The following is a 144,179-nucleotide window of genomic DNA, read 5'->3' as shown; positions in this document are numbered from 1 at the left end:
TCTGCCAAAGTGAAGTAGGATTGGGCTGTTGAGCGGTAAAACAAACTGCTGGAGGAGCTCAGTGAGTCGAGCAGCATCTGCGGAGGCAAAGGGATGGTTGTCACTTCGGATCAAGACCCTGCATCAGGATAGCTGAGGACCAGGAATCAAGGAACTAATTTGTAAACCACAGCGCAGGTATCATGGGAAGGCACTCCTGGGTGGGATACTCCACCATTCCTCGGGGAAAAGAAATAGCTCAAAAGGCAGAGGTGCAAAAGAAAATCTAGGGCCTAAAGAACATGCTGGATGGTGAGGGTATAGGAAGCTCAACAACTTGCCGACAGCTGTGACATGTGCAAGTTTTTCACTGCTGTCAAGGCCATCTTACAGTGAGCCAATGGGAGTGAATTCATCAGGGCAGAAGCAGTCAGTGCCTGCTGAAAGGAACACAATTGTGCACGAAGGGAGCACCCTTGACTCCATGCCACGACAGCCTATCCAGCCAGCCTTGCTGCCACTCATCACCATCAAGAGGATGAAGAGTTCAAACCACAACTCAAAAATAACAAGGCCTGTTGAAGATCAGAGTGATTTGGGTGTGCACGTGCTGTCACTTTCAAAGATGTATCAACATGGTGAGGGAGGTAGTGAAAAGTCACAAATCCACAATCTCATTTTCTGCATCTGGGCTGAGGAGGATGTGCTAGGGGCCTTCAGGGATGCCAGAATAGTGAACCATTTTCAAGAAAGGAGATGCCCAGCCGTGATAACTAGAGATGTCCTCCTGCCCTTTGCCACAGAGAATCAGGGTCCTCCTTAACCGCAGTAGCCAAAGAACTGCTCCCTAAATCATAGCATGGATTCTGTCCATCCAGAGGTGCAGTGGACACTATCTTCACCACATGACAAGAGAAATGCAGGGAGCAATACCAGCTGTTTGTATGTGGCCAAAGCCTTCGATGCTATCAGGCAGGAAGGACTGTGAAACACTTTCCTCAAGTTCAGTTGCCCATAGAAATTCTTCACTGTTTTATGTATACTGCATGATGGCATGCAAGCTCCAGTCCTAACCAAAGGGTGTACAACAGCCCATCTCACTGAAGATCAGTGTCAAACAAAGCTGGTACATTGTTCCAATGCGCTTCTCAATCTTTCTCACCACAGTGTTGTACTTCACCCCCAACAAACTTCCTGCAGGAGGGAAGCTAATCTTTGAAACTAATGGGAAACTGTCCAACCTATGGCCACTGCACTCCAGAACCAAGATGACCCAAACCTCGGCAGTTGCCTGCAGGATGTAAATGATGCATTGGCCCATCAGTCCTCTCAATGTGAGAGGATGGGCCATGCTCATGACGTCCCCTACTAGTCTGTCCCCTGCATCACACTGCCCTCTAACAATAAAAGTCATGGCTCCAGACGCTGTATGTACAAGGACCGAACAACTTGGATGTAAATATGTATTAATCTTTGAAAGTGGCAGCACATGTTGAGAGAGCAATTGAGGTAGGGATCAAGTTTATAAATAGAGGCATAAAGATCAAAAATAGGGAGATTATTTTAAATCTTTATAAATACTGGTAAGTCTACACCTAGTTTAACCTTCCCAATGCAAGTTACTTTCAAATGTAGGTGATAGCTTCAGATGTCCTAGTTTGTTTGAGATTCCAGTCCCATTATCTCTAATGGACATGTGAGCCAAGTGAACAGAGTTCAGAATAGAAGAGTGGAACAGGAGCCCTGAATTATTTAAGGACTAGTTGGAAGTTGTGGGATTGGAAAGGCCATTGGTGGGTTTTTGATGTGAGTAAAGACTGGCTCTGATCCCTCGGATAAATTTCACCTTGTAAAATCATGGAAGTCCTTCATTTGAAATGAAGTTCTGTTTTACGTAGACAAATCTTATAAAGGGAGTGGGTTCTGTTTTTTAACTGCTCTGGAGAGAGGACAAAGGGGAGGACTAATTGGAGGCTCCTTCAAAGAGCTGCCACAGATGGTTTGTTGGCTTCTGCTGTGATTCTATAATTTTGAAGAAGTAAGGCAATGAATAAAATATTAATATCTGTAAAGGGATTTAGATTGATAAACATAACCTTATGCATCCTTTATAAATATTTCAAACTAAATATGTTCATACTAAATAAATGGTTTACTAAATATAGTCAAAATATTACCATAAACATGAAATAAGCTAAAACACAGCTGAGTAGCAATGTAGGACTAGGTTTTTAAAATTTAATGTAAACTAACCTTATGATAAATTTTGAGTAATTGCTTTGTAGGACAGAAAGATTTTATTTTGGAATAGTAAACAGTGCACTGAGGACGCACCACTCGATTCGGAAAAATCAAATCCAGTGGCTTGTACCAGGAAACTGGAGATGGAAGTCTCTGTGTAGGTGGGTAAAGGTTTACTTCTGATAAATCTGCTACCAAGTTGGTTTGAGGTGTGCAGCTAAAAATTCAGTTCCCCTTTTGTTATATATAAAAAATTTTGTACTAACGCTGCATGGGAGGTCCTCACCATGTCTGTCTCGGTGCTGTTTTAGCACCCTCTTTTCCTGTGCAACAGCACATGGGCTTTTACAGTAGGTGACGCCTCCACTTTGCAGTTGGTGCTTGTGAAGCACCTGTAACTTCTGCGAAAGGGTGCAGCTTGATGTCACTGCTCCAGCTCTTAGGGGAGCTGGCCCATCTGGCTGAAGGCAGAAAGCAAGCACCATGTTGCAGGGATTCACCCTCAACAATTGATTAGACACAGAGAGAATATGTATTACCAGAAAAATGCCTTTATTGGTTCAGTTAACAACAAGTATGCAAGTCATACAAAATTAAATATCTGTGTGCACAACCACAAGGTTTCTCTGACCCTCCCTGAACGGTCAAAGAACAGAAAAGGTAACACCCGGGAATAGGAGTTTACGCTGGCCAGGCGTTCCTCTTGATCCCGAAGTAATCTCCACATTTCTGATGTAGGGTCATCCGTGGTGGTTGGTCTCCAGTTTTCACTGCTTTTACTGCAGAAACCCTCCATTCTTATCCTCTTTCTTATCAGATCAAACTGTTGTATTTCAATTTCATTGGCTCAGGCTTATCTGGCTAGCATGTGTCAGCTTCTCACTGGATCTGGCCCAAGGCTAGAAGCAGTCCTGATGAAGGGTCTCGACCCAAAATATCGACTATTTATTTCTCCCCATAGATGCTGCCTGACCTGCTGAGTTCCTCTAGCATTTTGTGTGTGTTGCTTCGGATTCCAGCATCTGTAGAGTCTCTTGTGTCTCTTGTGAAGCATTATTACTTTATTGCTCTTTCACCAGACTTGTGCCTTGGGTCACTTTCTTTGTTCTTCCTGAATCAGACCAGTTCAGCCAGGTCAGTCAAACACTGGGCTCAGGTTACTTCAGGTCACAGGGTGATCTTTCCACTTTTACCTAACCAGTTCCACCAAACCATATAGCTTCTTATTTGGAAATGATCTCAGGTTTAACAGATCATCAGCAGGGACTTCATTGTTTCCATTTTCAATTGCTCTGATCAAGCCATCCCTGAAAAAGAAACAGTTCACAAAACAGTTCGCAGAATGGTGGCCGCAAGAACAGTCTCACAAAATGGCAGCCTCCATTCCTTTGACCACATGGCAAGAACAAAGACATTTGGTTTGTCTGTTTCCACTGTCCTTGGCTCATTCCAGTTTGCTGTTTTGCAAATTTTAATACTTTCTGGCCAACAAAGTTTCACCTTACAGAGTCGGGAGTTGGAGCCAGATTTGGAGTGGGACCTTTGAAAAGAGGTGAGTCTCTGTGCCTGAGCTTGTGAGTTTCACCTTGCAGAGTCGGGAGTTGGAGCGAGATTTGGAGTGGGACCTTTGAAAAGAGGTGAGTCTCTGTGCCTGAGTTTGTGAGTTTCACCTTGCAAGAGTCTAAACAAGGCACATTTGCAAATTGTTACCTGCTGATTGTCTTATTAACAGCAGCAAATAAAAGTAAGGCAAGTATAAGTGGAGTGGCCATTGTGTGAGTGGCCAGTGTTAGAGCTAAGGCTTTGGTTCAAGAGGCTTCAGTGAGAAGAGGTGAAGGTAAGTCTCTGGTAAGTTCCTTTCTTTCTTTGATTTGGTGTTCCCTTTAGTGCAGAGTAGTGAGAATGGCTCCAGGGTCAGTGGTGTGTTCAGCTTGTGAGATGTGGAAGTTATGGGAGACATCCAGTCTCCCTGATAACTACATCTGCACGAGGTGCTTCCAGCTGCAGCTCCTTACAGACCGTGTTAGGAAACTGGAGCTGCAGCTTGATGACCTTCAGCTCCTACGGGATAATGAGGAGTACATAGATAAGAGCTACAGGGAGGCAGTCACTCTGAAATTGCAGGAGGCAGGTAGCTGGGTGACTGTCAGGACAAGGACTGAGAATAGGTAGGTAGTGCAGAGTACCCCTGTGGCCGTTCCCCTCAATAACAGGTATACCACTTTGGATACTGTTGGGGGGACGACCTACCAGGGGAAAGCCACAGTGACCAGGTCTCTGGCACTGAGCCTGGTGGTGTGGTGCAGAAGGGAAGGGGGGAGAAGAGGAGAGCGGTAGTGATAGGGGATTCCATAGTAAGGGGAGCAGACAAGAGATTCTGTGGACGTGAAAGAGACTCCCGGATGGTACGTTGCCTCCCTGGTGCCAGGGTCAGGGAGGCCTCAGATTGGGTCCACAGTATTCTGAAGGGGGAGGGTGAACAGCCAGAGGTCGTGGTACATATTGGTACCAATGACATGGGTCAGAAAAGAGATGAAGTCCTAAAGAGGGAATTTAGGGAGTTAGGTGAAGCTGAAAAGCAGGACCTTAAGGGTAGCTATCTCTGGATTGCTGCCTGTGCCACATGCCAGTGAGGGTAAGAATAGGTTGATTTGGCAGATGAATGCGTGGCTGAGAAATTGGTGCAGGGGGCAGGGTTTCAGATTTGTTGATAATTGGGATCTGTACAAAAGGGACGGATTACACCTGAACTGGAGGGAGACCAATATTCTTGCGGGCAGGTTTTCTGGAACTGTTGGGGAGGGTTTAAACTAATTTGGTAGGGGGTTGTGAACCAGAGTGATAAGTCAGAGCTTGGTTCATTTAGTGTACAAGTAGATGCAGAGTGTAGAAAGACTGAGGAAGGATAGGCAGTTCAAAGGGCAGTCAGTTGGATGGGCTGAAGTGTGTCTACTTTAATGTGAGAAGTATCAGGAACAAGGCTGATGAACTTAGAGCATGGGTAAGTACATGGGACTACGACGTGGTGGCCATTACAGAGACTTGGCTGTCACAAGGGCAGGAATGGCTGCTGGATATTCCAGGGTTTAGAAGTTTCAAAAGGGACAGGGACGGAGGTAAAAGATGTGGGGGAGTGGCTTTGCTGATCAGGGACAGTGTCACAGCTGTAGAGAGGGAGGATGTCCTGGAGGGATCATCCACTGAGTCAGTGTGGGTGGAAGTCAGAAACAGGAAGGGAGCGATCACTCTATTGGGAGTATTCTACAGAGCCCCCCAATAGCAGCAGAGACACTGAGGAGTAGATCAGGAGGCAGGTTCTGGAGAGGTGCAAAAATAACATGGTTGTTGTCATGGGTGATTTCAACTTCCCTAATTGATTGGCACCCCCTTAGTGTAAAGGGGATAGATGGGACGGAGTTTGTTCGGTGTGTACAGGAAGGATTCCTGACCCAGTATGTGGACAGGCCGACTAGAGGAGAGGCCATACTGGACCTGGTACTAGGCAATGAGCCTGATCAGGTTTCAGATCTCTCGGTGGGAGACCATTTTGGAGATAGTGACCATAACTCCTTGACCTTTACCATAGCCTTGGAGAGGGATAGGAGCAGACGATATGGCAAAGTATTTAACTGTGGGGAGGGGGAATTATGATGCTATTAGGCAGGAACTTGGGAGCATAAATTGGGAACAAATGTTCTTAGGGAAATGCACAGCGGAAATGTGGAGGTTTTTTAAGGAACACTTGCATGCGGTTCTGGATAGGTTTGTCCCATTGAGGCAGGGTAAGGATGATAGAGTGAAGGAACCGTGGTTGAAGAGAGATGTTGAATATCTTGTCAAGCGGAAGAAGGAAGCTTACCTGAGGTTTAGAAAGCATGGATCAGACGGGGCTCTGGAGAGTTACAAGGTAGCCAGGAGGGAGCTTAATAATGGGTTAGGAGAGCTAGAAGAGGGCATGAGAGGTCCTTGGTGAGTAAGATCAAGGAAAACCCCAAGGCATTTTACACATATGTGAAGAATAAGAGGATGACTAGAGTGAGGGTAGGACTGATCAGGGATAAAAGAGGAAACGTGTCTGGAGTTGGAAGAGGTAGGGGAGGTCCTTAATGAATACTTTGCTTCAGTATTCACCAGAGAGAGACCTTGACGTTTGTGATGATGGTGTATGACAGACTGATACACTAGGGCATGTCGATGTGAGGAAAGAGGATGTGCTGGAACTATTGAGAAACATTAGGATAGATAAGTCACTGGGGCCGGACGGGATATATCCAAGGTTATTACGGGAAGCTAGGGAAGAGATTTGTGCCTTTGGCGACGATCTTTGCATCCTCACTGGTCACAGGAGTAGTGCCAGATGATTGGCGGGTGGCAAATGTTTTTCCTCTGTTTAAGAAAGAGAGTAGGGATAACCCTGGGATTTATAGACCAATGAGTCTTACTTCAGTGGTGGGCAAATTACTGGAGAAGATTCTTAGAGACATGATTTATGGGCATTTGGAGAAGCATAGGCTGATTAGGGACAGCCAGCATAGCTTTGTGAGGAGCAGGTCATGCCTCATGAGTCTGATTGAATTCTTTGAGGATGTGAAAAAGCACATTGATGAAGGTAGAGCAGTGGATGTGGTGTACATGGATTTTTAGTAAGGTGTTTGATAAGGTTCCTCATGGAAGGGTTGTTCAGAAAGTCAGGAGGCATGGGATCCAGGGAAACTTGGCTGTGTGGATTCAGAATTGGCTCGCCCATAGAAGACAGAGGGTGGTGGTAGATGGAGCGTATTCTGCCTGGAGGTCAGTGACCAGTGGGGTTCGGCAGGGATCTGTTCTGGGACCCCTGCTCTTTGTGATTTTTATAAGTGACTTGGATGAGGTTGTGAACGGGTGGGTTAGTGAGTTTGCTGATGATACAAAGGTTGGTGGTGTTGTGGATCGTGTAGAAGGTTGCTGTAGATTACAACAGGATATTGATAGAATGCAGAGCTGGGCTGAGAAGTGGCAGATGAAGTTCAGCCTGGATAAGTGTGAAGTGATACGTTTCGGGAGATTGAATTTGAAGGCAGAATATAAGGTTAATGGCAGGACTCTTAGCAGAGTGGAGGAACAGAGGGATCTTGGGGTCCACGTCCATACGTCCCTCAATGTTGCCACACAAGTTGATAGGGTTGTTAAGAAGGCGTATGGAGTGTTGGGGTATTGAGTTCAAGAGCTGCGAGATGATGTTGCAGCTCTGTAGAACTCTGGTCAGACCACACTTGGAGTATTGTGTTAGGTTCTGGTCGCTTCATTATAGGAAGGATGTGGAAGCTTTAGAGAGGGTGCAGAGGAGATTTACTAGGATATTGCCTGGATTGGAGAGCATGTCTTATGAGGATAGGTTGTGCGAGCTAGGGCTTTTCTCTTTAGAGAGAAGGAGGATGAGAGGTGACTTGATAGAGGTGTACAAGATGATAAGAGGCATAGATCAAATGGACAGTCAGAGACTTTCCCAGGGTGACAATAGCTAACATGAGGGGACATAATTTTAAGGTGATTGGAGGAAGGTATAAGGGGGATGTCAGGGGTAAGTTTTTTTTCCCCACAGAGTGGTGAGTGCGTGCTCTGCCTGATTACCCATTCTGCCTGATCAGAATCCTCTGGGGCAGATGTGGGTGTGTTTGGAGATTTCTGATGTCAATCCAGGTCTGCTAGAAAGGCTCAGATGTTGAGGAGTATAGGGAAGTCCTCCTCCAACCTCCTGTACTCCCTATTGCAGAGCAAAAAGCTAATTGTTGCCAGTGTATGGATGTTCCACACCTCTGTCAGGGAACATGGTACAATTATGGCAGAGATCCAAGCTTAAAAATGGCAAATCTGGAAATACTCAGCATTTGTGGAGGGAGAAAGAGTTAACATTTCAGGTCACAAAAGTATAAGAACACAAGAACGTAGGAGCCAGACTAGGCTGTCGGCCTGTCCTATCATTTAATATCATCATGGCTGATCTATGGTGGCCTCAACTCCCCTTCTGTACCATTTCTCTGTACCCCTCTGTTCCTTGATCTATCAAGTGTTTATCAATCTCCACTTTAAACACTATGGTAATCCAGTTTTCACCACCTGCTGAGGCAAAGAATTCTAGAGATTCACCACTCCCTGTGAAAAGAAAATTCTAAGTACCTCAGTTTTAAATGACCAGTCTCTTGTAGTGGTAACCCTTGTTTGAGACTCTCCGACCAGTGAAAACATCTGAACATCTACCCTGTCAAGCTGCCTTATTCTTCTAAATTCCAAGGAATATAGGCCCAAACTATTTATTCTCTCTTAGCAGGACAACCCTCTCATCTCAGGCCTTATCCTGGTGAATCTCATAGAATATAGAACAGTACAGCACTGGAACAGGCTCCTTGGCCCACAGTGTTGTGCCGAACTAATTAAATTAGTAAATGCCCAACTAAAGGAATCCCTTCTGCCTACACAATATCCTTATCCTTCCATTTCCCTCACATTCATGTGCATATCTAAGAGCTTCTTGAATGCCCCTATCGTATTTGCCTCCAGCACCACCCCAAGCAGCACATTCCAGACACCCACCACTCTCTGTATATTTAAAAACAAACTTGCCCCGCACATCTCCTTTGAATTTAACCCCCCCCCCCCCCCCTCACCTAAGTGCATGCCCTCTGGAACAAGACATTTCAACCCTGGGGAAAAGATACCTGCTGTCTACTCTATCTCGTAATCTTTTACACTTCCGTCAGGTCTCCCCTCAGCCTCTGCCGTTCCATGGAAAACAGCCCAAGTTTGCCCAACCTTTCCTTACAGCATATGCCCTTGAATTCAGGCAGCTTCCTGGTAAACCTCTTCTGAACCCTCTCCAAAGCCTCCACATCTTTCCTGTAATGGAGCGACCCAAACTGAATGCAATACTCCAGATGCGGCCTAACTGAAGTTTTATAAAGCTGCAGCATAACTTCCTGACTCTTGAACTCAGTGCCTCGACTAATGAAGGCAAGCATACCATATGCCTTCTTTACTGCCCTATCAACCTGTGTAGCCACTTTCAGAAAGCTATGGACTTGGACCCCAAGATCCCTCTGCTCATTAATACTGTTAAGGCTCTTGCCATTAACAGTGTACTGTCTCTTTACATTTGATCTCCCAAGGTGCAACACTTCACACTTGGCCGGGTTGAACTCCATCTGCCATTTCTCTGCCCATATCTGCAACAGATCTATATTCCGCTGTATCCTTTGCCAGTCTTCTACACTATCCACAACACCACCAATCTTCGTATCATCTGCAAACTTACTAACCCACCCATCTACATTTTCATCCAGGTCATTTATATATATCACAAATAACAGAGGTCCCAGTACAGATCCCTGAGGAACACCACTAGTCACAGACTTCCTGCCAGAATAAGTACCATTGACCATTCCCCTCTGTCTTCTACGGGCAATCCAATTCTGAATCCAAACAGCCAATTCACTGTGGATGCCATGCATCTTAATCTTCTGGATGAGCCTTTGAACTTGTCAAATGCCTTACTAAAATCCATGTAGACAACATCCACAGCTCTACCTTCATCAACCCAGACCTGGACATTAAATTCTTGCTCCACTTTTTCACCAGCTCTTCCCAGGGTATCAGATGCTCTCACATTCTGCTGAAATGCAAGTGACACAGCAGTCATCACAAGGGAGCAGAAGTAGGCCATTCGGCCCATCAAGTCTGCTCCAAAGAAAAGGGAAATGAGAAATGGGGGGGGGGGGGGGGAGTCTGCTCCATGAGCAAAAAAAACTATTCTAGCCCCAATTTCCGGCCTTATCCCCATATCCCTTGATACCTTGACTAATTAGATATCTATCTATCTCATCCTTAAACTCCTCCACTGATCTGGCCTCCACTGCTGTACGTGGCAAAGAATTCCATAAATTCACTACCCTCTGGCTAAAGAAATTTCTCCTCATCTGTTTTAAAGCTGTACCCTCTAATTCTAAGATTGTGCCCTCTGGTCCTGGACTCACCCACCAAGGGAAACAGCTTGGCCGCATCTACTCTCTCCCGTCCTTTCAACATTTTAAATGTTTCTATGAGGTCCCCTCTCATTCTTCTGTACTCCAGTGAGTACAGTCCAAGAGCCGACGAACGCTCATCATGTGTAAGCCCTTTCATTCTGGGAATCATCCTCATAAATCTCCTCTGATCCCTCTCCAACATCAGCACATCCTTCCTATGATATGCGGCCCAGAACTGTACACAGTATTCCAAATGAGGCCCCGTAGAGCCTCATCAACACTTCCTTACTTTTATACACTATACCTCTCGAAATGAATGCCAACATAGCATTCGCTTACCTTACCGCTGATCCGACCTGGTGGTTAACCTTTAGGGTATCCTGCACGAGTAGCCCCAAGTCCCTTTGTACTTCTGTACTTTGAATTTTCTCCCCTTCTAGATAATAATCTGCCCATTTATTTCTGTTTCCAAAGTATACAACGGCACATTTCTCAACATTGAATCTCATCTGCCATCTCCTTGCCCATTCTCCTAAACTATCTAGGTCTCTGCAACCTTCCTGTCTCCTCAATACCCCCTACTCCTCCATCTATCCTGGTGTCATCTGCAAACTTAGTCACAAAACCATTTACTCCATCATCCAAATCGTTAATGTACAGAGTAAAAAGAAGTGGCCCCAACACCGACCCCTGCAGAACACCACTAGTAACCGGTAGCCCACCAGAACAAGATCCTTTTATTCCCACCCTTTGCTTTCTGCCAACTAGCTAATGCTCCACCCATTCTGTTATGCTACCTGTAATTCCATGACCTTTCATCTTTTAATCAGTCTCTTGTGCGGCACCTTGTCGAAGGCCTTTTGAAAGCCTAATATCTAAGAGGCCTCTGCCATTGCACTCTGCTCCAAGCCCACAGTGGAACCCAACATCTTGTAGGCAGCAATCTGTAGCGGACTAGCAGCAGAGTCTGGACAGCATCAAGATTCCAAAGCTGCAACAAGACCTCAGCAGGTCAGGCAGCATCTGCGGAGAGGGAAACATGGTTAACGTTCCGGGTCATTTGATGAAGATGTTGTGATAAGGATTTTGTTGAGGATGTTGTGATTAGGATACTGTAATTCTACAACAGGGCAAAAGACTGGCAAATAGAGTTTTATATGCAAGTGTGAGGTCATGCACTTTGGTAAGAGAAATCAAAAGGCATTTTTTACCTAAATGGAGAGCGTGCAAATGATTGAAGTACAGAGGGATCTAGATGTTCTAGAGCATGAATCAAATAGCTAGCAGGCAGATCCAACGAGTAGTTAAGAAAGCAAATGCCATTTTGGCCTTCATTGCAATGGGGTTAGAGTTTAAAAGTAGAGGTTTTGTAGCAATCGTACAGGATGTTGGTGAGACCTCACCTGGAGTAGTTTGTACAGCTTTGGTCCCGTTACCCAAATATATATCATAACGTTGGAGTCAGTCCAAAGGAGATGTCAGCATGTCTACAGTCAGCACGTGTCCTTGTGTGGGTCTGTCAGCCAGTGGGCCCAGTCAGGTGGAGTCTGGAGATCTCTCACCATTACCTTGGAAAACATGAGCCTCTGGATACCAAAAATTGACATAGTCATGGTCATAGAACTGTACAATGTAGGACCAGGCCATTCGGCCAACCAGAGGGCACCCTTCTGTGTTAATCCCATCTCCCAGCACTTGGTCCACAGCAATTCAAGTGTTCATCTGGACACACAAGTACTGTCGGTGACCCAGCTTCAACCTCTTTCTCTGGCAGTGCATTCCAGGTACTTGCCGCTCTCCAGGTGAAGAAGGTCTCTCTTGTATCCCCTCCAAATCTCTTTCCCCTTTAGTTTTATCTACCTCTGATGTGGGGAAAATTTCCTACAGTCTGTCTATACCCCTTATAATTTTATATGCCTCAGTCATGTCTCCTCTTAACCCCCTCTGCTCCTGGGAGAACAGACCCTGCCTCTCCAGTCTCTCCCTGTAACTGAACTGCTCCATCCCAGGCAACATCCACCCAGACAACATCCAGGTGAATCCCCTCTGCACCCTCACTACCACTATCACATCCTTCTTGTAGCACGGTGACCAGAACTGCTCACAGTGCTCCAGCTGAGGTCTGACAGAGGTTTTATAGAGTATAACCTCCTTACTTTCATATCCAAAGCCCTGACTAATGAAGGCCAGTATCCCGTGTACCTTCTGAACCATGTTATCTACCTGTGTTGCCATCTTCAAGGATCTATGGACTTGTATTCCAAGGTCCCTCTGTTCCTCAATACTCCCCAAGACCCTACCATTCACGGTGCATGTACTAACCTCATATTAGTACTCCCAAAATGCATCGCCATGCATTTTTACAAATTAAACTCCATCTGCTGTTTTTCAGCCTATTTCATCAACACATTGATACCTCTGTGCAACCTAAGACTGTTTTCCACAATGTCAACAACTCTGCCAATATTCATGTCATTCACAAACTTACTGATCTTGCCTTCCACATCCAAGAGATGCATGTATGCTACAATAGCAAGGGTCCAGCAACAATCCCTATGGGATACCACTGGTCACAGACATCCAATCACAAAAACAGCCCTCTATCATCACTCTCTGTTCCCTATTGCCAATTCAGGTTTGGATCCAGTTTGCCAGCTTCCCTGGATCCCATGGGCCTTAACCTTTTGAACCACTCTCCCGTGTGGGACCTTGTCAAAGTCTTACTGAAGTCCATGTAAATCACATTGACTGCCCCACCGTCAGGAATGCACATTGTTACCTCTTCAAAGAATTCAAGCGGATTGGTCAGACAGGATCTACCCTTGACAAAGCCATGCTGGCTGTCTCTGAAGCAACACAAAATGATGGAGGAACTCAGCAGGTCAAGCAGAATCTATGGGGGGAAATGAACAGTCGTTGTTTCGAATTGAGACCCTTCACCAGGACTGGAACAAAAGTGGGGAGATGGTATAAAAGGGTAGGGGGAGAGGGTGGAGCATGAACTGGCAGGTGATAGGTGGATCCAGGTGAGGGGGGTGATAGGCAAGTGAGGGAGGGGGAGAGTGGGAATGATGTCAGAAGCTGGGAGATGATGGGTGGAACTGACAAAGGGCTGAAGAAGATGGAATGTAATAGGAGAGGACGGTGAACATAGAACACTACAGCACAGTACAGGCCCTTCGGCCCACAATGTTGTGCCGACATTTTATCCTGCTCTATCTAACCCTTCCCTCCCCATGGATCATGGAACAAGACAAAATGCTAGAGGAACTGCCCATGGCCACCTCTGCCAAACTGAGGCGATACGCAGATTAGAGGAACAGCACCTCCTGTCCATCTTGTCAGTCTCCAGCCTGACCCGCTGAGTTCCCCCAGAATTTTGTGTACCCTGGCCACTCCCTGACTCTGATCAGTCCCTGCTTTTCTAAGTGATCATTAATCATTAAGTGCGACACGGTAGTGTAGTGGTTAGCGTAACGCTATTACAGTGCCAGTGACCCAGGTTCAATTCCAGCTGCTGACTGTAAGGAGTTTGTACATTCTCCCCGTGTCTGCGTGGGTCTCCTCCGGGTGCTCTGGTTTCCTCCCACATTCCAAAGATGTATGGGTTAGGAAGTTGTGGGCATGCTATGTTGGTGCTGGGAGCGTGGCGACACTTGTGGGCTGCCCCCAGAACACACTACGCAAAAGATGCATTTCACTGTGTGTTTCGATGTACGTGTGACAATGTTTTTCCAGTATCTTCCTTACACTGATGTTCGGCTCACAGGTCTATAGTTACCATGCTTTTCCCTGCTGCCTTTCTAGAAAATGGGGACCACGTTTGCTGTCATACAATCGTCTGGCCAGTGAAGATTTAAAACTCTTAGCCCCGGCAATCTCTTCCCCTGCCTCCTGCAGCAGTCTGGGACAAATCCCATCCAGTCCTGGGGACTCTCCTGCCTTTAAGCCCACTTGTACCTCCTCTATTTATGGAGACCATCAGGAAGAAAGTTCTAGCTGCAGAAAGATATTAATGAAGTAAGACAGGATGCTGGAAATACTCAGCAGGTCAGGCAGTGTCTGTGGTCAGAGACACAAAAGTAACATTTCAAGTTGATGAGCTTTCTTCAGAACTCAGAAAAATTACATGGAAAACGCACTTTAAGACTCAAATAATTTGGGAGCGGAGGAGAGAACGGCAGGAAAAGTCTATGATGGCGAGAAGGGCAAGAGATTAAATAATATCTGTTATGTAAAAGAGGGCAATGGAGTGGTGAGACAGGTGGCAAAACATACTCCATCTGGAGAAGGAACAAAATCAGAAAACGCTGGAAATACTCAGCAGGTCAGGCAGCATCTGTGGAGGAGTGAAACAGAATCAATGCTTCAGTCTGATTCCTTTAATTATGATGAAGGTTCTTGGACCTGAGGTAACGCACAAAGCGGTGGAGGAGGTCAGGAGGGTAATGGACAGTCGTTGTTTTGGGTTGAGACCCTTCATCTGGACTGGAAAGAAGGGGAAATAACCAGTACGAGAAAGTGGAGGGTAGGGGTGGAGCAAGAACTGGCAGGTGAGAGGTGGATCCAGGTGAGGGGGGGGTGACAGACAGATTGGTGGGGGGGGGGAGTGGGAATGATGTCAGAAGCTGGGAGGAGATGGGTGGAAGTGACAAAGGGCTGAAGGTGATGGAATAGAACATAGAATATTACACCACAGGAGCAGGCCCTTTGGCCCACAATATTGTGCTGAACTAGTTAAACTAGTAATTAAATGCTTAAGTAAACTAATCCCTTCTGCCTACACAATGTCCATATCCCTCCATTCTCTGCACATTTATGCACCTATTTAAGAGCCTCCTAAACACTTCTATGTTGCATTTGCCTCCTCCACATCTTCTTTGAACTTGCCCCCTCTCACCGTAAATGCATGCCTCTGGTATTAGACATTTTGACCCTGGGAAAAAGATACCAGCTGTCTATCTCTACCTCTCATAATCTTATAAACTTCTGTCAGGTCTCCCCTCAGCCTCCGTTGCTCCAGAGAAAACAACCCAAGTTTGTTCAATCGGCACAACATTGTGGGCCGAAGGGCCTGTACTGTGCTGTAGTGTTCTATGTTGTTCTTAGAGCACATGCCTTCTAATCCAGGCAGCATCCCTGTGCAGCCACTTTCAGGGAGCTACGGACTTGGACCGCAAGATCCCTCTGTACATCAACACAATTAAGGGTCCTGCTAATAATACTGTACTACCCCTTTACATTTGATCTCCCAAAGTGCAACATCTCACACTTGGCTGGATTAATTCTCCACCCATATCTGTAACTAATCTATATCCAGCTGTATCCTTTGGCAGTCATCTACACTATTCACAACACTACCAATCTTTGTATCATCTGTGAAATTACTAACGCCCATCCACATTTTCATCCAGGTTATTTATTAGAATTGGTTTATTATTGTCACGTGAACCGAGGTGCAGTGAAAAACTTGTTTTGCGTGCAGTCCATATAGATCAATTCATTACACAGTGCATTGAGGTAATACAAGGTAAAACAATAACAAAATGTAGAATAAAGTGTCACAGCTATAGAGAAAGTGCAGGCAGACAATAAGGTGCAAGATCATAACAAGGTAGATTGTGAGGTCAGCAGTCCACCTTATTGCACTAGGGAACCATTCAGTCGTCTTATAACAGTGGGATGGAAGCTGTCCTTGAGCCTGATGGTACATGCTTTCAGGCTTTTGTATCTTCTGCCTGATGGGAGGGGAGAAGAGAGAATGTCCAGTGTGGGTGGGGTCTTTGATTATGCTGGCTGCTTTACCGAGGCAGTGAGAAGTATAGGCAGAGTCCATGGAGGGGAGGCTGTTTCCTGTGATATGCTGAGCTGTGTCCACAACTCTCTGCAGTTTCTTGCGGTCCCAGGCAGAGCAGTTGCCATACCAAGCCATGATGCATCCAGATAGGATGTTTTCTTTGGTTCATCAATAAAAGTTGGTGAGGTTCAAAGAGGAGAAGACAAATTTCTTTAGCCTCCTGAGGAAGTAGAGGTGCTGGTGAGCTTTCTTGGCCGTGGCATCTACGTGGTTGGACCAGGACAGGCTCTTGGTGATGATCACTCCTAGGAAATTGAAGCTCTCAACGCTCGACCTCAGCACTGTTGATGTAAACAGGAGCATGTTGCACCACCCCCCTTCCTAAAGTCAATTACCAGCTCATTTGTTTTGCTGTCATTGGGGGAAAGGTTGTCATGACACCATGTCACTCTCTATCTCCTTCCTATACTCCAACTCATTGTTATTTGAGATACGGCCCATTATGGTGGTATCATCTGCAGACTTGTAGATGGAGTTAGAGCAGAATCTGGCCACGCAGTCATGAGTATGTAGGGAGTAGAGTAGGGGGCTGAGGACACAGCCTTGTGGAGCTTCAGTGTTGAGAATAATCATGGCAAAGGTGCTGCTGCCTATCCTTATTGATTGCGGTCTGTTGGTCAGGAAGTCAAACATCCAGTTGCAGAGGGAGGTGTTTAATCCCAGGTCTCGGAGTTAGGTTATAAGTTTGCTTGGAATTATCGTATTGAAGACAGAGCTGTAGTCACTAAGCAGTAGACTAACGTAGGTGTCTTTACTGTCCAGATATGAGTGTAGGGCCAGGGAGATGGCATCCACCGTAGACCTGTTTCTGTGGTAGGTGAATTGCAGTGGGTCAAGGTTGTCTGGGAGGCTGGAGTTGATGCATGCCATGACCAGCATCTCAAAGAACTTCACAATGGTGGATGTCAGAGCGCGTTAAGTCACTAAGGCACGTTATCTTGTTTTATTTGTATATATCACAAACAGCAGAGGTCCTAGTATGGATCTGTGCAGAACACGACTAGTCACAGACCTCCAGCCAGAATAAGTCCCATTGATGACTACCCTCTGGGCAAGCCAATTCTGAATCCAAATGGCGAAGTCACTGTGCATCTCTTGCATCTTAATCTTCTGGATGAGCCTCCCATGAGGGATCTTGTCAAACGCATTGCTAAAATCCATGTAGACAACATCTACAGTTCTACCTTCGTCACCTCCTCTCAAAATTCAATCAAGTTGGTAAGACATGACCTGCCCACACAAAGCCATGCTGACTGTCCGTAATTAGGCCATGCAATATCCCATCAGGTACTGGGGACTTATCCACCTTAATGCTTTTTAAGAGACCCAACACTACCTCCTTCTATATCTCAAAGTGCCCTAGCACATCAGCATGCTCCACACTGATCTTACTATCCTCCATGTACTTCTCCTTGCTAAATAAGGAGAAGCAAACTACTCACTTAGGACCTCGCCCACATCCTCCGCCTCCAAGCAGATGTTTCCTTCTTTATCCTTGAGTGGTCCTACCTTCTCCCTAGTTATCCTCTTGTTGATGTATGTATAGAATGGTTTGGGATTCTCTTTAATCCTACTTGCCAAGGACTTTTCATGACCTCTCCTGGCTCTCTTAATGCCCTTCTTGAGTTCCTTTTTCTTCTTGACTAAATTCACCACCTCCCTTGCATCCAAGGTTCCCTCACCCTGCCATCCTTGTCCATCCTTCTTACTGGAACATCCCTGTCCTGTGCTCTGTGCAGTTGGTCTTTAAACACCCTCCACATGTCAGATGTGGACTTGCCCAAAAACAGCTGTTCCCAATTAACTCTCTATAGTTCCTGCCTAATACTCTCGTAATTTGTCCTGCTGCAATTTAATACTCTCCTGCAAGGTCCATACTTATCCTCCTTATCCAAGGTCCATACTGAGGCTGCTCCAGAAGGTTAAGTTGCTTGGCATTCAGGATGAAGTAGTCAATTGAATTCAACATTGGCTTAGCGGGAGAAGACAGAGAGTGGTAGTAGATGGTTGTCTCACTGACTGGAGGCCTGTGACTAGTGGTGTGCCGCAGGGATCAGTGCCGGGTCCATTGTTGTTTATCATCTATATTAATGATTTAGATGATAATGTGGTAAACTGGATCAGCACATTTGCAGATGACACCAAGATTGAGGGTATAGTGGAGAGCGAGGAAGGCAATCAAAGCTTGCAAAGTGATCTTGACCAGCTAGGAAAATGGTCTGAAAAATGGCAGATGGAATTTAATGCAGACAAGTGTGAGGTGATGCACTTTGGGAGGACAAACCAGGGTAAGACTTGCACAGTGATTGGTAGGGCTCTGAGGTGTGCGGTAGAACAAAGGGACCTGGGAATACAGATCCATAATTCCTTGACAGTGGCATTGCAGATACATAGGGTTATAAAGAGAGCTTTTGGCACTTTGGCCTTCATAAATCAGGGCATTGAGTACAGGAGTTGGGATTTTATGTTGAAGTTGTACAAGACATGAGTGAGGCAGAATTTAGAGTATTGTGTGCAGTTCTGGTCACCTATAGGAAAGATATCAATAAGCTTGAAAGAGTGCAGAGAAAATTTTCAAGGATGTGGCCACGACTTGAGGAACTGAGTTATTGGGATAGGTTGAATGGGTTAGGATTTTATTCCCTAGAATGCAGGAGGATGAGGGGAGATTGTGTTGAGGTATACAAAATTGAGGGGTATAGATTGGGTGAATGCATGCAGGCTTTTTCCCCTCAGCTTGGGTGAGACTAGAACTAGAGGTCATAGGTTTAGAGTGAAAGGTGAAATATTTAAGAGGAATCTGAGGGGAAATTTCTTCACTCAGAGGGTGGTGCAAGGGTGGAACGAGCTGCCTGAGCAAGTGGTGGATGTGGGTTCAATTGTGACATTTAAGAGAGGTTTGGATAGGTACATGGATGGGAGGGGTTTGGAGGGCTATGGTTTGGGTGCAGGTAGATGGGACTAGGCAGAAGATCAGGTTGGCATAGACTAGGGTTAGAGCCTGTTTCTGTGCTGTAGTGCTCTGTGACTCTATATATGACAAACAGAAGACCCATCACTGATCCCTGCAGCACACCACTGGTCACAAGTATCCAGTCTGAAAAGCAACCCTCCACTATCACCCTTCCACCAAGCCAATGTTGTATCCAATTGATCAGCTCTCCCTGGATCCTATGTGATCTAATCTTCCAGACCAGCCTACCATGTGGAACCCTGTCAAAGGCCTTGCGAAGGTCTCTGTAGACAACACCTATTGCACTGCCCTTACCAATCATCTTGGTCACCTCTTTTAAAAAAAAACCTCAAACAAATTTAATAGAACACCGAACAATAGGGCACAGTACGGGCCCTTCAGCCCAATGTGATGTGCTGACCTATATAAACCTACTCCACGATCAATCTAACCCTTCCTTCCTACACAGCCCATAACCCTTCATGTTTCTTATATCCATGTGCCTATCTAAGAGTCTTTTAAATGTCCCTATTATATCAGCCCCTACCACCACCACCACCGGCAGTGCGTTCCACGCAACCACCACTCTCTGTGTAAAAACAAAAAACCTATTTCTGACATCTCCCCTAAACTTTTCTCCTCTGACCTTAAACTGATGTTCTCTGGTATTGGCTATTGCCACCCTGGGGAAAAGGTGCTGGCTGTCCACTCCATCTATACCCCTCATAATCTTATACATACCTCTCGTCATCCGTCGCTCCAAAGAGAAAAGCCCAACTCACTCAACCTTTCCTCATTAGACAAGCTCTTCAGTCCGGGCAGCATCTTGGTAAATCTCTGCATCCTCTCCAAAGCTTCCACATCCTTCCTGTAGTGAGGTGACCAGAACTGAACACCATACTTTAAGTATGGTCTGATCAGAATTTATAGAAGCTGCAACATTACCTTGCGGCTCTTGAACTCAATCCCCAACTAATGAAGGCCAACACACCACACCCCTTCTTAACCACGGCAACTTTGAGGGATCTATGGACTTGCATCCTAACATCCCTCTGTTCCTCCACACTACTAAGATTCCTGCCATTAACCTTGTATTCTGCCTTCAAGTTCGATCTTCCAAAGTGTATCACTTCACACTTTTCTGGATTGAACTCCATCTGCTACTTCTCCACCCAACTCTGCATCCTGTCTATATCCCGTTGTAACCTATGACAACCTTCTACACTATCCACAACACCTCCAACCTGCGTGTCATCTGCAAATTTACTAATCCATCCCTCCGCTTCCTCATCCAAGTCAATTATAAAAATCACAAACAACAGAGGTCCCAGAACAGATCCCTGTGGAACACCACTGGTCACTGACCTACAGGTAGAATATGCTCCATCTACAACCACCCTCTGCCTTCTGTGGGCAAGCCAATTCCAAATCCACGCAGCCAAGCCTCCATGGATCCCATGCCTCTTGACTTTCTGGATGAGCTTGCCAAGGGGAACCTTATCAAATGCCTTGCTAAAATCCATATACACCACATCCACTGCTCTACCTTCATCAATTTGTTTTGTCACCTCCTCGAAAAACTCAATTAGGCTCATGAGGCATGACCTGTCCCTCACAAAGCCATGCTGACAATCCCTAATAAGACTATGCTTCTCCAAATGCTCTTAAAACCTGTCCCTAAGAATCCTTTCCAATAGTTTGCCCACCACTGACATTAGACTCACTAGTCTATAATTCCCAGGTTTATCCCTATTACCTTTCTTGAACAAGGGAACAACATTTGCCATCCTCCAATCCTCCGGCATCTCTCCCATGGTCAGGGAGGACGCAAATATCATTGTCAACACCCCAGCAATCTCTTCCCTCGCTTCCCGTAGGAACCTGGGGTATATCCCGTCTGGCTCAAGGGACTTATCTAGCCTAATGTTTTTCAGAAGCTCCAACACTACCTCTTTCTTAACCTCAACATGCTCCAGCACATCAGCCTGTTCTACACTGACCTCACATTTGTCAAAGTCCCTCTCCCTGGTGAACACTGAAGCAAAGTATTCATTAAGGACCTCCCCTACCTCCTTTGTCTCCAGGTACATGTTTCCCCCTTTATCCCTGAGCGGTCCTACCCTCACCCTAGTCATCCTCCTGTTCACATACGTGTCGAACGCCTTGGGGCTTTCCTTAATCCTCCTCACCAAGGCCTTCTTGTGTCCCTTTCTAGCTCTCCTAAGTACCTTCTTAAGCTCCTTCCTGGCTACCTGATAATTCTCAAGACCACTGTCTGATTTTTGCTTTCTAAACCTTAAGTATGCTTTCTTCTTCCTCTTGACTAAATGCTTTGCCTCTCTTTTCAACCATGGTGCCTTCACCTTACCATTCTTTCCATGTCTCAGTGGGACAAACCTATCCAGAACCTCATGCAAGTGTTCCCTAAACAGCCTCCACATTTCTGCTGTGCATTTCCCTGAGAGCATGTTCCCAATTTACACTCCCAAGTTCCTGCCTAATACCATCGTAATTAGCCCTCCCCCAATTAAAAACTTTCCCATATCGTCTGCTCCTATCCTTGTCCATGGCTATGCTGAAGGTCAGGGAGTTGTGGTCACTGTTTCCGAAATGCTCGCCCACCGAGGTCTGTCACCTGACCAAGTTCATTGCCTAGTACTAGATCCAGTATGGCCTCTCCTCTAGTCGGCCTCTCTACATACTGTGTCAGGAATGCTTCCTGGACACACCTAATAAACGTCTTACACTAAGGAGGTTGCAATCAATATTAGGGAAGTTGAAGTCTCCCATGACAACACCCCTGTTATTTTTGCACCTTTCCAAAATCTGCTTCTCGGTGTTCCGGTGGCTATTGGGGGGGCCTATAGAATACTCCCAATAGAGTGATTGCTCCCTTCCTGTTTCTGACTTCTACCCGCACTGACTCAGTAGACGATCCTTCCATGACATCCTCCCTTTCTGCAGCTGTGATGCTATTCCTGATTAGCAGGTCCAATCCCCCCCCCCCCCCACCCTTCTACCTCCCTCTCCATCCCATTTGAAACATCTAAACCCCGGAACATCAAACAGCCATTCCTGCCCTTGTGATAGCCAAGTGTCTGTAATGGCCACAACATTATAATTCCATGTACTGATCCATACTCGAGTTCACCTCCGTTATACTTGATACTTCTTGCATTTGGAGATGTAATTTCCCACACACAAAGCCATGCTGACTGTCCCTTATCAGTCCTTGCCTTTTTAAATACAGGGAGATCCTGTCTCTCAGAATCCCCTCCAGTATATTTCCCACCACTGACATTCAGCTCACTGGCCTGTGGTTCCTTGGTTTGCCCTTGCAGTCCCTCTTAAATAAAGGCACAAAATTAGTCACCCTCCAGTCTTCCAGAATCTCACCCATGGCTAATGATGATACAAAAATCTCTGCCAGAGCCCCAGCAGTTTCTTCCATCCTCCTACACAATGTCTGAGGATACACTTGGTCAGGACCCGGGGATTTATCCTTTATGTGCCTCGAGACCACCAACACCTCCTCTTTCGTAATATTGATATGTTTCTCTTCCCTGAACTCGCTAGCATCCTTGTCCTTCTCCACAGTAAATACAGATGAGAAATATTCATTTAAGACCTCGTCCATCTCCTGTGACTCCACACATAGACGGCCACACTGATCCTTAAGGGGCCCTATTCTCTCCCTAGTTACCCTTGTGCCCTTAATATAGAATCTTAATATACTTATTATATAAATTTAATGTAATAAAATAATATAATAACTTAATACTCTTAACATACATATAAAAACATCTAAGTATAACTATATATAATATAACTAAGTATATATAGATAATTAAGTATAAATAACTAAGTATGTATAATATACTTAATATAATAACTCAATACTCTTAATATACTTACAGAATCTCTTAGGATTCTCCTTTACCTGATATGTCAAGGATATTCATATCCCCTTTTTTCCCTCCTGAGTTCCCCCTTCCGTGTTCCCCTACATCCCTTATACTCCTCAGGGATTTGCTTGATCCCAGCTGCCTGAACCTGACATACCCAGAATCAGAATCAGGTTTATTATCACTGACATATTGTCATGAAACTCATTGTTTTGCAGCAGCAATACAGTGCAAGACATAAAAACATAAAAATTACTGCAAAAATAAATAAATAGTGCAAAAGAGGAATAATGAGGTAGTGTTCATGGACTGTTCAGAAATCTGATGGTGGAGGGGAAGAAGCTGTTCCTGAAAGGTTGTGTGTGGGTCTTCAAGCTCTTGTACCTCCTCCCCGATGGTAGTAACATGTACACGTTTTCTTCCCCAGATCCTCATTATCACTCATTAACCATTGTTCCCTAATCCTGCCAGCTGCCCCTCATTCTGACAGGAACATCCTGGCCCTGAACTCTCCCTATCTCACTTGTAAAAGCCTCCCACTTGCCAGATGTCCCTTTACCTGCTAGAGCCTCTCCCACTCAACTTTTGCAAGTCTATTCTAATGCCATCAATATTTGCCTTGCCCTAATTTAAGAATTTAACGAGGACCAGCCCTATCTTTTTCTGTAACGATTCTAAGACTATTAGTGGTCACTGGTTCCAATGTGCTCCCCCACTGACATGTCAGCCACTTGCCCAGCCTCATTTCCTAGGAGGAGGTTGAGTGTTGCCCCCTCTCCAGTAGGGCCATCTGCCCATTGCTTGAGAAAACTTTCCTGGATGCACTTATGGAATTCTGCCCCTCAACAGTCCCAGTCAATAGGGAGTTTCAAATCACCTCCTCTTACAATTCTATTATTCCTATAACTATCTGTGATCTCCCTTTATATTTGCTCCTTTAATTCCCACTGGCTATTTGGGAGCCTGTATTACAATCCCATCAAAGTGATTTCTAAGTTCTACCCATATAGCCCCACTGGACATTACCCCAGGAATATCCTCTCTAAGTACTGTCATGATGCTATCCTGAATCAATATCTCAACTCCCCCTCCTCTCTTACTTCCACCTGATCATGCCTCTAGCATCTATACCCTGGAACATTGTGCTGCCAGTCCTGTCCATCCCTCAACCATGTTTCTGTAATATCTATAATATCACAATCCCATGTACCTATCGATGCCCTGAGTTCCTCTGCCTTACTTGTCAGGCTTCTTGCATTAAAATAAATGCAGTTTATCAGGCTTCCTTGCTCCCTCTCTTGCTCCTTTCCTGCCTACTGGACTTTCTTGCTTTAACTTCTGTATTTGCCTCAACTTCTCATCTGCCACATGACTAATTTGGGTCCCACCCCACTGCCAGACTCGTTTAAACCCTCCCCAGTAGCAGTGGCAAATCTCCCCATCAAAAGATATTAGTTCCCCCTCCAGTTCAGATGCAACCCGTCCCACTTGTACAGTTCACCTCTGCCCCAGAAGAGATGCCAGTTGTCCAAGAACCTGAATCCCTTCCTCTTGTACCAACTCCTCCAGCCACGCATTCATCTGCCATATCCTCCTATTCCTGCCCTCACTAGCATGTGGCATCGGGTAAGCTAGAGATAACAACTCTTGAGGTCCTGCTTTTTATCCTTCTGTCCAACTCCCTATCTTCATTCTCATAGAACATAGAACAGTACAGCACAATACAGCCCTACGGCCCACAGTGTTGTGCCGACCTTTAACCTCGCCTAATACTATCTAATCCCTTCCTCCAACATATCCCCCTATTTTAAATTCCTCCATATGCTTATCTAGTAACCTCTTGAATTTCACAAATGTACCTGCCTCCACCACCGCCCCAGGCAGCACATTCAATGGTCCAACCACTCTCTGGGTAAAAAACCTTCCTCTGATATCTCCCTTGAACTTCCCACCCATTACTTTAAAGCCATGCCCTCTTGTATTGAGCATTGGTGCCATGGGAAAGAGGTGCTGGCCGTCCACTCTATCTATTCCTCTTAATATTTTGTATACCTCTATCATGTCTCCTCTCATCCTCCTCCTCTCCAAAGAGTAAAGCCCTAGCTCCCTTAGTCTCTCCTCATAATGCATACTATCTAAACCAGGCAGCATCCTGGTAAGTCTCCTCTGCACCTTTTCCAGTGCTTCCACATCCTTCCTATAATGAGGCGACCAGAAATGGACACAGTACTCTAAGTGTGGTCTAACCAGAGTTTTGTAGACCCGTATCATTACCTCACGGCTCTTAAACTCAATCCCTCGACTTATGAAAGCTAACATCCCATAAGCTTTCTTAACTACCCTATCCACCTGTGAGGCAACTTCCAGGGATCTGTGGATATGGACCCCCAGATCCCTCTTCCATCCACACTACCCATATCCTGCCACTAACTTTGTACTCTGTCTTGGAGTTTGTCCTTCCAAGTGTAGCACCTCGCACTTCTCCGGATTGAACTCCATCTGCCACTTCTCAGCCCAGCTCTGCATCCTATCAATGTCCCTCTGCAATCTTCGACAATCCTCTACACTATCCACAACACCACCAACCTTTGTGTTGTCTGAAAACTTGCCAACCCACCCTTCTACCCCCTCATCCAAGACAGTAACAAAAATCACGAAAAGCAGAGGTCGCAGAACCGATCCCTGTGGGACACCACTAGTCACAGCCCTCCAATCTGAATGCACTCCCTCCACCACAACCCTCTGCTTTTTACAGGCAAGCCAATTCTGAATCCAGACGGCCAAGCTTCCCTGGATCCCATGCCCTCTGACCTTCTGAAGAAGCCTACCATTTGGAACCTTGTCAAGTGCTTACTAAAATCCATGTAGACCACATCTACTGCACTACCCTTATCAATCTGCCTGGTCACCACCTCAAAGAACCCTATCAGGCTTGTGAGACATGATTTGCCTTTCACAAAGCCATGCTGGCTGTCCCTGATCAGACCATAATTCTCTAAATGCCCATAAGATCCTATTCCTAAGAATCCTTTCCAACAGCTTGCCCACCACAGACGTAAGGCTCACTGGTCTATAATTCCCTGGACTATCCCTACTACCTTTTTTGAATAAGAGGACAACATTTGCCACCCTCCAATCCTCCAGTACCATTCCCGTGGACAACGAGGACTCAAAGATCCTAGTCAACGGTTCAGCAGTCTCCTCCCAAAGCAGCCAGGGGAATATTCCGTCAGGCCCCGGGGACTTATCTATCCTAATATTTTCTAACAGCTCCAACACATCCTCTCTCTTGATATCAACATGCTCTAGAACATTAACCTTACCAACACTGTCCTCAGCATCATCAAGGCCCCTTTCCTTGGTGAATACTGAAGAGAAGTATTCATTGAGGACCTCACCCACTTCCACAGCTTCCAGGCATATCTTCCCTCCTTTGTTTCTAATCGGTCCAACCTTTACACCCGTCATCTTTCTGCTCTTCACATAATGAAAAATGCCTTGGGGTTTTCATTAACCCTACTCGCCAAGGCCTTTTCATGTCCCCTTCTCGCTCTCCTCAGTCCCTTCTTAAGTTCCTTCTTTGCTACCCTATATTTCTCATGAGCCCTATCTGTTCCTTGCTGCCTAAACCTTATGTATGCTGCCTTCTTCCTCCTAACTAGATGTTCCACCTCTCTTGTCACCCATGGTTTCTTTCTTGTTCCGAACTTCCACCCATACTGACTCTAGCAAGGATCCTACCACATTAGCTACCCTTTCTGCAGCTGTAATAGTATCCCTGGCCAGTAACGTCACTCCTTCTCCTCTTCTCCGCCCCTCCCTATCCTTTTTAAAACACTGAAATCCAGGAATATTTGGTATCCTTTCCTGCCCTGGTGACAGCCAAGTCTCTGCAAGAGCCACAATATCATAGTTCCATGTATTTATCCGAGCTCTCAGTTCATCACCCTTATTCCTGATGCTTCTTGCATTTAAGTAAATGTACTTTAGCCCATCCACCTTACTACTTTTATACCCTATACTCTGCTTCTCCTTCCTCTAAGCCTCTCTATATGTTAGATCTGGCTTACTCCATGCACTTCTTCCACTGACCTATCCCTCCTGTTCCCATCCCCCTTGCAAACTAGTTTAAATCCTCCCGAACCACACTAGCAAACCTGTCTGCAAAGATATTGGTCCCCCTTGAGTTCAGGTATAATCCATCCACTCTGTACAGGTCCCACCTTCCTCAGAAGAGATCCCAATGATACAAAAATCTAAAACCTTGCCCCCTGCACCAACTCCTCAGCCATGCATTCATCTGCCATCTCCTCCTATTCTTACCTTCACTATCCCGTGGCACTGGCAACAATCCTGAGATTGCTACCCTTGAGGTCCTGTTCTTCAGCCTTCTGCCTAGCTGACTAAACTCACTTTTCAGGACCTCATCCCTCTTTCTACCTATGTCATTGGTATTGTTATTGGCTTATTATTGTCACTTGTACTGAGGTACGGTGAAAAACTTGTCTTGCGTACTGATCGTACAGGTCAATTCACTACACAGTGCAGTTACATTGGGTTAGTACAGAGTGCATTGATGTAGTACAGAGTACAGAGTAAGTGTCACAGCTACAGAGAGAGTGCAGTGCAGTAAGGTGCAAGGTCACAAGGTAGATGGTGAGGTCATAGTCCCTCTCATTGTATAAGGGAACCATTCAATAGTCTTATCACAGTTGGGTAGAAGCTGTCCTTGTCTGGTGGTACGTGCCCTCAGGGCCCTGTATCGTCTACCCGATGGAAGAGGAGAGAAGAGAGAATGACCTGGGTGGGTGAGGTCTTTGATTATGCCGGCTGCTTCACCAAGCAACGAGAGGTAAAGATAGAGTCCAAGGAGGGGAGGCTGGTGTCCGTGATGTGCTGGACTGTGTCCACAACTCTCTGCAGTTTCTTGCGGTCCTGAGCAGAGCAGTTGCCATACCAAGCCGTGATTCATCCAGATAGGATGCTTTCTATAGTACATCGGTAAAAGTTGCTGAGAGTCAAAGGGGACAAACCGAATTTCTTTAGCCTCCTGAGGAAGTAGAGGCGCTGGTGAGCTTTCTTGGCCGTGGCATCTACGTGATTTGACCAGGACAGGCTGTTGGTGATGTTCACTCCCAGGAATTTGAAGCTCTCAACCCTCTCGACCTCAGCACCATTGATGTACACAGGTGCATGTACACCGCCCCCTTTCCTGAAGTCAATGACCAGCTCTTTAGTTTTGTTGACATTGAGGGAAAGGTTGTCGTCATGACACCATTCCACTAAGCTCTCTATCTCCATCCTGTACTTCGATTCATCACTGTTTGAGATACAGCCTACAACAGTGGTATCATCTGCAAACTTGTAGATAGAGTTAGAGCAGAATCTGGCCACACAGTCATGAGTGTATAGGAAGTAGAGTAGAGGGCTGAGGATGCAGCCTTGTCGGGAACCAGTGTTGAGAATAATCGTGCCAGAGGTATTGCTGCCTATTCTCACTGATTGCGGTCTGTTGGTTAGAAAGTCAAGGATCCAGTTACAGAGGAAGGTGTTGAGTCCTACATCTCAGAGTTTAGTGACAAGCTTGCTTGGGATTATTGTATTGAAGACAGCTGTAGTCAATAAACAATAGTCTAACGTAGGTGTCTGTACTACCCAGATGCTCCAGAGCTGAGTGTAGGGCCAGGAAGATGGCGTCCGCTGTAGACCTGTTATGGTGATAGGCGAATTGCAGTGGGTCAAGATTGTCTGGGAGGCTGGAGTTGATGCGTGCCATGACCAGCATCTCAAAGAACTTCATGATGGTGGAATTCAAAGCCACTGGTCGGTAGTCATTGAGGCATGTTACCTTGCTTTTCTTCGGTACCAGGATGATAGTGGTCTTCTTAAAACAGGTGGGAACCTGAGATTGAACCAGGGAGTGGTTAAATATGTCCGCAAATACTTCTGCCAGCTGATCGGCACAAGATCTGAGCACACGGCCAGGGACACCATCTGGGCCACATGTACCACGACTTCTGGCTGCTTTTCCTCCCGCTCAAGAATGCTGTGGACCCAAACAGAGACATCCTGGACCCTGGCACCTGGGAGGCAACATACCATCTGGGATTCTCACTCATATCCACAGAACCTCTTGTCTGGTCCCCTATCGAGTCCCCTATCACTATTGCCCTCCTCTTCTCCTCCCTTCCCTTCTGAGCAGCAGGACCAGTCCCAGAGACTTGACTACTGCCACTTGATCCCTGTAGGTCATCCCCCTCAATAGCATCCAAAGTGGAATACCTGTTTTTAGGGGGAACAGCCTCTGGGGTCCTCTGCACAGTCTGCCTGTTCCCTTTCTCTCTCTCTCCCCTGATAGTCACCCATCTGCCTCCTGGACCCTAGAAGTACCTGCTCTAAGTGGGGTGACTGCCTCCCGATGCACAACATCTAAATAACTCTCTCCCTCCCCGATGCTTCGCAGTGTTTGAAGCTGCGACTCCAGCTCATCAATTCTGAGCTGAAGTTCCTCCAGCCTCAAGCACTTACTGCAGATGTGGTCACCGTGCACCACAGTAGGGTCCACTAGCTCCCACATCATGCAGCTGTAGCACATCGCCTTGCCCTCCATCTGAACTATTTTTCCTTACCTAGCTGTAGTCTACTTAAAAGTTATAACAATAACAGTAAACCTTACCTTTACTTACCAGCTACTCACCAGTGTTGCAGATGGCCTCTGCCTCTTGATGCTGAAGCCTGTTGTGCCAAAGCCACACACTCTGACTCTGTCCACTCCAAAATGGCCACTCCGCTAGACTTGACCTCCTTTTTATTGGCCCTTCTAAACCCTGCAAGAATGAAAAAGCCCGCAAAAACACACGAAACACACAAGCTTTTTAAATACTTTGTCTGTACCTGTGATGGACCCACTGCTCCAACATCTGGGCCGATTCTGTTGGACCTCATCTGTTTTTCTATCAATGTCATTGGTCCCAATGTTTCCAACAACCTCTGGCTGCTCATCCTCCCTCTTGGGAATGTTCTGCAACTGCTCAGAGATATATTTGACCCTGGCATCTGGGAGGCAACAAACCATCCTGGAGCCTTGTAATCTCCTGTATGTTCCCTTAACTATCAAGTCTCCTATCACTACAGCCCTCCTTGTCTTTATCCTCACCTGGTGTCATCAGAGCTAGTCATTGCATTGTGCCACAGACCTGGCTGCTGCTGCTCTCCTCTGAAAGGCCATCTCCTCACCACCAGCCCCCCCCCCCCCCCCCCCCCCCCCCCGCCCCCCGGCAACAGAATCCAAAGCAAGATACCAAGACACTAGTTTCTGAGGGGAATGGCCACGGGAATCCTTGCACTCCTTGCCTACTCCCTCTACTTTTCTCTGGTGGTCACCCAGCTATCTGTACCTTCGGTGTGAGCACCTCACTAAGACTCCTGTCTATGGTGCTCAGCATCACGAATGCTCCTGAGTGAGTCAAACTGCAATTCCAGCCGCATGATGCGGTCAGTCAGGAGCTGCAGCTGGACACACTTCACAAGAGTGATTTTTGGCAATCTCTTGCTGTGGTGGAACTTGCAGGAGAGTGCCTATATTGGGAGCCTGATTTAGGGTATGTGAATGATGTGTAGCTGGTTGATTATAATTAAAACATCAATACTGAGGATTTTGGGCTGGAAGTGGACACTATCACTGGTTTGTTTATCCTGTGAATGGAAGATTTTGCTGGGTTGACATTGGTGGTACTTCTCCAATGCTTTAATGTGCCTACTGTAGGGTGTTGATGTGTCTTGAGGTGCACAGGAGACCAGGATCACTGCTTTCTTATATGATGTGTTAGAAGCAGAGAGGATGCAGAGGAGATTTTAAATGTAGCTAGACTGAAGAATTATAATTCAGGAGAGCCTATCTGACTGGAATTATGTCATTATGTCAAGTGTGGTAAGATTCAAAAGCCCTGACAGGGTAAATAGAAAGTTGACAACTCCTCTCCTCCACAGATGCTGCTCGACCCGCTGAGTTCTTCCAGCAGATTATTTGTGGTGTAAATAGAAACAATCTATTTCTATTAGCAGCTAGGTCAATTTATGAGGGAATGGAGAGGAGTTGAATTAAAAACTTTCTAGGCATACAGTATAACACTGGGAATCTGGAACACATATTGACTGGGACTCCCACACTGTGAAAGGGCTGGATGGCTTGGAATTTGTCAAATGTGTTCAGGAAAGTTTTCTAAATCAATATATAGAGGTACCAACAAGAGAGAATGCAATACTTGATCTCCTATTAGGGAACCAGACAGGTCAGGTGACAGAAGTATGTGTAGGTGAGCATTTTGGGTCCAGTGACCATAATGTCATTAGTTTCAAGTTAATTATGGATAAGGATAGGTCTGGTCCTTGAGTTGAGGTTCTAAATTGGAGAAAGGCCAATTTTGTGGAAATGAGAAAGGATCTGGGAAGAGTTGATTGGGATAAGATGTTTTCTGGCAAGGATGTGCTCAGTAAGTGGAAGGCCTTCAAAAGCGAAATTTTGAGAGTGCAGCGTTTGCATGTTCCTGCCAGGATTAAAGGCAAAGTTAACAAGCATAGGGAACCTTGGTTTTCAAGGGATGTTGGCAATCTGGTTAAGAAAAAGAGAGAGGTGTGTAGCAGGTATAGGTAACTAGGAACAAGTGAGATACTTGAAGGGTATAGAAAATGTAAGAAAATACTAAAAAAGGAAATCAGGAAGGCAAAAAGAAGACATGAGTTTGCTTTGGCAGATAATGTGAAGGTAAACCCGAAGGGTTTACACAAGTATATCAAGAGTGAAAGGATAGTAAGGGACAAAATTGGTCCCCTAGAAGATCAGAGTGGTTGTCTATGTGTGGAGCCTTAGGAGATGGGGGAGATCTTAAACAGTTTTTTTGCATCAGTATTTACTCAGGAAACTGGCATACTGTATATGGAAGGAAGGGAAAGAAGCACTAGTGTCATGGAACATATAGAGATTAAAGAGTAGGAGGTGCTTGCTGCCTTACCACAAATAAAGGTAGATAAATCCCCCAGGCCTGATAAGATATTTCCTCGGAAGTTGAGAGAGACTCCTGTAAAAGTAGCAGGGGCCCTGGCAGATATATTTAAAATGTCCTTAGCCACGGGTGCAGTGCTGGAGGACTGGAGAGTAGCTCATGTTGTTCCGTTGTTTAAGAAAGGCTCTAAAAGTAAACCAGGTAATTACAGGCCGGTAGTAGGTAAATTATTGGAAGGTGTTCTGAGAGATGGGATATATGACTATTTGGACAGCCAAGGGCTGATTAAGGATAGTCAGCATGGCTTTGTGCGTGGTAGATTGTGTTTAATGAATCTTGTAGAATTTTTCGAGGAGGTTACCAAGAAACTAGATGAAGGAAAGTCTGTGGATGTTGTATACATGGACTTTAGTAAGGCCGTTGACAAGGTCTTACTCTTGGCAGTGTGGAGGATCAGAGGGATCTTGGGGCCCGAGTCCATAGGACGCTCAAAGCGGCTGCCCAGGTTGACTCTGTGGTTAAGAAGGCATATGGTGTATTGTCCTTCATCAATCGGGGAATTGAATTTAGGAGCCGTGAGGTATTGTTGCAGCTATATAGGTCCCTGGTCAGACCCCACTTAGAGTATTGTGCTCAGTTCTGGTCGCCTCACTACAGGAAAGATGTGGAAGCCATAGAGAGGGTGCAGAGGAGATTTACCAGGATGCTGCCTGGAATGCAGAGCATGCCTTATGAAAGCAGGTTGAGGGAACTCGGCCTTTTCTCCTTGGAGCGACGGAGGATGAGGGGGGACCTGATAGACATGTATAAGATGATGAGAGGTATTGATAGGGTAGATAGAGGCTTTTCCCCAGGGCTGAATTGATGGTCACAAGAGGACATAGGTTTAAGGTGCTGGGGAGTAGATATAGAGGAGATGTCAGGGGTAAGTTTTTTACTCAGAGAGTGGTGAGTGCGTGGAATGGGCTGCCGGAAATTGTGGTGGAGGCGGATACAATAGGGTCTTTCAAGAGACTGTTAGATCGGTATATGGAGCTGAGTAAAATAGAGGGCTATGGGTAAGCCTAGTAATTTCTAGGGTAGGGACATGTTCGGCACAGCTTTGTGGGCCGAAGGACCTGAATTGTGCTGTAATTGTTCTATGTTCTAAGGTCCCACATGGAAGGTTAGTTCAGAAGGTTTAGATACTAGGTATCCATGGGAAGGTTGTAAACTGGATTGGAAATTGGCTGTGTGGGAGAAGACAGAGAGTGGTAGTGGATGATTGTTTCTCAGACTGGAGGCCTGTGATTAGTGGTGTGCCTCAGGGATCTGTGCTGGGGCCATTGTTGTTTGTTGTCTATATCAATGATCTAGATGATAATGTGGTAAATTGGATCAGCAAGTTTGCTGATGACACTAAGATTGGAGGCGTTGTGGACAGCGAGGAAGGCTTTCAAAGCTTGCAGATGGATCTGAACCAACTGGAAAAATGGGCCTGAAAATGGCAGATGGAATTTAATGCAGACAAGTGTGAGGTGTTGCATTTTGGAAGGACAGATCAAGGTAGGACGTACACAGTAAATGGTAGGGCACTGAGGAGTGCGGAGGAACAAAGGGATCTGGGAGTTCAGATACATAATTCCCTGAAAGTGGCGTCACAGGTAGACAGGGTTGTAAAGAAGGCTTTTGGCATCCTGGCATTCATAAATCAAAGTATTGAGTAAAGGAGTTGGGATTTGACTTGTTTTGATATTGGGAAATGAACCTGGTCGGCTGTTAGATCTCTCAGTGGGTGAACATTTTGGTGATAGTGATCATAATTCTATCTCCTTTATGTTAGCACTGGAGAGGGATAGGAACAGACAGGCTAGAAAGGTGTTTACTTGGAGTAAAAGGAATTATGAGGCTCTCAGGCAAGAAATTGGAAGATTAAATTGGGAACAGATGTTCTCTGGGAAAAGTACGGAAGATATGTGGCAAATATTCGGGATATTTGTGTGGAGCTCTGCATAGACATGTTCCAATGAGACAGGGGAGTCATGATAGGATACCGGAACCGTGGTGTACAAAGGTTATAATAAGTCTAGTCAAAGAGAAAAGAAAAGCATACAAAAGGTACAGAGAGCTAGGTAATGTTAGAGATCTGGAGGAGTACAAGGCTAAAAGGAAGGAACTTAAGAAAGAGATTAGGAGAGCCAGAGGGGACATGAGAAGGCCTTGGCGGGCAGGATTAAGGAAAACCCCAAGGCGTTCTACAAGTATGTGAAGAGTAAGAGGATGAGATCCGAAAGGATAGGGCCTATCAAGTGCAGCAGTGGGAAAGTGTGTATGGATCCGGAAGAAATAGTGGAGGTACTTAATGAATACTTTGTCAGTATTCACCATGGAAAAAGATCTGGGGGATTGTAGTGGGGACTTGCAGCGGCTTGAAAAGCTTGAGCATGTAGATATTAGAAAAGAGGTGGTGCTGAAACTTCTGGAAAGCATCAAGTCAGATAAGTCATCGGGACCGGATGAGATGTACCCCTGGTTGCTGTGGGAGGCGAGGGAGGAGATTGCGGAGCCTCTGACGATGATCTTTGCATCGTCGACGGAGACGGGAGAGGTTCCGGAAGATTGGAGGGTTGCAGATGTTGTTCCCTTATTCAAGAAGGGGAGTAGGGATAGCCCAGGGAATTATAGACCGGTGAGTCTTACCTCAGTGGTTGGTAAGCTGATGGAGAAGATCCTGAGAGGCAGGATTTATGAACATTTGGAGAGGTATGATACGATTAGGAATAGTCAGCATGGCTTTGTCAAGGGTAGGTCCTGCCTTACGAGCCTGATTGAATTTTTTGAGGATGTGACTAAGCACATCGATGAAGGGAGAGTAGTAGATGTAGTGTATATGGATTTCAGCAAGGCGTTTGATAAGGTACCCCATGCGAGGCTTATGGAGAAGGTGAGGAGACATGGGATCCAAGGGGACATTGCAGTGTGGACCCAGAACTGGCTGGCCCACAGAAGGCAAAGAGTGGTTGTTGAAGGGTCGTATTCTGAGTGGAGGTCGGTGACCAGTGGTGTACCTCAGGGATCTGTACTTGGAACCCTTACTCTTTGTGATTTTTATAAACGACCTGGATGAGGAAGTGGAGGGGTGGGTTAGTAAGTTTGTGGATGACACAAAGGTTGGGGGTGTTGTGGATAGTTTGGAGGGCTGTCAGAGGTTACAGAGGGACATAGATAGGATACAGAGTTGGGCTGAGAAGTGGCAGATGCAGTTCAACCCAGATAAGTGTGAAGTGGTTCATTTTGGTAGGTCAAATATGTTGGCGGAATATAGTATTAATGGTAGGACTCTTGGCAGTGTGGAGGATCAGAGGGATCTTGGGGTCCGAGCCCATAGGACGCTCAAAGTGGCTGCGCAGGTTGACTCTGTGGTTAAGAAGGCATATGGTGTATTGTCCTTCATCAGTCAGGGAATTGAATTTAGGAGCCGTGAGGTATTGTTGCAGCTATATAGGTCCCTGGTCAGACCCCACTTGGAGTATTGTGCTCAGTTCTGGTTGCCTCACTACAGGAAAGATGTGGAGGCCATAGAGAGGGTGCAGAGGAGATTTACAAGGATGCTGCCTGGAATGCAGAGCATGCCTTATGAAAGCAGGTTGAGGGAACTCGGCCTTTTCTCCTTGGAAAGACGGAGGATGAGGGGGGACCTGATTGAGGTGTATAAGATGATGAGAGGTATTGATAGGGTAGATAGAGGCTTTTCCTTAAAACTTATTCTTAAGTTTTAAGAATAAATTGGATAGATACATGGATGGGAGAGGTCTGGAGGGTTATGGACTGGGTGCAGGTAAATAGGACTAGTGGAATAAAGTTTTGGCACAGACTAGAAGGGCTGAATGGCCTGTTTTCTGTGCTGTAGTGTTCTATGGTTCTATATAATAATTGCAGTCAATCTTATTCTGGATTGTTGGATCTCTATAAAAGAAAGGTGGCATTGATTTACTAAATTCCAAAAAATTGATGAGGATGACACAATTGTCATGGCAAAGTTGCATTTTCAGACTTTTAATAAAATGGTACAAATTTAAGTCATTAACAAAATTGGCAAAAGCAGAGGAGTGGTGAATGGTATTTTTCAGAGTGGAGAGATCTGGAGCAGACATGCACAAGTCTTTGGTGGCAGAACAAGTTGAACGGACTATTGACAAGGCACATGGGATTCTGGCTTTATAAACACAGAACAAAAGCAATGAAGTCATAGAGTCACACAGCACAGAAACACTCCTTTTGGCCCACCCTAACCCTAACACATCCATACTAATCCCAGGCACAAGCTCTGTAGCCTTCTATGCCCAGGCATTACAAGTGCTCGAGTTATGTTAAACCTTTTTACAATCTTTGGTTAGGCACCACCTGGAGGATTGTGTGCAGTTCTGGGCACTTCACTTCAGGAAAGTTGTCGGCACTGACCTGCCCCACTGATGCTGCTGCTTTGTTGTGTTGTTTCTCCTGGGTTAGTTAAACCGTGATCTGCACTTCTTCACCCCAGGATCCCTTTAAATTCTTATTTTCCAATATCTCATCTCCTTATTCTTGCAATCAAATTGAACCCCCTCACACTCAGCTACCCTGAAGTGCATTTGCTAATTGCATTGACTTCTGCCTGTTTTCACACAGGCCTCTTCTGTGTTACTGAACAATTTGATGTTCACAGATTTTGAAATAGTTTTTTGCAAAAAGTGAATGGTAGAAGTTCCAGCAAATATTCTACAGGGACCCCAACAACACTTTGAGTGATTAGCTTTAATTCTACCATCTGTTTTACAATATTGAATTTTTGATTGATTAAAGTAATAGATAATTGAATCTAAATTGCATAATCTGTACATCAGAATGCCAACTTGGTGACTGTAACTATTCCAATTAATCATTGCACAAGGATGGAATGGCTTTAGGTTAATCACAAGGAACTGTGATACAACAATATTTAAACACATGCAAATCCTACTAAATATTAACTGTTTCCCTGCCGAATAATACTCTGCAGATATCATGGGCTGAAGGGCTGTGCTTTTCTGTACTGTTCTACATTTTTTTAAAATTTTACTTACAGCGTGTTAACAGGCCCTTCCGGCCCAACGAGTCCGCGCCGCCCATTTTAAACCCAAATTAACCTACCCATACGTCTTTGCAATGTGGGAGGAAACCGGAGCACCCGGAGAAAACCCACACAGACACGGGAGAACGTACAAACTCCTTACAGACAGCGACGGGAATCGAACCCCGATCGCTGGCGCTGTAATAGCGTCGCACTAACCACTACGCTGCCGTGCCTTTTGATAACTTTTTTAACTTTGTTAACTTCTGATAAATCTTGCAACTTCATTCAAAAATATGAATCAATAATTGTCACTAATGCATGGTTGGTGCTATTTTTAATGTTATAACTAATGCAATAATTTTAGAGCAGCTTTCAAGTATAGAATTGAAATATTTTTTCACTGCTTATAATATGAAAAAACTCAGTGCATTTTTGTGATATATCTGGCCGTCATTTATTGTTAGAATTTGACTCAACTTTGCGTTGTTCCTTAGATTCCACTCAAGGGGGATTCATCTGGAACCAAAGCAGACAGTCAAGAAGTTTCTGAAAGGTCACAGCTACTCCCAGCTGATATCACTAACACATCACTTGCACAAGCTTGATATCTGATGGACTGAATTTTAGTTACCATTGCTTTTTAAATATTCATTTTAGCTATTCAATTTGTATTTTGCATTCAATCTGTGTTACACACTTGTGTGTGACTTCATGTTTTCCTTTTGCCGACTTGCATATTCTTGTATCCCAAGCACAGAAATGCACCTGTGGAGAAACCTTCCAGTGATGCTCCATTTAAGTTGCTGTTTACTATTTATTACATTCTTTAATTATGAATTACATCATTATAACATTATCAAGTATTAACTAGATGACATTCAACCCTTCAACTTGATAGATTATGGGTTTGTCCTATTCAAAGCCTCAAGTGGACACTGCAGGATTGAAGGAGATGAAAGATTTTGGTTCAGACTTTAGAACAAGACCAATTGTGGGATTTCAAGTGACACCACTCACAAGTAGAAATTGTGCAGATACCATAACTAATTTTCTTTTTTCTTCTGTGCTACCAGATACAGATAAAAATTCTATCTCTTGTCCGTTTGTAGGGCCTTGTTTCCAGTGTTTAATTGGTAATGAGTCTCGGTATAAAGCTGTACCAGACCCTCCACTATTTCACAATGGAATTCAAGTTCAAGAAAGTCACTCATTGGGTGAAATTTAGTAAGCACAAGTTAGGCACTGGATTCTCTGTGCCAGAAGTGTTTGAAGCAGCTGTTTTGTTATCCTCAATTACACAGATGGTTACACTTCTTACTAATTTTTGAATGAAAATACTTTGAAGAAAATTACTTCTTTAAAAATAATGTGGTCTGTCATAAGAAATGTGACAGTCCTACAGATCAGTTGTATATTTATATGTGAATTATTGGGGTTATTGGGGATTCTATAGTGAGGGGAACAGATAAGAGATTCTGCGAACCCCACAACAATACCCGGATAGTGCGTTGCCTCCCTGCTGCCAGGTTACGGGATGTCTCAGACCAGATCCAGAATATTCTGAGGGGAGAGGTGATCAGCCAGAAGTCTTGGTACATGTAGGTACCAATGACATAGGTAGAAAAAGAGAGGAGGTCCTGAAGGAAGATCACAGGGAGTTAGGAAGAAGGTTGAGAAGCAGGACCTCCAGGGTAGTAATCTCAGGATTACTACCTGCGCCATGTGCTAACGAAAGTAAGAATAGCAAAATCAGGCAGATGAATGCGTGGCTGAGTAACTGGTGCAGGGGGCAGGGCTTCAAATTCTTAGATAATTGGGACCTTTTTTGGGAGAGGTAAGACCTATTCACAAAGGATGGGTTACACCTGAACGCCAAGGGGTCCAATATCCTGGCGGGAATGTTTAGCTATTGGGGAGGGTTTAAACTAATTTGGCAGGGGGAAGGAAAACAGGATGTTGGGATAGAGGAAGAGGTATATAGGAACAAATCCAAGACAGTGTGTAGTGAAGATGGTAAGAAGGACAGGCAGGTGAAAAGACAGGATAATTTGCTGAACAATAGAAATACAGTGAAATTGGTAGCAGATACTGGTCTAAATGTACTATATTTAAATACACGTAGCATTAGAAATAACGTGGATGACCTAGTGGCACAGCTACAGATTAAAAAATATGACATTGTGACAATCACCGAGTCATGGCTTTATGATGGAGAAGCTGATAGCAGGGTATCGATATTTCAGTGGAACAAAGGAAATTACAGCAGCATGAGAGAGGAACTGGCCCAAACTGATTAGAAGAGTAAGCTAGCTGGAGGGACGGCAGAGCAGAAATGGATGGAATTTCTACAAGAAATAAGGAAAATGCAGGATAGATATATTCCAAGAAAAAAGATTATGGATGGAAAAATGGCACAAATGTGGATTATGAGCGAGGTTAAGGCTAAAATAAAAGCAAAAGAGAGGGCATACAAGGAAGCAAAAACTACTGGGAAAACAGAAGACTGGGAAACTTTTTAAAAACTTACAGAGAGAAACTAAGAACGTCATTAGGAAAGAAAAGATGAATTATGAAAGGAAGTTGGCAGATAACATTCAAAAAGATACTAGGAGTTTTTTTAAATATATGAAGAATAAAAGAGAGACACTAGTTGATATAGGACCAATTGAAAAAAGTGCGGGAGAGATTATAATGGATAACAAAGAGATGGCAGAGGAACTAAATGAGTATTTTGCATCGGTCTTCACTGTGGAGGACATCAGCAATATACCTGACAGTCAGGGGCCTCGGGATAGAACTGAGTTCAGTCAAGATTACTAGAGAGAAGGTGTTAGGGAAGCTAAATGGACTAAAGACAGATAAGTCTCCAGGACCAGATGAAGTGCATCCTCGGGTTCTGAAGGAGGTGGCTTTAGAGATTGCGGAGGCATTAGTGATAATTTTCCGGGTATCAATAGACTCTGGCATGATTCCGGAGGACTGGAGGGTCGCAAATGTAGTTCCGCTGTATAAGAAAGGTGGGAGGCAGCATGAAGGAAATTACAGACCCATTAGTCTGACATTGGTGGTGGGAAAGTTATTGGAATCAATCCTCAAGGATGAGGTTATGGAATACCTAGAGGTGCAAGGCAAGGTAGGTCCAAGCCAGCATGGTTTCATGAAGGGAAGATCCTGCCTGACCAACCTATTGGAGTTTTTTGAGGAAATCTCAGGTAGGGTGGATAAGGGAGAGGCTGTGGATGTTGCGTATTTAGACTTTCAAAAGGCCTTCGACAAGGTGCTGCACAAGAGACTGATTAATAAGATGAGAGCTCATGAAATTAGAGGTAGGATATTAGAATGGGTGGAGCATTGGCTGGTAGACAGAAAGCAAAGGAAGGGAATAAAGGGATCCTGTTCTGGTTGGCTACCGGTTACCAGTGGTGTTCCGCAGGGGTCGGTGTTGGGGCCACTTCTTTTTACATTGTACATCAATGATTTGGATGATGGAGTAAATGGTTTTGTGGCTAAGTGTGCAGACGACACCAAGATAGGTGGAGGAGTAGGGAGTATTGAAGAAACAAAGGTTGCAGAGAGACTTAAGTAGTTTAGGAGAATGGGCAAAGAAATGGCAGATGAGATTCAATGTTGAGAAATGTGCTGTCGTACATTTTGGAAAAAGAAATAAACAGGCAGATTATTATCTAGATGGGGAGAAAATTCAAATTACAGAAGTACAAAGGGACTTGGGGGTACTCGTGCAGGATACCCTAAAGGTTAACCACCAGGTCGGATCGGCAGTAAAGAAAGTGAACACTATGTTGGCATTCATTTCGAGAGGTGTAACGTTTAAAAGTAGGGAAGTGTTGATGAGGCTTTATGGGGCACTAGTGAGGCCTCATTTGGAATACTGTGTGCAGCTTTGGGCCCCTTAGGAAAGATGTACTGATGTTGGAGAGGGTTCAGAAAAGATTTACGAGGATGATTCCCGGAATGAAAGGGCTTACATATGATGAGCGTTTGTCAGCTCTTGAAATGTACTCACTGGAGTACAGAAGAATGAGAGGGGACCTCATAGAAACATTTAAAATGTTGAAAGGACTGGACAGAGTAGATGTGGCCAAGCTGTTTTCCTTGATGGGTGAGTCTAGGACTAGAGGGTACAGTGTTAGAATTAGAGGGTACCAGCTCAAAACAGAAATGAGGAGAAATTTCTTTAGCCAGAGGGTAGTGAAATTATGGAATTCTTTACCACATACGGCTGTGGAGGCCCGATCATTGGGGGCATTTAAGGAGGAGATTGATAGGTATCTAATTAGTCAGGGTATCAAGGGATATGGGGATAAGACTGGAAATTGGGACTAGATAGGAATAGTTTTAGTTTAGCTCATGGAGCAGACTCTGGGCTGAATGGCCTACTTCTGCTCCTTTGTCCTGTGATCTTGTGAAGTCCTTGCATGCTTTAAGTATGATTGTGGAATGTAAGAACACAAGAAAATGGGAGCAGGAGTGTTTTCCCATCTCCCCCCCCCCCCCCCCCCATTCAGGATGATCAGGACTGATCTGCCCCAGGCCTCATCTCTTCTGAGCCAGTTCCCCATCGTTCTCATGTTCTCCAATTTTCAAATATTTATCTACTTCCTCTTTAACGACCCCCAATGACGTGGCCTCCACAACTCTCCAGGGTAGAGAATTCCAGAGATTCACTGCCCTCTGCCAGAAGTTCCTACCTACTTCCGTTTTAAGTGACTGTCCCCCGATCCTGTAACTATGTCCTTCAATTGAAACTCTCCCACTCAGGGCAACATCTCAGCATCTTCCTGTCATGCCCCATAAGGATCTTATTTATTTCAATAAGATCACCCTACATTCTTCCAAATTCAAAAGAATTTAAAACTAATTCCTTTAGCTTTTCACTTTTGTATCTGAGTGGGTGAGATCATTGGTTTAACAGCTAGTTGTAGTATATACCTACAAATGATACGAACATATGCACACACTCACAATATAGAGAGGGGGCTGATGGGTTTCTGAGCGTTGTGTTTGAAACAGCCATGGAAAAAATCTTTGAGTTGCACAGAGATATTAGGTGATAAACTTGGACTGAATCTACAATTATTAACATTGATATTAAAGAAACATGGAAATTCTGTCCATTGGGCTTCCTGTCTCCTGAGTTCAGCTGTGCCCAGCAGATTCTGGCATTGATACTTTGGGCTGAACGGTCTCCTGTGCAGCTGATTTCTTTGATCATTTCTTTCAAATTCTTTGAATTTACCCCCCCCCCCCCCCCTCACCTTCAGTGCATGCCCTCTGGTGTTATGGAGACACAAGAGAGACTGCAGACACTGGAATCTGGAGCAACACATATGGAATGCTGGAGGAACTCAGCAGGTCAGGCAGCATCTATGGAGGGAAATAAGCAGTTGACTTTTTGGGCTGAGACCCTTCATCAGGACTGGAAAGAAAGAGGGGAGAAGCCAAAGTAAAAAGGTGGGAGGAGGGGGAGGAGCTCAAGCTGGTGGGTGATAAGTGCTTTGGAGAGGGTGCAGAAGAGGTTTACCACCCTATCAACTTGTTCAGCCACTTTCAGGGAGCGATGGACTTGGACCCCAAGATCCTTCTGTACATCAATGCTGTTGAATTAAGCTCCATCTGTCATTCCTCGGCCCACTGGCCCAGTTGATCAAGATCCCGTTGTAATCTCAGACAACCTTCTTCACTGTCCACTTTACCCCCAATTGTTTGACATCCACAAACTTATTAACTACATTCTCATCCACATTGTTAATATAAATGATGAACAACAGCACACTGCTGGTCACAGGAAGGAGGGATTGCACCTGAATTGGACGGGCATCAATATCCCTGCAGGAGGTTTGTTAGTGCTGCCGAGGAGGGTTCGAGCAAGTGTGGCAGGTGGGTGGGAAACAGAGCAACAAGCCAGCAGGTGGAGTGATTGAGGGGAAGGTAGTGGTTAGGCCAAGTAAGCCTGATGAGAATGACAGGCAGGGCCAGGTAGATGAACACAGTGGGACTGATAGGCAGGTGTTTATTTAAATGCAAGGTGTATTATGAGTAAGGCAGATGAACTTAGAGCCTGGATCAGTGCCCGGAACTATGATGTTGTGGCCATTACAGAGACTTGGTTGCGACAGGGACAGGACTGGCAGCTGAACGTTCTTGGATCTTGATGTTTTAGGTGCGATAGAGAGTGATGTACAAGAGGTAGGGGAGATGGATCACTGATCAAGGAGAATGTCACAGCTGCACTCAGAGAGGACATCCTGGAGGGCTCATCTACTGAGACAATATGGGCAGTGCTCAAAAATAAGAAAGGTGCAGTCACTCTGATGGGGTTATACTACAGGCCTCCTGAACGTCAGCAGGAGACAGAGGAACAGACCTGCAGGCAGATTATGGAAAGATGAAAAAGCAACAGTAGTTGTGTGGGTGACTTTAACTTCCCCATTATTAACTGGGACCTCCTTAGTGCAAGAGGCTTAGACGGGGCAGGATTGATTAGGTGCATCCAAGAGGGTTTCTTGAAACTGTAGATAGTCCAATGAGAGCAGGGGCCATTCTAGGCCTTTTATTGGGAAACAAAACTGACCAGGTCATTGGGGTTTCAGTGGGATGGTATTTTAGGAACAGTGACCACAACTCCTTACAATTAAGGATAGTTATGAAGGATGTCTGGACCTTTGGGGTGGGGGATGGGGGAACACTAAATTGAGGAAAGGCAAATTACAACATTACTAGGCAGGGGCTAGGGAGAGTAAACTGAGAGCAGTTGGTATTGGTCAAGTCCACATCTGTCATGTGGGAATCGTTTAAAGATCAGCTGATCAGAATTAAGGACCAGCATATTTCAGTAAGGAGGCAAGACATGGATGGCAAGGTTCAGAAGATTTAGTCAAAAAGAAAAAGGAAGCATATGTAAGGTTGAGGAGGCTGAAATCAGACAGAACCCTTAAGGAATATAAAGAAATCAGAAATAACTCAAGCAGGGAATTAGGAGGGCCAAAAGGGGGCACAAAATGTCCTTGGTGAGTAGAATTAAGGAAAATCCAAAGGTATTTTATACATACGTTAAAAATGAGAGTAGCTAGGGAGAGAGTAAGACCACCCAGGGATAAAGGAGGGAATTTATGCCTGGAGTCAGAGGATGTGGGCAAGGTACTAAACGAGTCCTTCGCATTGGTATTCACCAAGGAGAAGGACAGAGGATAGTGAGATCAGTGTGGGGTATGCTAATAATCTAGGGCATGTTGAGATCAAGAAGGAGGTGGTGTTGGGTCTACTGAAGAACATTAAGGTGGATGAGTCCCCAGGCCCTGATGGGATCTATCCCAGGTTATTGTGAGAGGCAAGAGAAGAGATTGCTGGGGCCTTGACAAAGATCTTTGTATCCTCTCCAGCCATAGATGAAGTCCCAGAGGACTGGAGAGCAGCCAATGTTGTTCCTTTGTTCGAGAAGGGAAATAGGGATAATCCAAGAAATTATAGGCCAGTGAGCCTCACATCAGTGGAGAGGATTTTTAGGGATAGGATTTAAGTGCATTAGGGACAATCAGCATGGCTTTGTGTGGGGCGGGTCACGTCTCACAAACTTGATTATGTTTTCTGATGAGATGGCAAAGATAATTGATGAGGGTAGGGCAGTGGATGTTGTCTACATGGAATTTAGTAAGGCGTTTGACAAGGTCTCTCACGGTAGGCTGATCCAGAAGACCTGCAGCCAGAATAACACCCTTCTACCAATTCCCTCCACCTTCTGTGGGCAAGCCAGTTCTGAATCCAAACTACCAAGTCACCATGGATACTATGCATCTTAATCTTCTGGATCAACCTACCATGAGGGACCTTGTAATAGGTTTATAACATTCTGAGAGGCATAGACAGGGTAAATAGAGTCTTTTTTTCCCAGGGTAGAAATGTCAAAAACTAGAGGGCATAGCTTTAGGTTGAGGAGGGAAAGTTTAAAGGAGATGTGAGGGGTAAGTTCTTTAGACAAGAATGGTGGGTGCCTGGAACTTGCTGCCAGGGGAAATGGTGGAAGCAGACACAATAGTGGTGTTTAAGAGGCATTTAGACAGGCACATGAACATGCAGGGAAGGGAGGGATATGGATCATGTGCAGGCAGATGGGATTAGTTTAATTTGGCATCATGGTCGGCACAGACATTGTGGGCTGAAGGGCCTGTTCCTGTGCTGTACTGTACTATGTTCAATGTCCTATGTGATGCATTTTGGGAAGTTAAACCAGGGCAGGAGATGTTTGGAAGGGAAGGCAGGATGGTAAATTGTGAGGTAGTGCACCTTTTCTACTATTTAGGCTGGACTTTGTGCTCCTGACACATGGACCTGAGGTTCTCAGTGACATCCTGAAAGCTCCCTCTCCATTCTGAGCAGTCATGGGTCTGGGATTCCCAGGACATTGTGTATCTTACATTATTTCAACAAGGTTTTGAGTCCATTTCTGAATTGTTTCTCTCACCACTGGGAATCGATTGCTGTGGTGCAGCACACAACAGAGCATCAGTTTTGGGAGTCTGGTGTTTGATGTGACCTCCCCAGTGGAACCAACTGTGTATAATTAGGGTCTCAGTGCTGGGGATGTTGACCTGGAATAAGGCACTGACTTTGCTTCACTTATCCTTTGAATGGAGTTGGAGAATTTTGCAGAGACAATGTTGGGGGTATCTCTCCAATTCAGGTTTCAGGTCTTGATCTTCAAATGCCCCAAAACATCAAAAAGGTTGAAAGATCAAATGTCAACTAAAAATAGCAAGCCTTGGGGACACATCTTCATTCTTTCCATCTGTAGTCCAACAAGCTTCCCTCTTGAGTGGAGCCTTTCTGTAGGACTATTGGGAAACTGTCCAATGTCTATTGCCTCCACTCCAGAACCAAGGTCACCCCAAACTTTGTAATCAAGCTACAGTACCCACATACTCTTGCTTCTGTGGACACTCAGAGGCCAAGCTCCAAGTTTGGCCACCACAACAAAGGTCAGAATGGACCTTACACACATCCACAAAAGTCCTCTCCCAATCTGTCCCCACTCTACAACTCAGCCCTCAACAATAAAGGTCCATGCTGAGACTCTGGAAAAGTGCACCACTTGCCATGTCTGGGGAGACATCAATGATCAGATTCACTGATGTCTTCAGTGCACCAGGACAGTCTTTGGCCACCATGAATGTGTTTGAAGGCCTGGGACAAAACAAACCAACCATACAGGCTAACGAATTGGGTAATGATAATCAGGTCTGGCAGGAAGGGCAGTGCATACAAACAGATGACTCTACATCCAAGTAGATTCAGAGCAAGGGAAAATGGAATAAAGACAAAATTGAAGGTTTTATTTTATCTGAATGAACATTCGCTTCCAAGTGGTGAATTAATAGTACAAATAGAATTAATGAGTATGATGGGCTTGCAAAGTTTCCAAGAATGTGAATTAGATATTCTGAGATCGAACAATTAGAAGAGATAGGCAAGATGGAAAAGTAGGTGAGGTAAGCCTGACAAAGTCTGGATTAAACGGCAGTGGAGAGGAAGCATCAAGAAGTAGAATCGATTTGGGTGGAGCTAAGAAACAACAAGGGGCAGAAAACATTGGTGGGAGATGTGTAAGGAATAGTTTCAAGATCATAATGTTGAAGAACCAATGAGGGAACAAAGTTGGATGGTAGTGTGAGCTGTGAGGAGCGGATAAGGTCATCCCTCAGCCTCCGATGTTTCAGTGAGAACAATCCTTAACCTATCCGATCTCTCCTATAACCACAGCCCTCCATTCCAGGCAACATCCTGGTGAATCTCTTCCGCACTCTCTCTATCACTACCACATCCTTCATGTAGTGTGGTGACCAGAACTACACAATGCTCTAAGTGCAGTCTAACCAATGTTTTGTATAACTGCAACATTTCATACCAACTCTTATACCAAATGCTTTCTTCACTATTCTATCCACCTGTGGCACCACTTTCAGGGAGCTATGGACTTGCACCCCAAGGTCTTTCTGTACGTCAATGCTCCTAAGGTCCCTGCCATTTATTCTATGTGCCCTACCAGCATTTGACTCCCCAAAGTGCAATACATCACAATTAACTGGATTAAATTCCATATGCCATCACTCTGCCCAACTTTCCAGCTGATCTATGTCCTGCTATATACTTAGACGACCTTCTTTGCAATCTGTGACTTCACCAATTTTTATGTTGTCTGTAAATTTACCAATCAGATTACCTGCATTCTCATCCAAATAATTTATGTGCATCACAAACAACAAAGGTCCCAGCACCGATCCCTGCAGTACCTCACGGGTCACAGACTTCAGTCAGAAAACCACCCATCCTCCACTGCCTGCTGTCACCCAGCCAATTTTGGATCCAGTTTGCCAGCACACCTTGTATCCCTTGTGTCCCTGCACCAGCCACGTATTCATCTGCCCTATTTTCCTGTTCCTACCCTCACTAGCACATGGCACAGGGAGTAATCCTGAGATTACAACCCTAGATGTCCTGTTTTTTAACTTTATATCTCACTCCCTCTTTGCAGGACCTCATCACCCTTCCTGCCTATGTCATTGGTATCAATAATGTTCCTGCCAGCTCAGAGACATCCTTGACCCTGGCACCAGGGAGGCGACACACCATCCTGGAGCCTCAATCAGGGCTACAGAAATGTCTGTCTGACCCCCTGACTCCTATCACTACTGCACGTCTAGACTTCGACATTCTCTCCCGCTGTACAACAGAGCCAGTCATGGTGCCACTGATCTGGTTGCTGCTGCTGCTTTCCCCTGAGAAGTCATCCCCCTAACAGTGTCCAAAGCAGTTAGAGTGGGGAGTCAGGAACTTCTGCACTGCCTGCCTGCCTGCCTCTCCTTGGTGGTCACCCATCTACTCCTTGGCTGAACCCGCAGTGTGACCACCTCCCTGAAATTCCCGGCTGTGACACTTTCTGCCTCCTTTGTGCTCCTCAGTAAGTCAGGTCCTGCTTCAACTAATCCATGTGGTCTGAGAGGAGCTGCAGTTTGACATTCTTTCTGCAGACATGGTCATCAGGGACATGAGACTTCTTCCCGATCTCCTGCATCTCGCAGGAGGAGCACACCATCTCACTGACCGCCATTCTAATCCTCCTAACTACTGATGTAAATAAAACAGAACAAATTTACCTAGCCTTCTCACAAAGCCTCCCTCATCAAAGTCTCTGTACTAGGACCTCAACTGCAGCACCTCCACCTCACAAACAGCCGCTCTGCAAGTGCTTGCTCCAATATGGCCAATTCCCAGTACACCTACCTCAATTTTTCTTGCTGTTGTTGGCTTTACCTCACTGCCTCTCGCTTTGTCTTCTGATCTCTCAGGCTCAACAGATTGATTCATGGGATGGGTTTGTCATCTGAGGACAGGTGAAGCTGACTAGACCTGCTTTCTCTGGAAGAATGAGAAGTGATCTGTTTGAAACATACAAAACTTCTAGAGGGCATAGTTCTGGAGATTTATTGGCTCTCAGTCCCATTCATTTAAAGCATAGAACACAGAACAGTACAAAACAGGAACAGGCCCTTTGGCCCACAATGTCTGTGCCGAGCACGATGACAAATTAAACTACATCCTTTTTGCCTGCACATGATCCATATCCCTCCACTCCCTGCATGTTCATGTCCTGGCCTAAAGCCTCTCAAACACCAGTATTGTATCTGCTTCCACCACCACCTCTGGCAGCTTGTTCCAGGCACCCACCACTCTCTGTGTAAAAATACTTACCCTGCAGATCTCCTTTAAACTTACCCCCTCTCACCTTAAACCTATGTCCTCTAGGATCCAACATTTCTACCCTGGGGAAAAGACTCTGACTCTCTACCCCATCTATGCCTCTTAAAATTTCATAAACCTCTTTCAGGTCTCCCTTCTGTCTCCAACACTCCAGAGGAAGTAACCCAAGTTTGTCCAACCCCTCCTTATAGCTCATACCCTCTAATCCAAGCAGCATCCTGGTAAACCTCTTCTGCACCCTTTCCAAAGTCCCATTCTTTGGGACTTTCTGGTCACTCCACATCCTTCCTGCATGGAGTGACCAGAACCTCACACAAATACGGCCTAACCAAAGTTTTCTATAACTGCAACATGACCTCCTGACTCTTATACTCTGTGCCCCAACCAATAAAGACAAACATGCCATACGCCTTCTTTACCACTCTATCTACTTGCAATGCCACTTTCAGGAGGTATGGACTTGCACCCCAAGATCCCTCTGTACGTCAGTGCTCCTAAGTGTCCTGCCATTTACCATGTACTTTCTTCTCACACTTGTCCAGATTAAACTCCATCTGCCATTTCTCAACCCATAACTGTAAGTGATCTATACCCTGTTGTATCCTTTGACAACCACCTTCATTGTCCACAACTCCACCAATTTTTGTGTTGTCTGCAAACTTACTAACTGACCTATCTATATGTTCACCAAAGTCATTAGAAATACCATGGATCCCATGCATCTTAATCTTCCTGATCAACCTACCATGAAGGACGTTGTCAAACGCCTTACTAAAGTCCATGTAGGCAACGTCCACAGCCTTACCTTCATCAATCACTTCAACAAAGTTAACTGAGTTTGTAAGACATGACCTACCCTGCACAAATCCATGCTCTTGTTCTATGTTCTTCCAAATGTGAGTAAATTCTCTCCCGAAGAATCCTTTCCGATAGCCTCCCTACCACTGATGTCAGGCTCACTGGCCTATAATTTCCTGCATTAACCCCATTTCTCTTCTTAAACAATGGAACAACATTAGCTACTCTCCGTAATCTCATCTATGGCTAGAGACAACACAAAGATCTTCATCAAGGCCCCAGCAATTTCCTCTCTTGCCTCTCTCAACAACCTGGGATAGATCCCATCAGGCCCTAAGGACATCCACCTTAATGTTCTTCAAAAACAACAAATTTCATGTCCTATAAGTCAGTGATAATAAATCTGATTCTGATTCTTCAAGATACCCAACACGATCTCCGATATATTTTTAATTATTGCTAATTTCTTTGTTTTTCATTCACACTAGACCTGTTCACTATTGCTGTGACTTTTTCTGCATTTTCCTCCATGAATACAGACAAAATATTTGTTTAATTTCTCCTATTTCAGTTTTCAAGGGACCCGCATTAGCCTTGCTAATCTTTTCTTCTTTACATGTCTGCAGGAGCATTTAAAGTTTTCATATTTCCCACTAATTACTCTCATTTTCTACTTTCATTTTCCTAATCAATGTTTTTGCCATCCTTTGCTGAACTCTGAAATTTTCCCAGTCCTCAGGCTTCCTGTTGGTTTTGACAATATTATCGGCTGTTCTCTTTGGGCATGTTGCCTGTTAGCGTTTTGTATCTGAAAGGGATGTCTGTAGTAAGCTACGTACTAACTCTTTAAACAGAGTTATAGAGAGCCCTAGAGTTGTACCGCACAGAAACAGGCCATTCGGCCCACCATGTTCATGCCAACCTTTATGTCCATCTACATTAATCCCATTTGCCTGTATTAGGCCAATATCTTTCTATGCCTTCCCTATTTAAGCGTCTGTCTAAATTCATTTAAAACATAATAATTGTATCTGACTCCAGCACCCCCTCTGGCAGCGTGTTCCAGATATCAACCATTTTCTGTGTAAAACCTTTACCCCTCAGATCCCCTTTGAAACTCCTTCCTCTCACAGTACAACTATGCTCTCTTGGTTTTGATACCCCTATCATGAGAAAACGATTCTATCTACCCCATCTTAGAATGGGATAGGTTTAATGTGGCATCTGAAGTGAAGCAGGAGTCTGAATTGTGGACCGGGTGTGTGGCCAGAGCTGGGGTTTGGACTGCTTGAATATTTCAGTTGGAACTGTCTCCTCCGATCACAGTCCAGTGGACACAATCTGTCCTTAACTACCATTAATTCTCCATGGATATATCATCTCCATGGCTGAAGAGAGTAGTAGACACAGCCTGGTCCATTGTGGGCACACCCCTCCCCACCACTGACAGCATCTACAGGAGGCGCTGCCTCAAGAAGGTGGCGTCTATCATCAAGGATCCCCACCATCCGGGCCATGCCATCTTCTCGCAGCTACCATCGGGCAGGAGGTACAGAAGACTGAAGTCCCACAACACCAGGTTCAAGAACAGCTACTTCCATTCAACCATTCGATTCTCAAACCAACCTGTGCAACCCTAATCACTACCTCAGTATAGCAACACTATGGACCACCTCTTACACTACTATGGACTTGTCTCTGATTGTGTTTTTTTGCACTATTGTCTTGTTTTTCTTCATTGTCTTGTATAATTTATGTATAATTTATGTTCTGTGTGTTATCTGAATCTATGTGCCTGTGATGCTGCTGCAAGCAAGTTTTTCATTGTACCTGTACATGACAATAAACTCAACTTGACTCGTTGCTGGTGCAGACACAGTGGGCCAAAGGCCCATTCCTGTGCTGTATATTCTAATTATTAACTTCTATCAGGACTCCCCTCAGCCTCTGACACTCCAGGGAAAACAAGCCCAGCCTAACCAACCTTTTCCCACAGCTAAAGTCCTCCAATCCAGGCAACATCCAGGCTAATCTCCTCTGCACTCTCTCCACTGCACCCACATCCTTCGCATAGTGTGGTGACCAGAACTGCACACAGTGCTCCAAGTGCGGTCTAACCAGTGCTTTGTAAAGTTGCAGCATAAAGTCCTAACTTTTATATTCTATGCCCTGACCTACAAAAGAAGCATGCCACACATTGCCTTCACCATCCTACTGACTTGTGTTGCCAATTTCAGTGAACTGTGGAGTTGGACCCCGAGATACATACATAGCATATCATATTCCTAGAACACAGAACAGTGCAGCCCAGGAACAGGCCCTTCAGCCCACAGTGTCTGAACCAAACACCAATCAAACTAAATCTCTTCTGCCTGCACATGATCCATAATCCCTCCATTCCCTGCATGTTCACGTGTCTAACAGTCTCTTAAACGCCACTATCGTATCTGCTTCCTGCACTACCTCTGGCAGCCCGTTTCAGGCACCTACCTCTCTCTGTGTAAAATACTTGCCCCATCTAGGTCTCTCTGTTCATCAACATTCCTTCATGCCCTACCACTTACTGTACATGCCCTACCCCTATTGAATTTTGCCTCACATTTGTCAGATTTAAATTCCATCTGCCAATTCTCCACCCAACTTTCCACCAGTCTATATCCCCCTGTAGACTTAGGCGACCTTCCTCACCATCCACAACACCACCAATTGTCACGTCATCTACAAACTTACTAATCATACCTCCTACATCCACATCCAAGCCATAAACACATACCACAAAAGAGTAGGGGACCCACCACCAGTCCCTGCAGTACACCACTGGTGACAGAATCTGCAAACCTCCTTCCACAACTGGCCTCTGCCTCCTGTTTCCTATTCCTTGCTCACTAACACACCCGTGGAGTGAGCCGTGCCAAATGTATATCACTGAGTGAGAGCCTCTGACCCCACCTCACCCATCACGGGCTCTCCCAATCTTCACCACCTGCTTGCCCCACCTCACTGTCTTCCTGTGCCCCCCCACCCCTCCAATCCCACTGCCATCATCTCTCATTTCCTCCCTACCTCCTGGCCAGCACCACCTCTTTGTCCACCTCTGTCTCTGACTCCAGTCTCCCCGAACGCCCCAGCTGTTGGTGTTTCTGCAGTACTCTGCCTGACTCTGTGTAACTCCAGGAGTGTCTCAGCCAAGTTCAACGTATATTTTGTAAGCTGTTGTGTTAAAACATTTAAATAGATTGTTAGACAAGAATATCCAAAGGTCAGCAGGTAACCTTTACCCAGGTTACATCAGCCTTGTCACGTAGATCCAGAAACGGCCCCGATTACCCAGCACTGGTTCTAAAGTGCATCACAACATCAGTAATTAGTCCAATGACAAAGGGTCATAGTTCTCATTAAATGAGATCTCTTGGCTGCCTTTGGCCACGAGTGGTTCCTTATCAGGAACATAGGGCAGGAAGGACCACTGCTGATAAGTTGACTGGTCTCTGAATGCTGAGGCTGGTTGGATGAATCCTGAGGTCATGTGGTATGCCGGAGGGAGTTGTTGCAAGTTGATTATAGATTTTATGGACCAAAGACTTCTGCCAGCATTGAAATAACTTCCATTAATTACTCAGAAATGTGGCGGTCTGATTTATACTTGTCAATCATTGATTTATGTCCCAATTTCTTTTCTTGAAAGCATTCCTCCGTGACAGATCCTGTGTTGGGACATTCCTCTGGGACCGCTGCAACTTTGGGAGATCTGAACATGAATATTCCCGGACAAAGGACTATCCTCCTCCTCTTGTTGACTGGGGTCCTCCTCGCCGCATTCGGCCTGGTTTTAACCTTCATGATGCCGCTCATTATCCGGGACCAAATCATTAAGGTACAAAACCCAGGGCGTGTTCAGATTCTGCACACTGTTTTGCAGGAGAGAATTCGCTAGTGGTGAGCTTCCTTCCAGTGATTCACAGAGATGTATGAATTACAGCCGCTCAGTTACAATCTCCCTTCCTTCTGTCTATGTGAGAATTCAAGGACTTTCTGATTCTGTATAAAACACAAAATGTCACAAATACTCTGTGGGTGAGGCAGCGTCAATGTGGAGAGAGGGTCAGTGATTATCGATCTGAAACGCTGCCTGTTTCTCTCTCCACAGGTGCTGCCTGAGCTGCTGAGAATTGGGACATTTTCTGTTTTTATTTTGGATTTCCAGCAGCTGCAGTTTTTTGCTTTTAGATTCTTGATGGCAGTTGTGCATCACAACATAAGAGAATATGTGAAAGAATAAGAGAGAGAGAGTGAGAATTGTCAAAGTGAGAGAGACCTTGATGTTTGTGAGGACGGCATACGGCAGGCTGATGTGCTGGGGCATGTCAATGTGAGGAAAGAGGATGTGCTGGAACTTTTGAAAAACATTGGGATAGATGAGTCACGGGGCCAGACGGGATATATCCAAGGTTATAACGGAAAGCGAGGGAAGAGATTGCTGCGCCTTTGGCGACAATCTTTGCATCCTCACTGGCCGCAGGAGTAGTGCCAGATGATTGGAGGGTGGCAAATGTTGTTCCTTTGTTTAAGAAAGGAAGTAGGGATAACCCTGGGAATTACAGACCAGTGAGTCTTACTTCAGTGGTGGGCAAATTACTGGAGAAGATTCTTAGAGACAGGATTTATGAGCATTTAGAGAAGCATAGACTGATAAGGAACAGTCAGTATGGCTTTGTGAGGGGCAGGACGTGAATTATTTGAGGATGTGATAAAGTACATTGATGGAGGTAGAGCAGTGCATATGATGTATATGGATTTTAGTCAGGCGTTTGATAAGGTTCCTCACAGAACCATAGAATCATAGAACAATATAGCACAATACAGGTCCTTCGGCCCACCATGTTGTACCTGCCTCCACCACCACCCCAGGCAGCGCATTCCATGCACCAACCACTCTCTGGGTGAAAAACCCCCCCTCTGATATCTCCCTTGAACTTCCCACCCATTACTTTAAAGCCAGGCCCTCTTGTATTGAGCATTGGTGCCCTGGGAAAGAGGCACTGGCTGTCCACTCTATCTATTCCTCTTAATATTTTGTATACCTCTATCATGTCTCCCCTCATCCACCTTCTCTCCAAAGAGTAAAGCCCTAGCTCCCTTAAGTCTCTCCTCATAATCCATACTCTCTAATCCAGGCAGCATCCTGGTAAATCTCCTCTGCACCCTTTCCAATGCTTCCACATCCTTCCTATAATGAGGCGACCGGAACTGGACACAGTTCTCCAAGTGTGGTCTAACCAGAGTTTTGTAGAGCTGCATCATTACTTTGTGGCTCTTAAACTCGATCCCGCGATTTATGAAAGCTAACACCCCATAAGCTTTCCTAACTACCCTATCCACCTGTGAGGCAACTTTCAGTGATCTGTGGATATGAACGCCCAGATCCCTCTGCTCCTCCACACTACCCAGTATCCTGCCATTAACCTTGTACTCCGCCTTTGAGTTTGTCCTTCCGAAGTGTACCACCTCACACTTCTCCAGATTGAACTCCATCTGCCACTTCTCAGCCCAGCTCTGCATCCTATCAATATCCCTCATGGAAGGGTTATTCAAAAAGTCAGGAGGCATAGGATCCAGGGAAACTTGCCTGTGGGGATTCAGAAATGGCTGACCCATAGAAGACAAAGGATGGTGGTAGATGGAATGCATTCTGCCTGGAGGTCGGTGACCAATGGTGTTCCGCAAGGAGCTGTTCTGGGACCCCTGTTCTTTGTGATTTTTATAAATGTCTTGGATGAGGATGTGGAAGGGTGGGTTAGTAAGTTTGCTGATGATACAAAGGTTGGTGGTGTTGTGGATAGTGTAGAAGGTTGCTGTAGATTACAACAGGATATTGATAGACTGCAGAGAAGGGCTGAGAAGTGGCAGATGGAGCTCAACCTGGAAAAGTTGAAGTGATACGCTTTGGGAGATCAAATTTGAAGGCAGAATGCAAGGTTAATGGCAGGACTCTTAGCAGTGTGGAGGAACAGAAGGATCTTGGGGTCCACGTCCATAGATCCCTTAAGGTTGCGGCGCAGGTTGATAAGAGTTGTTAAGAAGGCGTATGGAGTGTTGGCCTTCATTAGTTGGGGTACTGAGTTGAAGAGCCATGAGGTGATGTTGCAGCTCTATAGAACTCTGGTTCAACCACACTTGGAGTATTGTGTTCTGTTCTGGTTGCCTCATTATAGGAAGGATGTGGAAGCTTTAGAGAGGAGATTTATCAGGATGCTGCCTGGATTGGAGAGCATGTCTTAAGAGGATGGGTTGAGTGAGCTAGGGCTTTTCTCTTTGGAGAGAAGGAGAATGAGAGGTGACTTGATAGAGGTGTACAAGATGATAAGAGGCATAGATCGAGTGGACAGTCAGAGACTTTTTCCCAGGGCAAAAATGGTTAACACAGGGGGGCATAATTTTAAGGTGATTGATCTTAAGGATATAAGGGGGATGTCAGAGGTAAGACTTTTCCACAGAGAGTGGTGGGTGTGTGGAACGCACTGCCAGCAGAGGTTGTGGGGGCAGATACATTAGGGACATTTAAGAGACTCTTGGATAGACACATGAATGATAGAGAAATTGGGGGCTATGTGGGAGGGAAGGGTTAGATAGATCTTAGAGCAGGATAAAATGTCGTCACAACATTGTGGGCCAAAGGGCCTGTACTGTGCTGTAATGTTCTATGTTCTAACAAGAAACAGAAGCAGGAGGCCATTTAGCCCTTTGTGCCTGCTCTGCTATTCAACAAGATCATAGAACCATAGAACCATAGAACAATACAGCACAATACAGGCCCTTTGGCCCACAATGTTGTGCCACCCTTCAAACCACACCTAAGACTATCTAACCCCTTCCTCCCACATATCCCTCTAACTTAAATTCCTCCATATGCTTATCTAACAATCTCTTGAACTTGACCAACGTATCAGCCTCCACCACCACCCCAGGCAGCGCATTCCAGGCACCAACCACTCTCTGGGTGAAAAACCTCCCTCTGACATCTCCCTTGATCTTCCCACCCATTACCTTAAAGCCATGTCCTCTTGTTTTGGGTATTGGTGCCCTGGGAAAGAGGCGCTGGCTGTCCACTCTATTTATTCCTCTCAATATCTTGTATACCTTTATCATGTCTCCCCTCATCCTCCTTCTCTCCAATGAGAACAGCCCTAGCTCCTTTAGTCTCTCCTCATAATCCATACTCTCTAATCCAGGCAGCATCCTGGTAAATCTCCTCTGCACCCTTTCCAACGCCTCCACATCCTTCCTATAATGAGGCGACCAGAACTGGACACAGTACTCTAAGTGTGGCCTAACCAGAGGTTTGTAAAGCTGCATCTCACGGCTCTTAAACTCGATCCCATGACTTATGAAAGCTAACATCCCATAAGCTTTCTTAACTACCCTATCTACCTGTGAGGTGACTTTCAGTGATCTGTGGATAAGAACCCCCAGATCCCTCTGCTCCTCTACACTGCCCAGAATCCTGCCATTTACCTTGTACTCTGCCTTGGAGTTTGTCCTTCCAAAGTGTACTACCTCACACTTCTCCAGATTGAACTCCATCTGCCACTTGTCAGCCCAGCTCTGCATCCTATCAATATCCCTTTGTAAGCTTTGACAGCCCTCCACGCTATCCACAACACCACCGATCTTTGTGTCATCTGCAAACTTGCTAACCCACCCTTCCACCCCCTCATCTAAGTCATTAATAAATATCACAAAAAGTAGAGGTCCCAGAACCGATCCCTGCAGGACACCACTAGTCACAGCCCTCCAATCTGAATGCACTCCCTCCACCACAACCCTCTGCTTTCTACAGGCAAGCCAATTCTGAATCCACACTGCCAAGCCTCCCTGGATCCCTTGGCCTCTGACCTTCTGCAGAAGCCTACCATGCGGAACCTTATCAAACACCTTACTAAAATCCATGTAGACCACTTCCACTGGCTGTTGCAGAGTAGGCATAATGGATATATTTCCAGTTGGCAGTGTGTAGCGTGCCATAGGGATTGGTGTCTGCACCTCAGCGTTTTACAGCTGATATCAATGACCTGGATAAGGCACCAAAGGTACGACTGCCAAACTTGCTGATGACACAAGTAGGTAAGTTGTAAAGAGAACATAATGACCCTACAAAGGGATAGAGGTAAGACATGTCCAGGGGCAGAAATCCAGCAAATGGAGGAAAATGTGGGAAATTCTGAAATTGTCCATTTAGGCAAGTATTATCTAAATGGTGGAAATTAACTTGGACGAGGACAAAGTGTTGCATTTTGGGAAGTTAAACCAGGGCAGGACTTACACAGTAAATGGCAGGGCCCTGGAGAGCGTTATAGAACTGAGAACTCGAGGTATAAGTACATAGTTCCCCGGAAGCAGATACAACGGCAATGTTTAAGAGGTATTTAGACAGACACATGAACAGGCAGGGAATGGAGGGATATAGACCATGTGCAGGCAGATGTGCAGGTTAGATTGGCATCATGGTCAGCATGGGCATGGTGGGCTGAAGGGCCTGTTCCTTGTGCTGTGTTTCTACGTTACGGATTACCCAGGCTTGAGGGGCCAGGTGGTCTCCTTCCGTTACTTTGTGTGTTCATTTATGTGCCTGCATGTCCCTGTACTAACTCCAGATCCTACAATTCCCTTAAAATCTGAAAATAAACGCTCCATGAGGAAAGTATTGTGCAGAACAGTCAGCCTTAGGGGTGGAAGAGCTTCAGACAGTAATTGGTAATTGGAATTGCTATTGGTTTATTATTGTCGCATTTACAGTGAAAAACTTTGTTGGCGTGCCATCCAGACAGATCAGTACATCGAGGGAGTCCAAGGAAAAACAATAGCAGGATGTAGAATATAGTGTTACAGTTACAGAGAAGGTTCAGCGCAGATGTGTCACGACGTTATTAAAAGGCAGAGTGACCTTGAGGATCTGGTCCAGCTCCTACTCCACTTTTTATTGTTCTTGTCCACAAAGTGATCCAGAATCTGCAGAGACACACACGAGACTTCAGATGCTGGAACCTGGAGCAAAAAATAAACTGCTGGAAGAAATCAGAGGGTCGAGCAGCATCTGTGGAGCCAAAAGGGGTGGTGGATGTTTTGGGTTGAGACCCTGCATCAGAATCAGTGTCCCAGTGCTCCCAAAAATGAAAGGTTGGATGCACTTGTTTCCAGCCTGAGGTGCACAGAGTCATGTTTTATCCAGAACTGAAGCAATTACGAGGATCTTTAGCTCCAGATAGTTCCCTGTTCATCAAACACCTAATCCTGATTCCCCAACCCATGATACCCTAACCACCCCACTCCCCCACCAAACCTAGATTCCCTTGATCTTCCATTCACCACGCTTCTCTGGTTCACCCCCACACTCCTGCTCTCACTGTGTCCCTCAGAAGCCCTCTCTACCCAGAGAGACATCAACACCCTGGTCCATCTCCCAGCCCACCACCATATCCTATCCTCCACTGCTACAGAACTTTCATCCACACAAGGTGCCAGGAGACACCTAACTGGAGAAAGTGAACAGGGAATCTATTGAACACAAGACCTGGATGAGCTGGAGCTGCAAGATGACACAGGGCTGTCAAATGCACCTGGAATACCTTGCCTCCCGGTCACAGATGTAAAGTAATAAAATCAAAATGCTGAAAAAGAAACTGGTCCCAATGATGACAGCCATGAAACTAAGAGTAGCTGCAGAACAGGGGGAGAGAGAGCAGCCAGAGGCCATGGTGCACATTGGTAGCAATGACATAGATAGAAAAAGGAATGAGGTCCTGTGGAGCGAGTACAGGGAGGTGGACAGATGGTTAAAAAGCAGGACTCGAGGGCTTTAATCTCTGGACCACTCCTGGTGCCACTTGCTAGTGAGGATAAGAATAGGAGGACAGGGCAGATAATGTGTGGCTAAGCAGCTGGTGCAATTGTGGCTGCTTCAAGGTTTGATAAGGAAATAAAAGAAAACATATGGCAGGTATAGGCAACTGAGATGGAGGGAATTGAGGGAATATCGAGTGTGTAGGAGAGAAGTTCAGAAAGAAATTAGAAGGGCAAAAAGGGACCACAAAAATACTTTGGAAAGTAAGATGACAATGAATGCCAAGACAGAATGTCAGTATATCAGGAAGAGCAGGGCAGCCAGGGAAAGAGTGGGTCCCCTTAGGGACCAAAGGGGTTATCTTTATGTGGAACCAGGGGATCTGGGTGAGGTCCTAAATGAATACTTCTCATCTGTATTCACCAATGGGAAGGATGTGAAAGATAGTGAGTTCAGGGAGGGGTGTGTGGATAATCTGGAGCAGGTCAGTATTAAGAAGGAGGAGGTGTTGGATGCCTTGGGATGCATTAGGGTTGATAAATAGCTAGAGCCAAATGAAATCTATCCCTGCTTACTATGGGAAGCCAGGGAGGAGATAGCTGGGTCCATGACAGAGATTTTTGCATCTTCATTAGCCACAGGTGAGGTGCCAGAAGACTGGAGGACTACTAATAGAGTCCTAGAGTCATAGTCATACTGCATGGATACAAGCCCTTCAGCCCAACTCATCCATGCCAACTGTGTTGCCTAGAGAACTAGTCCCATCTGCTTGTGTTTTGCCCATAGCCCTCTAAACCTCCAAACCTCTCCTCTCCTCTAGATGGCTTTTAAATGTTGCTAATGTTCCTCAGCCACTATTTCTGGAAGCTCATTCCAAATATGCACCATCCTTTGCATGAAGAAACTGCCCCTGATGTCCTTTATTTTGTGCCTTTATTTAAGAAGGGCAGCAGGGAGAAATATTAACTGGGATTGCCTTAGCATAAAAGGCTCAGAGGTCTGCGCAGGTGAACTTTTTGACACAGTATGTAGGTACACCAATGAGGGACTTTATCTTGGGGAATGTGGCCAATTATGTGGAGAGAGTGTCAGTGGGGGGATATTTTAGAGTTAATGGTAAATTGGTAAATTGGTTTATTATTGTCACATGTAGTGAGGTACAGTGAAAAACTTTGTTTTGCATGCCATCCATACAGATCATTTTATCACATCAGTGCATTGAGGTAGCACAAGGGAAAACAATATCAGAATGCAGAATAAAGTGCAGCAGTTACAGAGAATGTGCAGTGCAGGCAGACAATAAGGTGCAAGGCCATAATGAAGTAGATTATGAGGTCAAGATCCCATCTTATTGTAGTAGAGGACCATAAAAACATCTTATAACAGCAGGATAGAAGCTGTCCTTGAGCCTGGTGGTGCATGCTTTCAGGCTTTTGTATCATCTGCCCGATGGGAGGGGGGGAGAAGAGAGAATGTACAGGGTGGGTGAGATCTTTGATTATGGTAGCTGCTTTACCGAGGCAGTGAGAAGTATAACCGAGTCTATGGAGGGGAGGCTGGTTTCCGTGATGTGCTGAGCTGTGTCCACAATTCTCTCACTTTCTTGCAGTCTTGGGCAGAGCAATTGCAATACCAAGCCATGATGTATCCAGATAGGATGCTTTCTATGGTGCATCGATAAAAGTTGGTGAATGTCAAGGGGGACATGCCAAATTTCTTTAGCCTCCTGAGGAAGTAGAGGTGCTGGTGAGCTTTCTTGGCTGTGGCATCTACATGGTTGGACCAGGACAGGCTATTGGTGATGTTCACTCCTAGGAACTTGAATCTCTCAGCCCTCCTGAACTCAGCACCACTGATGTAAACAGGAGCATGTACACCATCCCCTTCCTGAAGTCAATGACCAGCTCTTTTGTTTTGCTGACATTGAGGGAGAAGTTGTTTGTCATGACACCATGCCACTAGGCTCTCTATCTCCTTCAAGTACAATGACTCATTGTTATTTGAGATTTGGCCTACTACAGTGGAGTCATCTGCAAACTTGTAGATAATGACTGTAGCTCTGTATATTTCAGTGGTTATGGAAAAAGGTAGGGCTGGAACAGGAATAGAGGTCTTAAACTGAGGAAAGGTCAATTACATTAAAAAAGTCAGGACATGGCAAAGAGATTCGTAGAGTCATAGAGTTACACAGCACGAAACAGGCCCTTGGAGCCAACTCATCCATGCTGACCAAGATGCTTATCCCACATTAATCCCATTTGCCTGCATTTGGCCCCTATCCCTCTAAACCTTTCCTATCTGTGTATCTGTCCAAATGTCTTTTAAACATTGTAATTGTGCCCACCTCTACCACTTCCTCTGGTAGTTCGTTCCATGCCCCTCAGGTCCCCTTTAAATCTTTTTCCACTCATCTTAAACCTATGCCCTCCAGCTTTAGACACCACTTCCATGGGAAGCAGATACTGGCTGTCTACCCTTTCTATGCATCTTATAATTTTATATACCTCTATCATGTCACCTCTCACCCTCCTGCGCTCCTGAGAAAACGACCTAACTTTGTCCAGCCTCTCCTTGTAGCACACACCCTCTAATCCAGGCAGTATTCTGGTGAACCTCTTCTGCACCCTCTCCAAAGCCTCCACATCGTCCCTGTAATGGGGCAACCAGAACTGCGCACAATACTCCAAAAGTGGCCTGACCAAAGTTGTAAACAGCTGAGACATAACTTCCTGACTTTTATACTTGTGTTGCCACTTTCAGGAAACTGTAGACTTGCACCCCTGGATCCCTCTGTATGTCAGTGCGCCTAAAGGTCCTCCCAAAATCCAACACCTCACACGTACGTATTAAACTTCATCTGCCATTTCTCCACCCAACTTTCCAGCTGATCTATGTCCTGCTGTGTCCTTTGACAACTTCCTCACTGCCCACCACTCCACCAATTTTCATGTCCCCTATGAATTTACTGATCAGACCACTTACATTTTCATCCAGATCATTTATAGAGATCACAGACAAACACTGATCACAAACACTGATCCCTGTGGAACACCACAAAGACTTCAAGTCAGAATAACACCCCTCCACCGCTACCCTCTGTCTTCGCTGACCAAGCCATTTGTGGATCCAATTGACCAGCTCACTGTGGATCTCCTGTGAATTAATCTTAATCTTCTAATCCAGCATACCATGAGGGGCCTTGTCCACATAGACAACATCCACTGCCCTACCGTCATCAATCATCTTCATCACTTCCTCAAAAAACTCAGTCAAATTTGTGAGGCTGGACCTCTGCCACACAAAGCCACGCTGACTTTCCCTAATAAGTCCATGCTTTGCCAAATGTGAGTAAATCCTTTCCCTAAGAATCTTCTCCAGTAATTTCCCAACCACTGATGTGAAGCTCACCAGCCTGTAAGTTCCTGGTTTGTCCCTGTAGTCCTTCTTGAACAAAGAAACAACATTGGCTATTTTCCAGTACTCTGTGACCTCGCCTGTAGCTAAGTAGGGTACAAAGATCTCAGTCAAGGCCCCAGTAATCTCCTCCCTTGCCTCCCTCAGTATCCTGGGATAGATTTCATCAGGCCCTGAGGACATCAACCTTAAAGGGACCCAAAGTGTCCTCCTCCTTAATATCCTGAAACAGGCCCTCAATATCTCTCATCACTCAAGGTTCCCTAATCTTGCCAGCTTTGCCCTTCACTGTAACAGGAACATTCTGTCCCTGAACTCTCCCTGTCTCACTTTTAAAATCCTCCCCTCGCCAGAAATCCCTTTACCTGCAACCAGCCTCTCCCAATCAACTTTTGCCAGTTCCTGTCTGATTGGATTGAAATTTGTCTTCCCTCAATTTTGGACCTTTCCATAACTATCTTTAGACTGATAGAATTATGGCCACTGGCCCTAAAGTGATTCCCCACTGACACACCTTTACTTGCCCAGCCTCATTTCCAAAGAGGAGATCAAATGTTGCCCTTTCTCTGGTAGGGCCATCTACATATTGCTTCAGAAAACTTTCCTAAACACACTTAATAAATTTTGCCCCATTTAATTCCTTAACATTAAGGCAGAGTAGGATAAAACGAGGGAACAGACCCAATGTAGATGGGGAAAAGAGGTCGGCAGGGACATGATTGGCCAAAGGGCCTACTTCTGTGTTGTGCAACTCTCTGAGTCTACAACTTTAAACCTCTTACTCCTTATATTAATCCTATGGTTTGTGGTTATGGATACCTCTGTTTTAGAGAAATATTCACTATAGTTTACTCTTTATATAATTTTGTATATCTCTATCACATCACCCCCAGCCTTCACTCCTCCAAGAAAAACAAACCCAGCTATCCAGTCTCTCCTCATAACTGAACACACTCCATCCCAGGCATCATCTTGGTGAATCTCCTCTGCACCCTCTCCAGGGCAATCACATTCTTTCTATACATAGTGTCCAAAACCACACACAATATTCCAAGTGTGGCCTCACCAATAAAACGCCATCCCATAACTTTCCTATGTCTTTATTCCATGCCCTGGCTCATGAAGGGAAACATTCCATGTGCCTTCTTTACTGCCCCATCTACCTGTGCAGCCACCTTCAAGGCTCTTTGGACGTGTACACCAAGATACCTCTGTTCCTCAATACTTCCCAGGCTCTAGGGACCTACCACTCTTCTCTTCTTTTAATGTCCTAAAATGCAACGCCCCATCCCTGGATTCAATCTAGAGAACCTTCACTGCACTCCCTGTATCACAAGTGTATCCTTCTTCAGGAGACTGTAGCTGCACACAATATTCCAGATGCATTCTCACCAAGACCCTGTATAACTGCAGCGACCCAAAATAGTAACAATTCCTTCATCCCCCACAAATCCTGTTTGACCTGCTGAGTTTCTCCAGCAGATTGTTTGTTGCTCCATATCCCAGCGTCTGCAGTCTCTGGTGTCTCTTGTCTTTTGGGAATGTGGATCTGACTGACTGGAAATGATGTTTTAACTTACTCTGGGGATGGAAATTTGGGAGAGACTGATAGTACAGATGTTCTAAGCTAATGGACAAGTAGAACTGATGTGAGTTGCTTCTCCTGTTTGAAGGTTCCCCCCATCCTCACCTTCTATCCCACCCAGCCTACACATTCTCCATAATCACTGTGAAAGTATTGCCATGAGAGAGATTAATTCAATGTGTTATACAAGGGAGGTAATTAAACTTAGTACCAATAGCAATTGTAACTGCTTTTTTATTTGAATATTGCATAAATTAGCTATCAGTGATGATATGAGCTGTAAAGTGCTGTATAAAGTTTAACGACTCCGAATATTTAGAGTATATCAAACTTTATTACAAACCAACCTTCAAAGGGGTCCAAGTCTAGATTGCTCATTTGATAGTGAAGCTGTGTGGTTGTGCCTGGTTCATTGATACACCCAGAAGTTGATTGAGTGATGGTAACTCTACAGGCAGATCTTGCAGCACATTCTAGCTGGGAACTGGGTGCTGTGATCATGTGGACTGACCACTGTCCCACCTCCCTTGAACACCACAGGTTCCAAGCGACTGAGAATTATTTGGCCAGGCAAGTGCCGAATTCTGGATCTTAATATACTTTAGTCTAAACTGGGCACATTTTACTAAACAATGTGGTATTTTATATCTCCACGAAGTGAGTGAGGATCTGTGGCAACTTCACAAAACAATGAGGTGTCACCAGCCATGTCATACACACATTATTGCTGCAGTACCCCTGCTGCCTACATCTTTATGCCCTGCATTACCAGCACTGCCCATCAATGTCTTCCACCTCCTACTGTGTCCCAGTTCCACCCAGGCTGTTTCCACAACTTCACTTTCTGAAGCAATATCCTTTCTCATTATTGCACTGACATTAGCCTTTACCAACAGTGCCACCTCATCTGATCACCCCACTTTCCTGATGCAGGGTTTTGACCTGAATCGTCAACAATTCCTCTTCCCCCACAGACGCTGCTTGACCACTGAGTTCCTCCAGCAAACTGTTTAATACCACCTCACCTTTTCTTTTTTCTATCCTTCCTAAGTACCAAAATTCCGTAGAATTTCGTCACAGCTTTGATCAGCCTGTGGTCACCTCTGTGAAAGCAATCACCTGGTATCCATTTATGTGTTCCCCCAGCATTCTGTGTGTTGTTCCAGATTTCCAGCATTTGCAGTCTCTTGTGTCTCTGGTCTCCATTTATATCTATTTGCATTGTTAATTCATGTATTTGGATACAGCACCTTTGTGTTTCTCTTTTTAACTTTTTTTGACATTGAACATCTTTATTTTGTACTATAGACCCATTTGTCTCATTGCCATTTCGTCTTCCCCATGGTAAGGACTGGGGTAACATACCAGCATGTACTGAGTATGGTTTATAGATTTGAGTACAAGGGTAAAGATGCCTTGTTCCAGTTAGTGGAGTGGGTGGAATTGGCCAGGGTTCTGAGTCCTGATGCAGGGTTTCGACCCGAAACATCGACAATTCCTTTCGTCCCACAGATGCTGCTCGACCTGCTGAGTTCATCCAGCAGGTTGTTAGTTGGTTAAGGACAATATTAGGTTAAAAGTGAGGTTTCTGGTGTTGTCTGAAAGATAAGATAAGATAAGATAAGATAAGATAAGATAAGATAAGATAAGACATCTTTATTAGTCACATGTACATCGAAACACAGTGAAATGCATCTTTTGCGTAGAGTGTTCTGGGGGCAGACCGCAAGTGTCGCCACTCTTCCGGCACCAACATAGCATGCCCACAACTTCCTAACCTGGACGTCTTTGGAATGTGGGAGGAAACCAGAGCACCTGGAGGAAACCCACGCGGACACGGGGAGAACGTACAAGATTGAGAAGACAGCAGCAAATGACCAGACAGAGAACATAGAAAATGGACTTAAATTAGCAAGAAGTACCAATAAATTTTGAGGGCCTCTAAACTCACGTGAAAAGGGAGATGATAAGAGGACTAGAGCTCCCCCATTCAGCAAGATCTTGGCTGATCACAGCACCACTTCCTTGTACTAATTCCATGTCCCTTTATTCCCTTAACAGCCAAAGCCTATTGATTTCCAGTTGAATATCCTCAGTGATCGAGTTCCCACAGCCCTCCCAGGTAGAGAAATTCAAAGATCTACTGTCCTCTGGATAAAAAGTTCTTCCCAGACCCAAATGGTCATCCCCTAAATTTGAGACTATGACCCAGGGTTCTTCCCTGCTTCTCCCTGACCATCCCTGTAGGAATTTTGTACCTTTCAATGAGATCAACTGTCATTCTTCTGAATTTAGGAGTATAGGCCCAGTTTGCTTAATCTTTCCTTAAAGGACAACCCACTCTCCCATCCAGGAGTCAATCAGGTGAGCCCTCATTTACTCCCTCTGCTTCAAGTATATCCTTCCTTGGGTAGGAAGAACAAACACAAACACCATTCCAGGTGTGGTCTCACCACGGATGGTATGAATCCAGTGTTTCTAGATCCTCTGCAATAAAGGCCAATGTATCATTTATTTTCCTAATTGCTTTACATTTGGTTTTAGGATCTAGACAGTGCCACTGAGACCAGCATTTATTGCCCATCCCGAATTGTCCTTCAACAAGTACTGGGGAGCCATCTTCTTGAGCTGTGAAGGCCTCCTGGTGAAGATCTCCCAGAGTGTTTTTGGGTCAGGGATTCCAGTGTTTAGACGTGGAGATGATGAAGGACCAGTGATGTAGTCCCAGGTTGGGATGATATGTGAGCTAGAACATAGAACATAGAACAGTACAGCACTGAACAGGCCCTTTGGCCCACAATGTTGTGCCGACATAGCTAATCCCTCCTACCTACAGAATGCCCATATCCCTCTATTTTTGTCTAATTCATGTGCTCATCCAAGCCCCTCTTAAAAGCCCCCAATGAATTTGCCTCCACCACCCTATCAGGCAACGCATTCCAGGCATCCACCACTCTGAGTAAAAAACTTACCCCTCATGTCTCTTCTGAACCTACCCCCTCTCACCTTAAATGTATGCCCTCTGGTATTGGATCGCTCAATAATGGGAAAAAGATATTGCTTGTCCACCCTATCTATGCCCCTCATAATTTTATACACTTCCAATAGATCACCCCTCAGCCTCTGCCGCTCCAGAGAAAAGAGCCCAAGTTTGTCCAGCCTCTCCTGATAGTACATGCCCTCTAATCCAGGCAGCATCCTGGTAAACCTCCTCTGCACCCTCTCTAAAGCCGCAACATCCTTCCTATAGTGAGGTGACCAGAATTGCACGCAATACTCTAAATACGGCCCAACCCAAGTTCTATAGAGATGCATCATAACTTCTTGACTCCTATACTTAGTACTTCGATTAATGAAAGCAAGCATTCCATAAGCCTTCTTAACCACCCAATCTACCTGTGTAGCCACTTTTAATGAGCCATGGACTTGCACCCCAAGGTCTCTCTGCTCTTCAACACTCTTAAGGGTCATGCACTTAAGAGTGTACTGCCTCTTGACATTAGTCCTACCAAGATGCAACACCTCACAGTTATCCAGGTTAAACTCCATCTGCCATTTCTCTGCCCACATCTGCAACTGTTCTATATCACGCTGTACCCATCACCAATCTTCTACACTATTCACTACTCCACCAATCTTGGTATCGTCTGCAAACTTACCAACCCATCCATTAAACATACTCATCCAGGTCATTTATGTACATCACAAACAGCAGAGGACCCAGTACTGATCCTTGTGGAACACCACTACTCACAGGCCTCCAGCCTGAATAAGTCCCTTCAACCACCACCCTTTGTCTTCTATGGGCAAGCCAGTTCTGGATCCACACAGCCAATTCTCCACTGATCCCATGCATCTGAATTTTCTTGATTAATGGATTCTGTGGGACCTTGTCAAATGCCTTACTGAAGTCCATATAGATGACATCCACAGCTCTACCTTTATCAGTCTCTTGTTACATTATCAAAAAACTCAACCAGGTTAGTAAGACACGACTTGCCCCGTGCAAAGCCATGCTGGCTTTCCCTAATCAAGCCATTGGATTCCAGATGCTCGTATATCCTATCTCTTAGAATTTTCTCCAGCAATTTCCCCTCAACTGTATTGAGACTCGCCTGTCTATAGTTCCCCGGATTTTCCCTTGCTCCTTTCTTAAATAGAGGAAAAACATTAGCCACTCGCCAGTCCTCCGGGACCTCACCCATGGTCAAAGAGGACACAAAGATACTGGTCAAGGCCCCAGCAATTTCCTCTCTCGCCTCCCTCAGTAACATGGGGTATATCCCATCGGGCCCCGGGGACATCCACCTTAATACTGTTTTGGAGACCTAACACTACCTCCTCCTTGACCTCTAAATTCCCTAACATGTTTCTGCCCTCAGTTCCAATGTCTACATCCTGTATGGCCCTTACCTGGGTAAATACTGAAGAGAAATACTCATTCAGAACCTCACCCACGTGCTCTGCATCCAAACATGGATTCCCTTCTTTATCCTGAAGTGGTCCTACCCTTTCCTTTGTTATCCTCTTATTCCTTATGTAGGTATAGAATGCCTTTGGATTCTCCTTAATCCTACTTGCTATGGACTTTTCATGGCCCCTCCTGGTTTTCCTAATTCCTTTCTTGAGTTCATTTCTAGCTTCTCTATAGTCATCACGTGCTCTGTCTGATCCTAACTTCAGAAGCTCTACATACTTGTCCTTTTTCTTCATGACTAAGTTCATCACTTCTCTGGACATCCAAGGTCCCCTTATTTTCCCATTCATCCTTCTTTCTAACCGGGACATAGCTATCCTGTACTCTGTGTATTTGATCCTTAAACACTTTCCACATGCTCAACGTGGACTTGCCAGCAAAAAGCTTTTTCCCAGTTTACTCCACCTAGTTCCTGCTTTATGCCTTCATAATTAGCCCTGCTCCAATTTAAAACCCTCCTGCTAGCCCCATACCTATCCTTATCTACAGCTATCCTGAAAGTTAATGAGCTGTGGTCACTGTTCCCCAATTGCTCACCCACTGATAGGTGAGTCACCTGGCTACGCTCATTACCCAGCACTAGGTCCAGAATAGCCTCTCCTCTTGTGGACTGTCAACATATTGATTTAAGAATCCCTCCTGGATACACCTAATAAATTCTGCCCTATCTAACCACCTTGCACTTAAAAGGTCCCAATTTATATTTGGGAAGTTGAAGTCTCCCATAACCACAACCCTGTAATTTTTACACATTTCCTGAGTCTGTTTGCATATCCATTCCTCAATGTTCCAGTTGCAATTGGAAGGTCTATAGTCCACCCCCGAGAGAGTGATTGCACCCTTCCTATTCCTGAGTTCTACCCATATAGACTCTGTGTCCGAGCCCTCCATTATGCCTCCCTGGTGTGCAGCTGATATATGATCTCTAATTAGTATTGCAATTCCTCCCCCTCTTTTACCCCCCCCCCCTCTATTCTTCCTAAAATTTCGAAACCCTGGTACATCGATCACCCGTTCCTATCCCTTCCTCAACCAAGTTTCTGTAATGGCCACAACATCATATCATCATTAACTGTATGTTAATTTCCAATGGTTCTTGTACAAGTCCACAGAGGTCCTCCTGACACCAACATTTTTCCATCTTTCCACCATCTAAAAAGTACTCTGCCCTTCTATTTTTGAGTTAGGTGGAATACCTTGTATCTTCCTTATAACAGAGAGAAAAGAGAAATAAATGAATGTTCCCTAAAGCCTGATACATGGCAAACAATGTCATCACGTCTGTGCCAGACATTGGCCATATTCAACAAGAGAAACACTAAGAACCTACCTTTGATGTTCAATGGCATTACCATTACCAAGTTTCCCACCATCAATAGCCTCAGGGTCACCATTGACCAGAAGCTCCACTGGCCTAGTCACATAAATATTGTGGCTAGAAGAGAAGGTCAGAGGCTGGGTATCCTTTGGTGAGTGACTCACCTTGAACCTTCCCACCATTCCAAGGGCACCAGTCAGAACATCTACCTATCTGAATGAGTGAAGCTCAACACCATCTAGAACAAAGCAACTTTTTCATCTGATACCCCATGAACCACCGTAAACATTGACTCTCTACACCACTGGCTGTAGTGTGCAGCCTTCACTGCAGGTACTTAACTCAACTACTCAGACAGCATCTGAAAACCCATAACCTCTACCACAACAAAGGAGAAGGATAGCAGACATGCGAGGTCACCACTCCTGTAGGATCCATACCATCCTGTCTGGGAAACCTATATCATTGGTCCTTCATTATCTGTGAAACTCACTGCTCCACAGGCCTGGGAGAGAACCTTGTGCAGCAGTTTGTAGCAACTGCAGCAGTTCAAGAAGGCAGCTCACCACCATCTTATCAAAAACAATAAAGGATGGGCAATAAATGCTGGCCTGGCTAGCAATGCCCAGACCTCAAGAATGAATACATTTTTAAAATACGACAGGGAAAACTATTTTGGAGAATAAAGAAATGACTGAGACATTAAAAATCAGTGTCTGTCTTCAACATGAAGGCATAATAAATGCAACAAAAGTGGTGGGGAAACAAAACCCTAAAGAGAATGAGGAACTATGTCATGTCTTACAAACTTGATTATTTTCTGTCAGAAACAGAAGGGGAGCGATCACTCTATTGGGAGTATTCTGCAGATCCCCCAATAGCAGCAGAGACGCTGAGGAGCAGATCAGGAGGCAGATTTTGGAGAGGCGCAAAAATAACATGGTTGTTGTCATGGGTGATTTCAACTTCCCTAATATTGATTGGCACCTCTTTAGTATAAAAGGGATAGATGGGACGGAGTTTGTTCGGAGTGCACAGGAAGGATTTCTGACACAGTATGTGGACAGGCTGATTAGAGGAGAAGCCATACTGGACCTGGTACCAGACAATGAGCCTAATCAGGTTTCAGATCTCTCGGTGGGAGATCATTTTGGAGACAGTGACCATAACTCCTTGACCTTTACCTTAGCCTTGGAGAGGGATAGGAGCAGGTGATATGGGAAAGTACTTAACTGGGGGAAAGGGAATTATGATGCTACTAGGCAGGAACTTGTATGCGTAAATTGGGAATAGATGTTCTTAGTGAAGTGCACAGCGGAAATGTGAAGGTTGTTTGAGGAATACTTGCATGGGGCTCTGGATAAGTTTGTCCCACTGATGCAGGGTAAGGATAGTAGAGTGAAGGAACTGTAATTGACACGAGATGTAGAATATCTTGTCAAGAGGAAGAAAGAAGCTTACCTAAGGTTTAGAAAGCATGGATCAGACAGTGCTCTGGTGAGTTACAAGGTAGCCAAGAGGGAACTTAAGAATGGACTTAGGAGAACTAGAAGGGGGCATGAGAAGTCCTTGACAGGTAGGATCAAGGAAAACCCCAAGGCGTATGGAGTGTTGGCCTTCATTAGTCAGGGTATTGAGTTCAAGAGCCGCGAGGTGATGTTGCAGCTCTATAGAACTCTGGTCAGACCACACTTGGAGTATTGTGTTCAGTTCTGGTCGCCTCATTATAGAAAGGATGTGTAAGCTTTAGAGAGGGTGCAGAGGAGATTTACCAGGATATTTCCTGGATTGGAGAGCATATCTTATGAGGAAAGGTTGAGTGCGCTAGGGCTTTTCTCTTTGGAGAGAAGGAGGATGAGAGGTGACTTGATAGAGGTGTACAAGATGATAAGAGGCGCAGATCAAGTAGACAGTCAGAGGCTTTTTCCCAGGGCTACAATGGCTAACACGAGGGCCCATAATTTTAAGGTGATTGGAGGAAGGTATAAGGGGGATGTCAGGGGCAAGTTTTTTACACAGAGTGGTGGGTGCGTGGAACACACTGCCAGCAGAAGTTGTGGGGGCAGATACATTAGGGACATTTAAGAGACTCTTAGATAGACACATGAATGATAGAGAAATAGGGGGCTATGTGGGAGAGAAGGGTTAGTTAGATCTTAGAGCAGGATAAAATGTCGTCACAACAATGTGGGCCGAAAGGCCTGTTCTGTGCTGTAGTGTTCTATGTTCTATATTAACACCTGAGAAATTCCCTGGGTCTGACCCCTGCACCCCATGGTCCTGAAGGAGATGGCTACAGAGACACCAGCAGCAAAAGCACTGTAATTAGTCCACTAGGCTGGCATCTACCATGGCTACAGACACCTAGGAAATCAGAATACATTCTGGAAGAGGTAACAAGACTCTCGTGTTTGACAAATCCGAGATTTCTGTTGACTTACCTCGCAGGTGGTTGAGGGAGACCAGTAGATGTATATCTAAATTTTCAAAAGGCATTTGAAAAGGTGCCACACAGAAATCGCTGTATAAAGTAAAGGCTAATGGCGCTGGGAGTCACACATGGAATTGAGGGAGGAAGGTTAAGCAAAAGAAATGGAGTAGGAATAACAAGGTCACTTTCAATTAGCAGATGGTTACTGCTGGGCCCCACAGTCAACAGCCCTGTGTAACAGTTCACGTTACTGCTGGGCCCCAGGGTGAACAGCCCTGTGTAACGGTTCACGTTACTGCTGGGTCCCAGAGTGAACAGCCCTGTGTAATGGTTCACGTTACTGCTGGGCCCCAGAGTGAACAGCCCTGTGTAATGGTTCACGTTACTGCTGGGCCCCAGGGTGAACAGCCCTGTGTAACGGTTCACGTTACTGCTGGGCCCCAGGGTGAACAGACCTGTGTAACGGTTCACGTTACTGCTGGGCCCCAGAGTGAACAGCCCTGTGTAATGGTTCACGTTACTGCTGGGCCCCAGAGTGAACAGCCCTGTGTAATGGTTCACGTTACTGCTGGGCCCCAGGGTGAACAGCCCTGTGTAACGGTTCACGTTACTGCTGGGCCCCAGGGTGAACAGCCCTGTGTAACGGTTCACGTTACTGCTGGGCCCCAGAGTGAACAGCCCTGTGTAATGGTTCACGTTACTGCTGGGCCCCAGGGTGAACAGCCCTGTGTAACGGTTCACGTTACTGCTGGGCCCCAGGGTGAACAGACCTGTGTAACGGTTCACGTTACTGCTGGGCCCCAGGGTGAACAGACCTGTGTAATGGTTCACGTTACTGCTGGGCCCCAGGGTGAACAGACCAAGCTGTCAGCATTTCACAAGTGACTTGGATGAAAAGACAGTGTGAAGCATTCAAGCATGCAAATGATATAAAGCTGTGTGGGAAGTGAGGTGTGAGGTGAATGCACAGAATGCCATAGGATAGAGACAAACTGAATGAGTGGGTTAGAGGCTGGAGGTGGATATAATGCAGGAAATGTGAAGTAACTTTGGTGAGAAGAACTGAAAAAGGGAACGTTTTTTAAATGGTGACAAACTGACGCATGGCATATAGCTCTCAATGCACTGGGTTATGAGATGCAGGAACATACAGAAGCTAACAGGAAGGCAAATGGCATTCTGGCCTTTAAGACGAGGGAATTGGACACAAAAGTAAGGAAGGCTTGCTCTGATTTTACAGTGCAGTTTTGACTCTTGAGAAGGATATATTATCACTGGAGTCATACAGTGCAGGCTCACTGGTTGGTTTCTGGAATAAGGGATCTGTCCCATGAGGAGGGAGATTGAATGAGATTGGCCTTGACTCTCATCCTTTTGGAAGAATGGAGGTGATGTCATCAAGACAGATGATTCTGAGAGGGATTGACAGGGCAAAGGCCCAGAGGCTGTTTCTACAGACTGAGCCGGGCTGAGATGAGGAGATGATTCTTTACTCAGATTGGGGTAAATCTTTGGACTTCTCTACCATAGTTATTGAATCAACTCAAGCTGAGGTTGATTGACTTTTGCAAGGTCAGGAAAGTGGTCGTGGCTCAGATCATCAGCTGTGATCTTCTGATGGTGCCAATGGCTCAAAAGCCACGTGATCTTGTTCCTGCTCATGACTTCAGTTTTCTAATGTTCTAGTGACACAGCTGGTGCAGTCTGTGAGCAAAGCATGGATCCACGTCGCAGTGGCTTGCTTTCATTTTGTAATTCCTGTGTTAATCTGTGGTTTGTTTTTGGATCTAGAACGTTCAAATCAACCCCAGAAATGGTTTTGCCTATTCAGTCTGGAGGGATGTTCCTGTCCCTTTCTACATGTCTGTATATTTCTTTCATATTGTGAATCCAGACGCAATTATCCGTGGAGAGAAGCCAGTTGTTGCACAGCGAGGACCCTATGTTTACAGGTACCTGCTCTCATTTAGCAAATACTCCTAAATGTCATGTCCCAGGAATTTGTGGTTGCTCTAATCATTGTGCCATCAGTGTGAACACAGAAATGGTACAAAATGCAACAGGTAATTGAATATCAAGGAATATTCTGCACTTGGAACAGTGGAAGTGCAGAACACAACCCAGAAGATCACCTCTTGTTCTTCCAAAGGTCAGTTTCACTCCCTTTCACCTCCTCCTGCTACAAATCTCTCAACCCCTGAGTCTGCACCGCACTGACTCCAAGGCTAGCGTATCCTTTCTTAGGGACAGAGCCTAAGATGCACAGAGTGCAGAAAATGGATCTCACCAAAGTGCCGTAAAACGTGAGCAAGTTCTCCTTGTTTTTGTACTCCAACCCCTCACAGTAAAGGCTCAAATACCAGGACCAAACAGAACCCAACAAATACACACACTTTTATTCCTATTCTTTGTTTTCCATCTGTTGTCCAATCCTCAATCTGGTTTATTACCCCCAACATCATATTCTCTATTGATGTTTAATAATCCTTGATGTGGCACCATACGGAAGGCCTGTACTCTCAGTACACCATAACAACTGCCTCTCCATTACCTATTTTACTAGTCACAATCTCAAAAATTCCAACTGATCTTTCAAACGTGATTTCCCGTTCACAAATCAACCATGTCTCTGCCTGATCCTGGCATTATTTTCCAAATTCCTTTATAATAGATTCAAGCATTTTTTCCTATTCTGATGTCAGCCCCACTGCATTCTCTCTCCCTCTTTCCTTAAATAGTGTGTCCACACTTGCCACTCTCCAATCTCCAGGATCCATCCAGAATCATTGGAATTTCAATGGTAATAGCTATCTCAACAGCCACCTCTTTCAAAAATTCCAGGAAGTAGATCATCATATCCTTGAGATTTTCAATCTCAATATCTTCTCTAGTAGTGCCTCTTTACTAATACGTTCTTGTTAGCACTGAATCCTTCGTTCTCCAGCATTACTGGAAGTTTCTTTGCATCGTCCAGCAAGACAGATCAATTATTTGTTTAACTCATTCACCATTTTTTGTTCCCTGTTGCTATCTAAAAGGACCCAGATTTGGATCATTATTCCCTTCCTTTACCTACAGAGTCGTACAGCATGGGACCAGCCCCTTCAGCCTTCTGTGTCCAAGTACCCACCACACGGATCCCATTTTCCTCCTGCAAGCCCATCAACTCCCACCTCCACCCACTGCAACTCTCCTGCATCCCACTTACACCAGGGGCAACTTACAATAACCAACTAACCAGCATGTCCTTGGGATGTGGGAGGAAACCTGAGCACCCGGAGGAAACCCACATGGTCATGGGGAGAATGTACAAGCTCCACATGGACAACATGCGGGATCAGGATTGAACTCAGGCAGCTGGAGCTGTGAGACAGCAGCATTGACTACGGCAGTTTGTTTGTATGTTTCTCACTAATTGAATAGAAACACCGAGTTGTACAGCACAGAAACAGGCCCTTTGGTCCACTGTGTCCATGCTGACCCAACTACATTAATTCCATTTCCCTGCATTAGGTCCATATCCTGCTCTACCATGCCCCTTTAGGTGTCTGTCTAAATGCTTCTTATATACATTGATTGTATCGGAATCCACCACCTCCTCTGGCAGTGAGTTCCAGATATCAACCACTCTCTGTGTAAAAAACTTACCCCTCAGACCCCTTGTAAAACTCCTTCCTCTCGGCTTAATTCTACACCTTCTTGTATTGGTATTGGTTTATTATTGTCACTTGTACCAAGGTACAGTGAAAAACTAGTCTTGCATACCGATCGTACAGGTAATTCATTACACAGTGCAGTTACATTGAGTGAGTACAGAGTGCATTGAGGTAGTACAGGTAAAGCAATAACAGTACAGAGTAAAGTGTCACAGCTACAGAGAAAGTGCAGTGCAATAAGGTGCAAGGTCACAACAAGGTAGATCATGAGGTCATAGTCCATCTCATCCTGTAAGTTCAATAGTCTTATCACACGGGGTAGAAGATGTCCTTAAGTCTGGTGGTACGTGCCCTCGGGCTTTTGTATCTTCTACCTGACGGAAGAGGAGAGAAGAGAGAATGTCCCGGGTGGGTGGGGTCTTTGATTATGCTGGCTGCTTCGCCAAGGCAGCGAGAGGTAAAGACAGAGTCCAAGGAGGGGAGGCTGGTGTCCGTGATGCGCTGGGCTGTGTCCACAGCTCTCTGCAGTTTCTTGTGTTTTTGTTACCCCAACCATGGTAAAAAAAGATCCTGACTGTCTACCCTGCCTACGCCTCTCATAATCTTACACACCTCTATCAGGTTCCCCCTCAGCCTCCTTCACTCCAGGGAAAACAAGCCCAGCCTCTCCAGTCTCTCCAGGCAACACCCTGGTGAATCTCCTCTGCACTCTCTTCAGACCATTGCATCCTTCCTATAGATTGGTGACCAGAACTGCACACAATACTCCAAATGTGGCCTAACCAATGTTTTATAAAGTAGCAACATAATGTCCCAACTTTTATTTTCTATGCTCTGACATAATGAGGACAAGCGTGCCATATGCCTTCTTCAACACCCTATCCACCTGTGTTGTCACTTTCAGAGAACTGTGGATTTGAACCTGCAGCTCTCTCTGTTCATCAATGTTCCTTAGTGCCCCACCATTCACTACATGTGTCCTGTCCCTATTTGACTTCCCAGATCCATCACATCACACTTGTTGAGCCAACACTCCATCCATCTGAATCTCGTATCAAATTTTCCTGTCCTTTATCAATTTTTTAGTCAGCCTTTGCTGAATTCTAAAACATCCCCAACCTTGAAGTTAACTGCAGTTCCTTGCAAATTTATGTCTTTTCCTTGGAGTTAGTTGAATGATTGAAAATATCAAATTATATGTTTAATGAAACCTGGAAGTAAAATATAACTTATTGGAATATTGTTATTTTACAGAGAGTACAGACCAAAAGGCAATATTACCTTTCATGAAAATTACACTGTTTCATACCGTGCATATCGACAGTTTCACTTTGTCCCGGAACGCTCATCTGGCAACGAGAGCGATGAGCTGGTCCTGCCCAACATGCTGGCACTCGTAGGTATCAGTCCCACCAGGATCCTGAGGGTTTCGACCGTGGCCGTATCAAAGCTGTGCAGAATCTGGGGTTTAACTGGTAACAGTGAAGGTTAAGGGAAGAGTTGACAGAAACATTTAAGGTTGTGAGGGGTTTTGACTGGGCCAAAGGATAAAATTTCTTCCACAGCCAGAAGTGTAGAGTCTGAGGCTCTGACTATTAGTGATAAACAAAAGAGGCAGCAGGAAATGTCCTTGTGTGTTGACTTGATCCCAGACGTGTTGACTGAAAGGGGGAGATCCAGTGGGAATTTTCAAGGGGGAATTGGAGAAGTATTTAACCAAAAAATAATCATGGGTGTGAGGAAAGTGCAAGCGTGGTGAATTAGTTGACTGCTGATCAGACCTGGCATCAAGGAAGATAATCCTAACTCTGACCTCAACACTATATCACTCAGCCACTTGGTCTCCACCCTCAGCAATGGCTTTAGACTTCCTTCAACTTCCTGCCTTCCTTTCCTTTATTACATGTATAATGTGTACCTTGAGGTGACCTTCATTGCTGCAAACCTGCCTCACCATTCCTGTGATCCTGTGTTTAGCAATAGACTATTTCTGCATAAGGGTGCTATATGAATCCAGATTCCTTCTCGCTGTTCCTACTTAAGGTAGATTCTCCTTCCCAACCTAAACCTGAAGCTTCTTCTTTGACTGTTGCATGTCTGTAGAATCTAGAGAAACAAACATTTTCTCAATTCTGCAGGCTGATTTTATATCTGTTAATAATATTTTTAATTTGTCATTTGTTTCAATTTTAGGGCATGGCCATTTTAGTTGAGAAGTTCCCTCCAGACCTGAAGGTCGCATTCAATGTTGCCATGAAGATGTTTAATCAAACTGCTTTCTTCAGAAAGACTGTAAAGGAAATAATGTGGGGATATGAAGACAAACTTATTACCTTCCTTAAAAAACTCTTCCCAAACCTCCTCCCCTTTAAGGACAAATTTGGTTTGTTCGCTGATGTAAGTTTAGTAAAGCAGACACAACTTGTGAGTCAAATAAAGAGCAGGGTCTTCCTTCTTAGAGTCATAGAGTCGTAAAGTCTCACAGCACAGAAACAGGCCCTTCAGCCCATCACGTCAAGGCTGACCAGCAAATACCCATCTATACTAATCCCATTTCATCAGTACTTGGTCTGTAGTCCTCTTGTCGATTCAAGATACTTAAATATTGTGAGAGTAAATCCCTAATCCTCCAACTACAATTTGGAAATATATTGTCATTCCTGAATCATCACTGGGTTTAAATCCTGGAACTTTCTCCCCAACAGCACTATATACCTTCACCAGAAGACATACAGTGACTCAAGAAGGTGGCTCATCACCACCTTCTGAAGGGCAATAAGGGATGGGCAATGAATGCTGGCCTCTGTGTGTTGTCTGCATCCCAGCAGGGGTGGTACATTGTTCTTTGGCACAGCCTCCCGGAACACAGTACTCCCACATAAAGGTGAAGACACTGACTGTTTTCCCTCACTGAACAGTTCTGGTTAGCATGTCCAGTGTGCCTGGACACCATCATGACCTGCTTCCTAAAGCTCTGACATGGGTTTAGTGAAGCCTGTGCTGTCTATGTAAGATAAGATATCTTTATTAGTCACATGTACATCGAAACACACAGTGAAATGCATCTTTTGCATAGACTGTTCTGGGGGCAGCCCGCAAGTGTCGCCACGCTTCCGGCACCAACATAGCATGTCCACAACTTCCTAACCTGTATGTCTTTGGAATGTGGGAGGAAACTAGAGCACCTGGAGGAAACCCACACAGACACGGGGAGAACGTACACAGACAGTGGCCGGAATTGAACCCGGGTCACTGGCGCTGTAAAGCGTTACGCTAACCGCTACACTACCGTGCCTGCCCACACTCGAGCCTTAGTGCAGAGAGTGACCAGATCACTCCACCTGGCAAGTTTTATATTATAAACTGCTGCTGGATTTGGAGATGAGATGCAGTTGAAGTTGGTGAAATCCATGATTTGATTGGCTTCACTTCCTTAAAAGGAAATAGATCTTTAAATTCTCTTAATATGGATTAAACTATCTCACAGTCATGTTCTTCGGTTCTGTTACAGTTGAACAACACTGACACTGGATTATTCACAATTAATACAGGAGTTGATGATATTAATAAAGTCCAAACAATTGACACATGGAATGGCAGTAAAAAGGTACGACTTGGGGCTGTGGAACGGAGAGTTTCAGTTGAGGAGGGGCCATTTGGGGCTGGTATTGATCAAGGCATTTGAAAGCTGCATTTTATACATCCTTGAAATATGAGTTGGTTTAATTGCAGTTCATATTTTCCAGGTAAACTACTGGCATTCCGACCAGTGCAACATGATAAATGGAACATCAGGTGAAATGTGGCCCCCATTCCTGACTCCGTCAGACTCGTTGAAGTTTTATAGCCCAGATGCCTGTAGGTATGAACGAGAATGTAAAAGCCAAATAAATGCGTTTATCAGAAACCACTTTGTAAAGATAGGTATCAGAGCACCAAGCAACCAAGGGCATCAAACAGCTCCTCCCCTTTCACTGACAGGCTAAAGGATTGGGAACATGGGCAGCAGAGCTATTGCCCCTGGTCCAGACACTTACAAAATAATAATATCATTGAGCAGAAACAACATTGATTTATGAAAGAGGAATAGTATTTGACTAACCTTTGGGGGTTGTTTGAGGATGTGTCAGGTAGATCCATTGGGGCGGTGGATGGGGGGGGGGGGTGGTGCGGAGGGAACCAGTGAATGTGTATGTTTGGATTTTCAGAAGACTTTCACTAAGGTTCCACAGAAAGTTGCTGAATAATGTTCGTGCACATGGAGTAGGGACTAATGTTTCAGTGTGGATTGAGAGTTGGTTAACAAATAGAAAGTTCCTTCTCGGGTTGTCGAGCTGTGACTAGTGGATAGTGGCAGGGATTGGAGTTGGGCCCTAACTATTCACAATCAGTATCAATGCTTTGGCTGAGGGAACCAAAAGTACATTTCCAAGTTTCTGGATGGCCAGAGTCGAAATGAGATTGCGAGTGGTGATGGGGATACAAAGAGGTTTCAGGAGGATAAAGGCAGGTTGAGTGAGTGTCAACAACATGACAGATGGAGTACAATGTGCAGAAATGTGGGGAAAATATTGGGTCCTTTGAGTATGCAGCCACTGGGAAATGCTGGAGTTTAACGGCATCCGGGTATCCTTGTACACAGTCACTGAAAGTTAATGTCCAGGTTCATCAGGCAGCTTAGGAGACAGATGCTATGTTGGCCTGTATTACAAAAGGACTTGAGTCCAGGAGTAAAGATGTCTTAACATAATTATCCAAAGCCTTGGTAAAACCACACCTGGAAGTATTGTGCACAATTTTGGTCTCCTCTGCTAAAAAAGGATGTACTTGCCATAGAGGGAGTGTGATGAAGATTCAAAAGGGATGAAAGGTCTCTCATTGACAAGGTATTGAGTTGGTAGTGGAGACTGAGTAGGATAGTAGGTGTCTCATTACGGATGTTTCTCAACCTGCTGAGCATTCCCTGCTTTTTCTGTTTTCACCTCTATTACCAGAAGTTTAATTACTGCCTTTAAATTCCAGTCAATAAGGAAGATTTGGGTGGATGCGGTTAGAGGTTGGAATGAAAATCGGCCATCATCGCACGAATGGTGGAGCAGGTTTGTGGAGGTGAATGGCCGCTTATTGTTCCTAATAATTTATTTCTGAGGCAACGATTTTAAATGTGTCAGATGGTAGAAGTAGAAAGTTCAGACTTGGATCTCACCCAACTGCACTAATATGGACAAGCACCTCCAATATGTGGGCAGAAGTGAGGTGGGAACGGTACCTTTATCAGTGGAGGCTTCTTTGAGATTTTCAAGAAGCTTCATAGTTTTATGGCATCATATTTCAACAGTTTATTGCATGATGTTGTCCCATCTGCTGCAGTATTTGGTCGTTATTTCCATGGCCTTGATTCTGTGTGCTGCCACTCCACAGACACCAACAGGCCAACCAGTTAACTCTTCTGCTCAGCAGGTTTAATATTGATCCTACAGAGGATTGATCTTGAGCAATTTTGCTTTTAAATTGGAACAGATCATTGGAATTAGTTCACCAAAGATCAGCCTGGACCTTTGGACTACCTTCATTCCGCTATGTTGCCCCGAAGACGATGTTTGCAAATGGAACGGTGTACCCCCCCAACCAAGGTTTCTGTCCATGCAGGCAGTCCGGGGTTCTAAACGTCAGCACATGCAGACACAGTGAGTACCTGAACCACTCAGTCCCTCAGCAACAAATACATGCATTGATTTAATATTTTCATTAATTTGGTTTCATTTCTAGTGTAGAGACATAGGCAGAGAAACAGGCTTCGCAGCCCATTCTGCCCATCAAGTACCTATCTCAATTAATTCCATTTCCCAGAACTTGACCCATAGCCTCTTATACCATGGCATCTAAGTACTTCTGAAATATTCTGTGAGCCTCTGCCTGGAGAGGCATGGCTCTTACCTCTTACTTTCTGTGGAAGAGGTGGTAAAGAATACCAGCCTTCATTCGTTTGGGACAGGGAGGTTTGGTACAGCTTTATCAAACATTGGTTAGGCCACAGTAGAAGTGCAGTGTGTAGTTCTGGTCACCACAGTATAGGAAGGGTGTCATTGCACTAGAGAGGGTGCAGAGGAGATTCACCAGGATGTTGCCTGGGATGAAGCAGTTCAGTGATGAGGAGAGACTGGAGAGGCTGGATGAGATTTCCTTGGAGTGGAGGAGGCTGAAGGGGACCTGACTGAGGTACACAAAAATTATGAGAGGCATAGATAGAAGAATCTAAAATTAGAGAACATCAATTTAGGGTAAGGGGGGAGAGGTTTGGAGGGGGTCTGAGGAAGAATTTTTTCATCTGGTGGATGGTTGGAATCTGGAACACAGTTCCTGAGGTTCTCTCATAACAGTTAAGAAACATCTGGATGAGCATTTGAATCGCTAAGGCATGAAAGGCAACGGAAGATTGTTCAGGGCATTGGCAATGCCCCATCCAGAGTCTTGTGCAGTGCTTTTTGTCTCCTTGTTTCAGGTTGTCCTTGTCCAAGAGGCCGTGCAGCATTCACACAATGCAGATTTATTGCACCTGCACAGGGCCTTGGTGAGAATACACAAGAATACAGAGGGCAGCTTTGGTCTCCTTACCCAGGAAAGGATGTACTGTCCATCAGGGTGCTGCAAAGATTCTGGACTTTTTCTTAAGCCCAGTGCATTGACAACTATACAGGAGTTACTTCTTATGGAACTCAAATGGCATCGCTTCTGCTGCCAGGTTCCAGCCTTTTCCCACTTTCATATGGTCCATCTTGGATTCTTCCTTTCAGGATCTTGTCTCCATCTCAGGCGATAGATCTATAACAAATATTCATTATCTCCACAGCTATCTCAACCATACTTCCTCCCAGTAAATGAAACTTAAGAATCAAATATAAAATGTGGAATCACTCAGTAGGTCAGGCAGCATCTGTGAAAGATTCAGATGGTTCCGACTGAAGCCTCTTCATTTGTGGAAGGGTCACTGACCTGAAATGTTAATTGTCTTCTCCAAACGGATACTGTTTTATTTTAGATTTCCAGCATCTGCAGGTTTTTGATTTTCCATTTCTGTCTTCTCCTAAAGTTGAAGAATGAGAGGAGATTCATTCAGCCATTTTAAGGTGTGCAGCCGGCCAGATGCAAGGAGAATGTCTTGGCTGGCTGAAGAGTCTAGGACTAGGGGCCACCGTTTCAGAATTAGGGGTAAGAGGTTTAGGAAAGATGAGAAATTTGAGAAGTGAATCTTTGGACAGCTGTGGGTTCAGTTGTGCTCCTCAAAATCAGAAATCGATAGATTTTGGATATTAAGAAGATCGAGGGATATGGGGACAGTACAAGAAAGTGGTGGATGCAGTTGATGCGGTGGGTGTGGTGGGTGTGGTGGACGTGGTGGGTGTGGTGGACATGGTGGGTGTGGTGGGTGTGGTGGACATGGTGGGTGTGGTGGACGTGGTGGGTGTGGTGGACATGGTGGGTGTGGTGGGTGTGGTGGACATGGTGGACGTGGTGGGTGTGGTGGGTGTGGTGGACGTGGTGGGTGTGGTGGACGTGGTGGGTGTGGTGGACATGGTGGGTGTGGTGGACATGGTGGGTGTGGTGGGTGTGGTGGGTGTGGTGCTGTGTGGAAGGTGAATGCAGAGCTACACAAAGGACTGGAGAACATGCTGCTCCTCCTTCCTTTAATCTTCATTGGGAGATTATTATCTTCATTGTCTTCACCTGGGTTAATGGTTGTCACAGAACGAAAACAGGCCATTTGGCCCACACTATCCATGCTGACTAGTGAGCACTAATCTGTGTTAATCCCATTTTCCAGCATTTAGCCCACAGCCTTCTCTGCCTGGGTGATTCACATGCTCATCTTGTGAAGAGAGAGGAGGTTAGGTCCATAAGACTGAGCGGGTTTGGTGCCAAAATATTTGGCTGTTGGAGGTGGGGAGTTTAGACTATTGGACATTGTCTTAAGATAAGGGCCAGCCACTTGTGACGGAGGAATTTCTTTTGAGAGCTGTACATCTTTGGAATTCTTTACCCCGCCCTTCCCCTCCCTGCCCCTCCCCACCCCTCCCCTCCCCACCTGCTCCACAGAACTAGTTTGCAAGGGGGATGGGAACCGGAGGGATAGGTCAGTGGAAGAAGTGCATGGAGTAAAGCCAGATCTAACATGTAGAGAGGCTTTGAGGAAGGAGAAGCAGAGTATAGGGTATAAAAGTAGTAAGGTGGATGGGCTAAAGTGCATTTACTTAAATGCAAGAAGCATCAGGAGGGGTGATGAACTGAGAGCTTGGATAAATACATTGAACTATGATATTGTGGCTCTTGCAGAGACTTGGCTGTCACCAGGCCAGGAAGGGATACTGAATATTCCCGGATTTCAGTGTTTTAAAAGGGATGGTGGGGGGGGGGGGGGGGGGTGGAAGAAGAGGAGGAGGGGTGGCGTTACTGGTCAGGGACACTGTTGCAGCTGCAGAAAGGGTGGATAATGTAGAAGGATCCTCTCTAGAGTCAGTATGGGTGGAAGTTAGGAACAAGAAAGGAGCAGTTATTCTCCGGGAGTATTCTATAGGCCCCCTGGTAGCAGCAAGGATACTGGGGAGCAGATTGGGAGGCAGATTTTGGAAAGGTGCAAAAATAACAGGGTTGTTATCATGTGAGACTTCAACTTCCCAAATATTGATTGGCACCTGCTTAGTACCAAAGGTTTAGACGGGGCAGAGTCTATTTCGGATTCCTGTCACAGTATGTTGACAGGCCGACTAGAGGGAATGCCATATTAGATCTTGTATTAGGTAATGAACCGGGTCAGGTGACAGATCTCTCAGTGGGTGAGCATTTGGGGGACAGTGACCACCGCTCCCTAACCTTTAGCATTGTCATGGACAAGGATAGGAGCAAAGAGGACGGGAAGATATTTAATTGGGGAAGGGCAAATTATGAGGCTATAAGGCTAGAACTTGCGAGTGTGAATTGGGATGACATTTTTGAAGGGAAATGTACTATGGAGATGTGGTCGTTGTTCAGGGATCTCTTGCAGGATGTTAGGGATAAATTTGTCCCGGTGAGGCAGAGAAAGAATGGCAGGGTGAAGGAACCATGGGTGACAAGAGAGGTGGAACATCTAGTTAGGAGGAACAAGGCAGCATACATAAGGTTTAGGCAGCAAGGATCAGATAGGGCTCATGAGGAATATAGGGTAGCAAGGAAGGAACTTAAGAAGAGGCTGAGGAGAGCAAGAAGGGGACATGAAAAGGCCTTGGCAAATAGAGTTAAGGAAAATCCCAAGGCATTTTTCACTTATGTGAAGAGCAGAAGGATGACGAGAGTAAAGGTAGGACCGATTAGAGGCAAGGGTGGGAGGATGTGCCTGGAAGCTGTGGAAGTGGGTGAGGTCCTCAATGAATACTTCTCTTCAGTATTCACCATGGAGAGGAGCCTTGATGACGCTGAGGACAGTGTTGGTAAGGTTAATGTTCTAGAGCATGTTGATATCAAGAGAAAGGATGTGTTGGAGCTGTTAGAAAATATGAGGACAGATAAGTCCCCGGGGCCTGACGGAATATTCCCCTGGCTGCTCTGCGAGGCGAGGGAGGAGAATGCTGAACCTTCAGCTAGGATCTTTGAGTCCTCGTTGTCCACGGGAATGGTACTGGAGGATTGGAGGGTGGCAAATATTGTCCCCATATTCAAAAAAGGTAGTAGGGATAGTCCAGGGAATTATAGACCAGTGAGCCTTACATCTGTGGTGGGCAAGCTGTTGGAAAGGATTCTTAGAGATAGGATCTATGGGCATTTAGAGAATCAGAGTCTGATCAGGGACAGCCAGCATGGCTTTGCGAAGGGCAGATCATGTCTCGCAAGCCTGATAGTGTTCTTTGAGGAGGTGACCAGACAGATTGATGAGGGTAGTGCTGTAGATGTGGTCTACATGGATTTTAGTAAGGCATTTGACAAGGTTCCACATGGTAGGCTTCTTCAGAAGGTCAGAGAGCATAGGATCCAGGGAAGCTTGGCCGTGTGGATTCAAAATTGGCTTGCCTGTAGAAAGCAGAGGGTTGTGGTGGAGGGGGTGCATTCAAATTGGAGGGCTGTGACTAGCAGTGTCCCACAAGGATCGGTTCTGGGACCTCTGCTTTTCGTGATTTTTATTAATCACTTGGATGAGGAGGTAGAAGGGTGGATTGGCAAGTTTGCAGATGACACAAAGGTTGGTGGTGTTGTGGATAGTGTAGAGGATTGTCGAAGATTGCAGAGGGACATTGATAGGATACAGAGTTGGGCTGAGAAGTGGCAGATGGAGTTCAACCAGGAGAAGTGTGAGGTGGTACACTTTGCAAGGACAAACTCCAAGGCAGAGTACAAAGTTAATGACAGGATTCTGGGTAGTGTGGAGGAGCAGAGGGATCTGGGAGTTCATATCCACAGATCCCCGAAAGTTGCCTCACAGGTGGATAGGATAGTTAAGAAAGCTTATGGGGTGTTAGCTTTCATAAATCGAGGGATTGAGTTTAAGAGCCGTGAGGTAATGATGCAGCTCTACCAAACTCTAGTTGACCACACCTAGAGTACTATTTCCAGTTCTGGTCGCCTCATTATAGGAAGGATGTGGAAGCGTTGGAAAGGATGCAGAGGAGATTTACCAGGATGCTGCCTGGTTTAGAGACTATGCATTATGAGGAGAGACTAAGGGAGCTAGGGCTTTACTCTTTGGAGAGAAGGAGGATGAGAGGAGACATGATAGAGGTGTACAAAATATTAAGAGGAATAGATAGAGTGGACAGCCAGCGCCTCTTTCCCAGGGCACCAATACTCAATACAAGAGGGCATGGCTTTAAAGTAATGGGTGGGAAGTTCAAGGGAGATATCAGAGGAAGGTTTTTTACCCAGAGAGTGGTTGGGGCATGGAATGCGCTGCCTGGGGCGGTGGTGAAAGCAGGTACATTGGTCAAATTCAAGAGATTACTAGATAAGCTTATGGAGAAATTTAAAATAGAGGGATATGTGGGAGGAAGGGGTTAGATAGTCTTAGGCGAGGTTTAAAGGTCGGCACAACATTGTGGGCCGAGGGGCCTGTATTGTGCTGTACTGTTCTATGTTCTATGTTCTAACTACCGATGACAAATCATTAAATACATTTCAGACTAGGATAATAGAATTTGGGCAAGGGAGAAAGTGGGGCAGTAGGGATTAGGTAGGAAGTTGCGACCATGATCTTGAACAGTGGTGTAGGCTAAAGGAGCTGATTCATTGCTCAGTTCCTTGTGTTCTTATGTCAGAATGTTTTCAAGGAGGCTTCAAAGAAAATTGAAACTCACTAAGTCTCCTCTTTACACAGGAATGGTTATTGACTGGAAATATTTCTTCTCTAACTGTGGCACCAGTAACTTTGTGATTTCTTTAACTTCAGATTCCCAAGTCTTCATCTCACATCCTCACTTCTACAATGCCGACCCTGTACTGTGGGAAGCCATTGATGGATTGCACCCCAATGAGAGAGACCATGCACTGTTCATTGACATCCACCCTGTAAGTAAGATTTTCGTTCAGTCACGCTGAGATAATGAGCAAAATCTAAACCACAACTTCAAACTCCTAATCAGTCCCAGCCTTTCCAAGTGAACATACATCCTGTCCCTCAGAATCTTCTCCAACAACTTCTCTCCCGCTGACATAAGGCTTGCTAGCCTGTAGCTTCCAGACTTATCCCTATTGCCCAAGGGGACAACATTAGCTATCCTCCAGTCTCCTGGTACCTCTCTGTGGCTAATGAAGATGCAAAGACACTGTAAGAGCCCCAACAATCTCTTCCCTTGCTTCCTTTAGCATCCTGGGATAAAATTTATGAATTCCATCCCATTTAACTTCTTTGCACAGGCAATTCCTGTCAATATTGGGGAAGTTAAAATCTACACTACTACAATCCTGGGAGTTATCCACCCAAATGTGCTCCAATATTTCTAACACTTCCTCCTTCCTGATACAGATGTGCTCCAGAATATCAGCATACCCGTCCCGTAACTCTCCAGCCTCCACGTCCTCCCTGGTGAATATGGATGGGAAGCATCTCGCTCATACCCACTGGCTCCGCACATAGATTACCCCTCTGGTCTCCGAGGGACCTATACTTTCCTTAGCTACCCTCTTACTTCTAATAAATTCTCCTTAATCCTACTTGCCAAGGTCATTTCTCGGCTCCTTTTTTCCCTCCTGATTTCTTCCTCAAGTCCTCTCCTCTATAAACCTCAAAGGACTCATTCAGTACCAATCTCCTTTACTTGACATATGCTTCCTTCTTCTCCCAGATCAAACCTTCAATATCTTTAACCAAGGTTCCTTAAACTTACCATCTTTTCTTCTTGCCCTTACAAGGACATAATGACTCTGAACTCTTACCATCTCACCTTTAAATGCCTCCTATTTATCCCCTCTAGCAGCTGCTCCTACTTTACTTCCACCAGTTCCTGTCTTACACCACTGAAATCCGTCTTTCCCCAGTTTGTGGCCCTATCTCAAGGACCAACCTTATCTTTTTCCACGACTACCTTGAAGCTATTCCCAAAGGGTTTCTCCACAGACACTTCAATCACTTGTCCATCCTCATTCCCTAAGATAAGGTCAAGCATAGTCTCCTCCCTAGCAGCACTCTCAATATACTGCTTCAGAAACTCTCTTGAATGCATTTTACCAGTTTCTCCCCATCTGTCCCTTCTTGCACCAAGGCAATCTCAGTCAATGTTGGGAAAGTTAAAGTCCCCCAGCACTACAACTGCATTGCTTTTAAATCCTTCTGAGATCAAGTCAGGTTGAGTTTATTGTCAGATGCGCAAGTACAGGTGCAATGAAAAACTTACTTGCAGCAGCATCACAGGCACATAGCATCAGATAAACAGCATTCACAAGGAAAACATAAATAAAACATAAATTATACAAAATTATACAAGGAAGAACACAATTAGAACAAAAAAAAACAACGTCCATTGTAAAGTGGTCACAGTGTTGCTATACTGACGTAGTGATTAGGGTTGTGCTGGTTGGTTCAAGAACTGAATTGGTTGAAGGGAAGTAGCTGTTCCTGAACCTGGTGGTGTGGGACTTCAGGCTTCTGTACCTCCTGCCCGATGGGAGCTGCGAGAAGATGGCATGGCCCAGATGGTGGGGTTTTTTGATGATGGATGTTGCCTTCTTGAGGCAGCGCCTCATGTAGATGCTACCAATGGTGGGGAGGGATGTTCCCATGATATATCGGGCAGAGTCCACCACTCTGCAGCTTCTTCCACTCCTGCACATACGAACTGCCGTACCAGACCATGATGTAACCAGTCAGGATACTTTCAACAGTACATCTGTAGAAGTTTGTTGGAGTGTTTTGGTGACAATCTGAACCCCCTTAAACCTCCGAAGAAAGTAGCGACTCCAGCGCACTTTCCTTGTGATTGCATCTGTGTGTTGGGTCCAGGACAGGTCATCCTGCATATCTGTTCTAATTCTCATGGACTTTTGGGAGGCCTATAGTATAACCCCATCAAAGTGATTGCCCCTTTCTTATTCCTAAGTTCTATCCATATAGCCTCATTGGCCGATCCTTCCTGAATACTGCCATATTGGTCTCCCCAATCAGTAGTGCTACACCCCTCCTCTCTTGCACCCCCTCTGTCACACCTGGAATTTCTATCCCCTTGAATATTGAGCTGCCAGTCCTGCCCTTCCCTCAACCACGTTTCCGTGATTGCAACCATGTCATAATCCCCTCTCTCAGCTCATCCACCTCACCCACGAGGCTCCTTGCACTAAAGTAAATGCAGTCCTGCTGCCAGCCTTCTCCTGCTTCCCTTCCTGTCTCTGTCAGCTCCTCCAGCTGGACTTCCCTGTTCTATCTCCTACATGTGAGTCAGCCTCTCTTCCTGCTGCACTGTCATTCTGGGTCCCACTTCCTGCCTCACTGGTTTAAACCCTCCCTAGCAAAGCTCCCTGCAAGGATATTGGTTCCCCTCCAGTTCAGGTGCAACTTGTCCCTCTTGTGCAGGTCACCCCTATCCCAGAACAGATCCCAATAATTCAAAAACCAGAAGCCCTCCATCCTGCACACATCATCTGTATTATCTTCCTATTTCTATACTCATTAGCACATGCTACACCTTTGGAGGCAACAAACCATTTGTTTCACCTGGGTAATCTCCTCGTTCAATTTAAGCAAGTTACATGAATAGTGAATCGGCCTCTGTCCAATAATCCTGGCCAAAAGGGAAATTTCGGTCCTGTGTCGATACTAGTTCAACACCACAGCAAGAATGGGCTTTGATTTTGGTACAAGATGGGTGGCACTGTTTGGAATTTTGAGCCAAATATCCCATTTCTGAACCACATATCTGATGTACATGGAATGAGCAATAAATACGGACCTTACCAGTGACCCTCATCCCATGAGTGGAAGGTTTTGCTCACCTACTCTGGAAGCCGGCCTTTGCATTCATGTTTATATTGGCCTTGCATGTGCTGGGCACTTGAGGGTGGTTGAGTTATGGGTCTGGAGTCATAAAGTTGTCAGACCGAACAAGGATAGTAAATCTTCTCCCATGAAGGACACAATCAGATGTGCTTTTGCAACATTCTGTTTGCTTCCCTCTCACCATGAATGATACAGATATCTAATTCCAGATTTAATTCTTACAGCTTTACACCCAACCAGCTGCAATTGGGGATTCAAACTCAAGGCTTGAATTGAAGTCCAGGCCTTTGGTTCAAAAGAAAACAAACTCCAGAGCCACTTAGGATGGACAATAAAGTCTGGTCCAATGCTTTTAAAGTTCCATGCCTGTGGACAGATTCATCGTCACAGAAAAGACAAGTTCACTCTAGTCCAATATCACCCAGTCTACTCCCAGCCAAAGAGACAGAAGGTGTTTTTACAGTGAAAGCAGGTGGCACTTGCTCAGTTGGGTTTTCCTAGAACCACTTCTCCTCACCCATGAAATAAATTCCTAGGTCAGCTGGTAAAATTCTCTTTCATTTAGTCCTGGACCTTGAGCACTGCTCTTCCAGACACCACATGAATCTGCACGGTGGAGTGGAGGTCTGAAGCCCACTGCCCAGAGGCAGCTCCACTCACCGCTGCTGAAGGAAGCCCAAATTATATGATGGACTCCACACCACCACAGGTCAAAGGGCCTCTTCCATCCCTTAAGGTTCAGTAAGCAGTAAGAATTTCATGTTGCACTGATTAATGAGACCATTTACCAAGTCAGATAACCATTGGGTTCACAATGTTTTAGTCTAATAGATTTTTCATCTTTCAGATGACAGGAGTCCCTCTGAACGTCTCGATTAAATTACAACTAAATCTGTTCCTAAAAGCTGCTAAAGGAATACAGTAAGTGAATTTATTGGGCACTTTATTATCTCCTGTTCACCTAGAAGGTGAAAGTAGGCTTTTGACAATTGTTATAATCACAGACTGAACTAAGGGACTCCTACACATCCTTCACAGCAAATCCTCAAACTTGATCTTAGCCCTAATGACTTCAACTAACCCAGAACCCAACACAAAGGTTGACCTGATCAAACCGCATTGAACCCCAACAAACAACTTGCTGTAAAAGTATCTGCACTTTGTTTTGCTTATTCAGGATATCAAAAACAATCAAAATCGCTGAAGGAAGTATGAAGTTCTGAGACAACTTTTCTCAGTGTTTATTACTCAGACTTGAGATTAGAAGACACCATTTCAAAATTTGCATGTGATAGAACAAAAGTGTGAGACAACCAAAGAGGATCAGAATCAGGTTTATTATCACTGACATATGGGAAGAAGCTGTTCCTGAAACATTGTGTGTGGTCTTCAGGCTTCTCTACCTTCTCCCCAACAGAGACAGAGACAGTGGTAGGGTTCAAGAGGATGGTGGAGTGGGTGACCAATGGCAGATGCAGCAACACAGTGTGAAGTGCTCTATTTGGTAAGAAAAAGGAGAAACAAAGGCAGTTCCAGTGCGCAGGAACAGAGACATCTGGGTGTACACATCCCTAAGTTGGAGGGGCAGGAGTGGTTGAGAGGACAATTAAAATAATACAGGATCCTTGGTTTTATAAATAGGAGCATAAGTAAACAGTAGACCATCTGGCCCTTCCAGCTCTGAAGTTCATGATCATGGCTGATCGACTGTCTCAGTGACATTTTCCAGAATGAGACATATACCCCTCGACTCTCTTTGCACCCAGAGCTCAATTGATCCATTCTGGAGGAACATGACTGAGCTTCCATTGTCCTCCGGTAGGGAATTTCACAGGTTCAACTCTATACGCAGGGAATGGAGGTATAGGGATCGTGCGCAGGCAGAAGGGATTGGCATCCTGTTCAGCAGAGACATTGTGGGATGAAGGGCCTTTTCCTGTGCTGTACTGTTCTATATTCAATGTTCTATGAGGAATTTCTTGTCAGAATAAAGATTAGGCCATTTAGATCGAATTGGTGACCACCTCCCCACCCCCCACACACATACACCCTGAACAGGAGAATCGTCCTCCCTGCATTCAGCCTGTGAAGTCCTTTAGGTTTTACGTTTTGATGAGGTCTACAGAATATAACTGGAGAAACTCTAGAGAACATTGTCCAATCTACTTAATCTCTCCTCATAAAGGAAAGGTTTGTCCCATTGGATAAGTTTGTCCCATTGAGGCAAGGTAAGGATGGTAGAGTTAAGGAACCGTGGTTGACAAGAGATGTAGAATATCTTGTCAAGAGGAAGAAAGAAGCTTACCTGAGGTTTAGAAAGCATGGATCAGACGGGGCTCTGGAGAGTTACAAGGTAGCCAGGAGGGAGCTTAATAATGGACTTAGGGGAGCTAGAAGGGGGCATGAGAAGTCCTTAGTGAGTAGGATCAAGGAAAACCCCAAGGCGTTCTACACGTATGTAAAGAAAAAGAGGATGACTAGAGTGAGGGTAGGACCGATCAGGGATAAAAGAGGAAACATGTGCCTGGAGTCGGAAGAGGTAGGGGAGGTCCTTAATGAATACTTTGCTTCAGTATCCACCAGAGAGAGGGAGACCTTGACGTTTGTGAGGATGGCGCACGACAGGCTGATATGCTCGGGCATGTCGACGTGAGGAAGGAGGATGTGCTGGAACTATTGAAAAACATTAGGATAGATAAGTCACCGGGGCCGGACGGGATATATCCAAGGTTATTATGGGAAGCGAGGGAAGAGGTTGCTGCACCTTTGGCAACGATCTTTGCATCCTCACTGGCCACAGGAGTAGTGCCAGATGATTGGAGGGTGGCAAATGTTGTTCCTTTGTTTAAGAAAGGAAGTAGGGACAACCCTGGAAATTACAGACCAGTCAGTCTTACTTCAGTGGTGGGCAAATTACTGGAGAAGATTCTTAGGGACAGGATTTATGGGCATTTAGAGAATCAGAGGCTGATTAGGGACAGTCAGCATGGCTTTGTGAGGGGCAGGTCGTGCCTCACGAGCCTGATTGAATTCTTTGAGGATGTGACAAAGCACATTGATGAAGGTCAAGCAGTGGATGTGGTGTACATGGATTTTAGTAAGGCATTTGATAAGGTTCCTCTTGGAAGGCTTATTCAGAAAGTCAGGAGGCATGGGATCCAGGGAAACTTGGCTGTGTGGATTCAGAATTGGCTCGCCCATAGAAGACAGAGGGTGGTGGTAAATGGAGAGTATTCTGCCTGGAGGTCATGGTGTTCCGCAGGGACCTACTCTGGGACCCCTGCTCTTTGTGATTTTTATAAATGACTTGGATGAGGATGTGGAAGGGTGGGTTAGTAAGTTTGCTGATGATATAAAGGTTGGTGGTGTTGTGGATAGTGTAGAAGGTTGCTGTAGATTGCAACAAGATATTGATGGAATGCAGAGCTGGGCTGAGAAATGGCAGATGGAGTTCAACCCGGATAATTGTGAAGTGATGCACTTCGGGAAATCGAACTCGAAGGCAGAATACAAGGTTAATGGCAGGACTCTTAGCAGTTTGGGGAACAGAGGGATCTTGGGGTCCACGTCCATAGATCCCTCAAAGTTACCATGCAGGTCAATAGGGTTGTTAAGAAGGCGTATGGAATGTTGGCCTTCATTTGTCGGGTATTGAGTTCAAGAGCCGCAAGGTGATGTTGCAGCTCTATAGAACTCTGGTCAGACCACACTTGGAGTATTGTGTTCAGTTCTGGTCGCCCCATTATAGGAAGGATGTTGAAGCTTTAGAGAGGGTGCAGAGGAGATTTACCAGGATGTTGCCTGGATTGGAGAGCATGTCTTATGAGGATAGGTTGAGCGAACTAGGGCTTTTCTCTTTGGAAAGGAGGATGAGAGGTGACTTCATAGAGGTGTACAAGATGATAAGAGGCATAGAATGAGTGGACATTCAGAGACTTTTTCCCAGGGTGACAATGGCTAACACAAGGGGCCATAATTTTAAGGTGATTGGAAGAAGGTATAAGGAGGATGTCAGGGGCAAGTTTTTTACACAGAGAGTGGTGGGTATGTGGAATGCACTGCTGGCAGAGGTTGTAGGGGCAGGTACATCAGGGACATTTAAGAGACTCTTAGATAGACACATGAATGATAGCGAAATAGGGGGCTATGTGGGAGGGAAGGGTTAGATAGATCTTAGAGCAGGATAAAATGTCGGCACAACATTGTGGGCCGATGGGCCCGTAGTGTGCGGTAGTGTTCTATGTTCTATATTCTATGAGAGGCTGGGTTTGCTTTCCTTGGAGCAGAGGAGGCTGATGGAGGCCTGATAATGGTGTACAAAATTGAGGGGCACAATAAGCACATGAGATACTCCATCCTAGACAGCAGCCTTCTGCACCCTCTCCAGTGTAATCACACCCTTCCTATAGTGTGGCGACTAGAACTGCATACAGTTCTCTAACTGAGACCTAACCAAGGTTTTATAAAGTTGTAACATAATGTGGCTGCAGCTTGGGATGTATCTCATCAGGCCTTGGGGAGTTTATCAACCTTTAAGTGACTAAAACATCTAATAACTTCTCCTGAATAGTAACTTGCTCCAGAATTTCACTGCTCTCTTCCTTGAATTCTCCAATACCAATCTTTAAGAGGTATTTTAAAAGGTGCATAAATAGGCAGTAAATGGAGGGATATGGACCATGTGCAGGCTGATGGGATTAGTTTAATTTGGCTCCTGGTCAGCACAGACATCGTGTGCCGAAGGGCCTGTTCCTGGTTTGACTTCCCAAAATGCAACACCTCGTACTTATCTGGATTGAGAGCCATTTGCCAGTCCTCGGCCCACTTATTCAGCTGATAAAGATCCCCCTGAAGTGTTTGATGACTTTCTTCACTATCTACAACACCACCTATTTTCCCCATAACCCTAACCCCACAGTATAGGTGGAATCATCAATAGTGAGGAAGGTTATCAAAAATTACAGGTGTAAGTTGCTACCTTGTGGTAGCAGTTGAGAACATGCAGAAGAGATTCACCAGGATGTTGCCTGGAATGGAGGCTGTAGTTACAGGAGAGATTGGATAGGCTGGGTTTGTTCTCACTGGAACGTTGGAGGTTGAGGGGTGACCTTATACAGGTTTATTAAATTATGAGGGGCATAGATAGGATAGATAGAGTCTTCTTCCCAGGGTAGAGGTGTCTAAAACTAGAGGGCAAAGTTTTAAGGTAAGAGGAGAAATTTAAAGGAAATCTGAGGCGCACATTTCGCTACACAAGTGTATGGAACGAGCTGCCAGAGGTGGTGGTGGAGGCAGATACAATTACTATGTTTAAAAGGCATTTGGACAGGTAATTGGATAAGAAAGGAATGGAGGGATATGGGCCTAATGCAGGCAAATGGAATTAGCATGGATAGGCATCTTGGTAGGAATAGATGTGTTGGAACAATGGGCACATTTCTGTGCTGTGCCTCTAAGTGGTTGGAGTGTTTGTGACAGCATTTTGGAGAGGAAATCTATAACTTCAGGTAGTTATGGAAGGGATGAGGATGAACTGGAAATTGAGGCCTTATACTGGGAGATGATTGATGTCAATATCATAAGACAGGACCTAGCAAAAGTAAGTTGGGAGCAGATACTTGCAAGTAGATTTTCAAAAGTGCGATAATGAGGGCACAGGCTCACACATTTCTGTAAGTGTAAAGGGCAAGGACATCTCATCCCAGGAACCCTGAATGTCAGGGATCTCGAGAGCTGGGAGCAATAAAGAACTGAAAACTGAGGAGGTGTAACAGGAGGACTGAAATTGTAGAAAGGTGTTAAAAGGTAGTTAGGAGGGCAGCAAACAGCACAGAGCATCAGTGGTAGAAGTGAATGAGGAAAATACCAAAGCATTTTACAGCAAGAGAAGGGTCCATTGGGGACAAAATGGCAATTGGTGTAGAGGGCTGAGTCATCGATGTAGAGGGCTAAGTCAGTGTAGAGGGCTAAATCGGTGCAGAGGGCTGAGTCATCGGTGTAGAGGGCTAAGTCAGTGTAGAGGGCTAAGTCATCGGTGTAGAGGGCTAAATCGGTGTAGAGGGCTGTGTCATCGGTGTAGAGGGCTGAGTCATTGGTGTAGAGGGCTGAGTCATTGGTGTAGAGGGTTGAGTCATCAGTGTAGAGGGCTAAATCGGTGTAAAGGGCAGAGTCAGTGTAAAGGGCTGAGTCATTGGTGTAGAGGGCTGAGTCCTGTGTAGAGGGCTGAGTCATGTGTAGAGGCATGAGTCATTGGTGTAGAGGGCTGAGTCATGTGTAGAGGGCTGAGTCATATACATCTGCCCCAATCGTACCTGAAGATTCCCAACCCAATAATGGCAAATTGCCACCCTGCCCTTCTTCAACCATACCTCTGTGACAGCAGTAATACATTTCCAAATGTTATCCAACACTCAGCTTCAACTGCCCAAAGAATCAGATTCCTTGAATGAGAGGAGGTGCAGTTCAGCAGTGTGTTCCTCCCACGTACTTTATCACACCAATGTCTGCTCTGCCCACTGGACTGACAGTTTCTCTACATTTGGCTGCATCTCTCCCACGCAGCCAAATGTTCCAACTACCCTGTCCCATTCCCTGCCAAATTACAGTCAGAGTTGTACATCACAGGAACAGGCCCTTCGGCCCACCACATCCATGCTGACCTTTTTTGCCTACCTACGCTAATCCTATTTTCTGTCATTAGGTCTGTATATTTCTGTGCCTTGCCTATTTAAGTGTCTGTCTAAATGCCCCTTAAATATAGTGATTGTATCTGAGTCCACCACCTCCTCTGGCAGCGAGTTCCAGATATCAACAACTATGTAAAATACTTACCTCTCAGGTCTGCTTTCTCTTACCTCAAACCTATGCCCTCTTGTTTTTGATATCTCTACTATGGGGAAAAGATTTTAACAATCTACCTTATCTCTGCCTCTCAGTTTTATATACTTCCAACAGGTCCCCCCTCAGCATCCTTCGCTCCAGGGAGATCAAACCCAGCTGATCCAATCTCTCCCTATAACAAAAGTCCTGCAAACCAGGCAACATCCTGGTGAATCTCCTCTGCAATCTCTCCAGCACAACCACATCCTTTCTACAGTGTGGCGACCAGAATTACAGACAATACTCTTAACAGCAGCCTAACCAGCATTTTGTAACATTTAAACCCTTCCCAACAGCAACAGCAAAGCACCCCACAAGATGGTAGACCTGTTTTGGTCAGATTTGTACAGGTCCCACCTGCCCCAGTAATTCAGAAATCTAAAACTCTCCCTCCCCATCTCGATCCTTAAATTCGTGTCTCATAACCTCATTACTCTTTTTTTAATAAAACTTGTGTCATTAGTATCAATGTCTCTGGCTGTTCGAGGGCAGTGTGGTTGATGTGGTCTACATGGACTTCAGTAAAGCCTTTGATAATAGGGGTGACCATAGGTGACCTGTCTAGAGCCCATGGGATCCAAGGCAAGTTGGCAATTTGGATTAGACTCTCCCACTACTGGAAACACCCTCTCCACGTCCACTCTCTCCAGGCCTTTCAATGTTCGGTAGGTTTCAATGAGACACCCCCCCCCCCTAATCTTTCTAAACTCCAGCAAATAAGGCCCAGAGCCATCAGACATTCCTCATGTGTTAACCCTTTCATTCCCAGGATCACTGTAAACCTCCTCTGGACCCTCTCCAATACCAGCAACAACATCCACTGACTCTCCTTTGTCTACCCTGCCTGTTACTTCCTCAAAGAATTCCAACAGATGTGTCAGGCAAGGTTTCCCTTGAAGGAAACCATGCTGGCTTTGGCCCATTTTATCATGAACTTCCAAGTACCCCGAAACCTCATCCTTTTCTGGGAGGTCTACTGAGGTGTGATATACACCATGAATGGTAGGGTCCTAGAGAGTGTTGAGGAACAGAGGGACCTTGCTGTACATGTCTATAGATCTCTAAAGGTGGCAGTGTTGGCAGTTAAGGTGGTGAAAAAGGCACACAGGATGCTTGCTTTCACTAGCTGGGGCAGAGAATACAAGAGCAGAAAGTACAACTTTATAAAACATTGGTTAGACCACAGCTGGAGTATAGCATGCAGTTCTGATCTCCACACTGTAGGAAGGACATGGTTGCACTGGAGAGGGTGCAGAGGAGATTCACCAGGATGTTGTCCAGGATGGAGTGATTTCAGCTTCCTTAACCTTACATATACATCCTTTTTCTTTTTGAACAAACTTATATCTCTCATCATCCAAGGTTCTCGAACTTTTCCATCCTTGTTTTTCCTCCTTGTTGGAACATGCTAATCCTGAATTCTGATCAGCTGATCTTTAAACGACTTGCCTGGTAATAGCCGCTCCGCATCTCTCCCCAGCTCCTGCCTAATAATGTTGTAATATGCCTTTCCTCAATTTAGCACTTTCACCCAAGGTCCAGACTTAACCTCATTCATAACTATCTTAAAACTGTTAGATCACTGGAGCACTAATTTAATTTCCCAATCATAGAATCATTATGGCAGTGAAGGAGCCATTCAACCCTTTCAGTGTGTGCTGGGTCACTGTAAGGTGATTCATCTTTCCCCACAGCCATGCAAGTCCTTTATCTCCAAACATTCTACTTTAAAGGCCAGAGTTAAACCTCATCCATTACACATTCAGAGCACACGTTCTAGATCGTAACAACAAAAGTGACTTCCCTCAGGTCCGTGTGGTTTTTAATCACTTTTGGAATGTGGTGTGGCTGGCTAGGCCAACATTTATTGTCCTCGTTGGTGGTGATGATTCACCTTCTTGAACCACTGCAGTTCTTCCAGTGAAGATGCTCCCACAGTGCTGTGGACAGGGAGGTCCAGAATTTAGACCCAACAACAATGAAGGACCAGCGATATATTTCCAGCTCAGATGGTATGTAATTTGGAGGGGAAATCCTGCTGTACAGGGGATTTGCCTTGTTTCCTAAAGAGTTACAAATGGAATTAACCATTGTGTGACCATTGGCAAACATCCACTATCTCCCTGCAGTGCCAGCTCTGCTCCTCACTATCAACCAATTCTTAGAGTTCATAGAGCCATACAGCAGGGAAACAGGTCCTTCAGCCCATCTGGTCCATGGTTAGTCCCATTTGCCAGCATTTGACCCGTAACCTTCTAAACCTGTCCGATCCATGAACCTGTCCAACTGTCTTTTAAAAGTTGTTACTGTACCTGCCTCAACCACTTCCTCTGGCAGCTCGTTCCACATACACACCACCCCTTGTGTAAAAAAAGTTGCCTCTTAAGTTTCTATTAAATCTCTCGCCTCTCACCTTAAATCTGTGCCCTCTAGTTCTTGATTCCCCAACCCTGGGAAAAAGACTGAGTGCATTCACCTTATCTATGCCCCTCATGATTTTATACGCCTCTGTAAGATCACCTCCCAGTCTCCTAGTCTCTAAGGAATAAAGTCCTAGCCTGTCCAACCTCTCCCTAAAACTCAGTCCCTCAAGTCCTGGCAGCATGCTTGTAAATCTTTTCTGCACTTTTTCCAGTTTCATACTTGTATCATCTGCAAACATCTGCAAATGCCCCCACATTTCAGTAGAAATCAACAACATATGTTACAGAATACTGAGCACTGAGCCCGAGGAATGTCACTGCTAATAGCTCTGCAATCACAAAAACTCCACAGGAAACAGCAGGAAACTGTGTGGAAAGTAAAACATTGGAAGATGTTGGAAATCTGAAATAAAACAAAACAGAAAATGTGGAAATATTCAGCAGGTCAGGCAGCATCTGTGGAGAGAGAAATAGTTAACGTTCCAGGTCGATGACCTTCATCAGATCTGGAAAAGTGAAAGAACAAGTATGTTAAGTTGCAGAGGGAGAACTGAGAGTGACTGGGTGCAGACCCAGAGAATCAGCTGACAGTTCAGGATGGGAATGTTCCATTTCATGTTGCAATTTGCATTGTTTTCCCAATGGATGGAAGAGTGTGTGACCATTGGGGCAGTTGTCTGCACCATTGGTCAGTTGCCTGTGAAGTATTGTGATCATTTTTATTTAGTAACTATGGCAATGTGCTAAGGAACTTAAGGATAAAGTTGGCAATACTGTTCCCAGGTTGTGCTCTGATTCTGGAAAATTTACAAAATTGTTGCTGCTGCAAAGTAAACTCTGGCCTTTCTCTGAGCAGACTGACGGGGAAGATGCGGACCCTGCTGCTACCTCTCATCTGGTTTGATGAAGTAAGTCCCACCGGCATTTAGAATCAAGGTGTATGGGGCAAGTGCTGCTGTGGGCAAGAGGGCAGGCAGGAGGAGTCAATGGCCTGAACCTGCTCCTGATCCTATCCTCGTCCCTGCTCCCGTCCCCATTCCCGATCCCGTCCCCATTCCCGATCCCGTCCCCGTCCCCGATCCCATCCCCATCCCCATTCCCTCTCCCGTCTCCATTCCCGATCCCATCCCCATTCCCATTCCCTCTCCGGTCCCCATCCCCATTCCTGCTCCCGTCCCCACCCCCATTCCCGCTCCCGTCTCCATCCCCATTCCCGATCCCCTCCCCACACCATTCCCGCTCCGATCCCCATCCCCATTCTCATTTCTGCTCCTGCGCATCAACGTAGAACATAGGACATAGAACATCACAGCACAGTACAGGCCCTTAACCCTGTATCCTGCCTTCAAATTTGATCTTCCAAAGTGAATCACTTCACACTTATCCGGGTTGAACTCCATCTGCCATTTCTCAGCCCAGCTCTGCATCCTATCAATGTCCTGTTGTGATCTACAGCAACCTTCTGCACGATCCACAACACCACCAACCTTTGTATCATCAGCAAACTTACTAATCCACCCTTCCACATCCTCATCCAAGTCATTTATAAAAATCACAAAGAGCAGGGGTCCCAGAACAGATCCCTGTGGAACACCACTGGTCACTGACCTCCAGACAGAATACGCTCCATCTACAACCACCCTCTGTCTTCCATGAGCGAGCCAATTCTGAATCCACGCAGCCAAGTTTCAATCAGGCTCGTGAGGCCCAACCTGCCCCTCACAAAGCCATGCTGACTGTCCCTAATCAGCCTATGCTTCTCCAAATGCCCATAAATCCTGTCTCTAAGAATCTTCTCCAGTAATTCGCCCACCACTGAAGACTGACTGGTCTGTAATTCCCAGGGTTATCCCTACTTCCTTTCTTAAACAAAGGAACAACATTTGCCACCCTCCAATCATCTGGCACTACTGTGGCCAGTGAGGATGCAAAGATCATCGCCAAAGGTGCAGCAATCTCTTCCCTAGCTTCCCGTAATAACCTTGGATATATCCTGTCCGACCCCAGTGACTTGTCAATCCTAATGTTTTTCAAAAGTTCCAGCACATCCTTCTTCCTCATGTCGACATGCCCTAGCATATCAGCCTGTTGTACGCCATCCTCACAAACGTCAAGGTCTCCCTCTCTCTGGTGAATACAGAAGCAAAGTATTCATTAAGGACCTCCCCTACCTCTTCCGACTCCAGGCACATGTTTCCTCTCTTATCCTTGATCTGTCCTACCCTTGCTCTAGTCATCCTCCTATTCTTCACATATGTGTAGGACGCCTTGGGGTTTTCCTTGATCCTACTCACCAAGATCTTCTCATGCCCTCTTCTAGCTCTCCTAAGTCCATTCTTAAGTTCCTTCCTGGTTACCTTGTAACTCTCCAGAGCCCTGTCTGATCCTTGCTTTCTAAGCCTCAGGTAAGCTTCTTTCTTCCTCTTGACAAGATATTCTACATCTCGTGTCAACCACGGTTCCTTCACTCTACCATCCTTACCCTGCCTCAATGGGATAAACCTATCTGGAACCCCAAGCAAGTGTTCCTCAAACAACCTCCACATTTCCGTTGTCCACTTCCCCAAGAACATCTATTCCCAATTTATGCTCCCAAGTTCCTGCCTAATTGCATCATAATTCCCCCTCCCCCAGTTAAATACTTTCCCATATCGTCTGCTCCTATCTCTCTCCAAGGCTATGGTAAAGGTCAAGGAGTTATGGTCACTGTCTCCAAAATGGTCTCCCACCGAGAGATCTGAAACCTGATCAGGCTCATTGCCTAGTACCAGGTCCAGTATGGCCTCTCCTCTAGTCGGCCTGTCCACATACTGTGTCAGGAATCCTTCCTGAAAACACAGAACAAACTCTGTCCCATCTATCCCCTTTACACTAAGGAGGTGCCAATCAATATTAGGGAAGTTGAAATCACCCATGACAACAACCCTATTATTTTTGAACCTCTCCAAAATCTGTCTCCCGATCTGCTCCTCAGTGTCTCTGCTGCTACTAGGAGGGTCTGTGGAATACTCCCAACAGAGTGATCGCTCCCTTCCTGTTTCTGACTTCAACCCACACTGACTCAGTAGACAATCCCTCCAGGACGTCCACCCTTTCTGCAGCTGTGACAGTCCCTGATCAGCAAAGCCACTCCCCCACCTCTTTTACCTCCGTCCCTGTCCCTTTTGAAACATCTAAACCCTAGAATATCCAGCAGCCATTCCTGCCCTTGTGACAGCCAAGTCTCTGTAATGGCCACCACGTCGTAGTCCCATGTACTGACCCACGCTCTAAGTTCATCAGCCTTGCTCCTGATACTTCTCACATTAAAGTAGACACACTTCAGCCCATCCAACTGACTGCAATTTTGCCCTTTCAACTGCCTCTCCTTCCTCACAGTCTCTCCACACTCTGCATCTACTTGTACACTAAATACACCAACCTCTGACCTATCACTCTGGTTCCCATCCCCGTGCAAAACTAGTTTAAACCCTCCCCAACAGCTCTAGCAAACCTGTCTGCAAGAATATTGGTCCCCCTCCAGTTCAGGTGTAACCTGTCCCTTTTGTACAGGTTGTACCTTCCCCAGAAGAGATCCCAATGATCCACAAATCTGAAACCCTGCCCCCTGCACCAACTCCTCAGCCACGTATTCATCTGCCAAATCAACCAATTCTTACCCTCACTACATGTGGCACAGGCAGCAATCCAGAGATTACAACCCTTAAGATCCTGCTTTTCACCTTCCTACCTAGCTCTCTATATTCCCTCTTCAGGACCTCATCTCTTTTCCTACTTATGTCATTGGTATGTTACCATGTACCACGACCTCTGGCTGTTCACCTTCCCCCTTCAGAATGCCGTGGACCCAATCCGAGACGTCCCTGACCCTGGCACCCAGGAGGCAACATACCATCTGGGAGTCTCTATCATGTCCACAGAATCTCCTGTCTTCCCCTCTTACGATGGAATCCCCTATCACTACCGCTCTCCTCTTCTCCCCCCTTCCCTTCTGCACCACACAACCAGGCTCAGTGCCAGAGACCTGGTGACTGTGGCTTTCCCCTGGTAGGTCGTCCCCCCAACAGTATCCAAAGTGGCATACCTGTTATTGAGGGGAACGGCCACAGGGGTTCTCTGCACTACCTGCCTATTCTCCATCCTTCTCCTGACAGTCACCCAGCTACCTGCCTCCTGCAGCTTCAGAGTGACTGCCTCCCTGTAGCTCTTGTCAATGTACTCCTCATTATCCTGGCTGAGATAGGGTTATTTCCTTAAATAATGGAGCAGTCCTACACACAAACTCCAGGTGTGTTCTCACCTATATCCTAAAACCTCTTGTGTTCAATTTCCCCGAGCAATAATTAGAACATTCAGTTAGAATTTTGTGAGTCATGTACTAGGACACCAGATCCCTCTGCTCCTCAAAGTTCCACAATCTCTCACTAGCTAGATGATAAACTTCTTCACCTTTCTCTGCCAGAAAGGAAAATTTCCCATCTGATTCTCCATTTCCCAGATCTTTGCCCACTCACTAACCTATCTATATCCCCTCCGTATGTCCTCTTCACATGGACCCCGCAGCACACCCACCCCACAGCACATGGACCCCCGCAGCACACCCACCCCCGCAGCACATGGACCCCCACAGCACATGGACCCTCGCAGCACACCCATCCCTACGGCACACTATTCATCACATCTCATGAACCAGCAAAAGGCCTGTTCACACCAACTCCGTGTTTACACTCACTCCGTGTTCACACCCTGTATTCACACACACCCTGTTGTTCACACCCACCCCATATTCACACGCCCGTGTTCACACCCACTCTGTGTTCACACCCACCCCTTATTCACACCTGTGTTCACACCCAGCGTTCACACCCCGTCCCGTGTTCACACCCAGTGCTCACACCCAGTGTTCACACCCCATCTCTGTTTCCTGTGCTCCAGCCACCCCTCTCTCCATTACCTCCTGTACACCTGTGGTACTTCACCAGTTCCCTTGGGAGACCTCATACAGATCATCCACCGTTCCCTTTACTCACCGCACATGACAGGCCGCTGACCTTCCTCTCTGGGTTGTTCCCAACACTTGACATCATAGAATACAGACCAGTACAGCACAGGAACAGGGCCTTCAGCCCATCATGTCTGTGCCGACCATGATGCCAAATTGAACTAATCCCTTCATTCCCTGCTTGTTCATGTGTCCAAATGCCTCTTAAACACCACCATCGTATCTGCCTCCACCACCTCCCCTGGCAGTGAGTTCCAGGCACCCACCACTCTCCGTGTAAAAAACATTTGCCCGACACATCTCCCTTAAACTTTCCCCATCTCACCTTAAAGCTATGCCCTCTAGTATTTGACATTTCTACCTTGGGAAACAGACCCTGACTATCTCCCCTGTCTCTGCCTCTCATAATTTTATAAACTTCTGTCAGGTGTCCCCTTGGCCTCTGATGCTCCAGAGGAAACAACCCAAGTTTGTCCAACCTCTCCTTTTAGCACATGCCCTGTAATCCAGGCAGCGTCCTGGTGAACCTCTCTGCACCCTTTCCAAAGCCTCCATGTCCTTCCTGTAATGGGGTGACCAGAAGTGCATACAATAATTCTTCTAAGTGGCAGAAGCTGAGCATATTTTTGTGTACATTATTAAACCCTTTGATGCTGATGGAACTTACTGCATTTCTTCAGAGTGGGAACATTGATGGTCCAATTCTGCACAACTTCTACACTTTCATGGCACTGATCCCTCTGCTTCTGCAGTGTGTCCAGTACATTCTCCTGAGCATCGGTGCTTTACTGCTGACTGTTGCTGCAATCCTTGGAATTATTTCCCTGCAACAGGTAAAAGAGATTAACTTGTAATGCAAATTGTAGATGCATAAACTTTTGGCATGAAGATAACCAACTTAAAGAAATATTGTATTTATCTAAAACAGAAGCTAAATAATGAAAGAAAGTCTAACCTCACTCAAAATGCTTGTGCTGGAAATGTTTTCAATATCTAACTAAGGACCAAAAAATTGATACTTGGAAACCATGAAACCCTTGCTGAAAGGAAGCTGACCAGATATAATCCATGTGGGGAAATAACTTTTCATTGTAAATGGATCATCAGTGTAGATGCAGACAAGAACAACATTTATTGCCTGTCCCTAACGGTTCTTGAGAAATTAGTAACAAGGTTCTTGATTGACCCACTGCTGTTCTCCCACAATGCCGTTCGGGAGAGAGATCCAGGATTTTGACCCAGTAACATAGAACATAGAACAATTACAGCACAATTCAGGGCCTTCGGCCCACAAAGCCGTGCCGAACATGTCCCTACCCTAGAAATTACTAGGCTTACCCATAGCCCTCTAATTTTACTCAGATCCATGTACCTACCTAACAGTCTCTTGAAAGACCCTATCATATCCCCCTCCACCACCATCTCCGGCAGGGCATTCCAGACACTCACCACTCTCTGAGTAAAAAACTTACCCCTGACATCTCCTCTATATCTACTCCCCAGCACCTTAAACCCATGTCCTCTTGTGGCCACCAATTCAGCCCTGGGAAAAAGCCTCTGACTATCTACCCTATCAATACCTCTCATCATCTTATACACCTAAATCAGGTCCCCCCTCATCCTCCAAGGAGAAAAGGCCGAGTTCCCTCAACCTGCTTTCATAAGGCATACTCTGCATTCCAGGCAGCATCCTTGTAAATCTCCTCTGCACCCTCTCTATGGCTTCCACATCTTTCCTGTAGTGAGGCGACCAGAACTGAGCACAATACTCCAAGTGGGGTCTGACCAGGGACCTATATAGCTGCAATAATACCTCATGGCTCCTAAATTCAATTCCCCAATTGATGAAGGACAATACACCATACGCCTTCTTAACCACAGAGTCAACCTGCGCAGCCGCTTTGAGCGTCCTATGGACTCAGACCCCAAGATCCCTCTGATCCTCCACACTACCAAGAGTCCTACCATTAATACTATATTCCACCAACATATTTGACCTACCAAAATGAACCACTTCACACTTATCTGGGTTGAACTGCATCTGCCACTTCTCAGCCCAACTCTGCATCCTATCTATGTCCCTCTGTAACCTCTGACAGCCCTCCAAACTATCCACAACACCCCCAACCTTTGTGTCATCCTCAAACTTACTAACTTCTTCATCCAGGTCGTTTATAAAAATCACAAAGAGTAAGGGTCCCAGTACAGATCCCTGAGGTACACCACTGGTCACTGACCTCCACTCAGAATACGACCCTTCAACAACCACTCTTTGCCTTCTGTGGGCCAGCCAGTTCTGGATCCACACTGCAATGTCCTCTTGGATCCCATGTCTCCTCACCTTCTCCATAAGCCTCGCATGGGATACCTTATCAAACGCCTTGCTGAAATCCATATACACTACATCTACTGCTCTCCCTTCATCGATGTGCTTAGTCACATCCTCAAAAAATTCAATCAGGCTCGTAAGGCAGGACCTACCCTTGACAAAGCCATGCTGACTATTCCTAATCATATTATACCTCTCCAAATGTTCATAAATCCTGCCCCTCAGGATCTTCTCCATCAGCTTACCAACCACTGAGGTAAGACTCACTGGTCTATAATTTCCTGGGCTATCCCTACTCCCTTTCTTGAATAAGAGAACAACATCTGCAACCCTCCAATCTTGATGAAGGTTGAAACGATGAAGGAACAGTGATATATTTGCAACTAGAAGCGGAAGGTGGTGAGTGTCCAATGCAGTCAGTCAAGGAGAGGGTGGTAAGATGAAGATTCATAACTAGCACTTATATCAGATTAATAACTTCCTCTTGCAATAACACATCCTCTTGCAACTCTTCACGTTAAATTAGATAAGATAAGATATTTATTAGTCACATGTACATTGAAACACACAGTGAGATGCGTCTTTTTGCGTTACTGAGAATGTGCTGGGAGGCAGCCCACAAGTGTCACCACTCTTCCAGCGCCAAAATAGCATGCCCACAACTTCCTAACCTGTACATCTTTGGAATGTGGGAGGAAACCGGAGCACCCGGAGGAAACCCATGCAGACACGGGGAGAACGTACAAACTCCTTACAGACAGTGGCGGGAATTGAACCCAGGTCGCTGGCGCTGTAATAGCGTTACGCTAACTGCTACACTACCGTGACTCTTTTGTTGGTTAGGGACTTCTATTAATTTCTCCGTGAAATACCTTTGGATGTCTTTCAAAGTAAAAAGCTCTACACAGATACAGATTAATGTTTTATTTACTAATGAGTTTTGCATCTGATCCACACAAAGTGAATGGAGATCCTGTAGACGTGGTAGGGTCAGGGTCCTGGGGAAGTGCGTGCACCATAGACCTGGACAAGATGATGGAAGCTCTCCTTCATAAAATAATTACTGAAATACATGAAACAAAACCATGGCTGCTTAATGTGAGAGAAAGGCAGCAGAGCTGGATGGGCCAAATGTCCCCATTCTCTGATGTAACAATTCAATGGTTCTTTCTTCAGAAACAAGCCAAGCATTTGGGTGTTGAAAATCTCAGCGCAACATCAGCTGATTCCCGGAAGGAGAAAGTTGAAGAAGGAACTGGGGTCAAGGTGCAGACTGAAACACAGCTCTAGGTGGTGAGTGGGTCTGATTCTCCCACCGGGCCGTGGCCTGAATGAACAGTTGGCCACAAACCATCAACCCCAGTGAATAGTCCAACATGGAGCCCAATGCTTCACTTCACTGTCAGACCCAGTGCCCCGTCCAACCCAGTGCCCCATCAGACCCAGTGTCCTGTCGGACCCAGTGCCCCATCCAACCCAGTGCCCCATCAGACCCAGTGTCCCGTCGGACCCAGTGCCCCGTCCAACCCAGTGCCCCCTCAGAGCCAGTGCCCCGTCAGACCCAGTGCCCTGTCCAACCCAGTGCCCCATCAGAGCCAGTGCCCTGTCAGACCCAGTGCCCCATCGGACCCAGTGTTCTGTCGGACCCAGTGCCCCCAGACCCAATGCCCTGTCCAACCCAGTGCCCCATCCAACCCAGTGCCCCGTCAGAACCAGTGTTCTGTCAGACCCAGTGCCCCGTCTGTGCCAGTGCCCTGTCGGACCCAGTGTTCTGTCGGACCCAGTGCCTCATCGGACCCAGTGCTTTGTCAGACCCAATGCTGTCTGACCCAGTGTTCTGTCGGACCCAGTGCTCCATCGGACCCAGTGCCCAGTCCAACCCAGTGCTCCATTGGACCCACTGCCCCGTCAGACCCAGTGCCCCGTCAGACCCAGCATTCTGTTGGACCCAGTGTTCTGTCAGACCCAGTGCCCTGTCGGACCCAGTACCCCATCAGACCCAGTGTTCTGCTGGACCCAGTGCTCTGTCGGACCCAGTGCTTTGTCAGATCCAGTGCTACATCAAACCCAGTGCCCTGTCAGAACCAGTGCCCCGTCAGACCCAGCATTCTGTTGGACCCAGTGTTCTGTCAGACCCAGTGCCCTGTCAGACCCAGTGCCCCATCAGACCCAGTGTTCTGCTGGACCCAGTGTTCTGTCGGACCCAGTGCTTCGTCAGATCCAGTGCTACAGCAGACCCAGTGCCCTGTCAGACCCAGTGTTCTGTTGGACCCAGTGCTGTCAGACCCAGTGCTCTGTCGGACCCAGTGCTCTGTCAGATCCAGTGCTCTTTTGGACGCAGTGCCCTGTCACTTTCAGATGCCCAATCACTGCCAATGCCCTTGGTGTCACCAGTAATTCTCTTTTTTTCAGTACCTTTGAAGCTTACAGAAGGAGATGAGGAAAGTTCTGGAAGGTTGTAATTCCTGAACCAGCAGTGGTTGAAAATGAACTCACATGATGTTTTCCTGTAATTTTCACAAGTTGTGTAAAGCACGTCATTTCCTACGATCGGTGTGTGGGAATTGTTTGTGCTCATTCCCAAGTTTGGTGGAGATGTTATCGGAAACCCAAGCGCCTTTGGCCTCTCAGACATCTCCTGTGTCCTGTCTCACACTGTCCCCTCACCTCCATCCTCTTTGTGTCCATAAATCTGTTGGTCTCTGCCGTGAAATTACTCAGTGAGTGAACATTGACATTCCCTGGGGCGAAACTTCCAAACATCGAGCAGTTTCTCCTCCTCTCACTCTGAAGTATCTGTGCACTTGTCCCAAGTCACAGCTCTTTGTGTCTACACTCTGTCAGCTCAGGAAACCCTCAAACCTTCTCTGCCATTCAGTAAGATGGTGGTTGGTCTGAATCTGGTCTCAGATCCTTTGGTGGGAGGAAACCGGAGCATCCAAGGGAAACCTACGCAGTCACAGGGAGAACATGCAAACTCCACACAGACAGCACCAGAGGTCGGGATCAAACCTGGGTCTCAGGAGCCATGAGGCACCCGCTGTACTCCTGTGAATATAGACGATGCTCCACTGATCTCTGAGGCACAGAATACCGGGTAGTGATGACAGACTGAAGGACTTTCTCCTCATCTTTCTTCTTCAATCTTTTTATTAAGTTTCAAACTAATACACACAGCAATAGTGATTCTACACACAGTGCAAAGAGGTCGGGATCACAATAATAACAGTTGACGTATACAAACACAGGGAGTAAAATATATACAGTAATCTGAACCTCCCAATCTCTTAGTAAGTGAGCATGATACAAAAGAATTTGAAAGGAAATTTAATTATATGAAAAGAGAACCCCAAATTAAAAAAAATAAACAAAAGCAAACTAAAAACTTCAAAAAAAAAGCTGGACTGTTATTTCTTCAGTTAAAAAACACATTTTTATGTCGTCAGCTCCGGTCCTCTATATTCAAAGGTTATTGAAAGGGATTCGAAAAAGGTCTGCTCATATCATATGGAAATACTCAATAAATGGACTCCAACTTCCTCAAATTTAAGCAAAGGATCAACAGTGCCACTCCTAATTTTTTCTAAGTTTAAACATGTTATAGTTTGAGAAAACCATCGAAATGTCGCAGGGGGTATAGGATCCTTCCATTTAAATAGAATGGATCTCTTGGCCATTAATGTAACAAATGCAATCATACGACAAGCTGAAGTGGATAAAGACTTTCTCCTCATCAAACGTAGATTGTACTCGTGAGGAAAACGATTCTCTTGACACTTCCTCGTCACCCACCCTGCCTCGGGATCTTTCAGTATGATCACTCCTCAGGCCTCACACCTTGACTGCCTGGGTCCCAGGAGGTAAGAAGAAACCTCTCATTTCTCCTCTTCCCTCTCGGACTTGGAATCTCCTCACAATTGTACCATCAGCAATTCCAACTGGTCCGTATCCATCGAGAGTCCAAGTCGCTCCACTGACCCTGCAGTTGTACCCGGGCTGCTGTTCTTACTCACTGCGACCACCAGGGTCATTTATAACTGTGAGAGAGTCAAAGTGCCTCAGCTGGGAGTGTGCTTGGGGGATGACTGGAGTCAGTGTCTCTGCTGGGATTGGGTGCTGGAGACAGTGTCTCTGCTGGGATTGGGTGCTGGTGTCAGTCTGCTGGGATTGAGTGCTGGAGTCAGTGTCTCTGCTGGGATTGGGTGCTGGAGACAGTGTCTCTGCTGGGATTGGGTGCTGGTGTCAGTCTGCTGGGATTGAGTGCTGGAGTCAGTCTCTCTGCTGGGATTGGGAGCTGGAATCAGTGTCTCTGCTGGGATTGGGTGCTGGTATCTCTGGGATTGGGTGCTGGAGTCAGTGTCTGATGGGATTAGGTACTCAAATCAGTGTCTCTGCTGGGATTAGGTGCTGGAGTCTGTGTCTGCTGGGCAATGTTTCAGTCTGTCAAGTGGTTCAGTTAGTCTGGAGGTTCCAACAGCAACAAGCAGGTGAGATACCGACGCAGACCCTGTAATTTATCGTAACTCAGGGCAATAGATAGCTGGTGAAATAACATGTAGCTGCTTTAACAGCTTCAGGAATGTTTGAAAGTTGTAAATTCAGGATTTTCAATCAGCAACCCAGAGAAACAATTGAGGATATCTGTATTGGAAACCTGTGGCCCCTCCCCTCTGCCCCCTGTCTGAGCAAGGGTCTCTAACCCAAGTCGTTGACTGGTTTCTGCCTCCACAGATGCTGCTTGACTGCCTGAGCTCTTGCTGCATTTCTGTATTTGTTGGGGATTCCTGTGCTGTGGTTTGAGAATGTTGTTGGACCCCACACAACGGATTACCTTGGCTGAGGGCTGATACAGGAGTGCACTCAGGCTGGTTCACAATCAGAAAGGCACATGTTTGATATTGCTATGGAAGTGGCAAGAAATGCCGGCGGTTCCATTGAGCGCAGGAGGCAGACATGTGGGTGCATGTCGCAGATGCGTGGGTGTGTGTTATAGGCATGTGCACATGTTGTAGACATGTGCGCATGTTGCAGACTTGTGTATGTATTGTAGATGTGTGTGTGTGTGTTGCAGACATGTGTGCGTGTTGTAGATGTGTGCACGTGTTGTAGATGCGTGCATGTGTTGTAGATGTGTGCGCGTGTTGTAGATGTGTGCGTGTGTTGCACAGGTTGACCGCAGCGCACATTACTGGCACATTCTCCTCTGGTAACTAAGGAAGGATGATCTCAGACTAGGGAGGACAAGCACTAACAGGCAAACAATAAGCACGTAAGCAGAGAATCCTTCTGAGACTCTCCTGCACTCCCTCCATGTGTTGGAGCCATCATCATCCATGTATGTGTTTACCGAGGATCAAAAACTAAAGTCTCTCACACATTAACAAACCAAAAAGAATTATGCATGGATAGAAAAGGAGCTGTTGTCAGAGAGAGTCACAGAGTTGCACAGCACAGAAACACCACACCATTCGCTTGCATAAGAACCATATCCTTCTACACCTTGTCTATTTAAGTGCCTGCCCACATGCCTCTTGGACACACTGACTGTATCTGAATCCACCACCTCCTCTGGGAGCGAGTTCCAGATATCACTCACTCTCTGTGTAAAAAAAACTTAGCCCTTGGATCCCCTTTAAAACTCCTTCCTCTCGCCTTAAACCTACACACCCTGGGTTTTCATACCCTTACTATGAGAAAAAGATTTTGACTCTCTACTGTATTTATGCCTCCCATCATCTTATCTACTATCAGGCCATCCCTCAGCCTCCTTTGCTCCAGAGAAAACAAACCCAGCCTGTCCAGTCTCTCCCCAGAACTAAACTCCTCCGATCCAGGCAACACCCTGGTGAATCTCCTCTGCACTCTTTCCAGCTCAACCACATCCTTCCTACAGTGTGGTGACCAGGACTGCACACAGTGCTCCAAGTGCAGACTAACCAGTGTTTTGTAGAGTTGCAACAGGACATTCCAACCCTTATACACCTTCTTCATCCCCTGTACATCTGTGTTGTCACTTTCAGGGAGTGATGAACTTGAATCCCGAGGTCCTTCTGTTCATCAACATTCCTTCATGCCTCACCATTTACACGTCCTGCCCCTATTTGACTTCCCAAAAGGTACACCTGTCAGGATTAAATTCCATCTGCCAATGCTCCGCCCAACTTTCCATCTGATCCATCTCCTGCTGTAGCCTTGGACAACCGTCCTCACTATCACAACACCACCAACGTTTGTGTCATCTGCAAATTTACTAATCATTCCACAGACACAGCCCTCATCATTAATGTACATCAGAAACAACAAGGGTCTCAGCAGCGATCACAAATTTCCACCAACATCCCTGCCTCATGTCACCAAGCCCATTTTGGATTTAAACCAGCTGGCCTTGGATGGCGTGTGCCTCAACCTCCGGACCAGCCGACGCTGCCAGTCCTTGTGTTCAGCATTAGTTGTTTTCACACATTGCTGCCGCACAGCCCTCCTCACCATGGCAACACAGACCAAACATGTGACTTGTTGAGTGGTGAGTACCGCACTTTGACACATTACCGCACCAATTCTCTCACGGCTCCCATACTGAGCAGTTGTGGTGTATATGGGAGAGAACTTCTGAGAAAGGACGCTGTTCGAGGGCAGGCTTATGAATACTTCTGATGTGTTGACCTTCTCACTCTACCTGGTGCAAGTGAAAGCAATGCTGGCTGATTGACTTACTGGTCAGGAGTGGACCAAGGTGTTGAAGACATCATTAACACATGTTCAACTCAACAAAACTGTAGGTTCAAGCTCCAAGGGTGCTGATTCAGACAGGGCAGTGGGCTGCAAGAACATTCCAACCCTCCCAGCCAATTCCTGAGAGTTACATATGGCAATGTTGTAAAGCACAGCCTCACATCTCCACATCAAACACAGAGCCACAAATCTCCAGACTGTGGAGGAGGCATTAATGAAACAGCTGATGATCAATAGGTTGGACAGGTCTGGGCAGCACACAACTGCTATCTTGCTACTGAGAGCAGCCCCCTCCACAACTGAGTACACACCAGATAAGATGCTGATGAACTGCTGACTCAGATCATGTACCAGCCTGGCACAAGCAAACTCTGAGAAGGTAGAAGAGAGGAAATGAAGAGATTTCTATTCAAGGCAGAGAGAAAGTTCATTTTGAGGGGTGACGTGGGTGCAGCCAAGAATGAACCTCCAGATGGGATCTGGGAGAAGTCATTGGATATACCGAGCCAAGAATTATGTGAAGGTCAACAGGATGTTCAGGAAGGTTCGTGTAGATTGTTTGCTAATCTAATAGTGTTCTTTGAAGAGGTGACCAAATAGATTGATGAGGGTAGTGCAGTAGATGTGGTCTACATGGATTTTAGTAAGGCATTTGACAAGGTTCCACGTGGTAGGCTTCTTCAGAAGGTCCTATCTATGTCCCTCTGTAACCTCTGGCAGCCCTCCAAACTATCCACAACACCTCCAACCTTTGTGTCACCCGCAAACTTACTAACCCATCCCTCCACTTCCTCATCCAGGTCATTTATAAAACTCACAAAGAGTAAGGGTCCCAGAACAGATCCCTGAGGTCATGCCCTCCTACAGATTTGATCCAACTTGAAGTGCCTTCCCAACTTTTCGTTCTCTTTACCTGCTGTATGTTTTTTATCCAGCCTTCGATATCCCTAGACTCAGACTCTTAACAGTCAGCAGGAGGTAGTTGAACAGATATATCGGCAAACAGAGAAAGTTTGATGTAAGAGGAATATGGTAATAGGGAATTTCAACTTCCCAATATTAACTGGGATCACCCTGGTGTGAAAGGCTCGGGGGGGGGGGCGGTGGTAGTGGTTAAATTTTAAAATGCACCCAGGAGAGTTTCTGAGCCGATATGTAGATAGTCCTACTGGAGAAGGGGATCCTTGATTCCTTGACTTGCCATCCTTTCCCTCCCCCTTACAGGAATGCATTGGCCTGAACTCTCATGATTTCACTTCTGAATGACTTTCACTTGTTGAATGTAGACCTTCCTACAAGTAGTTGCTCCCAGTCCACTTCCTCCAGGTCCTACAATATTGAAATCAGTCTTCCCCCAATTCAGTTCCTTAATTTCTGGACCACCCTTATCCTTTTCCATAACTACCTTGAAACTTAGAATTATATGCACTATCTTCAAATGTTCTCCCATTGACACTTCTTGCTAAATTCCCTAAGATTAGACCCCTTCTCCAGTAGGACTATCTGCATATCATCTCAGAGACTCTCTTGGATGCATTTTAAAAATTAACCCACCCCCTCCCCCGAGCCTTTCACACCAGGGTGATCCCAGTTAATATTGGGAAGTTGAAATTCCCTATTACCATAATCCTCTTACATCATACTTTCTATATTTGCTGATATATCTGTTCAACTATCTCCTGCTGACTGTTAGGGGTCTGGGCTACAACCCCAGCAAAGAGATTGCCCCTTTTTTTCTGAGCTCCACCCACATGTCCTCATTTGAAGAATATCCCACGGTCTCCTTAATCAACAGTGCAATTTCACCACCTCTGTTACATCTCCCCTATCATGCCTGAAGATTCTATACTCCGGAGAGTCGAGTCGCTGGCCCTGCCCTTCTTTCAGCCGTGTCTGTGAGAGCAACAACATCACATCCCCACGTGCTGATGAACTGCCAGTCAGATCCTTGCATTAAAATGGATACAGGTCAGCCATGTATCCCTCCAGCAGGCCTTATTTTGTCTGTGTCTGCTCTGCCTTCTGTACTGACTTAGTTTTCCTTCTATATTTGGCTGCACCTTTCATCTTATCTTCTCATGATTTTATAAACCTCTTTAAGGTCACCCCTTCGCCTCCTTCACTCCAGGGAAAACAATTCCAGTTTCTCCTTATAACTCAAGCCCTCCAGTTCCGGTAACATCCTTGTGAAAATTTTCTGCACCCTTTCCAGCTTAATGACATCCTTCCTATAGCTGGGTGACCAGAACTGCGCACAATACTCCAAGTGTGGTCTCACCAACAACTTATACAGCTGTAAAATGACCTCCCAGCTCTTGTACTCAGTGCCCTGACCACTGAAGGCAAGCATGCTAGACGCCTCCTTCACCATCCTGCCTACCTGTGTTGCCATTTTCAGGGAACTATGTCCTTGTACACCTAGGTCTCTCTGTTCTACAACACTCCCTAGAGCCCTGCCATTCACTGTGTGTGTCCTGTCCTGGTTTGACTTCCCAAAATGCAACACTTCATCCTTGTCCTTGGCCTACTTTTCCAGTTCACAAACTTACGAACCATTCCACCTACATTCTCATCCAAATTGTTAATATATACGACAAACAACAGAGGACCCAGTACCCATCCATGCAGTACACCACTGATCACAGGCCTCCAATCTAAAAAACAACTCTCCACTACCACCCACTGGCTCCTTCCACCAAGTCAATTTTGTATCCAATTGATCCCAGGTGTTCTAACCTTGCAGACCAGCCCACCATGCAGGACCTTGTCAAAGACCTGGCTGAAGTCCATGTAGACAATGTCCACCACCCTGCCCTCGTCCATCCACTTCATCACCTCTTCAAAAAAAAAGTCAAATTATGAGACACAATTTCTCACGCACAAAGCCATGCTGACTGTCCCTAATCAGTCCTTGCTTTTCCAAATGCAGTTTGTTTACCTGTACTACCTCAATGCACTCGGTACTAACTCAATGTATCTGCACCATGTCATGAATTGACCTGTACGATCTGTATGCAAGATGAGTTTTTCATGTACCTTGGTACAAGTGACAATAATAAACCAATACCAAACCAATACCAATATCTTGTCTCTCAGAATCCTCTCTAGTAATTTTGCCACCACTGATCCTCAGTGGCCTGTAGTTCCTTGGCTTGTCCATGTAGCATGTGACACTGGGGGTAATCTAGTGATTACAACCTTCAAGGTCCTGATCTCTCAGGAACTGGGTAACAAAATAAAGCCATGACCTACCTCATCCTCTTCTTACCTAAAATGTTGACAACAATGTGAACCCTGACCTGTAGCTGTTTACCCTCTGCCTTTAGAATGCCCTGAAAACATACTGTGAAACCCTTGAGCCTGGCACCAGCGATGCAGCACACCATCCTGGATTCACATCTACAGCCACAGAAGTGCTGCCAATTCCTGCAGTTGCCGTACTCCGGGGACCATTGTAAGAAAGCATGTTGATTGGTCTGTCTCATTCTCTATTCACCCCAACAGCTCAAGTCCCGTCAGCTGAAATTATTTGATGTAAATTGAAACTGCAAGTTCCAACTAAAACCTTCAAGGATTTCAATGTGAAAGTCACGAGCTTTGATGACTAAACACACACAAGGACACAAGAAAATGGAGGAACAAGAGTAGGTCACCAGACCCCTCAAGTCTGCCCCACCGTTGCTCTGCTGATCTGTGCTAGCCTCAACTCCTCTTCTGAGTCCGTTCCCCATACCCTCAATTCCTCGATCTTTTACACACTTATCTATCTCCACCTTAAATATATCCAACGATCCGGCCTCCACCACCCTCGGGGGCAGATAATTCCAGAGATTCACCCCATCCCCCCGACAGAAGGAAGTTCTACACACCTCAGTTTTAAATGACCGCTCCCTTAGGATAAACTTGAAACAATAGAAACTTTCCTCTCACTCACCAAAATCCACTCCCTGAGACCAGTGTTGTCACGAACCAGCAACAAAAGAAACACACTGAGCATGATTTAGTGTTAAAAACTATTTTATTAATCACTACTTATGATAATACGTAAAATAAAAGTAAAAATGTTAGTATGTTAGAATTCAAAAATGTTAAACCTCGAACGTTAACCCCAAAACTAAACTCTGTGTGTGTGTGTGTGACAAAGTCCAAAACTCCCAGTTCCGGAATGGTTCTTAAAGTTCAGTTCCGCAAGCCATAAGGTGAAACATGAGCAAGGGCGTCTTCAACAACCACCGTTGTCTGAAGATAAGATGTAGATGTAGAAAAACATAGAGAGAGTACATACGAAATCCAAATGTTCCACGATGGAACCCAAACGACACTTCAGTGTTTACTCGGTAGTGACTTCCTCACCCCGAAAAGCATCCGAACCGTGGTCGTCCACACACAAATACCTGTTTCCTTCTACAGGTCAGCAACAAAGTGAACTCCACCGGATTACTTCCAACTTCCATACATGGATTTCAGTGGCAAACACAGTTATTGTTTCTCATCCATCGATAGAGAAAACAAGCAGGCTGGTGTCTCTCTCCCTTCTCTCTCTCTCTTTCTTCTTCTTCTTCTTCAACAACGTCATTACGTCCTTTATCTTCTATTGACGTAAGCACGCCCCACACACACATACACACACACTCTCTATCTTAAAGGGACTTTCACTGAGTCCATAACACCTCCCACCTAAAAAAAAAATTTTCCCAAGAAAATTTTAACCGCGCATACAGTTAGTAATGTTAATAATTATCAAGCTACACAACTACAGACTATCAGATTAGTACAGATACATGTTTCCCATTTAACATCGGGAAAGACAATCAGCAATCACATTATCTTTGCCTTTAATGTGACTTATCATGAGATCAAACTCTTGCAAAATTAAACTCCAGTTTAACAGCCTTCTGTTCTTGTTTTTGACTCGGCTCAGAAACACCAATGGGTTATGATCTGTATACACAGTCAATGGTTTCTGAGCGGTGCAAACATATACACTGAAATGTTGCAAGGCTAAAACAAGCGACAGTAATTCTTTCTCTATGGTGGAATAATTCTTTTGATGCTCATTAAATTTCTTTGAAAAGTAAGCTACAGGATGGTCAATATCATCAAGGTCACCCTTCTGCAACAACACAGCTCCTGCAGCTTCATCACTGGCATCTACTGCTAATGAAAATGGCTTTTCAAAGTCAGGTGTTCTGAGCACAGGATGGTAGCATAAAATGGCTTTCAGCTTCTCAAATGCTTCTTGACAAGAATCTGTCCAAACAAACTTTACTCCCTTCTTCTGAAGATTAGTTAGGGGAAGAGCAATATCAGCAAAATTCTTACAAAATTTTCGATAATATCCAACCATTCCCAAAAATCTTCTAACAGTCCTCGTACCTGTGGGAATAGGCAACTCAGATATTGCTTGAACTTTTGCCTGAACAGGAGCTTGCTTGCCTTGACCTACAACATAACCAAGATACGTCACAGTGGCATGGCCAAATTCACTTTTAGCCAAGTTAACTGTAAGGTTAGCCTTGGAAAGTCTTTCAAACAACCTTTCTAACGCAGAGATGTGATCTTCCCAAGTATCATTCCCAGTCACTAAGTCGTCAATGTAGGCATCTGTATGTTTTAACCCATGAATCACTGAATTAATCATTCTTTGAAATGTTGCCGGAGCATTTTTCATTCCAAATGGCAAAACATTGTATTCATACAATCCAGAAGGGGTTACAAAGGCTGAAATTTCCCTTCCTCTATCTGTTAATGGAACACACCAGTACCCTTTTAATAGGTCAATCTTTCTAAGAAATTTTGCCTTTCCCACTCTGTCTATGCAATCATCCACTCTAGGAATAGGGTAAGCATCTGACTTTGTTACAGCATTCACTTTCCTGTAATCTGTGCAAAATCTAACAGTTCCATCAGGTTTAGGTACAATAACACAGGGCGAACTCCAATTTGAACTAGAATGTCTAATAATATCATTTTCCAACATGTATTTTATTTCCTGATCAACAAGTTTACTTTTTTCCACATTCATTCGATATGGGTGTTGTTTGATTGGTTTTGCATCCCCAACATCAACATCATGGGTAATTATCGATGTTCTGTTTGGAACATCTGGGAACAGATTTTTAAATTTTAAAATTAATTCTCTCATCTGTTGTTTTTGTGAAACTTGTAAATGGTCCAACTTCGTTTCAAGGTTCTCCAGGATATTTTGGTTTTTTAGTTTCGATGGAACAATATTTGGTCTAAATTGGCCTTCCTCAACATCAACATCAGGCATTCTAGAAACAACCTTTACACCATCCACCAAGGCCACAACTGAATCCCTCTCATAATAAGGTTTTAGCATGTTTACATGACAGAGTTGTGTTTTCTTGCGTCTATCTGGTGTTTTGATTATATATGTTAGATCAGTCACTCGAGATTCAATAACATAGGGTCCAGAAAAACGAGCTTGCAAGGGATTATTTTGGCTAGGGAAAAATACCAACACCTTTTGCCCCACTGCGAATGTCCTAGGCCGAGCACGTCTATCAAAATATGTCTTCATTCTTATCTGGCTTGTTTTCAGATTCTCTCTCGCTAGCTGGCAGACTCTCTCCAACCGAGTTTTAAATTTTTGGACATAGTCCAACAGACTCAAGTGAACTTCCTCATTAACCCATTGCTCTCTTAACAACTCCAAAGGTCCTCTCACCCTATGTCCAAACACAAGCTCAAACGGACTAAATCCGATTGACTCCTGGATCGATTCTCTAACGGCAAACAAAAGTAAATGGATACCTTCGTCCCAATCCTTTGTGTTTTCAAAGCAATAAGTCTTCAGCATATTTTTGAGAGTAGAATGAAATCTCTCCAGAGCTCCTTGAGATTCTGGGTGATATGCAGATGATACAATCTGCTTTGCTCCCAGCTCATAGACTATTTGTTGAAAAATTTTTGACATAAAATTACTACCTTGATCAGATTGGATTTCTTTTGGCAAACCAAACAAGGTAAAAAATTTTACAAGAGCCTTTGACACCGTCTTGGCCTTAATATTTCTAAGGGGTATTGCCTCTGGAAATCTAGAAGTGGCACACATGATGGTTAACAAATACTGATTTCCAGTCTTAGACTTTGGTAATGGGCCAACACAGTCTACAATCACCTTCGAAAAGGGTTCACCAAAAGCAGGAATTGGTTTCAAAGGAGCCACAGGGGGTTTTTGATTTGGTTTACCTACCATCTGACATGTGTGGCAGGTTCGACAAAACATCACCACATCTTTTCTCAAACCAGGCCAATAGAATTGTTTCAAGATCTTCCCTACAGTTTTATTCACACCAAAATGACCACCCAAAGGCATACTATGGGCCAGGTTTAAAATCTCATCCCTATAAACTTTTGGAACAACAACCTGATGAATAACTTCCCATTCCTCAGTAACAGGAACATGAGGAGGTCTCCATTTCCTCATTAACACTCCATTTTTGTCATAAGTATCCAGTTGGCACCTTTTCAATCTCCTCACATGAGAGAGCTTTTTCTTTCAATTCTGTCAACTCAGGGTCCTTTGTCTGTTCCACCATGAAATCCTTCCTCGACAAAGACAAATCTTTAAATTCAGGCTCACTATAAGGATGTTGATCCTCCAGTGAAGACAGAAAAGTCTCAGATAAGGCATCAAAATTTTCTTCCTGTTTAGGACTGTCACAAGGAACTACATCAGACTGCACCGGACTGTCTTTCTTGGCTAATTCTTTAGCTCTAGCTCGAGTCACCGCACATGATGGGTAAACATCTGAATCATCCTCAGACTCATCAATCCTTGGTTTGGTTGTTAACCGTACCACAGGATCACTTTCTCCATTTGCAAGGTCATTTCCCAATAACAAAGAAACTCCTTCCACTGGCAAACTAGGTCTTATCCCTATCTCGACTGGTCCTTCTACGAACTTTGACTTTAAAATCACCCTGTGAAAAGGGACAGACATGGTCTCACCTGTAACGCCTCGTACTAGATTTACTTCACCAGTGTCACTTTCTTCACCAAAATTTAAAACACTGTCCAGCAAGAGAGATTGACTAGCCCCAGTATCTCTAAGAATTTTCACTGGCACCTGGGGTGACTCATCATTCAGTGAAACAAAACCCTCTGATACATACGAACGGAATTCTTTTCTCACCTCCTCCAACTTTTCCGCTTTTCCCTCTTGCAAGGACTGATCTTTAACAGCATCTCCTAAACCTTTTTGATTTTTAATTGCCTGAAAGCAAGCATTGGGCCCAGCTTCCTTCTTTTTCTTCAAAAGGGCACAATTAGATATCACGTGGCCAGGTTTCCTACAGTAATAACAAGTACGCTCAACAGGTTTCTCCAGCCCTGGCTTCTTTTCATCTTTTCCTTTTTGATTACCTCCCAATTTACTCTCCGGTTTACCTGGATTGTCTTTGTAACTCTTTTGAAAGGTTTTAGGTTGTCCCCATTTGGATTTATGGGTTAAAGCATAATCATCTGCCAACCTAGCAGTTTCTTGTAAAGTTTCCACTGCCTTTTCATTTAAATATGTTGTTAATTCAGCTGGAACACATCTTTTAAAGTCTTCCACTAGTATCAATTCTGTCAATTTATCGTAATCCCCATCTACATTTTTAGCCAGGCACCATCGTTCAAAACATATTCTCTTTCCATTGGCAAATTCCATATAAGTCTGATCTGCAGATTTCCTCAAGTCTCTGAATTTTTGTCTATAAGCCTCAGGGACCAATTCATAGGCCTTCAATATAGCTTGTTTTACCTTGGTATAATCAGCTGCATCCTCAACAGACAAAGCAGAATAAGCTTTTTGAGCTTTACCTTTAATCACACTCTGTACCATAAGAGCCCATCCTTTCCTTGGCCAGTTTGAACTCACAGCAACCTTTTCAAAATGTTGGAAATACTGATCAACCTGATCTTCTTCAAACGGAGGGACTAATCGAACCTCCCTGCTGGCTGAAAAACCATCATCAGAATCAGATTCCGAACTCCTACGCTTCATTTGTAACTCATGCTGCCTCTGTTTCTCCTTCTCCTCACTATCCAGCTCCATCCTCTTCAATTCCATCTGCTTCATTGCTAGATCAGCCTCTATCTTCATCTGAGTTAGCTTTTGTTCAGCCTCTAATCTCTTTTCCTCTCGTTCAGCTTCTAATCTCTTTTGCTCTCGTTCAGCCTCTATCTTTGCCAGCTGCACCTGTGCCTCAGAAATTGCTATTTCACTGCCAGGAAACTGTTTTAACACTTCCTTCTCAAACACCTTCTTTTCCACATAATGGCCAGCTATCAGTCTCTGAATATCTGCCTTTCTCATAGACTGCTTTACTTCTGTAAGGTTTAGCCTTGTAGCAATCTTTATCAGATCATCCTTTTTCGCCACCTCCAATCCCTTTTGGGTTGGTGACTCCAAAAATGCCTTAATATCCATTGCTGCTGGTTTCCACACACACAAGCCAATTAAAAAGAATTTATCAGACCTCCCTCAAAAATCTTTGGATTGAATCCTGAACAAATCTCGTCAATCTGGGGTACAATCCCAGACGACACTCGTTAACCTTGGGAACTATCCCGGACGACCCCCCAATTTTGTCACGAACCAGCAACAAAAGAAACACACTGAGCATGATTTAGTGTTAAAAACTATTTTATTAATCACTACTTATGATAATACGTAAAATAAAAGTAAAAATGTTAGTATGTTAGAATTCAAAAATGTTAAACCTCGAACGTTAACCCCAAAACTAAACTCTTCGTGTGTGTGTGTGACAAAGTCCAAAACTCCCAGTTCCGGAATGGTTCTTAAAGTTCAGTTCCGCAAGCCATAAGGTGAAACATGAGCAAGGGCGTCTTCAACAACCACCGTTGTCTGAAGATAAGATGTAGATGTAGAAAAACATAGAGAGAGTACATACGAAATCCAAATGTTCCACGATGGAACCCAAACGACACTTCAGTGTTTACTCGGTAGTGACTTCCTCACCCCGAAAAGCATCCGAACCGTGGTCGTCCACACACAAATACCTGTTTCCTTCTACAGGTCAGCAACAAAGTGAACTCCACCGGATTACTTCCAACTTCCATACATGGATTTCAGTGGCAAACACAGTTATTGTTTCTCATCCATCGATAGAGAAAACAAGCAGGCTGGTGTCTCTCTCCCTTCTCTCTCTCTCTTTCTTCTTCTTCTTCTTCAACAACGTCATTACGTCCTTTATCTTCTATTGACGTAAGCACGCCCCACACACACATACACACACACTCTCTATCTTAAAGGGACTTTCACTGAGTCCATAACAGTGTGCACTGAGAGCCCCTGGAGTTTCCAGTAATTCCTACAGTGATTTATCTTCTGTGATTTCAGTGTCATCGGGTGGCACACTGTCCTTAGATATCTGTGGCGCCTCCAATTCTGCTGCAATTATTGTGTCTTCACAGTGAAAAGATGCAAAGTTTTTGTTTAATTCTGCAGCTTCTTCCTTATCCCCATTCTAACTTTTGCTGGTTTTGTTTTTCTGGGGCCACATTTATGTTTGTAACTTTCTTTCTTTTCACGTGGATATCGAAGGTCTTTTATTTTGTTGCTGATTTGCTCTCAAATTTCAGCCACAGTCCATCAAGGTCTGGTCATCTGGTGCTGGTTCCAGAGGTCCCTCATCCCCAAGGTTTGATCATCTGGTGCTGGTTTACTGCTCTTGCAACATTAACAGTTGCTTCTTTAAACTAATAAGCTGCTTAATCTTCTTTATTAGCCACAGATGTATCACTTCTCTCACAGAGTTTTTATTTCTCAATGGAATTCACATTAAGAATTAGAATTTATAAAACCTTTGCCATTGTCTATCTGCTGGCAAATACTTTAATCTAATTTCTAGTCTACATTGGCCAATGCCCCTAAATTTATGTAACTGGATTTTGCAGTTGGAGACTAGTTTGCCTCTCCAGCTGCACAGGAGTGTTGACATATTGCCCTGAGATTCCGAATTAACCCCATCTCATCGCAAAAGGTCTCCCATGGTCTCTTCCACACTGTTCCAGGAAACTGATCTGAATGAATTTTATGAATTTCTCCTCCAAACTAGTTTTTCTCATTTTGTTTGTGCAGTCTATATAAAAATTAAAGACTCTCATTTTTAATGTATTACCTTTCCTTTTCTCTTCTAGCCTGATATACTCTCTATGCTGAGCACCAGTGGAGTGACGGGGTGGGGGAGGCGGGAGACAACAATCCCCACCCTTTCATCGAGTTGATGTACAACAGGAGCCATGTTCAAGGGTGAGACATCAGCAAGTATTTCTCAGTAGAAAAGCTCAATCATCATTGAATCACTCTGAGCAACGTTAGGCACACTTTCTGTGTGTTTTACTGTTTCCCATCTGCTCCTGCTCAGAGAACGGTTCTGTGCCTGACTGAGCAGCAGAGCTGGCTGGGACTGTTGAGACAGGCGTCACTGAGTGCAAGGTTCCTTTAACAGTGCTTAATACAAACTTGCAGCAAAGCCCTTCATTTGATTGGCTGGCAGTGTGCTCCAGAGTTGTCAGGTATCATGGCTGAAAATTGTCTGAGGGCCTCACTGATCTCTGGATACAATCCCAGCCGTGCAGTTCCTGCACTCTCCTCCACCAGCCGTGCAGTCCCTGCACCCTCCTCCCCCAGCCGTGCAGTCCCTGCACTCTCCTCCCCCAGCCGTGCAGTCCCTGCACCCTCCTCCCCCAGCCGTGCAGTCCCTGCACCCTCCTCCCCCAGCCGTGCAGTCCCTGCACCCTCCTCCCCCAGCCGTGCAGTCCCTGCACCCTCCTCCCCCAGCCGTGCAGTCCCTGCACCCTCCTCCCCAGCCGTGCAGTCCCTGCACCCTCCTCCCCAGCCGTGCAGTCGGTGTTTGTGTCGAACAGTTAAGGAGACCATTTGGGGAACAAGAAACAGGAAGGTAGTGGTTAAAGAGGAAATATGTGGCCTGGTAGATGACCAGTATTGTGGAGCTGCTCCTTGTTTTGTAAGATTTGAGCTGAGACAGCGTGTGTGTAACTGTGCCAAATGGGTCAATGTCAATTCTGCTCTCTTACGTAATGCACAATTGGTGAGCAGTGGCCCGCAGTGTGGATAATCCCCAGACAGATTGGATCTGCTTGTCCCTCTAGGAGGCCATGGGGATGGGCTTTGGAAAATGCTTTTGGTTTGGACCTGAACTCTTACCTCCGGCAGCCAATTAGCAGTCAGGGAGCGATGGATGGCAGGAACTGCCAGCAGTTCAACATTTTCAATTATTTTTGTTTTTAATTGCAAGCACCACTCTTTGTCTGCATCAGTTATTTAATCAAATGTTTGACCTACACATTGCTACTGGGAAACTTGTGAAGTGTCCACACATCTTCCTCTCTGACTGTTGACAAAGAAGCTAATGATGTTCGGAATTGTTGTGTCTTTCAATTTGGCAATTCCCTGTGCCAGCTGCTGTCACATCTACAGATGGAACAATGTCCTCCCAGTCGTGGGTGCCACACACACATTTACCTCTTCCATCACAACAAGGGGCTTCCCAGGGACAGGGTCCTGGTCACGGCCAACACTCCAGTTCTAACTCTGGACAGCTGCAGGAACGACCCACAAAGATGGACGCCTTGGCTGCTGGGAATCTGAACTACAGAAAGAAGGTCCTTTGAGAAGGGTTTTCACTCCCAGGGTTCAGATGTTACTTGCAATACCACCATGCCTTGTCCAACCTCCACTGGGCCTCAGCATTGGTGAGCCTGGAGTCACACACCGGTGAGGAAGCAAACTTCCTCCCCAAGGACATCAGTGAACTCCCAACGTTCAGTGTGACTGTATGTTTTTGACTCTGTGTGCGTGAGAGACAGAAACACACTGCATGTGCGAGACATTGGCGTGTGTGTGACAGTGTGTATGTGTGAGACAGTGTGTGTGTGACAGTGTGTGTGTGTGACAGTGTGTGTGAGATAGTGTGTGTGTGTGTGTGACAGTGTGTGTGTGTGTTTGTGACAGTGTGTGTGTGTGTGTGTGTGTGTGTGTGTGTGAGAGAGAGTGTGTGTGTGTGTGAGAGGCATTGGGACCCTCTCCTATCAGATCCCACCATCTGCAGCCCTCTGTCACCTCCACCTCTCACCTCCCAGCCTCTGTCACTAGTCCCACTCTCCCCTCCCCCATCTATCACCCTCCTTCCCTGGATCCAGCTCTTGCCTCACACCTCCCTTTCACATCTTCACTGGCTATCTCCTGTCTCTCCAGTGCTGGCTCTTAAAAGGAAAAGCAGTCTCTCAAAGAAATCAGGGCTTTCAATAGGAAACTGGAGAGGCATTGAGGGGGATAATCCGCAGAGCCCAGGAACTGACAACTTGCTCCACTGGGGGAGTGCACGGAGTGCAGGAGCTGAATGGCCTCCTGTGCGTAACAATGCTTGGATTCTGACTGTAGTTGCAACAAGACGTGAGGACTAGGAGCAGCAGTCGGTCAGGAGCTTCGCCATCCCTCAGCCCCAGTTCCCGCGTGGATCCCATGTCCCTCAGTCCCCTCAATTGGTCCGACCCCGGCTCTGACCCTAGTTCTAACCCCAGGTCTGACCCCATGTCTGACTCCGCGCCTGACCCCGTGCCTGAGCCCACCCCCCGACCCCAGTTCTGACCCCACCCATGACCCTGCCAATGACCCCAGGTTTGACCCTGTGTAACGAAAATATCTTAAGATTCGTTCCTTGTTATTTCCTGATTCAGCAACAAGAGGTATTCGCAAACAAAGGAGGCACTGTACACATGTTAAAGGTTATAAAGACACTACTTTATGAGGATGATATGAAAGCTACTCATTAACAACTTCAATAAACTACAGAATGATGGAATACAAAGAATACTTATCACCCACTCAGCGAACTGATCTACACAATGCCAGAAGGAACGCCAAGTGTCCGACAACCGCTTCTATTGCTCTCTCTCTCTCTCTGTACGTCTGCCCCTTAGGACTGGTCGCGACTCCAGCCTAAAGCAAGAGTTCCCCACACAAGGAAGTAGCTCCTTCTTATACCCTTAAAACCCCAGTACTTTCACATGGCATGGTACCAGGCTACACCTGCACCATGTTCCTACTCCCAGGGCTGTGGACTGGTCCCCTTTTACTTTGTCAAAACATTCCCATGTTCCAAACTGAACCATTTTGTGTTACACACTTTCACACACACCAAGGTGGAATCAGATACGAGTTCCGACAAACTTAACTCTTTCCTTACACTCCGCTCCGTGATTCCTCATTCGTACGTTAAAGTCAACAAAGCATCCTGCCCCTGACCCTGACCCCCGCCCCTGACCCCAGGTCTGACCCCAGGTCTGACCCTGGGTCTGACCCCCACCCCTGACCCCGGGTGTGACCCCCGCCCCTGGATCTGACCCCAGATCTGACCCCAGGTCTGACCCCTGCCTCTGATCCTGGGTCTGACCCCGTCTCAGTCTGTGACCCCAGACCACCCGTGCAAAGTTTGATCCCGGCCCCTGGAGGTCCCTGAGCAATCCCCCCCCTCCCCCCGGCCAACAGCTGGGGGCAGGAGGGGCCGGGTCACTGGGCAGGTGGGGGGGCCTCAATGGGCGGAGCCTGTTGATTGACGTGTGTCCATGGGTGGGGTCTGATGATTGACATGTCCGTGGGCGAGGTCTGTGATTGACGTGTGTCGGTGGGCGGGGCTCCTTAATTGACGTGCGTCAGTGGGCGGGGTCTGGTGACGGACAAGGCCCCGGCCCCGCCCTCTCCAGCACCAGGCTGCTCCGGTACCAGCGGCCCGGCGGACCGCAGTCGCGCCTCAGGCCGGTGCGGTGGCGGACGGGGCCCCGCGGGAGCAGCAGGGCGGCCGTCTCGAAGCGCCGCGGCCTCGGGCGAGGCTCCAGAAGAAGTTGGGTCCTGTAGCTCCTCCAGGAGCAGCCGGCGGCCGCGATCACTCTCTCGCCGAACGAGGTGACGGTGGCGACGGGCGGGCAGAACACGGCGGCCCGGTAGCGCCGCTCCGGTTCGCAGAAGACGGCGGCTGTCCACCTGAAAGACAGCGGGGCCCGGACCGTCAATCAACCGCCGACCCCGCCCCCTGCATATTTCCGCCAATCAACCACCGACCCGGCCCTTCTCTCTCCCCGCCTCCCCGGCATCTCCCCGTCAATCAACCGCCGACCCCGCCCCCGGCATCTCCCCGCCAATCAACCGCCGCCCCCGGCATCTCCCCGCCAATCAACCGCCGACCCCGCCCCCGGCATCTCCCCGCCAATCAACCACCGCCCCCGCCCCCGGCATCTCCCCGCCAATCAACCGCCGCCCCCGGCATCTCCCCGCCAATCAACCGCCGCCCCCGCCCCCGGCATCTCCCCGCCAATCAACCGCCGACCCCGCCCCGGCATCTCCCCGCCAATCAACCGCCGCCCCCGTCCCCGGCATCTCCCCGCCAATCAACCGCCGACCCCGCCCCCGGCATCTCCCCGCCAATCAACCGCCGACCCCGCCCCCGGCATCTCCTCGCCAATCAACCGCCGACCCCGCCCCCGGCATCTCCCCGTCAATCAACCGCCGACCCCGTCCCCGGCATCTCCCCGCCAATCAACCGCCGACCCCGCCCCCGGCATCTCCCCGCCAATCAACCGCCGACCCCGCCCCCGGCATCTCCCCGCCAATCAACCGCCGACCCCGCCCCCGGCATCTCCCCGCCAATCAACAACATCGCAGATGGGGCGCAATGTAGGTAAATGGGGGGTTTGTCAGCGGGAAACGTCCTTGTGCACAACTCAGTGAAGGGCGAGGTGCCGGTGAAGCACGGAGTTGGGGAGGGAGGTGCAGTGACGGTCCTTGCTGCGAAAGCCTGTTTGTACCGGGTAAGGATGTCTTCCTGCAGTGGAACATCATGGCCAACTGGTGGTCAGAGGAGAAGATTGAAGGATGTGCTCAAATCTTCCCGAAATAATGCAACGTCCCCACCGATTCCGGGGAATCCTGGCCCACAACCACCCAACTGAGGGAGAAGCATTGGGAATGGTTTTAGGAACCTGAGATCCATTTATTGGATGGAATTCAGCGTAAGAAAGGGAAGGAGCACACCACCTCACAAATAATCCCCCCTGTCCCGTCTGTGGTTCCCACTTCACCTCACAACTGACAAACTAGACATCCTTGATCCCACTGGACATCCTAAGAAGAATTGTCAACAGCTTCAGTCCCCTCACCTAAAGGGGGATATAGTTGTTATGCAGTGAGTGCAGCAAAGGTTCACCAGACTGATTTATGGATGGTGAGTGTGTCATCGAACGAGAGACTGAACAGGCTAAGCCACTGTTCTCTAGAATTCAGAAGAATGAGAGGTGATCTAACTCTGGTTAGACCACACTTGGAGTATTGTGTTCAGTTCTGGTGGCCTCATTACAGAAAGGATGTCAAAGCTTTAGAGAGGATGCAGAGGAGATTTACCAGGATGGTGCCTGGATTGGAGAGCATGTTTTATGAGGATAGGTTGAGTGAGCTAGGGCTTTTCTCTTTGGAGAGAAGGAGGGTGAGAGGTGACTTGATAGAGGTGTACAAGATGATAAGAGGCATAGATTGAGTGGACAGTCAGAGACTTTTTCCCAGTGTGACAATGGCTAACACGAGGGGACATAATTTTAAGGTGATTGGAGGAAGGTATAAGGGGGATGTCGGGGTAAGTTTCTTTACACAGAGAGTGGTGGGTGCGTGGAATGCATTGCCTGCAGAGGTGGTGGGGGAAGATACATTAGGGACATTTAAGAGACTTAGATAGCCACATGAATGATAGAAAAACAGAGGGTTGGTGGGAGGGAAGGGTTAGATAGATCTTAGAGCAGGATAAAATGTCAGCACAACATTGTGGGCTGAAGGGCCTGTACTGTGCTGTAGTGTTCTATGAAGTACAAAATACAAAGCGAGTCAAATAATATGGGTGCAGAGATGATGTCTGAGGAGTCTAGAACTCGGGATTACCATCTCAGAATGAAAGGTTGACACTTAGGATAGTATGAGGAGAAATTTCTTCATTCAGAGGGCAGTGAATCTTTGGAATTCTGTTCCTTGGAGGGCTGTGGAGACTTAGTCACTGAGTTCATTTGAAATAGAGATCGACAAGTTTCGAGACATTAGTGGCAATGAGGGATTTCACATGTTTTCAAGTTGTCCTTTCAAGTTTTCTTCGTGGAGTTTGCACATTATGGGATTGCTCTGCTAGCAGCTGGCATGGACCAAATGGGCTGAATGGTCTTCTGTGTAAAATAAGTAAATTCTACTGTGTTCCCAAATGAGATTTTGGCAGCATTGAAATACTAACAAAGTATTCATTTACTCCAACCTTGCTTTACAGCTCAGCAGACTCACTCCTGGCAGTAATTGAAATCCCCCTGTATAATCAGTGTAAATTCTCCCGTATAATCAGTGTAAGTCCCCATGTATAATCAGTGTAAGAAAAAACTGCACCTCCCTGCACAATCATGTGAATCCCCTTGTACAAATCACTCTGAAAATCTCTAATTTCCAAGCACATTTGGCCCTTACTATCTCATTCTCTCTCTCTCTCTCTGACATAGGGCACTTAATCCTGAAGCATTCACTCTGTTTTCTTCCCACAGATGCAGCCTGATCTGCTGAGTATTTTCAGCATTTTCTGTTTTTATTTTAGATTTCCAGCATGTGTTTTCTTTATTTTCTCTCTCTCCCTCTGCCTGTCTTTTGTTCAAAACAAAAAAAAATTCAACAAATTGTCAATGAAGAAACAAACAATCTGCTAGAGGAACTCAGTGGGTAGAGCAGCATCTGTGAAAGGAAAGGAATTGTCGACATTTCGGGTTAAAACCCTGCATCAGGACAGATAGATTGAGTTTCAGTCCTGATGCATGGTTTCGACCCGAAACATTGACAATTCCTCCCTCCCCTCCCCCGATAGATGCTGCTCGACCCACTGAGTTCCTCCAGCAGATTGTTTGTTGCTCCAGATTCCAGCGTCTGAAATCTCCTGTGTCAATCGAGAAAAGAAGCTTTGCTTTGGAGTAGGTATCTCAGGCTGGAGATAGTACCTGGAAACCTTGCAGCTAACGCAGTACCTCGGAACTGTTGGAAGTGACACACAGCAATCTCGCATAGACAGGAACATGGTAAAGACCCAAGAATCTGCCTTGGGAATGATCTCTGGGAGATGAATGTGGTCCCAGGGGACAGTGCAATGGGAGAAACATACTGTAGGTTTTCATGTTTTAGATATTCTTTGCAGAATCTGCAAGTATTTACATTGATCCCTATTGAAAATACATAGGATCGTGCAGCACAGATTCGGAAACCTCATCCGTGCCCACCCTGATGCCTATCTAAGATAATCTCAGTTGCCTGCATTAGGCCTGTATCTCCCCTCACCTTTCCTACCCAACTACCTGTCCAAATGTCTTTTAAACGTTGCAATTGTACCTGCACGTTTGGATTAAAACAGGGCTTGCTTGAGGACTGCTCTGCAGAATTCCGACTGCACTCCCAGCAAACAGAACTGTAATCCTGCAAGCATCCCACACACCACAGGGTCCTGTCTCAGTGTTAAGGTCCCATCCAGTGTAATCCTACTGCCCTTATCTCCAGCCCCTTGTCCCTGCCCTGGGTGAGGAGAATCTCCGAGTGTGGTCCTGCTCTCTCAACAGAGAAGGGGTATTTCGATGAGTAGCTGAAACACCAAGACAGAAGGCTATGGGCCGTTACTGGGAAGTGGGGGTAGTATGGACAAGATGGTCGAGGTAGACATGGTGGTCAGCACAGACCTGGGGAACCAAAGGGCACATCTCCCTCTCTCTCTGTGACTGTCCAACGCCCACTGTCTGGGTCTGAGCCTGGCGATGGGGAGCCACCACCTTTCACTGCACATGGTCAAGGCATCAACAAACTCGCTGCCTCACCGAATCTCCTGTGTTGGTCCTGAATCGATCTCGATGCTTTCACCAAATAACACCGGCTGCAGTGCCGACTTTGGACAGGCGGCCGAGTCCAGGACAATTTTCAAAAGCTGTAGTGGAATAAAGGCAGGTAACTGACCCTGACATCACCCACAGAAACACATCCAGACAGCAAACAGCCAGAGACAGCCAATCGGGGCATGTCTAGACACAGTCAGGGACAGGCAGACTGTGAATGGCTCAACACATTAGACCTGTTTGCCCTTAAGCTAATGTTTATGATCCTGTAGCACCGTTCATGATGGGTCATGGAGGCCTCAGGAGTCCAGCCCAGTAGTTAAACACAAGCAACATTTCAGCCACAAATTTCAGAACACATTAGCAGCAGCACTGAGCTGATGTCAAGAAGTCCAATCACACTGAATAATTAACAACAAGCCAGTGGTTGCGACAGAGAGAGGAGGACCTTGCCCTTTTTAATATTTCCACAGACTTTCTCCCTCCAGACACTGCCTGACCTGCTAGGCATTTCCCACAGTTCTCAGCAGCAGCTCTGACCTGCATTTCACAGCTTTTGCATCTCCCTTTGTCTGTGTTCTCTCTCTCTCTCGCTCTCTCTCTCTCTCTCTCTCTGTAACCACCCTCATTAACCTGGTAATGAAACAGCTCCATAGTGATTGGAATCACCTGAGGAAGTCCTTGTGTCTCCATCATGCAATATGTAGGTGGCCCTACTAGAGAGGGGGTACACTCAGCCTCCTCTGGGTCTGGGCAAGTGACTGATGTGTCAATGGGACAGCACCTTGGGACCAATAATCATAATTCTCTTAGTTTCAAGATAGTTATGGAAAACGATAGGACTGGTCCTCAAGTCGAAGTCCTGAATTGGGGAAAGGCTTGTCTCAATGGCATCAGACAAGAACTCAGAAAAGATGATTGGGAGAGGCTGTTCACATGTAAAGAGATGTCTGGCAAGTGGGAGGCTTTCAAAAGTGAGATGAGGAGAGTTCAGGGCCAGCAGTGTGAAGGGCAAGGCTGGCAGGAGTAGGGAACTCTGGCTGATGAGGGATGAGGCAACAACAGATTCTTCCCCACTGCCATCAGGTTCTTGAACTGACCTGAAAAGCCCAAGCACTACCTCGGACGATATTTTCCTCAACTTGCACTGATGTCATTGTTATTTTTGTTTCTTGTGTTATGTAAGTCATGGATAATTTATGTATAATTTATGTTAATTTAAGTTTATGTAATTTATGTTTGTAATGACTATGCTGCAAAAAGCTAATTTTTGACTCATACAGGAGAATGAGGAGGTGACAGATAAAAGCTATGGGGAGGTAGCCACACCCAAGTTGCAGGAGGCAGGAAAAACTTAAAATTTTATTTATACAGCACGGTAACAGGCCCTTCCAGCCCAATGAGCTTGCGCCGCCCATTTAAACCCATGTAACCTACCCATATGTCTTTGGAATGTGGGAGGAAACCGGAGCACCCGGAGGAAACCCATGCAGGCACGGGGAGAACGTACAACGGAGCACACAAAATTCTGCAGACGCTGGAATCTGGAACAATACACAAAAAGTGCTGGAGGAACTCAGCAGGTCAGGCAGCATCCATGGAGGGAAATAAATAGTCGACGGTTCGGGCCAAGCGCCTTCATCAGGATTGGAAAAGAAGAGGGCAGAAGCCAGAATAAGAGGGTGGGGGGAGGGGGAGGAGCACATACAGGCAGGTGATAGGTGAGTCCAGATGAGAGGGGGAAGGTAGGTGGGTGAGGGGGGGGGGGGAAAGATGTAATAAGCTGAGGTGATACGTAGAAGGGGCAAAGGGCTGAAGAAGAAGGAATCCGGTAGGACAGGGCAGTGGACCATGGAATGAAGGATGGAGGAGAAGAGAGGAGAAGGGAGGAGATAGGCATCATGGCGGGAGAAGGGAGTTACAGAAATAAAGGAAGACAAGGAGTGGGGGGGGGAGAAAAAGAAGGGGAGGGGTTACAGGAATTTAGAGAAATCGATGTTGAGACTGTCAGGTTGGAGACCCCCAAGGCGGAATATGAGGCGTTGTTCCTTCAACCTGCATCTAGCCTCAACGTGGCAGTAGAGGAGGCAGTGGATAGACATGTCAGTGTGGGAATGGGATGTGGAATTGAAGTGAGTGGCCACCTGGAGGTTCTGGCTGTTGGGGCAGACGGAGCAAAGGTGCGCAATGAAACGGTCACCCAATCTGTAGAAAAGAATATACAAACCAGGTGCCAGGGTCAGGGGCATCTTAGATTGGGTCCACAGCAATCTAAAGGGGGAGGGGGAGCAGCCAGAAGTCATGGTACACGTTGGTAGCAGTGACGTAGATAGGAAAAAGGATGAGGTCCTGAAAGTGAATATGGGGAACTAGGTAGGAAGCTGAAAAGCAGGACCTCAAGCATAATAATCTCTGGATTGCTGTCTGTGCCATGCACCAGTGAGGGTAAGAATAGGATGATTTTGCATATGAATGCGTGGCTGAGAAATTGGTGCAGGGGACAGGGTTTCAGATTTGTGGATCATTGGGATCTCTTCTGGGGAAGGTATGACCTGTACAAGAGGGACGGGTTACATCTGAATTGGAGGGGGACCAATATCCTTGCGGGCAGGTTTGCTAGAACTGTTATGGAGGGTTTAAACTAGTTTGGCGGGGGATGGGAATCCGAGTGATAGGTCAGAGGATGGGGCAGTTGGTGTACAGGTTGATGCAGTGTGTAGAGAGACTGTGAAGAAAGATAGGCAGTTAATAGGGCAAAATTGCAGTCAGTTGGATGGGTTGAAGTGTGTCTATTTCAATACAAGTATCAGGAACTAGGGTGATGAACTGAGAGCATGGGTCAGTACATGGGACTACGATGTTGTGGCCATTACAGAGACTTGGCTGTCACAAGGGCAGGAATGTCTGCTGGATGTTCTGGGGTTTAGATGTTTCAAAAGGGACAGGGAGGGAGGTAAAAGAGGTGGGGGAGTGGCTTTGGTAATCAGGGATAGTATCACAACTGCAGAAAGGGAAGACTTATCACAAATGCAGAAAGGAATTGTCTACTGAGTCAGTGTGGGTGGAGGTCAGAAACGAGAAGGGAGCAATCACTCTATTAGGAGTATTCTATAGCCACCCAATAGCAACGGAGACGCTAAGGAACAGATCGGGAGGCAGAGTTTGGAAAGGTGCAAAAATAACAGGGTTGTTGTCATGGCTGATTTCAACTTCCCTAATATTGATTGGCATCTCCTTAATGTAAAGGGGATAGATGGGGCAGAGTTTGTTAGCTATGTCCAGGAAGGATTCCTGACACAGTATGTAGACAGGCTGACTGGAGGAGAGGCCATTCTGGATCTGGTACTAGGCAATGAACCTGGTCAAGTGTCAGATCTCTCGGTGGATGAGCATTTCGGAGACAGTGACCACAACTCCCTGACCTTTACCCTTGCCTTGGAGAGGGATAGGAGCAGACAGTATGGGAAAGTATTTAATTGGAGGAGGGGGGATTATGATGCCATTAGGCAGGAACTTGGGAGTGTAAATTGGGAGCAGATGTTCTCAGAGAAATGCACAGCAGAAATGTGGAGGTAGTTTAGGGACCACTTGCATGGGGTTCTGGATAGGTTTGTCCCACTAAGACAGGAAAAGAATGGTAGGGTGAAGGAACCATGGTTGACAAGAGAGGTGAAACATTTAGTCAAGAGGAAGAAGGAAGCATACTTAAGGTTTAGGAAGGAAGGATCACACAGGGCTCTGGAGAGTTACAAGGTAGCCAGGAAGAGCTTAAGAATGGGCTTAGGAGAGCGAGAAGGGGGCATGAGAAGTCCTTGGTGAGTAGGATTAAGGAAAACCCCAAAGTGTTCTAGTCACGTGAAGAACAGGAGAATGACTAGAGAGAAAGTAGGACCAATTAGGGATAGAGGAGGAAACGTGTGCCTGGAGTCAGAGGAGGTAGGGGAGGTCCTTTGCTTCAGTATTCACCTGTAAGAGAGAGACCTTGGCATTTGTGAGGACAGCATAAAACAGGCTGATAAGCTAGAACATGTTAATGTTAAGAAGGAGGATGTGCTGGAACTTTTGAAAAACATTAGAATAGATAAGTTCCCAGGGCTGGACGGGATATATCCCAGGATACTATGGGAAGTGAGGCAAGAGATTTCTGAGCCCTTGGCGATGATCTTTGCATTCACGCTGGCCACAGGAGTAGTACCAGATGATTGGAGGGTGGCAAATGTGATTCCTTTGTTCAAGAAAGAGAGCAGGGATAACCCTGGGAATTACAGACCAGTGAGTCTTACTTCAGTGGTGGGCAAGTTACTGGAAAAGATTCTTAGGGACAGGATTTATGAGCATTTGGAGAAGCACAGTCTGATTAGGGATAGTCAGCATGGCTTTGTGAGGAACGGGTCATGCTTTACAAGGCTGATCGAATTGTAAGGCATTTGATAAGGTTCCCCATGATAGGCTCATTCAGAAGGTTGGGAGGCACGGGATCCAGGGAAACTTGGCTGTGTGGATTTAGAATTGGCTCGCCCATAGAAGGCAGAGGGTGGTTGTAGACGGAGTGTATTCTGCCTGGAGGTCAGTGACCAGTGGTGTTCCGCAGGGATCTGTTCTGGGACTCCTGCTCTTTGTGACTTTTCTAAATGACTTGGATGAGGAAGTGGAAGGGTGGGTTAGTAAGTTTGCAAATGATACGAAGGTTGGTGGTGTTGTGGATAATGTGGAAGGTTGTCAAGGTTAAAACAGGACATTGATAGGACACAAAGCTGGGCTCAGAAGTGGCAGGTGGAGTTCAACCCGGAAAAGTGTAAAGTGATTTACTTTGAAAGGTTGAATTTGAAGGCAGAATACAGGGTTAACGGCAGGATTCTTAGCAGTGTGGAGGAACAGAGGGATCTTGGGGTCCAAGTCCCTAGATCCCTCAAAGTTGCCACGCAAGTTGATAGGATTGTTAAGAAGGCATATGGTGTGTTCAGGAACAGCTACTTTACTACAACCATCAGGTTCTTGACCCTCCAGAACCCTAACTCTACCTCAACAATGAAACACTGTGGACCACCTCTTGCACTGTCCTGGGCTGGTCTCTGATTGTGTTTTTTTCACACTGATGTCCTGTTTTGCTCAGTATTTTTTTCTCTTCACTGTCTGGTGTAATTTATGTAAAATTTATGTTCTGTGTGTTGTATGAACCCGCGTGCCTGTGATGCTGCTGCAAGCAAGTTTTTCCTTGGACCTGTACCTCCCCATAGTTGACAATAAACTCGACTTGAAATCCCTGGAGACTGACCAGGTGTATCCCAAGACGTTGTGGGAAGCAAGGAAGGAGATTGCTGGGACCCTGGCAGAGATTTTGTAACCTTAGCCACCAGAAGACAGCCGGATAGCAAACGTTGTGCCTTTAATAAGAACGGCAGCAGGGATAAGCCGGGGAACTACAGGCTGGTGAGCCTTGTGTCAGTGGTGTGAAAGATAATGGAAGAGGTTCTGAGGAACAGGATTTATTTGCATTTGGAAAGGCAAGAACTGATTAGGGATAATCAGCATGGCTTTGTGCACGGGAAATCATGTCTCACAAACTTGACTGAGTTTTTTGAAGAGGTGACCAAGAGAATTGATGAGGGCAATGCAGTAGACATTCCCTACATGAACTTTAGCAAGGCCCTTGATAAGGTCCCAGGTGGAAGACTGGTCCAGGAGGTGAGATCAACATAGACCATAGAACAGTACAGCACAGGAACAGGCCCTTCAGCCCACAATGTTGTGCTAAACTAATTAAACTAGTAGTTAAATGCCTACTAAACAAATCCCTTTGACCTACACAATGTCCATATCCATCCATTCTCTGCACAATTATGTGCCTATCTAAGAGCCTCTTAAACACCTCTATCATATTTGCCTCCACAACCACCCTTGGCAGCACATTCCAGGCACCCACCACTCTCTGTGTAAAAAAAACTTGCCCCGCACATCTCCTTTGAATTTACTCCCTCTCACCTTAAACGCATGCCCTCTAGTATTAGACATGTTGACCCTGAGTCAGAGGGAGGTGGTAGAGGTTGTTTCTCAGAATGGAGACCTGTGACCAGTGCTACAGCGATCGGTGTGGGTCCACTGTTGTTTGTCATATTTGTTAATAATTTGGATGAGAATGTAGGTGTCATGATTAGTAAATTTGCAGAAGACACCAAAATTGGTAGTATGGTAGGACAGTGAAGAAGGTTGCCTAAGGTTACAAAATCAACTGGGAAAGTGGGCAAGGGAACAGCTGGTGGAATTTAACTAAGACAAGTGCATAGTGATGCATTTTGGGAGGTTAAACTAGGGCAGCACATCCACAGTTGAATGGCAGGAGCCTGGGGAGTGTCGTTGAACAGAGAGACCAAGGAGTACAGGTTCATAGTTCCCTGAAAATGGGAACACAGGTAGAGCAGTGAGGAAAGTGTATAGCAAGCTTGCCTTAATTTGCCAAGGCATTGAGTAGGAGAGTTGGGACATTATGTTATAGTTGTACAAAACTTTGGTTAGGCCACACTTGGAGTGTTGTGTGCATTTCTGGTCGCCCAGCTAAGCAAAGGATATGTTTAATCTAGAGAGGTCACAGAAAAGATTCACAAAGGTTTGCCTGGATTGAAGGGCTTATCAGGAGAGATTGGATAGGCTAGGTCTGTTCACCCTGGAGCAGAGGAGGCTGAGAGGTGACGTGATAGAGGTATATAAAATAATGAGAAGCATAGATAGGGTAGATAGCCAGTGACTGTTTCTCATGGTGGGGTGTCTGAAACTAGAGGTCATAGATTTAAGGTGAGGAGATTTAAGAGGATCTGAGAGGTAAATTTTCACACAGAGTAATCAGTATCTGGAAGTATCAGGAGGTGGTGGAGGCAGGAACAGTAACAACATTTAGAAGGTACTTGGACAGGTACATGGCTAGGAAAGGCTGAGAGGGATATGGGCCAAACGCATGCAAATGCGACTAGTTTAGATGGGAATCTTGCTCAGCATGGACCAGTTGGGCTGAAGGGCCTGTTTCCACGCTGTGTGACTCTATAAGATTTAAGAAGCATCTGGACAGATACTTGAATAAGTAGGGCAGAGGGAGAGGGAAGTAATGCAGGTAAGTGGGAATAGTATGGACAAACATGATGGTTGCCATGGACAAAGTGGGCCAAAGGGCCTGTTTCTGTGCTGTACAACTCTATGACTCTAGAACACAGAATACAGCACAGCAACAGGCCCTTCTGCCCATCATGCCTGCGTTGACCATGATGCCAATCTAAACTAATTCCAGTTGCCTGAACATGGTCCGTGTCTCTCCGTTCCCTGCCTCTTCATGTGCCTGTCCAAATGCCTCTTAAATGTTGCTGTTGTATCTGTTTCCACCATCTCCTCTGGCAGTGAATTCCAGTCACCCACCACTCTCTGTGTAAACAAAAACTTGCCCCACACATCTCCTTTAAACTTTGCCCCTCTCACCTTAAATCCTCTCGTAATTCACATTTCTGTGCTGGTCATTGTGTCCATACATTTAATTAGTTCTCCATACCTCCTCAGCTCTGAGATGAACAACAACTCCCTGCCCCATCTGAAGCCGCCCACCCCGGAATCATTTCATTAACTCTCCCATTGTCCCACCTCCAGACTTGGTCAATCATCATTCTGTGGTGTTGCCTTCATCACACCCGGGGCCTTGAGCTGACCACCGTGGTTTATAACGGTTAACATGTCTTCCTAGCCTTCTGTGCCTCTATTAATGAAAGCTTTTAGCAACTTATCATCTGATTCTGTCCCCCTCAGAGACCTGAGATATCCTGCAATCCTTTCTAATGTTCTGTGGAGACACAAGAGACCGCAGATTCTGTAACCTAGAGCAACAATCTGCTGGAGGAACTCAGCGGGTCTGTGGGGGGGAAGGAATTGTCGACGTTTCGGGTTGAAGCATCAGAACTGCATTCTTCCAACCTCACACTTCCCTCAGTTAAGTTACGTAGCCATGCCTACTCACAGCCTGTCTGTGCCCCCTGTCTCCCTCCTCTCTGAACGTTCATAGCACAGTGTTTATCCGTGGATTAATAATTACCACCAAGCACACAGCACAAATAGCGTGACGCTATTACAGCACCAGCGATCGGGGTTTGATTCCTGTCACTGTCTGTAAGGAGTTTGTACGTTCTCCCGTGTCTGAGTGGGTTTCCTCCGGGTGCTCCGGTTTCCTCCCACATTCCAAAGATGTACGGGTAGGTTAATTTGGGTTTAAAATGGGCGGTGCGGACTCGTTGGGCCAGAAGGGCCTGTTAACACGCTGTAAATAAAACTAAAAAAAAAATTTACAAATCTCTGTTTGTACAGGGGCCTCACTGAGGAAAACCTGATGGGCTGCCTGTCAAATAAACCCCAACACCAAGCCGCACACAGAGATATAGGGCACGACCACAAAGGCTTGGGCAAAGAGTGTAGTCAGTCTTACCACTTCACCCTCTTGGCTCGATCCAACTGCTGGGCTTCTGAGTCCGGGGGCTGCCCAGCCGTGTTTGTTTTCTGGGGTCCTTGGAGAAAGTGCCGGCAAGGGCAGATCAATGGTCCGAGGGAGCCTGTGGTCAGCACCATCCAAAAAACTGTGCGGCTTTGTACAGGCAGTCTCAAAGATCTCATCCACCCCTTGCAGGTTCAGGTGACCAACCATTGCTGTGACAGATCTCACCCAATGACCATGGAGACACACATTGGAATATTTCCCGAATATCCCAGTGTCCCACTGTGCAGGGAATCTGCAACGAAAGAGACATCTCATAAACAGCTTCCCAACAGGGTACAGGATGTGAGAAATAGAAGTAGGACCTTGGTTCAGAGAGAGAGGGAGAGAGTGTCAGAGAGAGAGAGTGTAGCAGAGAGAGAGAGTGGCAGAGAGAGAGAGTGTAGCAGAGAGAGAGCGTGGCAGAGAGGGTAACAGAGAGAGTGAGTGACAGAGAGAGAGTGACTCTGAGACAGACTAACAGGGAGGGCAAGAGTAACAAAGGGGCTGGCGAAGAAATTGAAGCTGCCCGAGTGAGGGAGACAGAATGACAACATTGCAGCCGCACAAAACTGGTGAGGCCACACTTGGAGCATTGTGAGCAGTTCTGGTCGCCTCATTACAGGAAGGATGTGGGGGCTTTGGCGAGGGTGCAGAGGAGGTTCACCGGGATGCTTCCTGGATCAGAGAGCATGAGCTAGAAGGAGAGACAAACTTGGATTGTTTTCTTTGGATTGTCGGAGACTGAGGGGAGACCTGATAGAAGGTGGAGATAAATAGCTGGTATCTTTTTCCCAGGGTAGAAATGACAAATACTAGAGGGCACAGCTTTAAGGTGAGAGGGGTTAGTGTAAAGGAGATGTGGGGGGCAAGTTTTTTTTTTTACACAGAGAGTGGTGGGTGCCTGGAACTCTGCCAGGGGAGATGGTGGAATTGGATACAATACAACATTTGAGAGGTGTTTAGACAGACACGTGAACAGGCGGGGAATGGAGGGATATGTGTGCAGGCAGATGTGTGGTTTAAATTTGCATCATGGTTGGCACAGACATGGTGGGCTGAAGGGCCTGTTCCTGTGCTGCACTGTTCTGTGTTCTGTGACAGAAAAAGAAAAGAGTAAATACTGAATGAGAGAGAGAGAAAACAAAGCAAAGATAGCAACTGACACACGGAGGGGCACAGAAACGGCAATTGAGATTAAATGAACCTCATTGTGTCACTGAGTAAAAGTCACACTGGCACACACACAGTCACACTGACACACACACAGTCACACTGACACAGTCTCACTGACACACACAGCCACACTGACACACACAGAGTCTCACTGACACACACAGCCACACTGACACACACACACAGTCACACTGACACAGTCTCACTGACACACACAGTCTCACTGACACACACACAGTCACACTGACACAGTCTCACTGACACACACAGCCACACTGACACACACACACAGTCACACTGACACAGTCTCACTGACACACACAGCCACACTGACACACACAGTCACACAAACACACAGTCTCACTGACACACACACAGTCACAGTCTCACTGACACACACAGCCACACTGACACACAAACACAGTCTCACACACGCACATCGTCTCAATGACAGTCTCACTGACACACAGTCTCTCTCTCTCTCACACACACACACAGTCTCACTGACACACACAGTCTCTCTCACTCACACACACACACAGTCTCACTGACACACGCACGCACATCTACACACAAACGGGACACCACAAGCGGGGCGCGACTGGCTCCCGGACCTCGGCAAGTGCCGGTGCTCCGCTCTGGCGGTGTCCCGGGCCGGGAGGACAGACCGGGTGTCCCGGTTCGCCGCACCCCTGCCGCCGGTTGCTCGCCCTCCCGGGGCGGACGGGGCCAAGCTCCGAGCGTCGCCCGTGGAGTCCCGGCCCGAATGGGCGCAACAGGCGCCGGGATCAGGAGAACGAAAGTCGGGACCAAAGCAAACCTGCAGTCGGGACCTCCTGTGTTCGTGTCCGCCTCCGAGCGGGGCCAAAACCGCCGCGGCTCCGGCGGCGACAGCCCCAGATGTGACGGCTCCAGATGTGGAGGATCCAGGTGTGACCGCTCCAGGTGTGACCGCTCCAGGTGTGGTCTCACCGATGCCACAGCTGCGGGTAAACTTCGCCGCTTTTCCATCCAAACCGCTCCGCCAGCGGCCGCCAGGAGGGACCGGGGGTGGGAGCGGGTCTGCCGCCCAGGCTGGTGGGGAGGGGTCCCGTGAGAAGTCAATGAAGTGACGACGAGTGAATGAAGGGTGAGAGGAGGAGGTACTTCGCCGTCCGCGGCTGGGATCGAACCCATCCCTTGGAATTGGAATTGATTTATTATTGTCACTTGTACCGAGGGTCAGTGAAAAACTTGTCTTGCAGAACGATCGTACAGATCAATTCATTACACAGTGCACTGAGGTAGTACAGGGTAAAACAATAACAGAATGTAGAGTAAGTTGTCCCAGCTGCAGAGAGAGTACAGGTAGACAATAAAATGCAGGGGCCACCACCAGGTAGATTGTGAGGTCAAGAGTCCATTTTATTCGAACTAGGGAACTGCTCAATAGTCTTATAACAGCGGGATAGAAGCTGT

The 144,179-nt window shown here is 45.9% G+C and overlaps 3 protein-coding genes across 3 annotated transcripts in view; 2 read left to right on the top strand and 1 right to left on the bottom strand.

The window, feature by feature from the left end:
- Positions 1-37,664, top strand: part of scarb1 (scavenger receptor class B, member 1) — a 142,125-nt gene extending 104,461 nt beyond the window's left edge. The window contains exon 12 of the mRNA XM_052031744.1: positions 37,500-37,664. Within this exon, the coding sequence (XP_051887704.1) occupies positions 37,500-37,610 (111 nt within the window). The 3' untranslated portion in view covers positions 37,611-37,664. The remainder of the gene's footprint in view (positions 1-37,499) is intronic.
- A 31,150-nt stretch (positions 37,665-68,814) lies between these two features.
- On the top strand, positions 68,815-108,666 carry LOC127579213 (scavenger receptor class B member 1-like). The gene is made up of 12 exons (XM_052031819.1): positions 68,815-68,829; positions 74,430-74,590; positions 77,549-77,690; positions 78,488-78,691; positions 79,806-79,901; positions 80,041-80,156; positions 81,815-81,981; positions 87,705-87,823; positions 91,591-91,664; positions 100,902-100,953; positions 105,728-105,880; positions 108,553-108,666. Exons 1-12 carry the CDS (start codon positions 68,815-68,817, stop codon positions 108,664-108,666), a joined length of 1,413 nt encoding a protein of 470 aa, XP_051887779.1.
- Positions 108,667-128,488: 19,822 nt separating this feature from the next.
- Positions 128,489-143,897, bottom strand: LOC127579211 (refilin-A-like). The gene is made up of 4 exons (XM_052031818.1): positions 143,542-143,897; positions 141,501-141,801; positions 133,034-133,140; positions 128,489-129,149 (listed from the first exon to the last, which is right to left on the bottom strand). The coding sequence occupies exons 1-4, from the start codon at positions 143,895-143,897 to the stop codon at positions 128,822-128,824; spliced, it is 1,092 nt and encodes a 363-aa protein (XP_051887778.1). The 3' UTR covers positions 128,489-128,821.
- Positions 143,898-144,179: the final 282 nt, after the last annotated feature.

This window comes from Pristis pectinata, chromosome 17, assembly GCF_009764475.1.
Source record: "Pristis pectinata isolate sPriPec2 chromosome 17, sPriPec2.1.pri, whole genome shotgun sequence".
Lineage (NCBI taxonomy): Eukaryota > Metazoa > Chordata > Chondrichthyes > Rhinopristiformes > Pristidae > Pristis > Pristis pectinata.
Note: the sequence above shows the minus strand (reverse complement) of the source record. Positions and strands in the feature narration are given on the sequence as shown.

Excerpts from the sequence above, each read along its gene's own strand:
- LOC127579213 (XM_052031819.1), top strand. Across the intron at positions 78,692-79,805 it reads AATTTGGTTTGTTCGCTGAT|TTGAACAACACTGACACTGG; the intron begins GTAAGTTTAGTA and ends GTTCTGTTACAG. Across the intron at positions 91,665-100,901 it reads AAAGCTGCTAAAGGAATACA|ACTGACGGGGAAGATGCGGA; the intron begins GTAAGTGAATTT and ends TTCTCTGAGCAG.
- LOC127579211 (XM_052031818.1), bottom strand. The coding sequence starts at position 143,897 with ATGGGTTCGATCCCAGCCGCGGACGGCGAAGTACCTCCTCCTCTCACC. Across the intron at positions 141,802-143,541 it reads ACAGGAGGTCCCGACTGCAG|ATTCCCTGCACAGTGGGACA; the intron begins GTTTGCTTTGGT and ends CTTTCGTTGCAG. Across the intron at positions 133,141-141,500 it reads CGAGCCAAGAGGGTGAAGTG|CTTTTGAAAATTGTCCTGGA; the intron begins GTAAGACTGACT and ends ATTCCACTACAG.